Source organism: Pseudophryne corroboree, chromosome 9 (genome assembly GCF_028390025.1).
Source record: "Pseudophryne corroboree isolate aPseCor3 chromosome 9, aPseCor3.hap2, whole genome shotgun sequence".
Taxonomy (NCBI): Eukaryota; Metazoa; Chordata; class Amphibia; order Anura; family Myobatrachidae; genus Pseudophryne; species Pseudophryne corroboree.
The window spans coordinates 199,001,681-199,145,859 of NC_086452.1; the positions used below are offsets into that span (position 1 = coordinate 199,001,681).

The window sequence follows — 144,179 nt, forward strand, 5'->3', positions numbered from 1 at the left end:
GGTCGGAGACTCGGGTCAAGGTTTAAATAATAAATATAAAAAAAATTTTCTGTTTTTTTCTTTTTTTCTTTTTGTTCCCTGAAGTGATAGAGGGACTTGGCCCGTCAATGATTATGGTGATGTTAATTAATAATGAACGTTGTTGGGTAGGTCCGATAAGAGATGCTACGCTGAATTGTGTGGAGTTTACATGTGCTCTGTTGTACAATCTTTGGCACATGTTGTGTTATATATACACTAGATGCACTTTAAAGGTGTTATGTTGTATAATTAATAGAGGGCACGATCTGTTTTAATATCCACGCAGTGACTCATTGAGACTGCGTTTGATGTGGTGGCATTATGACACCATCTAGTTATTTACAATACATCTATATATGTTTTTATATTCAAGTTTTTTATAAATTTTATGCACATTTTAGCGTAAGCTTTGCAGCACAGTCTGTGCATCGGCTTGATGCACAATTATGGATATTTTGCACATTGGTTTTATCTATGATAGATGTGGTCATTTGAGCATTTATATATAAAAGAATTCAAATACACATGATTAGACACCTGCCGACGGTGGGATTAACTCCCATGTCGGGGGTATGTTTTACCAAGAGGCATCACATGCACTTTGCACTTTAGGGTTATGTGAGAAGGGTTATATAATGTAGCACAGTCTCTGTATGACTGACGTGGGTACTGACAGATCGCTGTTCTCACTTGTATGTTTTGTTTATGTTGATGTTAGGTTGCCGCGGCAACGTGACCGGGACCCGCGACGTCACTTCCGGCGGAAGTGCTCTGCTCGTGGAGACGGACGCCGGGCCTGGGACACGGCGGCGGCGGCAGCCAGTGGGGACGGTGAGGAGGGGTGAGTGCACCTATAAATGTTGTGTTATTTGCAGTGTGGGGTTATCCTGATGAAGGGGCTATACGCCCCGAAACGTTGATGATGTAATCCATGCAGTTTGTTCACTAAAGAATTTTGTGTGATTTAACAAGTCTCTGAGTGCCGCCTTCTTTTGGAATATGGATGGAGGTGCAACCTCATAGGATGGCACCTGAGCCAGATAGCCCATGGAGGTGTTCTGAGTGCCGGCCACTACATGGATATTTATATATATATATATATATATTCATGCAAATACATACATATACAGTATACTGGATTTCCATAATAATTTGTGGTACCCTCTAATCAATATACACATGGGGACACTCACAAAATAGAAGAGGAGACAGGTTGCTGTTCACAGATGTTTCAGTATTTACATACTTTTATCAAGGTGAATACACTGCATGAGGAGAACAATCAGGATATCACTCATTTTATATGACCATTGTTAACAACTGATCACCTGGTAAAATCATTGTTATACATTGTCCCAAATATACAGAAATCATTACAGAATACCCCTGGCAGACTAAACATCTTGGCACAGAGACAATTATATCATAATATCGTCCATAACTGCAATATTCATCTCCAGCCAGGAAATGTTCCTGAAGGGCACTGCCACACTTTGAAAAAACTTACAAGATCTAGCTTTTGTACCAGGCAGTTGTCTTCTCTGTAGTGTAGGTGTCAGTAATTTCTCCACATGGATACCCTATACAGCAGGACTAGGGGCCTAATTCAGACCTGATCACTCGCTAGGGGTTTTATTGCACTGCTGCGATCAGATAGTCGCCGCCAATATGGGATTGTATTTTCGCTTTGCAAGTGTGAAAACGCATGTGTGTACAAACAGATCTTGTGCAGTCTCTGAGTAGCCCAGGACTTACTCAGCCGCTGCAAACACTTCAGCCTGTCCGGGACCGGAATTGACATCAGGAACCCTCCCTGCAAACGCATGGACATGCCTGCGTTTTCCAACCACTCCCAGAAAACAGTCAGTTACCACCCACAAACGGCTTCTTCCTGTCAACCTCCTTGCGATTGCCCGTGCGAATGGATTCTTTGCACAAACCCATCGCTGAGCGGCAATCCGCTTTGTACCCCTGCAACGCGCCTGCGCATTGCGGTGCATACGCATGCGCAGTTCTGACCTGATCGCAGCACTGCAAAACACGCTACCAAGCAATCAGGTCTGAATTACCCCCTAGAAGCTGTAAAAAAAATTTGCTTAATTACAGACAACCCCACCTATACAGGACCCAAATTCCTCTTTTTTAAAAAACTCTTGGAACTCATAGTTTCAAGCACCTACTTTTTGTCACGATCCGGGTATCTGGACGCCATTTCTTACCCATCAGATGTCTCCTAAGGCTGGCTCAGCGCTCCAGGACCGGATCCCATCTGTTATCCTGATGTGTACATTCCTGTATCCTCTCCTGTCACTCTGGGACGCTGTCACAGTAAACGCCATATTACACCTGGCATGGCGTCTCCCGCGGCCTCCGCCGCCGTCCCTGAACTTCTGCATGCAGAGTGTCTGAGTGGCGATTACATCAGCCGCGGCCTCCGCTGTGTCCGCGTGGTTGGATGTGCATCTGTCAGCCTGGCGCCTCCTGTCTCCGGTGGCCGGCGCCGCCATTACTGTTTTCATTACCACATGGATTACAAACCAAACTTCCCTCCAAGTGACTGCATGGGCGCAGCCATCTTGGATTCTGTCAGCTGATCATTTCCACCAATCTGTTCTCAGTATTGATAATCTGCATAATTGCCTAGCCAATCCCTTCCTTGCTGCAGGTATAAATACACTGTGCCTGAGCAAGGAAGGCGTCAGTGCTTTGGTTGTCAAACCTAGTTCCTGTTTGTCTCTCTCCTGTGATTGTCTTCCAGGTTCCAGCTCCTGTCTCAAGACTTCCACCATAGAGACCCGCACCAGCATTCCACCTGCGGTGTAGCCTGACTCTCCAATCCATTGTGGATTCATCTGTTTCCAGCTACAACATTACCTGCTTCCAGCTCAGCTTCCAGCAGAGTACAGCTTCCCTTAAAGGGCCGGTGTCCTTTCTACACTTTACCACTCTCCACCGGTATTATTATTTCTCCGCTCTCAAGTTCTACATTTCAGTTCATATTTCATCGCTCCCAAGTTCATTTATTATTTAACTGGTTCCAGCCAGTATCCACTCCGTGCTAACAACAGTCTGGTTCCAGCCAGTATCCACAGCAGCTGTTTTATCTTCAGCAACCCAGCTTTTCCTGGAACACCAGCTGGCACAATCCTGGGTTATCTCCATTGCTACAGTCGGGCCTGGTAAGGACTTTCCATCTAGAAGATCATAAGAACTATCTCACACTACCAGTGCCCTGTGGCTCCTGCCATCCTGTAGTACCCAGGAACTGTATTTATTCTTTGCTGACTTTTACGTTTTCTTTTACTGCTGCTGTGTTGCGGAGTTGTCATAATAAACATCATTGACTTTTATCCAAGTTGTCGTGGTCACGCCTTCGGGCAGTTATTATTCATGTTACTTACATGTCCAGGGGTCTGATACAACCTCCCAGGTTCCGGTACATCTCAGCCCCTACAACTGAGGCTGCCTCCCGTCAGCTCAGGCCCTCAGTTGTGACACTTTTACTTTGTTGATAATCACTTTTTTAAATTAACGGGCTGTTCAATGGGATGAAATGTGGCCCATCATACGCCAACTCATTTATGTTCCGTCAAGATAAAAGATCTTTTTTTGATAAACCAGAATCAAAAAGAAAACTGCTGTTTTACACAAGATACATAGATGATGTTTTGATAATTAGGACTGGTTCTAAAGCTTTCATTTCTCATATTGAGGAACATAATGCAACCTTAAGGCCTGTCAGGTGCAGGGAATTTCTGTGAGTCTGCTCATTTTCTTTTAGAGCGGCAATCATTTACAAGGCAAAATCAACCTGGATTTGCCTTGTAAATGATTGCTGCTTTAAAAATACGAGCCAACGTAGAAATTCCCGAACAGCCTGCACCTCACACGCTATTACATATTGCCCTCTGTGAAGTTTATTGACGTGTGTATAACCAAGACCCCTGAAGGGATTAAAACACCTGTATACACTAAACCTATAGACAGAAGTACATTAACTACCTGAATTTTCATTCTAAACTACTTAAGCAGGCTGTGCTGTACTGACAGCTATTACATGTCAGGTGCAAATTTCTATCTGGCCCACATCTAAAAATACTGCATAATTCAACAATAATGCCATTTTACTCCCGTGGTAGAAATATTAAGGATGTAGTGATGAAAGCTGACATCACTAGGGGTACCATTATCCCAAACACTTTCTAGGAATGAAACCAAAGGACTGTGTATAGTATGTTGACCTAATTGCTTGACATGTTACCTCAATGTAGGACATACAGTACCATAAAGTATCCCACTACTGGTAAAAATTAACTATAAAATACCACCTGAGCTGTACTAGCTGGTACTTAAGTTATGTTATAATATGTCTATGTGCTAAATACTATACTGGCAAAACTAAGCACTAGATTAAAGAGCTTAGGGTGCTCCACAGGTTATACAAGTGGCAATACAATACGGCCAAGTCTCACAATTTGTGGCATGCCACTTTCATAATAGCGCCCCTCATCTTATCACTATGATACATGATCATCTTGTGGGGGAAACAGAGCACATAAATTACTTCACCTTAAGCAAGGTGGATACATCTGTCTGACATCATGTCCCCTATAGGTCTCAATGAGAACCATGGTCCCACTTGTTTGTTATAAATTACCAGCTAGTCTTAAAATTAATAGCTTTTAATATTTGTACAATCTCCAGTATGAGATATTGTTATTATATGTATTCTGATTTGCCTTATTCTACTTATTCACAAACTGGTCATAATATTACAAAGATATATAGTATTTTGCTATTCGCATCGGATACATTGTATGTGTGCTACTGATGTAGCTGATCCTCTAGCCAGTAATTGACAACCCTGTACAAGTAATATATAGCTGACACATCAAATTTTATATTAATATAACATGTTAAAATGTAATGACCAGATATGTTATATTGTTCTTACAATCATGTATTAACAGGATTACACTGTGTGAATGCTAAATTGTTTCCTCATAAATATTTAAAATGCCCGCTCTAATATATATTGCACACGCCAGGCGCATCTTATTACCATATACGATAAAAGTGTGCTGTACATCGCAAAACACTGCATCCCATAAGAGAAAACAATACACCCACACATTATCTGAGTTCCAAAGCTCATTGATGTATATATTTGTTATTAAAAGGATATGGATTCAATATATTACAAAGTACAGTATACCTATAGTTACACTCACACAGTAAGCAGTTAAAACATACAGTTACATACAGTTACAGTTATATGCCAGCATACAATACCATTCCCTCAATGTATCTTATATCTCTCTCTCTCTGTAAAGTAATGCTGGGACTTCATCTTCCTCTGAGACCAAAACAGGAACTGCCTTCCTGTGTGATCAGCAATGTGTTATCTAGTTTGGGGGAGGGGACTTTCATTCATGTTGAGTCACTGGTTTGTTCGTGTGCTGATCAGGTTCAGCCTTGGGGACGTCCAGAGGGGCTGGCGTGAGCTTCCTGTCCACTACATGTTTGGAATATCTATTGTTCTAATAAAAGTGATTTTAGCTTTTATACATGTAATCATAACTATTTGTTGCAATGTCCTACAACTTAATAACATGTATCAAATGAATCTACACATTAAGCTGGTTGCTTAAATACCAAATAATAAGATTTTACTTACCGATAAATCTATTTCTCGTAGTCCGTAGTGGATGCTGGGGACTCCGTCAGGACCATGGGGATATAGCGGCTCCGCAGGAGACAGGGCACAATAATAAAAGCTTTAGGATCAGGTGGTGTGCACTGGCTCCTCCCCCTATGACCCTCCTCCAAGCCTCAGTTAGGATACTGTGCCCGGACGAGCGTGCATAATAAGGAAGGATATTGAATCCCGGGTAAGACTCATACCAGCCACACCAATCACACCGTACAACCTGTGATCTGAACCCAGTTAACAGTATGATAACAACGAAGGAGCCTCTGAAAAGATGGCTCACAACAAGAATAACCCGATTTTTGTAACAATAACTATGTACAAGTATTGCAGACAATCCGCACTTGGGATGGGCGCCCAGCATCCACTACGGACTACGAGAAATAGATTTATCGGTAAGTAAAATCTTATTTTCTCTGACGTCCTAGTGGATGCTGGGGACTCCGTCAGGACCATGGGGATTATACCAAAGCTCCCAAACGGGCGGGAGAGTGCGGATGACCCTGCAGCACCGAATGAGAGAACTCCATGTCCTCCTCAGCCAGGGTATCAAATTTGTAGAATTTAGCAAACGTGTTTTCCCCTGACCAAGTAACTGCTCGGCAAAGTTGTAAAGCCGAGACCCCTCGGGCAGTCGCCCAAGATGAGCCCCCTTCCTTTTGGAATGGGCTTTTACCGATTTTGGCTGTGGCAGGCCTGCCACAGAATGTGTAAACTGAATTGTATTACAAATCCAGCGAGCAATCGTCTGCTTAGAAGCAGGAGCACCCATCTTGTTGGGTGCATACAGGCTAAACAGCGAGTCAGATTTTCTGACTCCAGCCTTCCTGGAAACATATTTTTTTTTTTTAGGGCCCTGACAACGTCAAGTAACTTGGAGTCCTCCAAGTCCCTAGTACCCGCAGGTACCACAATAGGTTGGTTCATGTGAAAAACAGAAAACACCTTAAGGAGAAATTGAGGACGAGTCCTCAATTCTGCCCTGTCAGAATGAAAAATTAAGTAAGGGCTTTACATATGATAAAGCCGCCAATTCTGACACACGCCTGGCTGAAGCCAGGGCTAATAGCATCGTCACCTTCCATGTGAGATATTTTAAGTCCACAGTGGTGAGTGGTTCAAACCAATGTGACTTTAGGAAACTCAAAACAACATTGAGATCCCAAGGTGCCACTGGGGCACAAAAGGAGGCTGTATATGCAGTACCCCTTTTACAAACATCTGAACGTCAGGCACTAAAGCCAGTTCTTTCTGGAAGAAATTCGACAGGGCCGAAATTTGAACCTTAATGGACCCTAATTTTAGGCCCATAGACAGTCCTGTTTTCAGGAAATGTAGGAAACGACCCAGTTGGAATTCCTCTGTAGGGGCCTTCTTGGCCCCACACCACGCAACATATCTTCGCCAAATGCGGTGAAAATGTTTTGCGGTTACATCCTTCCTGTCTTCGACCAGGGTAGGGATGACTTCATCTGGAATGCCCTTTCAGGATCCGGCGTTCAACCGCCATGCCGTCAAACGCGGCCGCGGTAAGTCTTGGAACAGACAAGGCCCCTGCTGGAGCAGGTCCTTTCTTAAAGGTAGAGGCCACGGGTCTTCCGTGAACATCTCTTGAAGTTTCGGGTACCAAGTCCTTCTTGGCCAATCCGGAACCACGAGTATCATTCTTACTCATCTCCCTCTTATGATTCTCAGTACTTTTTGTATGAGAGGCATAGGAGGGAACACATACTCTGACTGGTACATCCACAGTGTTACCAGAGCGTCCACCGCTATTGCCTGAGGGTCCCTTGACCTGGCGCAATATCTAGTTTTTTGTTCAGGCGGGACGCCATCATGTCCACCTTTGGTTTTTCACAACGGTTTACAATCATGTGGAAGACTTCCCGATGAAGTCCCCACTCTCCCGGGTGGAGGTCATGCCTGCTGAGGAAGTCTGCTTCCCAGTTTTCCACTCCCGGAATGAACACTGCTGAGAGTGTTATCACATGATTTTTCGCCCAGCGAAGAATCCTTGCAGTTTCTGCCATTTCCCTCCTGCTTCTTGTGCCGCCCTGTCTGTTTACGTGGGCGACTGCCGTGATGTTGTCCCACTGGATCAATACCGGCTGACCTTGAAGCAGAGGTCTTGCTAAGCTTAGAGCATTGTAAATTGCCCTTAGCTCCAGTATATTTATGTGGAGAGAAGTCTCCAGACTCGATCACACTCTCTGGAAATTTTTTCCTTGTGTGACTGCTCCCCAGCCACTCAGGCTGGCATCCGTGGTCACCAGGACCCAGTCCTGAATGCCGAATCTGCGGCCCTTTCATAGATGAGCACTCTGCAGCCACCGCAGAAGAAACACCCTTGTCCTTGGAGACAGGGTTATCCGCTGATGCATCTGAAGATGCGATCCGGACCATTTTTCCAGCAGATCCCACGTAAAGGTTCTTGCGTGAAATCTACCGAATGGGATCGCTTTGTAAGAAACCACCATTTTTCACAGGATCCTTGTGCAATGATGCACTGATACTTTTCCTGGTTTTAGGAGGTTCCTGACTAGCTCGGATAACTCCCTGGCTTTCTTCTCCGGGAGAAAACATCCTTTTCTGGACTGTGTCCAGAATCATCCCTAGGAACAGTAGACGTGTCGTCGGAAAAAACTGCGATTTTGGAATATTTAGAATCCACTCGTGCTGTCGTAGAACTACTTAAGATAGTGCTACTCCGACCTCCAACTGTTCTCTGGACCTTGCCCTTATCAGGAAAGCGTCCATATTTCTTTTAAGAAGAATCATCATTTCGGCCATTACTTTGGTAAAGACCCGGGGTGCCGTGGACAATCCAAACGGCAGCGTCTGAACTGATAGTGACAGTTCTGTACCACGAACCTGAGGTACCCTTGGTGAGAAGGGCAAATTTGGACATGTAGGTAAGCGTCCCTGATATCCAGTGACACCATATCGTCCCCTTCTTCCTGGTTCGCTATCACTGCTCTGAGTGACTCCATCTTGATTTGAACGCTTGTATGTAAGTGTTCAAATATTTCAGATCTCACCTAGCCGTCTGGCTTCAGTACCACAATATAGTGTGGAATAATACCCCTTCCCTTGTTGTAGAAGGGGTACTTTGATTATCACCTGCTGGGAATACAGCCTGTGAATTGTTCCCAATACTGCCTCCCTGTCGGAGGGAGACGTTGGTAAAGCAGACTTCAGGAACTTGTGAGGGGGAGACGTCTCGAATTTCCAATGTACACCTGGGATACTTCGTGTAGGATCCAGGAGTCCACTTGTGAGTGAGCCCACTGCGTGCTGAAACTCTTGAGATGACCCCCTACCGCACCTGAGTCAGCTTGTACGGCCCCAGCGTCATGCTGCGGACTTGGCAGAAGTTGTGGAGGGCTTCTGTTCCTGGGAATGGGCTGCCTGCTGCAGTCTTCTTCCCTTTCCTCTACCCCTGGGCAGATATGACTGGCCCTTTTGCCAGCCTGCCCTTATGGGGACGAAAGGACTGAGACTGAAAAGACTGTGTCCTTTTCTGCTGAGATGTGACTTGGGGTAACAAAAGGTGGATTTTTCAGCTGTTGCCATGGCCACCAGGTCCGATGGACCGCCCCTTTATACGGCAATACTTCCATGTGCCGTCTGGAATCTGCATCACCTGACCACTGTCGTCTGGCAGATATGGACATCACATTTACTCTTGATGCCAGAATGCAAATATCCCTCTGCGCATCTCGCATATATAGAAATGCATCCTTAAAATGCTCTATAGTCAATAAAATCTTGTCCCTGTCAAGGGTATCAATATTTTCAGTCAGGAAATCCGACCAAGCCCCCTCAGCGCTGCACATCCAGGCTGAGGCGATTGCTGGTCGTAGTATAACACCAGTATATGTGTATATACTTTTAGGATATTTTTCAGCTTCGTATCAGCTGGCTCCTTGAGGGCTGCCGTATCTGGAGACGGTAACGCCACTTGTTTTTATAAGCGTGTGAGCGCCTTATTCACCCTAAGGTGTGTTTCCCAACTCGCCCTAACTTCTGGCGGGAAAGGGTATATACCGCCAATAATTTTCTATCGGAGGAAACCCACGTATCATCACACACTTCATTTAATTTATCTGATTCAGGAAAAACTACAAGTAGTTTATTCACACCCTACATAATACCCTTATTTGTGGTACTTGTAGTATCAGAAATATGTAACACCTCCTTCATTGCCCTTAACATGAAACGTGTGGCCCTAAAGGAAAATACGTTTGTTTTTTCACCGTCGACACTGGAGTCAGTGTCCGTGTCTGTGTCGACCGACTGAGGTAAATGGGCGTTTTTACAAGCCCCTGACGGTGTCTGAGACGCCTGGACAGGTACTAATTTGTTTGCCGGCCGTCTCATGTCGTCAACCGACCTTGCAGCGTGTTGACATTATCACGTAATTCCTAAATAAGCCATCCATTCCAGTGTCGACTCCCTAGAGAGTGACATCACCAATACAGGCAATTTGCTCCGCCTCCTCACCAACATCGTCCTCCTACATGTCGACACACACGTACCGACACACAGCACACACACAGGGAATGCTCTGACAGAGGACAGGACCCCACTAGCCCTTTGGGGAGACAGAGGGAGAGTTTGCCAGCACACACCAAAAACGCTATAATTATACAGGGACAACCCCTTATACAAGTGTTTTCCCTTATAGCATTTTTATATATGTAATCATATCGCCAAATAAGTGCCCCCCCTCTCTGTTTTAACCCTGTTTCTGTAGTGCAGTGCAGGGGAGAGCCTGGGAGCCTTCCTCACAGCAGAGCTGAGCAGGAAAATGGCGCCGTGTGCTGAGGAGAATAGGCCCCGCCCCCTTTTCGGCGGGCTCTTCTCCCGGAGTTTGTGAGATCTGGCAGGGGTTAAATACATCCATATAGCCTCAAGGGCTATATGTGATGTATTTTAGCCATAAAAAGGTATTATACATTGCTGCCCAGGGCGCCCCCCCCAGCGCCCTGCACCCTCAGTGACAGTTGGTGACTGTTGGTGAAGTGTGCTGACAACAATGGCGCACAGCTGCAGTGCTGTGCGCTACCTTATGAAGACTGAAAGTCTTCTGCCGCCTGTTTCTGGACCTCTGGACCTCTTCAACTTCGGCATCTGCAAGGGGGGTCGGCGGCACGGCTCCGGGACGAACCCCAGGGTGAGACCTGTGTTCCGACTCCCTCTGGAGCTAATGGTGTCCAGTAGCCTAAGAAGCAAATCCATCCTGCACGCAGGTGAGTTTTCTTCTCTCCCCTAAGTCCCTCGTAGCAGTGAGCCTGTTGCCAGCAGGACTCACTGAAAATAAAAAACCTAACTTAAACTTTTATTCTAAGCAGCTCAGGAGAGCCACCTAGATTGCACCCTTCTCGTCGGGCACAAAAATCTAACTGAGGCTTGGAGGAGGGTCATAGGGGGAGGAGCCAGTGCACACCACCTGATCCTAAAGCTTTTATTATTGTGCCCTGTCTCCTGCGGAGCCGCTATATCCCCATGGTCCTGACGGAGTCCCCAGCATCCACTAGGACGTCAGAGAAATGACAGGTGTATCTGGCTTCGTTCAAATAATACACATACATGACATTACTTCATTGTATAATTTTAAATCATCATGATGTCTGGCACTTGATATTATTATAATTATGTACTGTATGAAATAAGTGTCGAATCCATCTCTGTGGCATGTCCGTGTAAATGCGTGTGTTACCATATATTGCTGTGCTTGCTGTGCGTATTTGCAAGTATAGCGATTCATAATGTGTGTAGTTTGTATGTTCTCTTTATGTAATATTTTTTGACTTCGACGACTGCTTCTACTAGAACGGGTGGAGCAGACCTGACGTGACTTCCAGTTTTGAACTTCGGGGTCAGGTGCAGATATGGCGTCTCAGCACTGTGATGGTGGCATTTAGCCAAGTTCCTCTTGTACTGTACATAAGCCACGACGAAAGATTATGAAACATTGTCAACCACTACTTCTACATGTACTGTGCCTCAATGCCACCCCAATTTGCCAGTTTGTGTCTCTACCGTAGTAATGCACCAACTAGGTTAACCATTTGCCAATTGATGGGAGTGCCAGTCCAGATTTATTTTATTATATATACTGTATGTATTTTATTAATATTGTAATAAGAATATACAGTATATATTTATTATTTTTTACAATATCAACAAAATAACACCTATGACCCACATTGGGTTACTTACAAGGTCTGGCGGTCACACATCTCTATGCTCCACGCATCAGTTCAATTTCAAAATGTAAATAAACTACCAGTAGCACTGGCGCGGCCAAGGTAGATTCTGTCAGATTATTCACCAGATTGTCCAAACCACGCTAACCTTATCTTCTGCACTAATGAGCCTGAACTGCTTCCTATTTAAACCTGCACCTGGAGCCAGCAAATTGTCAGAATGCATGCCTTCCAGGTACAGATCTTGGCTCCAGGCTTCAGTATCTTTGCTGTTTCTGTTTCTACTGTATACTCCTGCTGCATACCAGTACCTGTACCAGTGTTCTCCAGCTGCTGTACCAGAGTGCCATATATACCATCTGGCTCTGGTATCTCCTTCTGCCACTCTATGTGTAAGTACAAGCCATATTTCAGGTAACTTTAATGACGCATGAGATAGAACAGATGATAGATAGATAGATAGATAGATAGATAGATAGATAGATAGATAGATAGATAGATAGATGACAATGATATGAGGTAGGGAGATAGATATGAAGTAGGGAGATGTTGATATGGGGGTGATATTTTTAAGTATGTGATGGTTTCTTATAGGCTTACTTTAGGAAAGAGCAGACTGCCACATAGCAAGTGAATTGTTGTGTTTGGCATTAGACAGATACTAGCATGTGAACTGCTAACTATAGGGTACGTTTTTTTACTAATACAGGTTGAGTATCCCATATCCAAATATCCGAAATACGGAATATTCCGAAATACGGACTTTTTGGAGTGAGAGTGAGATAGTGAAACTTTTGTTTTTTGATGGCTCAATGTACACAAACCTTGTTTAATGCACAAAGTTATTAAAAATATTGTATTAAATGACCTTCAGGCTGTGTGCATAAAGTGTATAAGAAACATAAATGAATTGTCTGAATGTAGACACACTTTGTTTAATGCACAAAGTTATAAAAAAATAAGAATTTACTTACCGATAATTCTATTTCTCGTAGTCCGTAGTGGATGCTGGGGACTCCGTCAGGACCATGGGGTTTAGCGGCTCCGCAGGAGACAGGGCACAATAATAAAAGCTTTAGGATCAGGTGGTGTGCACTGGCTCCTCCCCCTATGACCCTCCTCCAAGCCTCAGTTAGGATACTGTGCCCGGACGAGCGTGCATAATAAGGAAGGATATTGAATCCCGGGTAAGACTCATACCAGCCACACCAATCACACCGTACAACCTGTGATCTGAACCCAGTTAACAGTATGATAACAACGAAGGAGCCTCTGAAAAGATGGCTCACAACAAGAATAACCCGATTTTTGTAACAATAACTATGTACAAGTATTGCAGACAATCCGCACTTGGGATGGGCGCCCAGCATCCACTACGGACTACGAGAAATAGAATTATCGGTAAGTAAATTCTTATTTTCTCTAACGTCCTAAGTGGATGCTGGGGACTCCGTCAGGACCATGGGGATTATACCAAAGCTCCCAAACGGGCGGGAGAGTGCGGATGACTCTGCAGCACCGAATGAGAGAACTCCAGGTCCTCCTCAGTCAGGGTGTGCCCCTGACCAAGTAGCAGCTCGGCAAAGTTGTAAAGCCGAGACCCCTCGGGCAGCCGCCCAAGATGAGCCCACTTCCTTGTGGAATGGGCTTTTACTGATTTTGGCTGTGGCAAGCCTGCCACAGAATGTGCAAGCTGAATTGTACTACAAATCCAGCGAGCAATCGTCTGCTTAGAAGCAGGAACACCCATCTTGTAGGGTGCATACAGGCTAAACAGCGAGTCAGATTTTCTGACTCCAGTCGTCCTGGAAACATATATTTTCAGGGCCCTGACAACGTCAAGTAACTTGGAGTCCTCCAAGTCCCTAGTAGCCGCAGGTACCACAATAGGTTGGTTCATGTGAAAAACAGAAAACACCTTAAGGAGAAATTGAGGACGAGTCCTCAATTCTGCCCTGTCAGAATGAAAAATTAAGTAAGGGCTTTTATATGATAAAGCCGCCCATTCTGACACACGCCTGGCTGAAGCCAGGGCTAATAGAATCTTCACCTTCCATGTGAAATATTTTAATTCCACAGTGGTGAGTGGATCCCAATGTGACTTTAGGAAACTCAAAACAACATTGAGATCCCAAGGTGCCACTGGGGGCACAAAAGGAGGCTGTATATGCAGTACCCCTTTTACAAACGCCTGAACTTCAGGCACTGAAGCCAGTTCTTTCTGGAAGAAATTTGACAGGGTCGAAATTTGAACCTTAATGGACCCTAATTTTAGGCCCATAGACAGTCCTGTTTTCAGGAAATGTAGGAAACGACCCAGTTGGAATTCCTCTGTAGGGACCTTCTTGGCCTCACACCACGCAACATATTTTCGCCAAATGCGGTGAAAATGTTTTGCGGTTACATCCTTCCTGGCTTCGACCAGGGTAGGGATGACTTCATCTGGAATGCCCTTTCAGGATCCGGCGTTCAACTGCCATGCCGTCAAACGCAGCCGCAGTAAGTCTTGGAACAGACAAGGCCCCTGCTGGAGCAGGTCCTTTCTTAAAGGTAGAGGCCACGGTTCTTCCGTGAGCATCTCTTGAAGTTCCGGGTACCAAGTCCTTCTTGACCCATCCGGAACCACGAGTATCGTTCTTACTCATCTCCTTCTTATGATTCTCAGTACTTTTGGTATGAGATGCATAGGAGGGAACACATACCCTGACTGGTACACCCACAGTGTTACCAGAGCGTCCACCGCTATTGCCTGAGGGTCCCTTGACCTGGCGCAATATTTGTCTAGTTTTTTGTTCAGGCGGGACGCCATCATGTCCACCTTTGGTTTTTCCCAACGGTTTACAATCATGTGGAAGACTTCCCGCTGAAGTCCCCACTCTCCCGGGTGGAGGTTATGCCTGCTGAGGAAGTTTGCTTCCCAGTTTTCCACTCCCGGAATTAACACTGCTGAGAGTGTTATCACATGATTTTTCGCCCAGCGAAGAATCCTTGCAGTTTCTGCCATTTCCCTCCTGCTTCATGTGCCGCCCTGTCTGTTTACGTGGGCGACTGCCGTGATGTTGTCCCACTGGATCAATACCGGCTGACCTTGAAGCAGAGGTCTTGCTAAGCTTAGAGCCTTGTAAATTGCCCTTAGCTCCAGTATATTTATGTGGAGAGAAGTCTCCAGACTTGATCACACTCCCTGGAAATTTTTTCCTTGTGTGACTGCTCCCCAGCCACTCAGGCTGGCATCCGTGGTCACCAGGACCCAGTCCTGAATGTCGAATCTGCGGCCCTTTCATAGATGAGCACTCTGCAGCCACCGCAGAAGAAAACACCCTTGTCCTTGGAGACAGGGTTGTCCGCTGATGCATCTGAAGATGCGATCCGGACCATTTTCCCAGCAGATTCCACTGAAAGGTTCTTGCGTGAAATCTACCGAATGGGATCGCTTTGTAAGAAACCACCATTTTTCACAGGACCCTTGTGCAATGATGCACTGATACTTTTCCTGGTTTTAGGAGGTTCCTGACTAGCTCGGATAACTCCCTGGTCTTCTTCTCCGGGAGAAAACATCCTTTTCTGGACTGTGTCCAGAATCATTCCTAGGAACATTAGACGTGTCGTCGGAAAAAGCTGCAATTTTGGAATATTTAGAATCCACTCGTGCTGTCGTAGAACTACTTGAGATAGTGCTACTCCGACCGCCAACTGTTCTCTGGACCTTGCCCTTATCAGGAAAGCGTCCATATTTCTTTTAGGAAGAATCATCATTTCGGCCATTACCATGGTAAAGACCCGGGGTGCCGTGGACAATCCAAACGGCAGCGTCTGAACTGATAGTGACAGTTCTGTACCACGAACCTGAGATACCCTTGGTGAGAAGGGCAAAATTTGGACATGTAGGTAAGCGTCCCTGATATCCAGTGACACCATATCGTCCTGGTTCGCTATCACTGCTCTGAGTGACTCCATCTTGATTTGAACCCTTGTATGTAATTGTTCAAATCTTTTAGATCTCACCGAGCCGTTTGGCTTCAGTACCACAATATAGTGTGGAATAATACCCCTTCCCTTGTTGTAGGAGGGGTACTTTGATTATCACCTGCTGGGAATACAGCCTGTGAATTTTTTTCCAATACTGCCTCCCTGTCGGAGGGAGACGTTGGTAAAGCAGACTTCAGGAACTTGTGAGGGGAAGACGTCTCGAATTTCCAATGTACACCTGGGATACTACGTGTAGGATCCAGGAGTCCACTTGCGAGTGAGCCCACTGCGTGCTGAAACTCTTGAGATGACCCCCCACCGCACCTGAGTCCGCTTGTATGGCCCCAGCGTCATGCTGCGGACTTGGCAGAAGCTGTGGAGGACTTCTGTTCCTGGGAATGGGCTGCCTGCTGCAGTCTTCTTCCCTTTCCTCTAACCCTGGGCAGATATGACTGGCCTTTTGCCCGCCTGCCTTTATGGGTACGAAAGGACTGAGACTGAAAAGACTGTGTCCTTTTCTGCTGAGATGTGACTTGGGGTAACAAAAGTGGATTTTCCAGCTGTTGCCATGGCCACCAGGTCCGATGGACCGCCCCTTTATACGGCAATACTTCCATGTGCCGTCTGGAATCTGCATCACCTGACCACTGTCGTGTCTATAAACATCGTCTGGCAGATATGGACATCACATCTACTCTTGATGCCAGAATGCAAATATCCCTCTGCGCATCTCGCATATATAGAAATGCATCCTTAAAATGCTCTATAGTCAATAAAATATTGTTCCTGTCAAGGGTATCAATATTTTCAGTCAGGAAATCCGACCAAGCCCCCCCAGCGCTGCACATCCAGGCTGAGGCGATTGCTGGTCGTAGTATAACACCAGTATGTGTGTATATACTTTTTAGGATATTTTTCAGCTTCCTATCAGCTGGCTCTTTGAGGGCGGCCGTATCTGGAGACGGTAACGCCACTTGTTTTTATAAGCGTGTGAGCGCCTTATCCACCCTAAGGTGTGTTTCCCAACTCGCCCTCACTTCTGGCGGGAAAGGGTATACCTCCAATAATTTTCTATCGGAGGAAACCCACGTATCATCACACACTTTAATTTATCTGATTCAGGAAAAACTACAAGTAGATTATTCCCACCCTACATAATACCCTTATTTGTGGTACTTGTAGTATCAGAAATATGTAACACCTCCTTCATTGCCCTTAACATGTAATGTGTGGCCCTAAAGGAAAATACGTTTGTTTCTATACCGTCGACACTGAAGTCAGTGTCCGTGTCTGTGTCTGTGTCGACCAACTGAGGTAAATGGGCGTTTTTACAAGCCCCTGACGGTGTCTGAGACGCCTGGACAGGTACTAATTTGTTTGCCGGCCGTCTCATGTCGTCAACCGACCTTGCATTGTGTTGACATTATCACGTAATTCCTAAATAAGCCATCCATTCCGGTGTCGACTCCCTAGAGAGTGACATCACCAATACAGGCAATTTGCTCCGCCTCCTCACCAACATCGTCCTCCTACATGTCGACACACACGTACCGACACACAGCACACACACAGGGAATGCTCTGATAGAGGACAGGACCCCACTAGCCCTTTGGGGAGACAGAGGGAGAGTTTACCAGCACACACCAAAAACGCTATAATTATACAGGGACAACCTCTTATACAAGTGTTTTCCCTTATAGCATTTTCACATATGTAATCATATCGCCAAATAAGTGCCCCCCCTCTCTGTTTTAACCCTGTTTCTGTAGTGCAGTGCAGGGGAGAGCCTGGGAGCCTTGCTCACAGCAGAGCTGAGCAGGAAAATGGCGCCGTGTGCTGAGGAGAATAGGCCCCGCCCCCTAAAACGGCGGGCTCTTCTCCCGGAGTTTGTGAGATCTGGCAGGGGTTAAATACATCCATATAGCCTCAAGGGCTATATGTGATGTATTTTAGCCATAAAAAAGGTATAATACATTGCTGCCCAGGGCGCCCCCCCCAGCGCCCTGCACCCTCAGTGACCGCTGGTATGAAGTGTGCTGACAACAATGGCGCACAGCTGCAGTGCTGTGCGCTACCTTATGAAGACTGAAAGTCTTCTGCCGCCTGTTTCTGGACCTCTGGACCTCTTCAACTTCGGCATCTGCAAGGGGGGTCGGCGGCACGGCTCCGGGACGAACCCCAGGGTGAGACCTGTGTTCCGACTCCCTCTGGAGCTAATGGTGTCCAGTAGCCTAAGAAGCAAATCCATCCTGCACGCAGGTGAGTTTACTTCTCTCCCCTAAGTCCCTCGTAGCAGTGAGCCTGTTGCCAACAGGACTCACTGAAAATAAAAAACCTAACTTAAACTTTTATTCTAAGCAGCTCAGGAGAGCCACCTAGATTGCACCCTTCTCGGCCGGGCACAAAGATCTAACTGAGGCTTGGAGGAGGGTCATAGGGGGAGGAGCCAGTGCACACCACCTGATCCTAAAGCTTTTATTATTGTGCCCTGTCTCCTGCGGAGCCGCTAAACCCCATGGTCCTGACGGAGTCCCCAGCATCCACTTAGGACGTTAGAGAAATATTGGCTAAAATGACATTCAGGCTGTGTGTATAAGGTGTATATGAAACATAAATACATTCTGTGCTTAGACTTGGGTCCCATCACCATGATATCTCATTATGGTATGCAATTATTCCAAAATACGGAAAAATCCCATATCCAAAATACCTCTGGTCCCAAGCATTTTGGATAAGGGATACTCAACCTGTACTAGATTATAGGAGAAAAGAAAAACTACATAGAAAGCATAGGCACAAAACTTATTAAGAAAATAAGTTATGCATGGTTTCCAAGCATACATCGCACGTATCCAACAAATATCCAATATTCAGTCAGCAGTAGAACTCCTTCAGTAAGAGGCGTATCTAGCATGGGTCGAGCAGGGCACGTGCCCTGGGCGCCGTGGCAGCAGTAGCGGATCTTGCCACGGGCAAGCAGGACTTTTGCCCGGGGCGCCGCCATCCGGAGGGCGCCGCACCGTGGCAAGATCCGCCACTGCTGCCCGCTGTGTCCCCCGTCCGCCTCAAATGCCCGGTGCCGCCCCCTGTGAAGGGAACTAGACGCTATGCGTCTAGTTTCCCTTCGTGGAGAGTAACTTTGCTGAGCGGTGCGCGATGACGTCATCGCGCACCGCACAGCAAAGGTCCTCTCCACGAAGGGAACTAGACGCATAGGACCTTTTGCTGTGCGGTGCGCGATGACGTCATCGCGCATCGCTCAGCATTCAAGCGGCGCTAGAATGTACAGGGGGCGTAACTGACCACGCCCCATGTATTAGACCACGCCCCTTTCCTGCCCGCGGCGCTCTCCCTGTCTCCCCGGCTGCTGTGCCTGTCACACTGTGCAGTCAGCGGCAGCCAGGAGCCTCCCCCTACTAACCCCCCCCCTCCTTCAGTGCGCGTGTGCGCGACCTCGGAGGTACGTGCGTGCGCGACTTTGTTTGGAGGTGCGCGTGTGGCCTCGGAGGGAGGTGCAGGAGGTGAGCAGGGCAGGCTACACTGTGTGTGTGTGTGTGTGTGTGTGTGTGTGATTTACTGTGTGTGTCTGGGGCTAGTCTGGTGTGTGTGTGTGTGTCTTGGGCTAGTGTGGTGTATGTGGGGCAATGTAACTGGCACTGTGGGGCAATGTAACTGGCACTGTGGGGCAATGTATCTGGCACTGTGGGGCAATGTATCTGGCACTGTGGGGCAATGTAACTGACACTGTGGGGCATTGTATCTGGCACTGTGGGGCATTGTATCTGGCACTGTGGGGCATGTAACTGGCACTGTGGGGCAATGTAGCTGGCACTGTGGGGCATGTAACTGGCACTGTGGGGCATGTAACTGGCACTGTGGGGCAATGTAACTGGCACTGTGGGGCATGTAACCGGCACTGTGGGGCATTGTATCTGGCACTGTGGGGCAATGTAACTGGCACTGTGGGGCAAGTAACTGGCACTGTGAGGCATGTAACTGGCACTGCGGGGCAATGTAACTGGCACTGTGGGGCATTGTATCTGGCACTGTGGGGCAATGTAACTGGCACTGTGGGGCAATGTAACTGGCACTGTGGGGCAATGTAACTGGCACTGTGGGGTATGTAACCGGCACTGTTGGGTATTGTATCTGGCACTGTGGGGCAATGTATCTGGCACTGTGGGGCATTGTATCTGGCACTGTGGGGCAATACAACTGGCACTGTGGGCCATTTTGGTGTGTGGCCACACCCATTTTTGCAGCGCACGCACATGCTACTTTTGATGGGGGGAGGGGGTTTGGGGGGGCGCCATTTTCCATCTTGCCATGGGCTCCAAAAACCCTAGCTACGCCTCTGCCTTCAGTTTCTCTTACAGTATTACTTCAATGCCAGTTGAAGTAGCCAGTGACTGGCTATTTTCTCAACTTTACATTCACAAACATGCCGTTATCCCATATTAAAAAGGAAAAATATTTTTTCTTAAAACACAGAGAGTAGGAGGAGCAGTATGGATCCATTGATGAAGGAAACTTTTTCTTTTTCATTTATTTTATTTTCAGCTAAACTCTTAGATTATCCAAATATCCTATCTACAGTACGTCTCTATCATTTATTTAAAACACATTCCATTCATTTTAGGGCTCTAATAAGATGATCATACCCTCTATATTTACACCAAGTTTTATCACTTTTTGAATTGCCTAGGTTGTATGAGTAGCTCATTAGCATAGATAACTCATCACACTCATCATGCCATGTCACATGCCCAGTGTAAGCAGGGAAAACCTCTGAGTGCTACTTACTTGACTCAGTTGCTATCTAATCTACAAACATGCAGCTACAGTCGCAACGTGCTGTAAACAGACTGACTATCGGATTGCTTTTGCAGCCAGAGCCACCACCACTCGGGTTCCTGTCTATAGACAGATAGTTAAAAGATAGACAGTCATTAGTTAGACACTATATGGTCGACAGTCAAAAGTCAGACAGGGTCAAAAGTCAGACAAGGTCAAAAGTCAGACAGTCAAAAGTCAGACAGTCAAAAGTCAGACAGGGTCAAAAGTCAGACACAAAAAAAATGTTTGATTTTTCTGTTTTTTTACAACTTTTGCCTCATTTACTATCCATGTCACACAAACTATTACCTTTTAGTAAAGTTGTGGTGAGCGAAGCGGAATGAGACACCGAGCCCGAAGCGTGGCGAGCGGACAAATTTCACCAATTTTGGGTTAAAAATGTTTAAAAACACACAAAAAATTTTTTTTTTGTGTGTCTGACTTATGACCCTGTCTGACTTTTGACCCTGTCTGACTTTTGACCCTGTCTGACTTTTGACCCTGTCTGACTTTTGACTGTCGACCATATAGTGTCTAACTAATGACTGTCTATCTTTTAACTGTCTATGAGCTATACCACATCCCACCAATCACAGATTCTGGATTTGCTTGCAGGTGCCCTAAAAAACAGAGTGGTCTCCACTACATGATCCTAAAGGACAGAACCTTGAATAGGAATGTGGAATTGTCTCTCATTCCTGTGCTTCTGCAAGGTGAGCCTGATGAAGATTCATCAAGTGATGCACTGTTGTCCAGAACAGTGAGGATAAAAGAACGGTCAAGAGACATTCACTTGTCTGGCACTTCATGGCTAAAAGGAGCCAGGGCAAAAAGGGTGAAACCAACATTACCCAGCTCATCAGTGAGAGCATGAAGGATTCGCTATCCTGTATTGCTCTAGAAACTTTCACCAAGGGCTCACATTATGTTCTTGCCAAGGGCCCTTCTAAAGAAAAGCAACTGTGCTCACCTCCAGAAAACATAATGGTGTAGGCATCTACCAGTGAGGTGCTGAGCTCTCTTGCGTAGTTACTCTGTCACAGGTGTAAGCAGTACCAGCATCTATCACTCACAGATAATGTTTTATAGCTGACTGCTGTAGACAGGTCTCTCAGTGAATACTGGCAGACAGTCGGCTTCATCACTCCAGCCAATGTAGTGTTTATCTACATGCTCTGCCAAGAGGTTTTTTTTCATACAAGCTGGTAAGCGTGCAGGAACTAATGGCATCTCTGTCAACATGTCTGAACATATCCTATGCATACGTGGGCAATGAGACCTCCTAGCCACTGAGGCCTTTCCTAGTCGAAAGCTCGAAGGAAGCCTTTTGGAGCCGATGCCTCTCCATTATTGACCAAATGAGCACAAAGATGCTGCACATCCATGCTGACTCCCAGTATTTCACCCAAGTCTTAGAGGATCTTAAAGCTGAGGGTGGACAGCAGGACATAAAATCAGTTTAGGATAGTATTGGACAGGCCCTGTTACCTGACCCTGGCTGTCCTATCTCAAAAGTGGATTAGTAGAATAGCCTCCCATCAGAGGTGGCAGACTAATAAAGTACCAGCAGCTGTGGTGAGCACTGATGAAATTTTTTTTGTTGCCATGAATTAAAGAAACAGCTCTGCTTGGGACCCAGAAAAAAACCCAATTTAAGAAATGGTAGTGGAATATCCACCATGGACCAATGCATTATGAATTTTTTGTTGTTAATTTACAAAAGTCTAAGGGGGAGATTCAATTGGGCGTTAGGTTTAGCAAGGTTAAAAAAAAAAAAGTGTGGACCTCGTGCCTAGTTTGGATTACTGCATATAAGTGTACTCACGATACCCAATTTTTCAAAATGGTTGTAGTGTTTTCAGCTCAGAAAATCCCGTGGTGACAGGTTTGGGACTCCAGGTCGACAACAAAAAGGTCGACACACCTTAGGTCGACGCCAATTGGTCGACACACCTTAGGTCGACATGGACAAAGGTCGACATGGACAAAAGGTCGACATGAGTTTATTGGGGTTTTTTGTGTCGTTTTCTTCGCTCGCCATGCTTTGGGCATGGTACCTTCGCTCCGCTACCGCTTCACTCGGTACAGATTACCGTTCCAATCGTAGTCCACAAGGATCGTTAAGTATGAAAAGGTTCCAAAAAAGAAAAAAATTGTGAAAAACTCATGTCGACCTTTTTCCATGCCGACCTTGTTCCTGTCGACCTTTTGCCCATGGCGACCTAAGGTGTGTCGACCAATTGGCGTCGACCTAAGGTGTGTCGACCTTTTTGTTGTCGGCCTGGAGTCCGGATACCATGGTGACAGTAGTAATAAAAAATAAATAAAAAGGACATACCGGGTCCAGGTTCCAGGTTCATTTATGGGTCAGAGTGAGGTGGGTATTATATTGTACTGGCAGGTGGGGCAGATGTAACACGTGCAGAGAGATTTACATTTGGGTAGGTTGTGTTCAAACTGAAATCTAAATTGCAGTGTCAAAATTAAGCACAGTATTTACCCTGCCCAAATCTAAATCTCTCTGCACATGTTACATCTGCCCCACCTGCAGTGCAACAAGGTTTTGCCCAATTGCTAATTTTTTTTCGGTTTGCTAATAACCTGAATAACCCCCTGAGTTCATTAGGTGGGTCTTCTGAATCCCAGTAATGGGTTCCAGCCCTGTTAGCCTGGGTTGAGTTCACTACAAATAGTGCCAGGTTACCATATCCTTGGGCTCCAGTGCTGTATCCTATCACAAATCCAGTCCAGCAATTTCCCTCTAATACCACTAGCGTCTCCTAGTCATTTGTACATATTTCATGAGCGAGAATTACAAAAATACTCCTTGTTTCTTCTTTGCTACAGTCAAGCCCTAGGGTCCTGAGATGGATCTGCAGAACACCTAAATCGTGACACCGTAAAAAGAATCCAACATTCTAAATCTAGATTTGAGTTACAAAAAAAAAAAAAAAAAATGTAATTTGTGCTTCTCAAACAAAATAAAACGTGAAGCAGTACAAAGATAATTTGCATAAATAAAAAAGGCAATAATTCATAAATATATTACCCTTATTTGGGTAATATATATTTACGCTAAAAACACAAAATAATTAGAGACATAATGTTCCATATAAAATCTTACAAACATGTCTTTTATAGGACAAATTTGGACAGAATCCATTACTTAATATCTATACCTTAGATTTGTGGTTGGCATAGTTTGGAAAACCAAACTGTGAGATCATTATATTGGAATATACCAAAGGCATCTTTCCATACATTTCAGTCAGCTTGTTCAGACAGTACGACCTCTGCAGCAGGTGCTCTGCCCGATGCCACATCCCTGTGTACCCACTTCCTGCATCCTTCTCCAAATTCCTCATGTCTACAGGTTTTACCAGAACACCAGATGCCCTTCCTGTATAATTTGCCACCAAGAAGTTCATTGTGAGATCATCACAATTCTGTGTCTTGTCTATCATGTCAAGGATCGGAGCAGGTAGTTCCTGGAAAAGCTGCAGATAATGTTGGTGGAAAAATGCAGCCCCAATGAGAATCATTGAGTACTGGTCACCATGCCCAGTGTCAGGAGCCTGTAATTCAAAGCTGCCATAGCTGAGTATTCCCGAGGGTGATACCACATGCTTCCTGGGTACAAAACCCACAATCTGACTTGGAAATTGCTATGAACAAAAAAAAGGAGAGAGAGAGAGAGAGAGAGAGAGAAACATTAACCAAATTTGTATCTTACAAATTCTTAAAATAATTTAATTAAGAAAAATATATCTTGAAAATAGCTATCCACTATGGTATGTAACATGCAAACAATCTATGTTGATTTCTACTACTACTTTCTAATCAAAGCACTAAGTGATAACAATCTAGCGGCTAGGACCCACTTGGCTGATGTGCAGTAGTTAGGACCAGGGGCTGTGTGGTTAATGAGGACAACTACAAACACCCTGGTGCTGAAACTGGTAGTGCAGCAAACATGTACAACCTCTGAGTGTATGGCATTAAGTGGATTGAGTTGCATGTCTCAAAATAGATAAAATAATGGCTATGGGCAACAGGGGCATAAATTCATACCAGGAGGCAGAACAGAAGGTGGTGCCCCCCTAGTAGCTCTGGCTTGCACATGTACTGATGTCTTAGCAACTTGCAAATGATACATTTGGGAGAATAAAGATTCCTTATTGCAGCTAATTGTGGCAATCAGGAATCTTTATTTTCGGGTGCAGGCTGCAAATGATAATAAACAGCCCCGAGGACTCAGGAGAGGTTTAATCAAAGGTCAGAGAGAGAAAATTGAGAGAGATAAGTACCAGCCAATCAGCTTCTGCCTTACATTTTACAGGCTATGTTTCAAAAATGACAGTTAGGAGCTGATTGGATGGTACTTTGGCCAGGATGTAATGGGAGCTGATAATGCCAGGCCGGAAAAGTATTGCACCGTATCGGACATTACAAATGTGCGTCTATATACCGGAATGAGGTGTCATGGTATTTAGACTAGAAAATGTCTGATATTTACCAACCAACCGAAATGTGTCTTTTTAGTATAGGAGGACCACGGTGTCAGAGAAAGTCACCCATTATCCCCCAAAAGTCCCATGATTAAAGCAGTATAAACCCTAAATAATCCCCAGTCCCCCAGGAAGCACAAGCATCTTATGCTGATTTAAACTATATTGTGGCATGGCTATAACTCAGTGTGTAATTGCGACTGTATCTAATTATGATACGGTGTATGGCTGGAATACACTGTAGCATAACATTTTGTATGCAAATACAGTTGCTATTACACACAGAATATAGGCATGCTGCATATCATTTTGAACAGCAGGAGCTGCTGCTTGTGTGACCTATTCATATAGTTTTGCTTCTGAAATGAAGCATTGAAGATAGGACGTACAAGCAGATCCTGCTGTTTAAAATGATATGCAGCATTATGTGTATTCAGTCGCAATTGCACACTGAATATAGGGCCTAATTCAGACCTGATCGCAGCAGCAAAATCTTTCTTTAATGGGCAAAACCATGGTGGTCATTCCGAGTTGTTCGCTCGTTGCCATTTTTCGCAACGCAGCGATTAGGTGGAAAATGCGCATGCGCATGGTATGCAGCGCGCATTCGCTAAGTTATTTACCACAAAACTTAGTAGATTTGTTGGTGTTCGTGCGGCGCTTTTCAGTCGCACTGCTGATCGGTGAATGATTGACAGGAAAGGGGCGTTTCTGGGAGGTAGCTGAGCGTTTTCAGGAAGTGTGCTAAAAAAACGCAGGCATGTCAGGGAAAAATGCAGGAGTGGCTGGAGAAACGGGGGAATGGCTGGCCGAACGCAGGGCGTGTTTGTGACGTCAAACCAGGAACTAAACGGACTGAGGTGATCGCAATCGAGGAGTAGGTCTGGAGCTACTCAGAAACTGCATTAATTTTTTTAGTAGCAGTTCTGCTAATCTTTCGTTCGTATTCTGCTAAGCTAAGATACACTCCCAGAGGGCGGCGGCCTAGCGTTTGCACTGCTGCTAAAAGCAGCTAGCGAGCGGGCAACTCGGAATGAGGGCCCATGTGCACTGCTGGTGGGGCAGATATAACATGTGCAGAGAGAGTTAGGGTGTGTACACACGGTGAGATTCGGACTTAACCGATTCTCACTGTGCGACGGGGGGCCGGGTCGGCACTTAGCCAGTATCGCAAGCACATAATGAGTGTGCTTGCGATCCTGGTACTGTGCGATTTTGGCTAAGTGTCAATCTTGACTATCTCTTCTATAGAGATAGTCAAGATTGACTTGCCTGCACAGTCTATTTTTTCTGCCGATGCCGACCGCGCGGGGCCGCGCATCGGCATCGAATCGGGATCGCAAGGTGACTGTCACCTTGCGATCTGCACTATCTTTTCTTCCGATTCTGACTATATAGTCAGAATCGGAAGAAAAGATCTCACCGTGTGTACACACCCTTAGATTTGGGTGGGTTATTTTGTTTCTGTACAGGGTAAATACTGGCTTTATTTCTACACTGCAATTTAGATTTCAGTTTGAACATACCCCACTCCTGCACTGCACATGGTTTTGGCCATTAGAGAAAAATTTTGCTGCTGTGGTCAGGTCTGAATTAGGAGGGTCATTCCGAGTTGTTCGTTTGCTAGCAGTTTTTAGCAGCCGTGCAAACGCATTGTCGCCGCCCACTGGGGAGTGTATTTTAGCTTTGCAGAAGTGCGAACGTTTGTGCAGTAGAGCGCCTACAAAATAGTTTTGTTCAAAACAAGAGTAGCCCTGTAGTTACTCTTTGTGTGCGTTGATTCTAACAACGGAGGGATGGCTTTTGACGTCACACACCCGCCCAGCGGACGCCCAGCCACGTCTGCGTTTTTCTAAGCACTCCCTGAAAATGGTCAGTTGCCACCCAGAAACGCCCTCTTTCTGTTAATCTCCTTGCAGCCGGCTGTGCGATAGGAATCGTCGCTAGAACCAGTGCAAAACCACAATGGACTTTGTACCCGTTTGACGCGCGTGCGCACTGCGGAGCATATGCATGCGAAGATTAGCCTTTTTTTTTCACTGATCGCTACGCAGCGAACAACGGCAGCTAGCAATCAACTCGGAATGACCCCCTAGGCCCATAGCCATGCCGCATATGACTTAAATCAGCATAACCTGCTTGTATGACTTAGCACATTCATTTGCGTCTATAAAAGTTTGGAGTATTATACACAGTATATAGGTCTGTCACATATCATTGGATTCAGCTGGAACTGCTTGTGCAACTTAGTACATTTATATGACTCTAATACACATTTCCCAGGGGGAAATAATGTAAAATGACATGTACAGTACATGGAGAATTTTTACAGATCAATGTTGTTTTTTTTAAAGTGTCAAAATGTATTGAAAAGTGTTTTTTTTTATTGCAAATGTGCTTGAAAACTGTACATTATAATTGGTTTCTAACATTTTCATAATAAACTCGGCCCAAAAAAAACCCACTACTGAATTCTTTGAGAGTTTTAGAGCTGTTTTGTGTCCAACTTGCAATATCGGACTTCATTACATCGGCTGAGTTGTATACATAACATGGGCAAAACATCTGGATCAGACTTTTTATCTGGCTCTCTAGAGCCAAAAGCGTCCGAAAAAAACACTTTACATTCGCTATTACATTAGCCAACTTTGCAAAATGCCTGATGTTTGTGGCAGTAGTCGCAAACAACGGGCATTTTGCCGTTATCGGCTCCCAATAAATCCCAGCCTTTATCTCTCACAATTTTATCTCTCCGAGATTTGATACCTACCCCCAATAAAGTTTTCTTATCATAATTAGTGCATTTTCTTTAAACCAACTTCTGCTCTCCTTTCTTTCCTCATATAAAACACAGCGGCAGTGCTGTAGCTTATTGTACACATTTGGATCTGCTATCAGACACATTCCAGACTCTTCAGCTGATGGGGGGATTCTGATCTTGGACAGCAGTCAGTAGTGACTGCCCCAAATCACTATGAAAATGAGTGGAGAGAGATCTTTTGTAGTTCGGTGCCCCCTCGTTCTCTCTTTCTTGGTGCCCCTCTGACAGCTGGAGCCCGGTGACATATGCCTCAATTGTCTCTGGGAGTTACGCCACTGTTGGGCAATTAGAGGAGATTACACTAACTAGATAAAATCTTCTTTGATTTTGTTAAGCGATTACCCCCATCTATGACTTTAGATGGATATGATGCGTTATCATTCAAATAATAAAATCGACTGGATCACATCTGATTTACACAGTAGATTGGGCAATAAGCATATACACAAATGGAATTATACACAAATGGAAATTGGATATCTTTCAACAGCATTTTCCAACATGCTCCATTATAATCCGACCCATTTCAGTTAGATCATTAATACAGAATTGTGCTAATTTTCTTGTGGCAGAGACTTAAGCATTGTACAGACTGATCAACGTTACAGGCAACATGGTCAGTATCAATGGCAGTATGCTCAGAATCAATGGTAGTATGCTCAGTATCAATGGCAGTATTCTCAGTATCAATGGTAGAATGCTCAGTATCAAGTATGCTCAGTATCAATGGTAGAATGCTCAGTATCAATGACAGTATGCTCAATGCATATTGTTTAAATCATTTTTCATCATCCCCTTTATTTTCTCCTGAAGAACATGAAGAGATTACTAGACTCCAGGGAAGTTACACGCGGAATTGCTGGCACACTTGCAAAATATTTCTTATAAAGCATTAATGATGCATGCTAAGGAATTATGGCTGAAGCAGTATTTGAATTACCTGCCAGACGGAGAAGGCAAAGGAGATGTCGTATGCGCTAACAAGAGTATCATCATCCATCATTAGAACAGCTGTAACGAACCAGATTTATGTCACGCCTTTAAATCAAGGAGCATTCAGTTGGGATTCGTTAGAAAAATTCTAAATACATACTCTATAATGTCAAAAACCAATATGTAAACAATCAAAATGTCGACAGGGACATAATTTAGATGCAGACAATTAATATATAGACAGGTTGAAATTTTGACAGTTAAAATGTGCACACTGTTAAAATGTTGACATCTAAAATATAGACAAATCACAAGGTCGACACAAAATGTTATCAGGGTCAAAATGTTAACAGTCATAACAAAATAACACAGCTGCTGCTAAAAGCCAGCCAGTGGCTCAGACACTGCTAAAACTGGCGGCTCAGACACCTGTGAGAGCCACCAGGCTAGAAGCAGCAAAATAATGACATTTACAAAATATATACACACATTATATATATATATATATATATATATATATATACACACACACATATACACACTTACACAGTATATATATATATATATATATATATATATATATATATATATATATATACACATATACACTTACACAGTATATATATATATATATATATATATATATATATATATATATATATGTCTGTATTTGGTGAATGGATCCGAGTTGGAGGGGGGAGACCGCCGAGGTTCCGGTATGAATGGTCGACCTGGTTATGGTTGACAGTCATTAGGTCGACCACTATTGGTCGACATTGACATGGACACATGGTCGACACATGAAAATGGTCGACACATAAAAGGTTGACACATGAAAAGGTCGACATGAGTTTTTTTACTTTTTTGGGTGTCGTTTTTTGCGTAAAGTGACTGGAAACCCCAATTAGTGCACCGCGTCCCCTCGCATGGCTCGCTTAGCTCGCCATGCTTCGGGCATGGTGCCTTCGCTCCGCTACCACTTCGCTCGCCACAGATTACCGTTCTAATCGTAGTCCACGTGGATCGTAAAGTATGGAAAAGTTCCCCAAAAGAAAAAAAAGTTAAAAAACTCATGTCGACCTTTTCACGTGTCGACCATGTGTCCATGTCGACCATGTCAATGTCGACCAATAGTGGTCGACCTAATGACTGTCGACCATGTGAACGGATACCGACCGCCGACCATGCCTAGGTGGGTGAGCTGCATACTTTATATTGACTTATACTGTAGTATCTGCATATTATTATTTCCAAATGGTTTATGTGGTTCCTTTTTGAATTGTTGCTTCCCTCAAAGTATTTATGTACTTATTATACTTTTGATTTTTGTATTACCATGTGATATGCCATGTATATGCCCTGATCAATAAAGAAATGTTTAAAAAAAATATATCTGGCATCAGCCCCCAAATCCATAGCCAGCCCTGGACCTCTTGGCCTGGGCTGAAATGGGGGGTGGTAATGCTATAGCAGGGAGGCATGGAGCATTTGGGTCCCCCTGCAATAATGTTAACCAGTCCCAAACTGGTCAGCCCAGGACTGGAATTCCTCAGAAAGTCAGGACCCCAAAAGTAAAATGGGGTTTCCCCTCCAGAGGAACAACCACTAATACAGTTGTGTGCAGAGAAGATATCTGTCTTTTAGTGTAAATAATGAAGAATAAAAAATGTACAACCATTACAGCAGTATTGCCATGGCAATTTACTAGGCACTGTGTAGGGCAGGTATTGTATATCTACACTGTGCAATTTACAGTGCATCCGGAAAGTATTCACAGCGCTTCACTTTTTCCACATTTTGTTATGTTACAGCCTTATTCCAAAATGGAATAAATTCATTTGTTCCCTCAAAATTCTACACACAATACCCCATAATGACAATGTGAAAAGAGTGTTTGAGAGTTTTTGCAAATTTATTAAAAATAAAAAAAGAAATAACATGTACATATTCACAGCCTTTGCTCAATATTTTGTTGATGCACCTTTGGCAGCAATTACAGCCTCAAGTCTTTTTGAATATGATGCCACAAGCTTGGCACATCTATCTTTGGGCACTTTCGCCCATTCCTCTTTGCAGCACCTCTCAAGATCCATCAGGTTGAATGGGAAGCATTGGTGCACAGCCATTTTCAGAACTCTCCAGAGATGTTCAATCGGATTCAAGTCTGGGACCTGGCTGGGCCACTCAAGGACATTCACAGATTTGTCCTGAAGCCACTCTTTTAAAATCTTGGCTGTGTGCTTAGGGTCGTTGTCCTGCTGAAAGATGAACCGTCGCCCCAGTCTAAGGTCAAGAGTGCTCTGGAGCAGGTTTTCATCCAGGATGTCTCTGTACATTGCTGCATTCATCTTTCCCTTTATCCTGACTAGTCTCCCAGTTCCTACCGCTGAAAAACATCCCGCCTGGTGATGAGCGGTGCCTGGTTTCCTCCAAACATGACGCCTGGCATTCACACCAATATTTGTCTCATCAGACCAGAGAATTTTGTTTCTCATGGTCTGCGAGTCCTTCAGGTGCATTTTGGCAAACTCCAGGCACGCTGCCATGTGCTTTTTACTAAGGATTGGCTTCCGTCTGGCCACTCTACCATATAGGCCTGATTGGTGGATTGCTGCAGAGATGGTTGTCCTTCTGGAAGGTTCTCCTCTCTCCACAGAGTAATGCTGTAGCTCTAACAGAGTTACCATTGGGCTCTTGGTCACCTCCCTGACTAGGGCCCTTCTCCCTCGATCGCTCAGTTTAGACAGCCGGCCAGCTCTAGGAAGAGTCCTGGTGGTTCTGAACTTCTTCCATTTACAGATGATGGAGGCCACTGTGCTCATTGGGATCTTCAAAGCAGAAGATATTTTTCTGTACCCACAGATTTGTGCCTCGAGACAATCCTGTCTCTGATGTCTACAGACAATTCCTTTCACTTCATGCTTGGTTTGTGCTCAGACATGCACTGTCAAGTGTGGGACCTTATATAGACAGGTGTGTGCCTTTCCAAATCATGTCCAGTCAACTGAATTTACCACAGGTGGACTCCAATTAAGTTGTAGGAACATGTCAAGGATGATCAGTGGAAACAGGATGCACCTGAGATCAATTTTGAGCTCCATGGCAAAGGCTGTGAATACTTATGTACATGTGATTTCTTAGTTTTTTTATTTTTAATAATAATGTGTAGAATTTTGAGGGGAAAAATGAATGTATTCCATTTTGGAATAAGGCTGTAACATAACAAAATGTGGGAAAAGTGAAGCGCTGTGAATACTTTCCGGATGCACTGTATGTGTCATGTTAATCAATATTGGAGTATTATAAAAGTTGAATGCGGTTTGACTTTGTATCATACTGACATTTGTTGTCAAATAACATTTTCATTTCTATAAATGTCTGTGGTTTTCTCCAGTAGTAATTACAAAGCTTCCTGAGAGGTATGACTGAGGAACACACAATATTACACATCATACTCACCCTGGGTTTCTATCTCTGGAAAGTTCTGCAGTCTGTTCCTCATTAGATTACTACCCTGTTTCTTGAAGTAGACGGGCACAGGATGGGGCCCCAGACTCTCCCATAGCTCCTGTGGAGTGTCCTGTCCTACATTATTCCACACTACAATCACGCAGTGAAGCTGTGTCATGGCCTGGTAATGGTTCAACATTTTGAGCAACAAGTCAGTCCTGTTATACGTTTGCATTATGAGAGTGAAAGAGCTTAGGGCAGAGGAAATAGGAAGAGACATTCCCCGTCGGACACCCAATATAGGGCCTTCATGAGCAGTCGGGAGCAGAGCAGCCATGGCACCAAGGAGGAAGAGGAGAAGGACAAGAAAAGCGCATGATGCACGGAGCATCTTCATCCGAAATACCTTCCCCAAAAATCTGCTTAAAATAAGACACTATGATTAGAATAAGAAAACAACAGCTCTAGTCAGGTGATCATTGTTTTGTTTGAAAATATATACAATTAAATAATGCAGGAAATGTCTTAAGGCATACTGTAGTTTTAGAGCTACTGTTGTTCTTAGGGGGAGAGTCAGTCCTTGGTTACAGTATGTGCACTGAACATCACGCAAAGTCACATTATCGTTTATTGCAGGAATCTTGGCTCATTTTCCTATGCACATCTATGGGATGCAGGGAAAAATGAGAGATACATCTTCATGGAGTGCTTTGGTTATAAGCTTTCATTTAACAAAATTAAAAGCCACTATGACATTTTATTTTAAATTACTAAGTAGGACAAATTACAGGGGCAGTATGTGCATATCCTACCCATTTACATTCCATTCAGGATGGCATATGGTACAGTACAGTGGAAATATTTTACAGTTACTGGTACATTTTGGGCTGAGCGTACCAACTCAAGCATCCAAGTGCCGCCCCTAAACAAGGTCCGCCCCTAAGCACTGTGCTCCACGGCACATCGGCGAGAATGAAATTCCCCATTGATGATAACCTTCCTTGGCCCTAATTGATGCAGAGATGCTAATGCAGGCAGCTGTGTATAACTTATAATCATACCTCATATCCTTGAAACAGTTCCTCTTCCAGCAGAAGATCACAATGAGATATTCCTAGAATAGAAGATGTATAGCTCTTACAATCTATGTTTAGGGCTCCCTTCATTTAAAAAAATATATTTATACATTGTCCACAGAAGTGAAGGGTTTAGGGTTTTATAAGAAGAGAAGAGATTTGAGATAAGTATGACTTTGCCAACCACACCTCCGAGTCCATACATTCTAAGCAAAGGAACCAAATATGATTGTGACTCAGTTCATCTGCGGGGATGCATACAGCCTCAAAAGGAGCTATGGTTCTATTCCTAATCTTGACATGAGTAATGGCCGCTACACATTTAACAATGTGCCGCCAAGGCACCAGAGGACCAATACAGCGGACGAACGACCTGGCGCGTGGGGGTGTGTGGGGGGGGGGGGGGGGGGGAGCGAAGTTTCTTAACTCCCTGACGTCACCCGGCCCCATAGCCCAGCATGCTAATGTGGACGATATTGTCCATATTGGCTTGCAGGCATAAACGAGCCGACACCAACGATAATCAACTGCGGGTGCCTACAAAGATATGAACAATTTCTTGTTCATTACTGAATGAGGTTGTTCATAGCGGCCGCACACATCGGCAAGTGTGTGTAGAGCCCAAGTGTGTGTAGAGCCCATTAGGGCCGTAACGGCAAACTATGACTTCAGTAGCTTCTTATAAGTGCATTGTTTCTTCTGAATACATTTTATATATGAGTGTGTTGAAACATGTTACAGCCTGTTTACTCAAGTATGCAATACTTATAACTAAGCATGAGCACTTTTTTATTTAATACCTCACAACCTTCCCTAGTCCAGTAAATTTAATTGTATCACACTGTTATTCATTTCCTTTGTATATGGGATATTACTTAATTGGGAGACAACATTCGAACATAAATCTAACTAAAGAAAAGGTAGAGAAGCTTATATTCGGGACCCATTATCCTAAAGGGAAATATCAACAAAATAGATAAGCTATTACAATTATTGTTTTGGTATGCACCTACTTTTATATTTACTTTATGCTTCTTTTAATATACACTATCAGGCACTTGTCCCTCTTCACTATTGCAACTTAATTATCACCAATCACCCAATAATGCATGGCAAAAAAAAAAAAAGATCACCTTTGAGATTCCAAATCACTTGTACAATAAATCAAATTAAAAAAAATTACAAAACAAGTAATCTCTATTATGAGATTAATTTCTTCAGATTGAGCCTATTCCTATGCAGACAACGTCAAAGTGTTTTTTTAAATACATGTATTTCGATCAACAGGAAGTGCCCTAAAACCAGGTGGCCCGTGAGTGTGTGTTGCCAGATAAACACAGCTGTGGTAAAAGTCGGTTACTACAATGTAATGCATGATTGACAGACCAAAGCAATATAAACCATGTGCAAAGTGAAAATCAAAACCACAGTATCCCATGTGTTTTATTTTAGACATTATAATTATTATCAAATATTTGTCAATTACATAAGCATCAAGACAGGGGGGCTCATTAAAAATATGGCACTGCTAAATAAGCAAAATAATGACAATATAGTGCAAGCTAGAGCACACCCTCGTATACCGACCATAAGGACCTGTTGTTACAAAGGCAAGCAATACTCTTGATTTCACCTTAACATAATATACATTCTACACCTACTAATATTACATTTTAGTTGGCACTTTTGTAGGTTAATCCAACAACAACAACAAAAATACCTACCGGTAAGTCCGTAGAGGATGCTGGGGACTCCAAAAGGACCATGGGGTACAGGCGGGATACGCAGGAGACATGGGCACTTTAAGACTTTAAATGGGTGTGAACTGGCTCCTCCCTCTATGCCCCTCCTCCAGACCTCAGTTATAGGAACTGTGCCCAGGGAGACGGACATTTCGAGGAAAGGATTTTTGTTAACCAAGGGTGAGACACATACCAGTCCACACCACAACACACCGTACAACATGGCATTCAACTAATCAGTTAACAGCATGAACCAAAACAATCAGCAACAGGCTGATGGAACCAAAACACAACCTTTGTGTAACCAAAGCAATAACTAATAACAAGTACTGCAGATAGAGTCCGCACTGGGACGGGCGCCCAGCATCCTCTACGGACTAAGCGAAAAGGATTTACCGGTAGGTATTAAAATCCTATTTTCTCATTCATCCTAGAGGATGCTGGGGATTCCAAAAGGACTATGGGGTCTATACCAAAGCTCCAGCCCAGGCGGGAGAGTGCGGATGACTCTGCAGCACCGATTGAGCAAACATGAGGTCCTCATCAGCCAGGGTATCAAACTTGTAGAATTTTGCAAAAGTGTTTGAACCCGACCAAGTAGCTGCTCGGCAAAGTTGTAACGCCAAGACACCCCTGGCAGCCACCCAAGACGAGCCCACCTACCTAGTGGAATGAGCCTTTACCGATTTCAATAACGGCAAACCAGTCGTAGAATGAGCATGCTGAATGGTATTACAAATCCAGCGTGCAATAGTCTGCTTAGAAGCAGGAGCCCCAATCTTGTTGGAAGCATACAGGACAAACAGCGCCTCAGTTTTCCTGATACGAGCCGTTCTGGCTACATAAATTTTCAAAGCTCTGACCACATCGAGAGACTTTGAATCACCCAAGGCTTCAGAAGCCACAGGAACTACAATAGGTTGGTTCATGTGAAATGAAGAAACCACTTCAGGGAGGAATTGTTGACGCGTCCTCAACTCCGCTCTATCCACATGGAAAACCAAATAGGGGCTTTTGTGAGACAAAGCCACCAATTCCGACACCCGCCTCGCGGATGCCAAGGCCAATAGCATGACCACTTTCCAAGTGAGGAATTTCAGCTCAACCTTTTGTAAAGGTTCAAACCAATGTGACATAAGGAACTGTAACACCACGTTAAGGTCCCATGGTGCCACTGGGGGCACAAATGGAGGTTCGATGTGCAGCACGCCCTTCACGAAAGTCTGTACTTCTGGAAGCGAGGCCAATTCCCTTTGAAAGAAAATTGATAAGGCCGAAATCTGCACTTTAATAGATCCTAACTTTAGGCCCGCCTCCACACCAGCTTGCAAAAAATGGAGAAACCGACCCAGCTGAAATTCTTCCGTAGGGGCCTTCTTGGATTCGCACCAAGACACATATTTTCTCCAAATACGGTGGTAATGCTTCGCCGTTACCTCCTTTCTAGCTTTCAGTAGAGTGTGGATGCTCTCTCCGGGAATACCCTTACGAGCTAAGATTTGGCGTTCAACCGCCATGCCGTCAAACGCAACCGCGGTAAGTCCTGGAACACGCACGGCCCCTGCTGTAACAGATCCTCTCTTAGAGGAAGAGGTCAGGGATCTCCTATGAGTAATTCCTGAAGATCCGGATACCAGGCCCTCCGTGGCCAATCTGGAACAACGAGTATCGCCTGAACCCCTGTTCTTCTTATGATCCTTATCACCTTTGGGATGAGTGGAAGTGGAGGGAACACATAGACTGACTGAAACACCCACGGTGTCACCAGTGCGTCCACTGCTATCGCTTGAGGGTCCCCTGACCTGGAACAATACGTCTGAAGCTTCTTGTTGAGGCGAGACGCCATCATGTCTATTTGAGGAAGTCCCCAACGACTCGTCACTTCTGCAAAGACCTCTTGATGAAGACCCCACTCTCCTGGATGGAGATCATGTCTGCTGAGGAAGTCTGCTTCCCAGCTGTCCACGCTTGAAATGAAGACCGCTGACAGAGCGCTTGCATGTTTTTCCGCCCAGCGAAGAATCCTTGTGGTGTCCGCCATCGCCGCTCTGCTCCTTGTTCCGCCTTGGCGGTTTATGTGCGCCACCGCTGTTATGTTGTCTGACTGAATCAGGACGGGTAGGCCGCGAAGCAGATGTTCCGCTTGAACCAGGCCGTTGTAAATGGCCCTTAATTCCAGAATGTTTATGTGTAGACAAGCTTCTTGGTTCGACCATTTTCCCTGGAAATTTTCCCCCTGTGTGACCGCTCCCCAACCTCGGAGACTCGCATCCGTGGTCACCAGGATCCAATCTTGGATCCCGAACCTGGGCTCTCTAGGAGGTGAGAACTTTGGAGCCACCACAGGAGAGAAATCCTGGCCCTGGGAGATAGGCATATCTTCCTGTGCATGTGTAAATGGGACCCAGACCACTTGTCCAACAGGTCCCACTGAAAAACTCTGGCATGAAACCTGCCAAACGGGATGGCCTCGTAAGCCACCACCATCTTCCCCAGCACTCGAATGCATTGATGAATCGACACTCTTTCCGGTTTCAGAATTCCCTTGACCATGTTCTGGATTTCCAGAGCTTTTTCGAATGGGAGAAAAATTCTCTGTAGTTCCGTGTCCAGAATCATGCCCAAGAACGACAGCCGTCTTGTCGGAATCAACTGTGACTTTGGCAAATTTAGGAGCCAGCCATGTTGTTGCAGAACTGTCAGGGAGAGCGCAACGTTTTTCATCCTTTGATCTCGCCTTTATCAGGAGATCGTCCAAGTACAGGATAATTGTGACCCCCTTGCTTGCGCAGGAGCACCATCATTTCTGCCATTACTTTGGTGAAAATCCTCGGGGCCGTGGAAAGACCAAACGGCAACGTCTGAAACTGGTAATGACAATCCTGAACAGCGAACCTCAGGTACGCCTGATGAGGAGGATATATGGGGACATGCAGGTAATCATCCTTTATGTCGACTGACACCATAAAATCCCCCCCTTCCAGACCGGAGATCACTGCTCGGAGAGATTCCATCTTGAATTTGAATCTTTTTAAAAACAGATTGAGGGATTTTAAGTTCAGAATCGGTCTGACCGAACCATCCGGCTTCGGGACCACGAACAGGCTTGAATAAAACCCTTCCCCCCGTTGTGACGGGGGTACCGCGACAATTACTTGCTGCTGACACAGCTTGTGTATTGCAGCACACACTACCTCCCTTTCCGGAAGAGAAGCTGGCAAGGCCGATTTGAAAAATCGGTGTGGGGGCACGTCTTGAAACTCCAGTTTGTATCCTTGGGTCACAATTTCCAGCACCCAAGGATCTTGTCCCGAGTGAACCCAGACCTGACTGAAGAGCTGAAGACACGCCCCCACCGGTGCGGACTCCCGCATGGGAGCCCCAGCGTCATGAGGTGGATTTAGCAGAAGTCGGGGAGGACTTCTGCTCCTGGGAGCTAGCCACAGCCGGCGACCTTTTTCCCCTTCCCTTACCTCTAGCAGCAAGGAAGGAGGACCCTCGTCCTTTCTTGAATTTATTAGATCGAAAGGACTGCATCTGATAGTGAGGTGTTTTATTCTGCTGTGTAGGGACAAAAGGCAAAAATGAAGACTTACCCGCGGTAGCTGTAGAAACCAGGTCCATGAGACCTTCTCCAAACAAAACTCCACCTTTATAGGGCAGAGCCTCCATAGCCTTTTTAGAATCAGCATCACCATTCCATTGATGAGTCCACAACGCCCTCCTAGCCGAGATTGCCATGGCATTGGCCCTTGATCCCAAGAGGCCAATATCTCTCACAGCCTCCCTTAGATAGACTGCAGCGTCCTTGATATGACCCAGCGTCAAAAGCACGCTATCCCTATCCAGGGTGTCTAAGTCAGATGACAAGTTATCTGCCCATTTTTCAATCGCGCTACTCACCCATGCCGAAGCTGCGGGCGGCCTAAGCAGCGTACCCGTAGTGACATAAATAGATTTCAAAGTAGTTTCCTGTTTACGATCTGCAGGATCTTTAAGGGCTGCCGTGTCAGGGGACGGTAGCGCCACCTTCTTGGACAATCGCGCCAGAGCTTTGTCCACCATGGGAGATGACTCCCACCCTAATCTATCCTCAGAAGGAAACGGGTATGCCATAGAAATTCTCCTGGGAATCAGACACTTTTTGTCAGGAGTTTCCCAAGCCTTTTCAAAAAGAGCATTAAGTTCATGAGAGGGAGGAAACGTTACCTCAGGTTTCTTTCCTTTAAACATACAGACCCTCGTCTCAGAGACAGCAGGGTCCTCAGTGATATGTAACACATCCTTTATAGCCACAATCATGTACTGAATGCTCTTAACCAGTTTGGGATTCAACTTGGCATCAGTATAGTCGACACTGGAGTCCGAATCCGTGTCGGTATCCGTATCTGCTATCTGGGTAAACGTACGCTTCTGTGACCCTGAAGTCTGAGTTTGTGACAAAACATCTCCCATGGATTGTCTCCATGCTTGGTTCTGAGGCTCAGATTTGTCTAATCTCTTATGCAACAAAGCCACACGTGCATTTAAAACATTCCACATATCCACCCAATCAGCAGTCGGTGGTGCCGACTGAGTCACTCCCACAGTCTGTTCTGCCCCCGCACCAACCTCCTCCTGGGAAGAGCATCCAGCCTCAGACATGTCGACACACGTGTACCGACACCCACAATCACACTGAGCTATAGGGGACAGACCCACAGACAGACAGAAAGGGAGTTTGCCAGTTCACACCCAGCGCCGCACCCGGTCTGAAAGAATTTAAAACCCCGGACCTAGCAGCGCTTTCATATGTAAATCAATACAACACCAAATATGCTGTGCCCCCCCTGCTTTTGCACCCTGTTACTTGATACAGAAGTGAGGTGCCAGGACCAGCATCTCTGCTTGCTGTGGAGAGAAAATGGCGCCGATTAGAACTGGAGGACGAAGCCCGCCCCCTACATGGAGCGCTTCTGTCCCACGTTTATTTATACTGGCGTGGGTCTGTATACATTGCCTATGCCAGTGCCCAAAAATGAGGCTTAATTGCTGCCCAGGGTGCCCTGCCCAGGGTGCCCCCCCCCCCGCGCCCATATAGTGTCGTTGGTGTGTGGGAGCAATGGCGCGCAGCGCGACCGCTGCGCGGTACCTCCGAAGATCCGAAGTCTTCTGCCGCCTCCGAAGTCTTCTACTCACCCGGCTTCTCTCTTCAGGCTCTGTGAGGAGGGCGGATCCGGGAACGAGCAGCTAGGCACACCGAGTGATCGGACCCTCTGGAGCTAATGGTGTCCAGTAGCCTAAGAAGCAGAGCCTTTAAAATCACTTCTCTCCCCTCAGTCCCACGATGCAGGGAGCCTGTTGCCAGCAGTGCTCCCTGAAAATAATAAACCTAACAAAAGTCTTTTCTAGAGCTCCCCTAGTGTGTGTCCAGTCTCTCTGGACACAGAATCTAACTGAGGTCTGGAGGAGGGAGGAGCCAGTTCACACCCATTTAAAGTTTTAAAGTGCCCATGTCTCCTGCGGATCCCGTTTATAACCCATGGTCCTTTTGGAGTCCCCAGCATCCTCTAGGACGAATGAGAAAAATGTATTGTTATACAGCAGTTGCCTAGATCACAGGTTCTCAAACTCGGCCCTCAGGACCCCACACAGTGGGTTGGGTTCAGGTGACCGGAGTTTGGGATCCCACCGGTCACCACACAGACCCCGGGATCTGGAGCTTTAGATTGCCTGCGGGTGGGCAAGCGCAACAAAGCCCCTCACTGCGCTCACCACAGGTTCTATTCCCACTCTATAGGTGTCATGGACACCCGCGAGTGGGAATAGTCCCTGTTAGTTGGCATGCCGATTGTGGGGCTGGCAATCGGTCGGGATCCCGGCATCAGTATAGTGACCGGCGGTCACATAACTAGATCCCCACACAGTGCATGTTTTCCAGGTCTCCTCATAGAATCACTAGTGAAATAATTAGCTTCACCTGTGGATTATTTAAAATGGGTCAATGAGTAATGAATACACTTGTGAACCTGCTAGGTGACCTGGAAAACATGAGCTGTTTGGGGTCTGTCCTGAGGAACGAGTTTGAGAACCACTGGCCTAGATAATTAATACTTAAATCTTATCTCATTCTATCAAGAGTTATTTAAAACATGCAATAACTAGTGTTAGCTGGCCCTTGCAGCTTAATGAACAGAATGAATAGGCTCCTAGTGAGGAGATCTTAGCATTTAGATGCTATTCATAAAGCTACAGGTATCTGCCAGAATAAAATTAAAAAAAGCGAATTAGCGCTATAGAGGGGATTGTAAGAAACATGCTTCCTGATGTAATAAGGTATCTCACATCTTGATATGCTTTGTCATGTATAAAATGCTAGGCGTACATTTAGTTACATCTGTTACGGTGATCAGAAACCACAGAGAGAAGGCTGACAGAGCATACCGGACAGAAGCTATAGCGATTTAGAACGGTCACCTTGCTGATGTTTCAGAAAGGACAGTGGTGAAGTTGATGTTGCCGTACAAGTCTGAAATCAGTCTCCTCAATTTCTACATTTCTCTCTCCTGATATTGCTGCACCACATCTTAACCAAGCCCTAGCAATAGCCATTCATGATATGGCTCCAGCTACCCACACTCTGCGTCAACTACAGTAACACCTATGTCACACTACAGCAACAAGACTTCTTCAAAAACTATTTCGCAAAATAGAATGCAATTTGTGTAGATCTCGTACTTCCAATAACATCCCCATATCTACTGCCATCTACCACACCCATCTCCACAGACTTCCCTTGACTCATTTCTGCAAGCTCTATACTTCATACCATTTTTTAATCCATCTCTTCTCAGCTCTTGAACCCTAAAGGCCAAATTCAGCATGCAGTCGGTTCGGACACGCCTCAGTTGTTCGGACCGCGGCCCCCTAATGCTGTGTTGACTCCCAAAAAACGCTGCAACGCCGTCCCGTCACCACCCCCTCACCGGCATTTACACTGCGATCGAACTCTAAGTCCTAGTGTATGCGCACAGCGGCATGTGCGCAAGCGCAGAAATCATCGATTAACGATTACCGCATTTCGGCGTGTCATTGTTAGGGTCTCCTGCCCTGTGCTGCCACGTCGTCATGGCAACCGGGAGACAAGTGCTAGCAGAGTAACCTGAGCGCAGCTGATACTCCGGTTCGGGTCTTTTGCTGTGCAGTGGTTACAGGCTATGTGCACGGCAGGGGATCCAGTGCTGGTTTTTGTGCTCACAGTCTGTGAGGTCTGAGTGGGGCGTGGACAGCACCTGCTATATAAACCCTCTTCTCAGGTTAAGCAGATGCTGCTGAATCTTTGTTGGTTAGTCAGTTCCTGAAAGTTAGCCAGTACTGTGTAGCTTTGTATTTGTTTGTTGCTTACTGCAAATAGGCCTTGGGATTTGGTACTACACTCTGCCAATCCAGACCTAGCAGTAAGACTGGAGTCAGTCGTTTAACTTGCTGGGGTTCTTTTGCTACTCTGTGAACTTAGCAAGTTTGCGGCTGTATTCTCAGACTTGCCTGCCAAAATCCTTTCTTACTGTGCAAGGTGTTCAGGTGTCAGTTTAGTGGCAGTAAGCTGAACCAGTGCACTGCAAGTGAGGACTAGGATTGTGGAGACTCTCCTTGTGTCTATTATTCCATCTCTGACCAAGGAGTTTACTGCCACACCCGTTGGTAACCCTTTAGGGTTTTGCTGTTGCCCTTAGCAACGGCATTTCGGGTTCTCTACGTATTAAAACACAACATCTCGCTTCTTTCCATCTGAGCATTCCTAATACTAGGGAGACACCCAGTTTCTTAGCCTCTGGGCTTCTCTGTTCACTTTGTGTTGATTTTGTTACCCTATCACCTTCTGTGTACGTAATGTCATATTCCCCAGTCTGTCTGTGAGTTCATTTGTTTTGCATCCCTCTCCGTTCAGACACCAGTACATTCCTGCAGGCACTGGTGTGCATAACATATTCAGCAGCCCAATACTCCTGTTGAAATTTTGTGGGAATATGGAGCATACCCCTCAAAATACTTTGCAACAGGTGGTCGATCTGGTGCAGGTCTTGACTCGACAATTTAATGATTTGTCCATTAAAATGCACACCTCCCAGGCCGCTGGCGGAGCTCCCGCAGCAGCAGCACCTTCAGGGGTTAAGGAGCTGAAAGTAAATCTCCCGGATCGTTTTTCTGGAGATCGCTCGCAGTTCTTTTGTTTCAAGGAGAGCTGCAAGCTATATTTCCAGCTTAGGCCTCAGTCTTCTGGGTCGGAGATTCAGCGGGTGGGCATAGTGATTTCCTTGCTACAAGGAGACCCAAAGGTCTGGGCATATGGGTTGCAGCCTGACTGTCCGTCGCTTAAAAGTGTTGATGCTTTTTTTTACGGCACTGGGCATGTTGTATAATGACCCTGACAAGACGGCCTCAGCCGAGGCTCAGATTTCGATCTTTAAGCAAGGGCGAAGGCCAGTTGAGGTTTACTGTACGGAGTTTCGGAGGTTGGCCCATGATACCCAGTGGAATGACCCAGCCCTGAGACACCAGTACCGAAGAGGTCTTTCTAACCAGATAAAAGACCAACTGGTACAATATCCCTTGCCTGGTAGCTTGGATCAGCTCATGCAGTTATCCATCCGGGTGGATAGACGGCTGAGAGAGCGTAGGCTTGAAAGGGAGACCGAGGTTTCCTTCTTTCCCAAGGGAACCTCAGACTCTGAGGAATTTTCCGAGGAGCCTATGCAGATTGGGGCTACCCGCCTCTCCTCGCGTGAGAAGACGCGGAGGAGACAGCAGGGGTTGTGATTGTACTGTGGGAATAAAGGTCATGTGGTAGTATCATGCCCAGAAAAGCCGGAAAACTTCAGGGCCTGAGGGTGATGGGAAATATCCTGTCAGGCCAGAAGTCAGAATTTCCCAAGAAGACTTTTATCATTCCGGTGACCTTGAAGATCCTCGGTCAAACTGTCAAGACTGAGGCCTTTGTGGACAGTGGGGCCGACGGGGTTTTTATGGACCGCCAATTCGCCCTGAAACACTCTGTTCCCTTAGTACCCTTGGCATCGGAAATTGAGATCTGTGGGTTAAACGGGGAACCATTATCCCAGGGTAAAATTACCTCTTGCACTAGCCAGATTTCTTTGTTTATTGGAGCCACACACTCTGAAAAATTGTCCTTTTATGTGACTGTCTGTACTTTTGCCCCATTGGTGTTGGGGTTACCCTGGTTAAGGGCCCACAATCCTCAATTTGACTGGGTCTCTGGGGAGATTCTTAGTTGGGGTACTGATTGTTTCAGGAGTTGCTTGAGCCTTCCAGTCATGCTTTCGCAGCTAAGTTTGCAAGGATTGCCAGGATGTTATGCAGATTTTGCGGACGTGTTCTCCAAAAAAGTTGCAGAGGTACTACCTCCCCATCGCCCCTATGACTGTGCCATTGATTTGTTGCCGAATGCTAAGCTTCCCAAGAGCAGGTTGTACTCCCTGTCACGTCCTGAGACTCAGGCTATGGCAGAGTACATTCAGGAGAACTTGGCTAAGGGATTTATCAGACCTTCAGTGTCTCCAGTTGGGTCGGGGTTCTTCTTCTTGGGTAAAAAGGACGGTTCGTTGCGACCCTGCATCGACTTCAGGGAATTGAACCGTATCACGATTAAAAACTCATACCCACTGCCTCTCATTTCGGTCTTGTTTGACCAGCTTCGTACTGCCACCAATTTTTCTAAGATTGACCTACGCGGTGCGTATAATCTAATCCGAATAAGAGAGGGGGATGAATGGAAGACTGCCTTTAATACCCACTCAGGGCATTATGAATATTTGGTGATGCCTTTTGGGCTCTGTAATGCCCCGGCAGTCTTCCAGGATTTCATGAACGATGTGCTCAGGGAATATTTGGATAGATTCTTAGTTGTATACTTAGATGACATCCTAATCTTCTCCCATTCCCTGAAGGAACATCGGAAGCATGTACGCTTAGTCCTCCAGAAACTCAGAGACCACCGGCTTGGGGCGAAGCTGGAGAAGTGCGAATTTGAAGTTCAGCAAATCGCATTTCTAGGATATATTATCTCCCCAGAAGGTTTCCAAATGGAGGGTTCCAAGGTACAGGCAGTCCTGGATTGGGTGCAGCCCACTAGTTTGAAGGCGCTTCAGCGTTTCCTGGGCTTTGCGAATTTTTATAGACGATTTATCGCTGGATTTTCATCTATAGTGGCGCCCTTGGTGGCACTCACTAAGAAAGGGGCGGATGTTGCTCACTGGTCTTGTGAGGCCAAAGCGGCTTTTGCCCGTCTCAAAAGGGCATTGGTCTCGGCCAAGGTGCTGCGACACCCAGATCCAGAGCGTCCTTTTGTGGTGGAGGTGGATGCCTCTGAGATGGGTATTGGGGCAGTGCTCTCTCAGATGGGAGTGTCTGATAATCGCCTTCATCCCTGTGCTTACTTTTCCTGTAAATTTTCGCCTGCCGAGATGAATTATGACGTGGGTAACCGGGAATTGTTGGCTATTAAGGATGCACTCGAGGAGTGGAGACACTGGCTTGAGGGGGCTAAGTTTGTGGTCTCAATTCTCACCGACCATAAGAATTTGGCATATTTAGAGTCAGCGAAGCATCTCAATGCCAGGCAGGCACGATGGGCTTTGTTTTTTGCTCGCTTTAATTTTTTGATAACATATCGCCCTGGGTCAAAAAACATCAAGGCTGATGCGCTCTCGCGGAGTTTTGCTCCAATCCAGGAGACCACCGAGGAGCCATTGCCCATTGTGTCCCCATCATGTATTAAAGTGGGCATTACCCAGGACCTCTTGTCATTAGTCCTTAGAGCACAGGAGCAGGCTCCTCCAGACCTTCCGGTAGGTCTTTTGTTTGTGCCTCTTAGGTTAAGACAGCGAGTGTTCCTGGAATTCCATGCCAAGAAGTCGGCAGGTCACCCGGGTATTGCCAGAACTCGGGAGTTGCTATCTAGGGCGGTGTGGTGGCCCTCGGTGGCTAAGGATGTGGATCAGTGGGTTCGGGCATGTGACATCTGTGCCCGAAATAAGACTCCTAGAGGGGTTCCTGTTGGCCCATTACATCCACTCTCTATTCCATCTAAGCCATGGACCCACATTTCAATGGATTTTGTGGTGGACTTGCCCAAATCCTCGGGGATGACAGCCATCTGGGTTGTCGTTGACAGGTTTTCGAAGATGGCGCACTTCGTTCCACTGGTTGGGCTGCCATCGGCCAGACGCCTGTCTGAATTATTTATGCTGCATGTTGTGCGCCTCCACGGGTTGCCACTTGATGTGGTCTCTGACCGCGGATCCCAGTTTGTGGCCAAATTCTGGAGGGCATTTTGTTCCGATCTCCAGATTTCTGTCAGCTTGTCGTCAGGCTACCATCCGCAGTCTAATGGGCAGACTGAAAGGGTGAACCAGTCCTTGGAGCAGTTCCTCAGGTGTTATGTCTCCAAGTGTCAGACTGACTGGGATGCTCATCTGTCCATGGCGGAGTTTGCCTATAACAACGCGGCTCACTCTGCTACAGGGATCTCTCCCTTCCTTTGTGTGTATGGGCATCATCCTAAGGCCAATTCTTTTGACCCCCTGGACTCCACGCCTGGTGGTTCCTCTGTGGTTTCGATCCTTAGGGGTATTTGGAGGAAAGTGAAGAAAGCCCTTGTGTCTGTGTCATTAGTGACCAAAAGGGTTTTTGATAAGCGGAAAAGACCCTGCAGCTTCAAATTAGGAGACTTCGTCTGGTTGTCTACCAAGAATTTGAAGTTGAGACAGCCATCTCATAAGTTAGGCCCCCGGTTCATCGGCCCTTATAAGATCACTAGGGTTATCAATCCGGTGGCATTTCAGTTAGATCTGCCCCGTTCTTTGGGTATCAATAAAACATTTCATTGTTCCCTTTTAAAACGGGCGATTAGTAATCCTTCTTCCAGTGGAAGACCTTCTCCTCTTCTGATACGTGGCCAGAGGGAGTTTGTTGTTGAAAGGATTCTTGACTCCAAGATGGTTCGGGGTCGGCTGTCATTTTTGGTGCACTGGAAGGGGTATGGCCCGGAGGAGCGGTCGTGGGTGCGCAGTTGTGATCTTCATGCCCCCAGACTGATACGCTCTTTCTTCTCGCAGTTCCCCGATAAACCCGGTGGTAGGGGTTCTTTGACCCCTCGTCAGAGGGGGGGTACTGTTAGGGTCTCCTGCCCTGTGCTGCCACGTCGTCATGGCAACCGGGAGACAAGTGCTAGCGGAGTAACCTGAGCGCAGCTGATACTCCGGTTCGGGTCTTTTGCTGTGCAGTGGTTACAGGCTTTGTGCACGGCAGGAGATCCAGTGCTGGTTTTTGTGCTCACAGTCTGTGAGGTCTGAGTGGGGCGTGGACAGCACCTGCTATATAAACGCTCTTCTCAGGTTAAGCAGATGCTGCTGAATCTTTGTTGGTTACTCAGTTCCTGAAAGTTAGCCAGTACTGTGTAGCTTTGTATTTGTTTGTTGCTTACTGCAAATAGGCCTTGGGATTTGGTACTACACTCTGCCAATCCAGACCTAGCAGTAAGACTGGAGTCAGTCGTTTAACTTGCTGGGGTTCTTTTGCTACTCTGTGAACTTAGCAAGTTTGCGGCTGTATTCTCAGACTTGCCTGCCAAAATCCTTTCTCACTGTGCAAGGTGTTCAGGTGTCAGTTTAGTGGCAGTAAGCTGAACCAGTGCACTGCAAGTGAGGACTAGGATTGTGGAGACTCTCCTTGTGTCTATTATTCCATCTCTGACCAAGGAGTTTACTGCCACACCCGTTGGTAACCCTTTAGGGTTTTGCTGTTGCCCTTAGCAACGGCATTTCGGGTTCTCTACGTATTAAAACACAACATCTCGCTTCTTTCCAGCTGAGCATTCCTAATACTAGGGAGACACCCAGTTTCTTAGCCTCTGGGCTTCTCTGTTCACTTTGTGTTGATTTTGTTACCCTATCACCTTCTGTGTACGTAATGTCATATTCCCCAGTCTGTCTGTGAGTTCATTTGTTTTGCATCCCTCTCCGTTCAGACACCAGTACATTCCTGCAGGCACTGGTGTGCATAACAGTCATGCTGAATCGGCCACTAAACCCACTGACAACCATTAGTGCAAATGATTTTATTAAATGGTATCCTCTTCCTACTCAATTTATTCCCTGCGCCCTTTGGCAAATGTTCTTTATATTATCTCACAAATGAACATGATCTGCTCTCATCTGTTATACCCTCACAAATCAGTTGATTTCCTGTGATCATCTGAATCTTCTTCTGGTAGCTTTCGGTCATCATTGGTATCCAGATGATAGGTCGACACCATACTGTTGCCATACATTTGGTCGACAAGTACAAAATGTCGACAGATGAAAGGTCGACATGCATTAAGGTTCAAAAGGTCAAAATGACAACGGTTGACACAACAGTGGTCGGCAAACTTTATTAATTTGTTTTTTACATGTTTTCCCAACTGTTGCTTGATTTACTTTCCAAGTAAACTACGATTGGGAATAGTAACCTGTGGCAATCACCTGTACGGCTTTCTTGAATTTGTTTTACGTTGGTATATCGAACATATTACACCATTGGGGTCTCGACCCCTGTCTGTTCCTCTTTATTGCATGAGGGGGTTACTAAAAAGAAAGACGATCGATAGGACCCACTGCAGTTGAGGAGAAAGAAACCTTTATGAATATCCTGCGCACATTGTACATGTGAGTACGGTGCATACCGATAAGAAGCTCCCTTGTTATTTCTTCACGATACACATCTGTTAACCACCGCCATTTGAGAATTCCAACACCTCTAACCTGGGATTATCCAGACTGTCGGTGGCTTTCTCTTCGGGGTTCTGAAGTTTGGGACTTCAACTTTCTGAAAGATCATTATCTTTTTTAAGGACTTGTGGATAGCGCAGCAGAAGGCGGACTCTTGTATTTATTTGTGATAACTTGATTACTGTTAGCCATGTTGAATCTTAACCTCACTTAAATAAATCTTTTCCAGCAATGTGAGGTTAGTGGAAAGATATAAAAAAGCAACACTGTATGCCACAATCAAAAGAAATTCCAGGACAGATGATAAATAAAGTTATTGAAATATATCAGTCTGGAAAGGGTTACAAAAACATTTCTAAGGCTCTGTGAGTCCAGCGAACAACAGTGAGAGCTATTATCTATAATTGTAGAAAACGTGGAACAATGGTAAATCTTCACAGGAGTGGCCGGCGTACCAAAATTCTACTGAGCGCATGGACAATTTAGTCAGCAAGACACAAAAGAACTCAGACTAATATCTAGGGCTCACTTGTTTCAGTTAATGTCAGCGTTCATGATGCCACCATAAAAAAGAGACTGGGAAAAATTGTGTCGATGGGAGAGTTGCAAAGTGAAAAGCACTGGTAACCAAGAGCCTTTTGGCTAGTGTTCTGTGGACTGATGGGTCAAAAATTGAACTTTATGAAATACTGTACATGGGTTCCATTACATATGGCGTAAAGCTAACAGAACTCAACAATAAGAACATTGTGCCAATAGTCAAACATGGTGGTGGTAGTATGATGTTGTAGGGATGCTTTGCTGCTCCAGGACCTGGGCGACTTTCCATAATTGACAGAATCCTCAATTCTGCTCTACCAGAAACTTCTGAATGAGTATGTCTAGCCATCAGTCCGTGATCTGAAGCTCAAGGACAACTGGGTTATGCAGCTAGATGAGGATCTGAATAACAAGAAGTAAGTGCACCTCTGAATGGCTCCGAAAAAAAAAAAAAGAAATGAAAGTTTTGGAGTTGCCTAGTCAAAGTCCTGACTTGAATTCATTAAATTACTGTTGCAGGACCTTTAACGGACAGTTCATGCAAAAAAAAAAAAAAAAATTTCAATGTGGCTGATATTAAGCAATTCTTCAAAGTGTGGGCTGAAATTTCATAACAGCTATGTGATAACTGATCTCCAGTTATCGGAAGCACTTTGTTGCAGATGCTGCTGCTAATGTTGGCACAATCAGTTACTGTATGAAGGGGATCATTCCGAGTTGTTCGCTCGCTAGCAGTTTTTAGCAGCCGTGCAAATGCTATGCCGCCTCCCACTGGGAGTGTATTTTAGCTTAGCAGAAGTGCAAACGAATGGATTGCAGAGCGGCTACAAAAAAAAATTGTGCAGTTTCAGAGTAGCTCCAGACCTACTCAGCGCTTGCGATCACTTCAGACTGTTCAGTTCCTGTTTTGACGTCACAAACACACCCTGCGTTCGCCCAGCCACGCCTGCGTTTTTCCGATCACTTCCTGAAAACGGTCAGTTGACACCCAGAAACGCCCACTTCCTGTCAATCAATCTGCGGACAGCAGTGCGACTGAAATGCTTCGCTAGACCTGAAACTACATCGGCCGATGTGAAAGTACGCCGCGCGTGCGTATTGCGCCGCATACACATGCACAGAAGTGCCGTTTTTTTGCATCATCGCTGCACAGCGAACATTTTCAGCTAGCGATCAACATGGAATGACCCCCTAAATTTACTGGGGCAATTTGTTTGTTTTTTTTGCAATATGTATTTTATTGAAGCTTTGAAGAATATCAACATACATGGAGAAAAAGGCAATATGATGCAAAGAGGGATTATCAATGGTAGAGAGATGCCACGTTTGCAGTAATGTACAGGCAAAAATGAAAAGGAAAAAAAAATTACAGCTTCAAATATTTTAGAAGTATTGAAATAAACATACATTTGATTTAGTAGCTCCCTGTAGTGGGTGAAGTATGATGGAAAAAAGCGGTAGGATATGAGAAGTACAGGAAACCATCTATGGTTAAATATATATCAATTAGTTCATCTACTTATGTAAACGTATGTAAACTACGGTAATAGTCCACTTGTATCAATAATACAACTAAGAAAAAAGGAAGGGAGAAACATAAAAAGTGGTGGTGGTGGTGGGGGACAAAGTAAAGATAATCAAGAACAAACTAGTAGTGCCTACCTAGAACCCAAGGCCGCCGATCCATCCACGGGAAGATCGATCGATACAGTGGACATAACCAGGAAAGGGAGAGGAAAGGTAGTCCCGGAAAAGAGGTCAGGAAGAGGGTTAAGGGTTAATGAGGTGAGGGTAAAGTCCCCTAGATTGGAACAGGATTCCTGTCATCAAGAAGTTGGTGAGAGTACCATGTCGTACATTGGAAGCATTGTTTAAGGGCTAATTTGATCAAAGGCGGTACGGTTTGAATAAATTTGTACCAGTAGTTAAATAAGTCAGGAGTCAGGGTCTCCTCGTGAAGGGAGGTCTCAGCCAGTCCGTAGTGAATAAAAAGAGAAGTCGAGAGGTAGCCATGGGCACCGTGGTGGCAATTATTTTTTAACATGTGATATAGGTGTTGGATATCTTTTTTCAGTCAATAAATAAAATTCTCATTTAAAAACTGTATTTTGTGTTTACTCAGATTCCGTTTATCTTATACTCAATTTTCTTTGACGATCTGAAACAATTAAGTGTGACAGATATGCTAAAATAGAAGAAATCGGGAAGGGGCAAAAACCTTTTTATTCCACTGTACTTGCCTTCTGTCCGGGATTTTCCAGGAAATTTATGGTTATTGGGGAGCAGTCCAGGAAAAATACATGACCTTATCGTATTCCATCCACATCTGTAGTGAAGTGTGAAAGTAGAAGCCATGATGACACAATTTGGTGGGAATTATGTAATTGTGGACCAATCTCATTTTATAACTGCAGCATTTTGCACAGGGCAATGCAGTGATCAAGTGGTTCATGGAGTTGATCCAGGAACCTTCCTCTCCAAAATCTGCAGGAGAGGAGTCGCACAAATTCTCAACAATGCTTCTACTATCTTCATATTTCACAGTAAGGAATATATTTTAATTACAATATATAAGTTGCAGTTTTTTTGACAGAGGAATTAAATCATTTTATGATTTAATTACCATTGTATTAAATTAAATTATATTTATGTAAATTCCGGTTCTCTATCGTCCTAGTGGATGCTGGGGTTCCTGAAAGGACCATGGGGAATAGCGGCTCCGCAGGAGACAGGGCACAAAAAGTAAAGCTTTTCCAGATCAGGTGGTGTGCACTGGCTCCTCCCCCCATGACCCTCCTCCAGACTCCAGTTAGATTTTTGTGCCCGGCCGAGAAGGGTGCAATCTAGGTGGCTCTCCTAAAGAGCTGCTTAGAGAAAGTTTAGCTTAGGTTTTTTATTTTACAGTGAGTCCTGCTGGCAACAGGATCACTGCAACGAGGGACTGAGGGGAGAAGAAGTGAACTCACCTGCGTGCAGGATGGATTGGCTTCTTGGCTACTGGACATTAGCTCCAGAGGGACGATCACAGGTACAGCCTGGATGGTCACCGGAGCCGCGCCGCCGGCCCCCTTGCAGATGCTGAAGTTAGAAGAGGTCCAGAATCGGCGGCTGAAGACTCTGACAGTCTTCTAAAGGTAGCGCACAGCACTGCAGCTGTGCGCCATTTTCCTCTCAGCACACTTCACACGCTGTCACTGAGGGTGCAGGGCGCTGGGGGGGGGGCGCCCTGGGAGGCAAATGTAAACCTATATACTGGCTAAAAATACCTCACATATAGCCCCCAGAGGCTATATGGAGATATTTAACCCCTGCCAAACTTCACTAAAGAGCGGGAGACGAGCCCGCCGTAAAAGGGGCGGGGCCTATCTCCTCAGCACACAGCGCCATTTTTTCTCTCACAGAAAGGCTGGAGAGAAGGCTCCCAGGCTCTCCCCTGCACTGCACTAAAGAAACAGGGTTTAAACAGAGAGGGGGGGCACAAATTGGCGATATAAATATATATATAAAGATGCTATTAGGGAGAAACACTTATATAAGGTTGTCCCTATGTAATTATAGCGTTTTTTGGTGTGTGCTGGCAAACTCTCCCTCTGTCTCTCCAAAGGGCTAGTGGGGTCCTGTCCTCTGTCAGAGCATTCCAGGTGTGTGTGCTGTGTGTCGGTACGTGTGTGTCGACATGTATGAGGACGATGCTGGAGGAGGCGGAGAAATTGCCTGTAATGGTGATGTCACTCTCTAGGGAGTCGACACCGGAATGGATGGCTTATTTAGGGAATTACGTGAGAATGTCAACACGCTGCAAGGTCGGTTGACGACATGAGACGACCGACAAACAATTAGTAACGGTCCAGGCGTCTCAGGAACACAGTCAGGGTTTTTTTTTATAAAAAACGCCCATTTACCTCAGTCGGTCGACACAGACACGGACACTGAATCCAGTGTCGACGGTGAATAAACAAACGTATTCCTCATTAGGGCCACACGTTAAGGGCAATGAAGGAGCTGTTACATATTTCTGATACTACAAGTACCACAGAAAAGGGTATTATGTGGAAGTGAAAAAACTACCTGTAGTTTTTCCTGAATCAGATAAAATAAAATGAAGTGTGTGATGATGCGTGGGTTTACCCCGATAGCAAATATTGGCGTTATACCTTTTCCCGCCAGAAGTTAGGGCGCGTTGGGAAGCACCCATTAGGGTGGATAAGGCGCTCACACACTTATCAAGTGGCGTTACCGTCTCCAAATACGGCCGCCCTCAAGGAGCCAGCTGATAGGCAGCTGGAAAAATATCCTAAAAAGTATATACACACAGACGGTGGTTATACTGCGACCAGCGATCGCCATCAGCCTGGAGATGCAGTGCTGGGTTGGCTTGGTCGAATTCCCTGACTAAAAATATTTTATTGATATAGAGCATTTAATAGGATGCATTCTATATATATGTATGCGAGATGCACAGAGGGATATTTGCACTCTGGCATCAAGATAAGTGCGTTGTCCATATCTCCCAGAAGATGTCATGGACACGACAGTGGTCAGGTGATACAGATCCCATACGGCACATGGAAGTATTGCCGTATAAAGGGAAGGAGTTATTTGGGGTCGGTCCGTCGGACCTGGGGGCCACGGCCACAGCTGGGAAATCCAACCTTTTTACCCCAAGTTACATCTCAGCAGAAAAAGACACTGTCTTTTCAGCCTCAATCCTTCCGTTCCCATGTGGGCAAGCGGGCAAAAGGCCAGTCATATCTGCCCAGACATAGAGGAAAGGGAAGTAGACTGCAGCAGGCAGCCCCTTCCCAGGAAAAGAAGCCCTCCACCAGTGGGGGGTAGTCTCAAGAGTCTCAGCGCGCAGTGGGATCACTCGCAAGTTGACCCCTAGATCATACAAGTATTATCCCAGGGGTACAGATTGGAGAGTCGAGACATTTTTTCCTCGCAGGTTCCTGAAGCCTGCTTTACCAACGGCTCCCTCCGACAAGGAGGCAGTATTGGGAAAAAATTCACAAGCTGTATTTCCAGCAGGTGATAATCAAAGTACCCCTCCTACAACAAGGAAAAGGGTATTAGTCCTCCACACTATATTGTGGTACTGAAGCCAGACGGCTTGGTGAGACATAGTCTAAATCTGAAATCTTTGAACACTTACATAAAAAGGTTCAAATCAAGATGGAGTCACTCAGAGCAGTGATAGAGAACCGGAAAAAAGGGGACTATATGGTGTCCCTGGACATCAAGGATTACCTCCATGTCCAAATTTGCCCTTCTCAACAAGGGTACCTCTGGTTCGTGATACAGAACTGTCAATATCAGTTTCAGACGCTGCCGTTGAATTATCCACGGCACCCCGGGCCTTTACCAAGGTAATGGCCGAAAAGATGATTCTTAAAAGAAGAAAGGCATCTAAATTATCCCTTACTTGGACGATATCCTGAAAGGGACAAGTTTCCAGAGAACAGTTGGAGGTCGGAAAAGAACTATCTGAAGTAGTTCTACGACAGCACGAGTGGATTCTAAATATTCCAAAAATCGCAGCTGTTTTCCGATGATACGTCTGCTGTTCCTAGGAATGATTCTGGGCATAGTCCAGAAAGAGGTATTTCTCCTGGAGGGGAAAGCCAGGGAGTTATCCGACCTAGTCAGAAACCTCCTAAATCCAGGCCAAGTATCAGTGCATCAATGCACAGGAGTCCTGGGAAAAATGGTGGCTTGTTACGAAGCGATTCCATTCGGCAAATCTCACGCAAAAACTTTTCAGGGGGATTTGCTGGACGAATGGTCCGGATCGCATCTTCAGATGCATCAGCGGATAACCCTGTCTCCAAGGACAAGGGTGTCTCTTCTGCGGTGGCTGCAGAGTGCTCATCTATGAAAGGGCCGCAGATTCGACATTCAGGACTGGGTCCTGGTGACCACGGATGCCAGCCTGAGTGGCTGGGGGACAGTCACACAAGGAAGAAATTTCCAAGGAAGTGTGGTCAAGTCTGGAGATTTCTCTCCACATGAATATACTGGAGCTAAGGGCAATTTACGATGCTCTGAGCCTAGGAAGACCTCTGCTTCAAAGTCAACCGGTGCTGATCCAGTAGGACATCATCATGGCAGTCGCCCACGTAAACAGACGGGGCGGCACAAGAAGCAGGAGGGCAATGACAGCAAGGATTCTTCGCTGGGCGAAAGATCATGTGATAACACTGTCAGCAGTGTTCATTCCGGGAGTGGACAACTAGGAAGATTTCCTCAGCATAAATGAATTCCACCCGGAAAAGTGGGAACTTCATCTGGAAGTTTCCACATGTTTGTAAACCGTTGGGAAAGACCAAAGGTGGTTATGATGGCGTCCCACATGAAGCGCCAGGTCTAGAGACCCTCAGGCAATAGCTGGGACGCTCTGGTAACACCGTGGGTGTACCAGTCGGTGTATGTGTTCCCTCCTCTGCCTTTCATACCCAGTGTATGGAGAATGATAGGAAGGAGAGGAGTAAGAACTATACTCGGGGTTCCGGTTTGGGCCAAGAAGAACTTGGTACCCGGAACTTCAAGAGATACTAGAAAGGATCTTGATTCAGCAAGAATCATGTCTATTCCATGACTTACCGCAGCTGCGTTGACGCCAGGGCGGGTGAACGCCGGATCCTAAAGGAAAAAGGCATTCCGGAAGAGGTCATCCCTACCCTGGTCAGAGCCAGGAAGGAGGTGACCGCACAACATTATCACCGCTTAGGTGAAAATATGTTCCATGGTGTGAGGCCAGGAAGGATCCACGGAAGAATTTCAACTAGGTTAATTCCTACATTTCCTGCAAGCAGGAGTGTATATGGGTCTCAAATTGGGGTCCATTAAGGTTCAAATTTCGACCGGTCGATTTTCTTCCAGAAAGAAATTGGCTTCAGTTCCTGAAGTCCAGAAGTTGTTAAGGGAGTACTGCATATACAACCCCTTTTTGATGTCTCCAGTGGCACTGGGCGATCTCAACGTAGTTTGGGATTCCTAAAATCACATTGTTTTAAACAACTCAAATCTGTGGATTTGATATATCTCACATGGAAAGTGACCATGCTGTTGGTCCTGGCCTCGGCCAGGCGAGTGTCAGAATTGGCGGCTTTATCTCACAAAGCCATATCTGATTGTCCATTCAGACAGAGCAAAGCTGTGGACTCGTCCCCAGTTTCTCCCTAAGGTGGTGTCAGCGTTTCACCTGAACCAGCTTATTGTGGTGCCTGCGGCTACTAGGGACTTGGAGGACTCCAAGTTGCTGGATGTTGTCAGGACCCTGAAAATATAGTTTCCAGGTCGGCTGGAGTCAGGAAATCTGACTTGCTGTTTATCCTGTATGCACCCAACAAGCTGGGTGCTCCTGCTTCTAAGCAGACTATTGCTCGTTGGATTTGTAGTACAATTCAGCTTGCACATTCTGTGGCAGGCTTGCCACAGCAAAAAATATGTAAATGCCCATTCCACAAGGAAGGGGGGCTCATCTTGGGCGGCTGCCCGAGGGGTCTCGGCATTACAACTCTGCCGAGCAGCTACGTGGTCGGGGGAGAACACGTTTGTAAAATTTTACAAATTTGATACCCTGGCAAAAGAGGACCTGGAGTTCTCTCATTCGGTGCTGCAGAGTCATCCGCACTCTCCCGCCCGTTTGGGAGCTTTGGTATAATCCCCATGGTCCTTTCAGGAACCCCAGCATCCACTAGGACGATAGAGAAAATAAGAATTTACTTACCGATAATTCTATTTCTCGGAGTCCGTAGTGGATGCTGGGCGCCCATCCCAAGTGCGGATTATTCTGCAATACTTGTACATAGTTATTGTTACAAAAATCGGGTTATTGTTGTAGGAAGCCGTCTTTCAGAGGCTCCTTTTGTTATCATACTGTTAACTGGGTTTAGATCACAAGTTGTACGGTGTGATTGGTGTGGCTGGTATGAGTCTTACCCGGGATTCAAAATCCTCCCTTATTGTGTACGCTCGTCCGGGCACAGTACCTAACTGGAGTCTGGAGGAGGGTCATGGGGGGAGGAGCCAGTGCACACCACCTGATCTGGAAAAGCTTTACTTTTTGTGCCCTGTCTCCTGCGGAGCCGCTATTCCCCATGGTCCTTTCAGGAACCCCAGCATCCACTACGGACTCCGAGAAATAGAATTATCGGTAAGTAAATTCTTATTTTTTAGTCTTGTTATGCAGTTGATTTTATAGTTGTAGCTGCTCACAGATGCAGGTAACATTGGATCTAATAATTTACTGGCATGAGTGATCTGAACTTGTCTAATCTTATACTGCCATTGGGGCGCCTACCCCACATGACATCATTAGGTTACCTGGCAATTTATTGCCACTGAATGGAGGCATACCAACCAATTATCCAAATTTAGGCATGACAAAATTGATCAGAGGAGCCTGCCCCTCCATCAAGACTTTTATCCTGACTCCAGAACAGTTGAGAGAGGTGTCCAGTGGCAGATTTTACCTAAAATCCGCCACCCATCTCAGTGTCGGTGAAGCCAGATGCAGTCTGTGACAGCATTGGCTTCACTATGACTGGCAGTGACTTTCTATCTGTCTCAGATTCCACAGGCAGTCCCATTGGAGTTTCCTCTCTCTGGGACTGCCAAACCAAGCTGCAATTAGCAAAGAGCTGGCTTCCTGTAGGAAGCTACTCCCCGCCTCGTCAGCCCTAGCTGGCTATGGACTGCAACCGATACAGTCCATAGAAGCCCGGGGATTGTGAATGTGCTGGGACCCAGCTGACGGACTGACTGTCTCTCCTCCTCCTCTCCAGGCAGGCACGGGTAGCGGCAGACATCCCCCTAGCACCAGATATACAACAGATGGACTATCACTATTGCGCAAGAGGCTGCTGATGTGGATGATACTCCTTCCGTTTACACACTTCCAAAAACAGAAATATTCAACACAAAATACCATCACACAATAGCGCACACAATACTTATAAACAGATCACGGAAGGAGGGTTTAAGTCCTCCACAGAATATCTCAGGAACTTCGGTTGTAACTCCTCGATGTCTCTCAGTACCTCAAAAATAGAACATACACAGAAAAGTGTGATACTGTAACAGTCTAATATTTTGTCATATATGATGTCAGTAATTCGTACCCCTTGGAATGGTTTACACTTGTGTAGACAGATAGAGCCTTATTGAGCGGATAACACAGTTTTAACCAGGTCCGATTTCAGACGGAATCTTTATAATAAGATTTTACTCACCGGTAAATCTATTTCTCGTAGTCCGTAGTGGATGCTGGGGACTCCGTAAGGACCATGGGGAATAGACGGGCTCCGCAGGAGACTAGGCACTCTATAAGAAAGATTTGGTACTATCTGGTGTGCACTGGCTCCTCCCTCTATGCCCCTCCTCCAGACCTCAGTTAGGATACTGTGCCCGGAAGAGCTGACACAATAAGGAAGGATTTTGAATCCAGGGTAAGACTCATACCAGCCACACCAATCACACCGTATAACTTGTGATACTATACCCAGTTAACAGTATGAAATATAACAGAGCCTCTCAACAGATGGCTCAACAATAACCTTTTAGTTAGGCAATAACTATATACAAGTATTGCAGACAATCCGCACTTGGGATGGGCGCCCAGCATCCACTACGGACTACGAGAAATAGATTTACCGGTGAGTAAAATCTTATTTTCTCTGACGTCCTAGTGGATGCTGGGGACTCCGTAAGGACCATGGGGATTATACCAAAGCTCCCAAACGGGCGGGAGAGTGCGGATGACTCTGCAGCACCGAATGAGAGAACTCAAGGTCCTCCTCAGCCAGGGTATCAAATTTGTAGAATTTAGCAAACGTGTTTGCCCCTGACCAAGTTGCAGCTCGGCAAAGTTGTAAAGCCGAGACCCCTCGGGCAGCCGCCCAAGATGAGCCCACTTTCCTCGTGGAATGGGCTTTCACTGATTTAGGATGCGGCAATCCAGCCGCAGAATGCGCCAGCTGAATTGTGCTACAAATCCAGCGAGCAATAGTCTGCTTAGAAGCAGGAGCACCTATCTTGTTGGGTGCCTACAGGACAAAAAGCGAGTCAGTCTTCCTGACTCCAGCCATCCTGGAAACATAAAGTTTCAAGGCCCTGACTACATCCAGTAACTTGGAATCCTCCAAGTCCCTAGTAGCCGCAGGCACCACAATAGGTTGGTTCAAGTGAAAAGCAGATACCACCTTAGGGAGAAACTGGGGACGAGTCCTCAATTCTGCCCTATCCATATGGAAAATCAGATAAGGGCTTTTACAAGACAAAGCCGCCAATTCTGACACACGCCTGGCCGAAGCCAAGGCCAATAACATGACCACTTTCCACGTGAGATATTTCAGATCCACAGTTTTAAGTGGTTCAAACCAATGTGATTTTAGGAAACTCAACACCACATTGAGATCCCAAGGTGCCACGGGAGGCACAAAAGGGGGCTGAATATGAAGCACTCCCTTTACAAAAGTCTGAACTTCAGGCAGTGAAGCCAGTTCTTTCTGGAAGAAAATCGACAAGGCCGAAATCTGGACCTTAATGGAACCCAATTTTAGGCCCATAGTCACTCCCGACTGTAGGAAGTGCAGAAACCGACCCAGCTGAAATTCCTCTGTTGGGGCCTTCCTGGCCTCACACCACGCAACATATTTTCGCCAAATACGGTGATAATGATTTGCGGTTACTTCTTTCCTGGCTTTTATCAGCGTAGGAATGACTTCCTCCGGAATGCCCTTTTCCTTTAGGATCCGGAATTCAACCGCCATGCCGTCAAACGCAGCCGCGGTAAGTCTTGGAACAGACAGGGCCCCTGCTGTAGCAGATCATGTCTGAGCGGTAGAGGCCATGGGTCCTCTGATATTTCTTGAAGTTCTGGGTACCAAGCCCTTCTTGGCCAATCCGGAACCACGAGTATCGTTCTTACTCCTCGCCTTCTTATTATTCTCAGTACCTTTGGTATGAGAGGCAGAGGAGGGAACACATAAACCGACTGGTACACCCACGGTGTCACTAGAGCGTCCACAGCTATCGCCTGAGGGTCCCTTGACCTGGCGCAATATCTCTTTAGCTTTTTGTTGAGGCGGGACGCCATCATGTCCACCTGTGGCCTTTCCCAACGGTTTACCAACAGTAGGAAGACTTCTGGATGAAGTCCCCACTCTCCCGGGTGTAGGTCGTGTCTGCTGAGGAAGTCTGCTTCCCAGTTGTCCACTCCCGGAATGAACACTGCTGACAGTGCTAAGACGTGATTTTCCGCCCATCGGAGAATCCTTGTGGCTTCTGCCATCGCCATCCTGCTTCTTGTGCCGCCCTGTCGGTTCACATGGGCGACTGCCGTGATGTTGTCTGACTGGATCAGTACCGGCTGGTTTCGAAGCAGGGGTTTTGCCTGACTTAGGGCATTGTAAATGGCCCTCAGTTCCAGAATATTTATGTGCAGGGAAGTCTCCTGACTTGACCATAGTCCTTGGAAGTTTCTTCCCTGTGTGACTGCTCCCCAGCCTCGAAGGCTGGCATCCGTGGTCACCAGGACCCAGTCCTGTATGCCGAAACTGCGGCCCTCTAGAAGATGAGCACTCTGCAGCCACCACAATAGAGACACCCTGGTCCTTGGAGACAGGGTTATCAGTTGATGCATCTGAAGATGCGATCCCGACCACTTGTCCAAGAGGTCCCACTGGAAGGTCCTTGCATGGAACCTGCCGAATGGAATTGCTTCATATGAAGCCACCATTTTTCCCAGGACTCGTGTGCAGTGATGCACCGATACCCTTTTTGGTTTTAGGAGGTCTCTGACTAGAGATGACAGCTCCTTGGCTTTCTCCTGCGGGAGAAACACTTTTTTCAGTTCTGTGTCCAAAATCATCCCCAGGAACAGTAAGCGAGTGGAAGGAACCAGTTGTGACTTTGGAATATTTAGAATCCAGCCATGCTGTTGTAGCACTTCCCGAGATAGTGCTACTCCGACCAGTAACTGCTCCCTGGACCTCGCCTTTATAAGGAGATCGTCCAAGTACGGGATAATTAAAACTCCCTTTTTTCGAAGGAGTATCATCATTTCTGCCATTACTTTGGTAAACACCCTCGGTGCCGTGGACAGTCCAAACGGTAGTGTCTGGAATTGGTAATGGCAATCCTGTACCACAAATCTGAGGTACTCCTGGTGAGGAAGGTAAATGGGGACATGCAGGTAAGCATCCTTGATGTCCAGGGATACCATGTAATCCCCCTCATCCAGGCTTGCAATAACCGCCCTGAGCGATTCCATCTTGAACTTGAATTTTGTTATGTAAGTGTTCAAGGATTTCAAATTTAAAATAGGTCTCACCGAACCGTCCGGTTTCGGTACCACAAACAGTGTGGAATAGTAGCCCCGGCCTTGTTGACGTAGGGGTACCTTGACTATCACCTGCTGGGAATACAGCTTGTGAATGGCCTCTAGCACAGCCTCCCTGCCCGAGGGAGTCGTCGGTAAGGCCGATTTGAGGAAACGGCGGGGGGGAGGCGCCTCGAATTCCAGCTTGTATCCCTGAGATACTACTTGAAGGATCCAGGGATCCACCCGTGAGCGAGCCCACTGATCGCTGAAATTCTTGAGGCGGCCCCCCACCGTACCTGGCTCCGCCTGTGGAGCCCCACCGTCATGCGGCGGATTTGGAAGAAGCGGGGGAGGACTTTTGATCCTGGGAACCTGCTGTGTGTTGCAGCTTTTTCCCCCTTCCTCTGCCTCTAGACAGAAAGGACCCGCCTTTTCCCCGCCTGTTTTTCTGGGGTCGAAAGGACTGTACTTGGTAATACGGTGCTTTCTTAGGCTGTGAGGGGACATGGGGCAAAAATGCAGACTTCCCAGCTGTTGCTGTGGAAACAAGGTCTGAGAGACCGTCCCCGAATAACTCCTCACCCTTATAAGGCAAAACTTCCATGTGCCTTTTAGAATCTGCATCTCCTGTCCACTGCCGAGTCCATAAGCCTCTCCTAGCAGAAATGGACAATGCACTTATTCTAGATGCCAGCCGGCAGATCTCCCTCTGTGCATCTCTCATGTATAAGACTGAGTCTTTTATATGCTCTATGGTTAGCAATATAGTGTCTCTGTCTAGGGTGTCAATATTTTCCGACAGGGAATCTGACCAAGCAGCAGCAGCAGCACTGCACATCCAGGCTGAAGCAATAGCTGGTCTCAGTATAACACCAGTGTGTGTGTATATAGACTTTAGGATAGCCTCCTGCTTTCTATCAGCAGGTTCCTTTAGGGCGGCCGTATCCGGAGACGGTAGTGCCACCTTTTTAGACAAACGTGTGAGCGCTTTATCCACCCTAGGGGGAGTTTCCCAACGTGACCTATCCTCTGGCGAGAAAGGGAACGCCATTAGTAATTTTTTTGAAATCACCAATTTTTTATCGGGGAAAGCCCACGCTTCTTCACACACATCATTCAATTCCTCAGATGGGGGAAAAACTATTGGTAGTTTTTTCTCCCCAAACATAATACCCTTTTTTGAGGTACCTGGGTTTATATCAGAAAGGTGTAATACCTCTTTCATTGCCTCAATCATGCCACAAATGGCCCTAGTGGACATTAAATTTGACTCATCGTCGTCGACACTTGCATCAGTATCCGTGTCGACATCTGTGTCTGCCATCTGAGGTAGCGGGCGTTTCAGGGCCCCTGACGGCCTTTGAATCGTCTGGGCAGGCACGAGCTGAGAAGCCGGCTGTCCCGCATTTGGCATGTCGTCAAATTTTTTATGTAAGGAGTCGACACTTGCACGTAATTCCTTCCATAAGTCCATCCACTCAGGTGTCTGCCCCGCAGGGGGTGACATCACATTTATAGGCATCTGCTCCGCCTCCACATAAGTCTCCTCATCAAACATGTCGACACAGCCGTACCGACACACCGCACACACACAGGGAATGCTCTTAAAGGAGACAGGACCCCACAAAAGCCCTTTGGGGAGACAGAGAGAGAGTATGCCAGCACACACCAGAGCGCTATAATAATGCAGGGACTAACTGAATTATGACCCTTTATAGCTGCTTATTGTATTAAACTGCGCCCAAATTTAGTGCCCCCCTCTCTTTTTTACCCTTTCTGTAGTGTAGACTGCAGGGGAGAGTCAGGGAGCTTCCTTCCAGCGGAACTGTGAGGGAATAATGGCGCCAGTGTGCTGAGGGAGATGGCTCCGCCCCTTTTTCGGCTGACTTTTCTCCCGCTTTTTTCTGTATTCTGGCAGGGGTAATTACCACATATATAGCCTCTGGGGCTATATATTGTGGTTATTTTGCCAGCCAAGGTGATATTATTGCTTCTCAGGGCGCCCCCCCCCAGCGCCCTGCACCCTCAGTGACCGGAGTGTGAAGTGTGTATGAGGAGCAATGGCGCACAGCTGCAGTGCTGTGCGCTACCTTGGTGAAGACTGAAGTCTTCTGCCGACGATTTTCCGGAACATCTTCATGCTTCTGGCTCTGTAAGGGGGACGGCGGCGCGGCTCCGGGAACGAACACCAAGGACGGGTCCTGCGGTCGATCCCTCTGGAGCTAATGGTGTCCAGTAGCCTAAGAAGCCCAAGCTAGCTGCAAGCAGGTAGGTTCGCTTCTTCTCCCCTTAGTCCCTCGATGCAGTGAGCCTGTTGCCAGCAGGTCTCACTGTAAAATAAAAAACCTAATTTAAACTTTCTTTCTAGAAGCTCAGGAGAGCTCCTAGTGTGCAACCAGCTCGGGCCGGGCACAGAAATCTAACCGAGGTCTGGAGGAGGGGCATAGAGGGAGGAGCCAGTGCACACCAGATAGTACCAAATCTTTCTTATAGAGTGCCCAGTCTCCTGCGGAGCCCGTCTATTCCCCATGGTCCTTACGGAGTCCCCAGCATCCACTAGGACGTCAGAGAAAAGATGTTACTCCGGTGACATAAAAATCAAAAAGAGTGCTTCCATAGTGTAAACGTATAACAACATTTATTGGAACGTACACTGACAGAAAAAATACTCCTACCAAATAAAATGGTCTACTATTTACAGGTAGACAGAATTGCATAAAACACAGATGAATATGACTCCTACCAGATGTTATTGTTTACTGGCAAATGGTCCCACTGTCTGTTCACCTTCCAACGCGTTTCGATACCTGGGTATCTTTCTCAAGGCATCTGGCATGCCTTGCGAAAGATACCCAGGTATCGAAACGCGTTGGAAGGGAAGGTGAACAGACAGTGGGACCCTTACCAAGGATCTGAAGGTTGAGACCCAGGGACGCCTGATACTCCCGAGGATTCATGCGCTTATGTCTGCCATTTGCCAGTAAACAATAACATCTGGTAGGAGACCCATCATCTGTGTTTTATGCAATTGTGTTACTGACATCATATATGACAAAATATTAGACTGTTATGCAGTATCACACTATTATGTGTATGTTCTATTTTTGAGGTACTGAGGGACATCGAGGAGTTACAACCGATGTTCCTGAGATATTCTGTGGAGGACTTAAATCCTCCTCCCCCTACCACCGTCAGGTTGGAGCCGCCGCTGGATGTGCCTCACTGGCGGGTCCCTAACAGCGATAAAAGAGTGTTTTGTGAGGTAACAAGACAAGCCACTGAGGCACATGTCACACCTCCATGTGACACAACCATGCCTCCAGTATGGTGTGACAAAGCTCTTACCATTCCATTAGATCTTGGGATGTATGCAAAAGCGAACAAATTGTAGGGGCTATGCAATTCCATCTTGTACTGTTTCGTTTTGGTTTCAGACCCTGCATGAGACCATTCCCTTTTCAGTGGCATTTGAACATATAGACAGCATTAAAAAGAGACATTGAAAACACAACAGTAAATCTACTATTCACTTTTGACAGGTGGTTAATGGAAGAAAAGCGTAAAGCCTGTAACTTGTGAAAGTTATGTAAGGACCACTGTTTCTAGTGTCACCGTATCCACTACCGCTGGTGCTAGAGTTGCACAACTGTTTTTGAAACACATCTCATTGGATCTAAAAGCATATCAGCTCAAAGTGCTACTAACACACTTGTAACAAAAACATGTCAAATACCTTTAAATATTAATATGGCGCCAGTGCAGTACAGTACTAACCTAACAGTCAGTAGGCAAAAGTGCTTAACGACAAGATAACAAAACAAGAAAACAAAGCTTTGCTATGAGGCCCTGATATTTCTATTCATTTAATACCTCCCAAATGTACCTTGCCACGAAATAGCATGTCTAAGGGGTACATTTACTAAGATGGGCGTTTTTGATGATGATGTTGTCATAGCAACCAATCAGATTCTACTTAAAATTTATCTAGCTGCTTCTAGTAGATAATAGAATCTGATTGGTTGCTATGGGCAACATCACCAGTTGTAAAAAAACTACCACCTTAGTAAATTTACCCCTAAATGTTGGAAGATATAGGGCCTAATTCAGATCTGATCGCTGGGCTGCGTTTTTTGTTGTTTTTTGCGATCAGATAGTCGCCGCCTACAGGGGGAGGGTATTTTCGCTGCTAAAAATCAGTTTATGCAGTCTCTGCGCAGCCCAGGACTTACTCTTCCAGTGCAATTGAATCCTGCTGATCGGGGCCAGAGCTGACGCCAGACACCCTCCCTCAAAACGCTTGGACACGCCTGCGTTTTTCTGGATACTCCCTGTAAACTGTCAGTTGCCACCCACAAACGGCCTCTTCTTGTCAATCACCTTGCGAACGCCCGTGTGAATAGATCCTCCGCACCATCCCGTCGTTGACTGGCGATGCCCGTTGTAGCTGTCCGATGTGCCTGCGCATTGCGGTACATACACATGCGCAGTTTGGATCTGATCGAAAACGAACAGCAGCGATCAGATCTGAATTACCGTAGTTATGTCACTGCATAGTTTAGCTGTGATTTATCAGAGCTACAGTATTTCCTTGCTGGGACAGCACTTCCGAAAAAAAGAGACTGAGCAAAACTCTTTCCCCATTGTTGCCGACAGTGAAGTCTTTTAGTGAAAACATGCTTGGGATAGGCATATGACTATCCTTACAAAGAATTAAGGTTCAAAAAGGGTTGAGATTGTCTAAAGCACAGGTTCTCAAACTCGGTCCTCAGGACCCCACACGGTGCATGTTTTGCAGGTCTCTTCACAAAATCACAAGTGAAATAATTAGCTCCACCTGTGGATCTTTTAAAATGTGTCAGTGAGTAATTAATACACCTGTGCACTTGCTGGGTTACCTGCAAAACATGCACCGTGTGGGGTCCTGAGGACCGAGTTTGAGAACCACTGGTCTAAAGGATAAAAAAGAAAAGGGGCAGACTAGATGGGCCAAGTGGTTCTTATCTGCCGTCAAATTCTATGTTTCTATGTTTACACCTTCCTAGATGCTTACAGCTATTGGAGAGAGATTGGAAGATCACTCTTCAGCTATGCTCTAGCCCAGTGGTTCTCAAACTCGGTCCTCAGGACCCCACACAGTGTATGTTTTGCTGGTAACCCAGCAAGTGCACAGGTGTATTAATTACTCACTGACAAATTTTAAACGGTCCACAGGTGGAGCTAATTATTTCATTTGTGATTCTGTGAGGGGGAGGTCTTCAGTATGCCGACTGACGGGATCCCGGCGCACGTATACCGGCGCCGGTATCCCGACAGCCGGCATACCGACAATTAATCTCCCTCGTGGGGGTCCACAACCCCCCTAGAGGGAGAATAAAATAGTGCGTCGCGCCTAGCGCGCCACCGTGCCCGTAGCGTGGCAAGCGCAGCGAGCCCGCAAGGGCTCATTTGCGCTCGCCACACTATCGGTAAGCCGGCGGTCGGGCTCCCGGCGCCAGTATGCTGGTCGCCGGGAGACCGACCGCCGGCATATCGTAGTGAACCCCTGTGAGGAGACCTGCAAAACATGCACTGTGTGGGGTCCTGAGGACCGCGTGTGAGAACCTGTGCTCTAGCCCATAGGCTGAAATCGCTTACATCATCTGAAGATGGTGTATGTCAGACGTGTCAAATCCGCGGGCTGCATACTTTTGTGACCTCGCATTACTATGTGAAAACAAGTTGAATGCGGCAGACAGATTCTTCCCTGTCAGTCTCACTCTACTCTCACCTCCTACATATGCACGCCCAGGCTCCTCCTCCGTCTTACACATCTCTGCCCTGTCCCTGCCTCGGGTGCTCCATCTCATTGACCCGGTGAGTGCTCGAACACAGAACAGAAGTGGCGAGAACACACGTCAACGTGGCGGTGAGAATTCAGCAGCATCAGGGAGAGAGGCGAGTTATGTGTGCTGAGCAGGGCACTGTAAAATGTGTGTGGAGGGGGGAGAGGCAGTGACGTGCGGTGAGGTCAGTGGCTGGGGAGGCACTGACAGCTAACCAACGATTCCCCGACCCGACCCGACCCCCCCCCCCCCCCCCCCCCGTCCCGTCCCACACACAAATAGATAAGTATAGTCCTCCATAAATCATAAAACTCCATGTGGGGTCCCCCTGCCATAACATTAAACAGCCCCCTAGCCAGTCAGCCCAGGGCTGGAATTCCTCGGAAAGTGGGGCCGCCAAAAAATGGGGTCCCCCCTCCCGAGCAACAACCAGCACTGGGCAGATAGCCCAGTGCTATGCCCCGCACCCCTGGTGGCGGTGGGTGCGGGGTTCATTGTATGCTAATATTGTTCTTTACAGACGACCTACAGGTCCTAGCAGGCATGTCCCAGCATGCCGGCACTTGGTGAACCACAAGTGCCAGCATTTCCGGACATAAAGGGCCCGCTGGCACCTGTAGTCCGCCTGTAAAGAAAATCTTAAAAACACCACACGTTTTTAAAAAAAGTTTTATTATTCAGGATCTTCAACTGGGGGCAGCGACCTTTAAGCTCTTTTTCATGGCCGCCGCCTCCCCAGGGCTTCCGGTGTCTTCACCTGGTGGGCGGCGGCCTTTAAGCTCTTTTTCATGGCTGCCGTCCATCCAGGACTTCCACAGCGTCTTCTGTCTTCAGGAGCTCTTCACCGCTCCTCCTCCGCCGTCGGACTGACGCCGCTGCCTTGCGCTGACTTATATAAGTCAGCCAGAGGGGGCGGGGCGATGACGCGGCGAGCCGTGATTGGCTCACGGCGGCCATCTTGAATTAAAAAATGACGCTGAGGTGCCATTTTTTAAATGGGTACCGCTCCCCTGCCAATCTCTGCACAATGGCAGGCAGTGATCTCGGATCCCTGTCTGCCACTATGGCTATTACCTCCGCCGCTTCCCGCCGCCGCGTCCCGCTGCGCCCACACAGTGATGACAGCGGATCCAGTGACGGATCCGCTGGCCAATCACTTTGGGCTCACTGACAGGGGCGTGCTTTCATGAGAGCACGTCCTTGTATCACAGCGGCACTTCTAATGGTGCCACTTTTCAGTTTATTTTCAATGGGCCCCCATCCGCCCCCCTGCTCCTGCTCCTGTCCCATTGACAATGGGAGAAACCACGATCGGTGCCTCCCAAACACCTTTAAACTGTGATAATGATTACATTAATTACAAAGGAGATACTTATAACACAGAATATGTGTCATAAATATCTTCTTTGTATTATTTTAATCATTAATGACAGGGGAGGCACTGCCTTCCCTGCCTCCCCTGACTGCATGTCCCTGAAGAGAGGTTAATGGGGGGAGGTAATAGTGGGTACTAGTCTGTTCCCTGCCCCAGTACAGTCTCTTTACTGTGATGTGGAATGATATATTGCAGGTTTCCTGCTATCAGTGATTGCCACCCGGTAATATACAGACTCAGCCAACACTGTGGCAGATACAAGGAGATGCACAGTATAAGCAGCACTCCTCTTATTGCCATACAAAACTGCATTTTAGACTTTTTCTTTTTCTTGCGTCCCAACCAATCTAAGACTTTGATTATTTGGCCCATGTGGGGTTTAAGTTTGACATGCCAGGTGGTAATGGACTAAACTTTCTGGAGCTTGTTAAACAGGGTAAGACCACAGTCCTCATGAAAAAAGTGGAGACTGCAGGCTACTGCATTAGTTTGCTTAAGACAGAATATACAGTATCTCAGATATCTCCTGTTTTCAGGTTTTGTTAAATAGACGGGATGTGGTCAACAATGATAATGTCGTCACCAGTTGATTGACATACACTTGGGGGAATTCAAATGTTATCGCACCCTCGATCTCCAGTCTAAAGTGACGGGAGATCATAAGGCGATATTCAAATGCCCCCACTTATCGCACTGATCACGCCCATTACACTCGGGTTTAGGCACACAAAGCACCTAAACCTGACTAAAGTTAGGGGTAGCCAGACATGAAAAAGACACACGGTCAATGTTGACATTATGGCATACTTGCCTACTTTTGAAAAAGTATTTCAGGGAGATTGTAAAAGTAACACATATCAGCGCGGACATGTACTTTTACATCTGAGAGGCGCGTCATAACCATGACTTACATCCAAATTTAAATGAGCCCCAAAGTTAGTAAGATCTACTTATTGAAGAAAAAGCAATGATATTTTTCAGGATTTGTTTGTGTATTGTGTTTTATAAGAGGTTCCATATACTGAAAGTGGCCACGACAAACCTTCTTTAAAATGCATGTAGCCATAGGAATAATTGTGCCTTATAACCAATACAGGGAAATGGCACTGATGATCCCATTTGCATGTATGTATATCTAATTTCTTTTTTCCCCCCCAAGACTGTAACAGCTACATAATGGTGATTAGGTGAAATCAGGGAGATTGCTGGTTTATTCAGGGAGTCAGGGAGATTGCTACTATTTCAGGGAGTCTCCTGCAGAATGCAGGAAGGTAAGCAACTAAGCAATATGGACATGTCGATATGTTCAATCTTGACATAAGAACCATGGGGGTCATTCTGACCCGTTCGCTCGCTGTTTGTCGCAGCCGCACGAACGTGTCTCTACTGCGCATGCGCCGGCACATGCCAGACGGCCGAAGGCCGAAGCAGGGCTGCGATCGCCTCTGCCTGACTGACAGGCAGAGGCGATCGCTGGGCGGGAGGGGGCGGAACGGCGGCATTTGGTCGCCGTTTCGTGGGAGCGGTCCGGCCAACGCAGGCGTGGCCGGACCCAATGGGGGGGGGGGCGGGCCGCAGCGGCTGTGTGACATCACACGCAGCCGCTGCGGGTCGGGGAACGATGAGTAGCACCCGACCAGCACGCTAAAGCTGCGCTGGCCGGGAGCTATTCTTGAAGTGCAAAGGCATCGCCGCTGTGCGATGCCTTTGCACTTCTGCGGGGGGGCCGGCACTGACATGCGGGGCGTACTAGCCCTGTGCTGGGCGTCCCCGCGCATGTCAGTGTGGATGATCATAGCTGTGCTAAATTTAGCACAGCTACGATCAACTCGGAATGACCCCCCATGTCCACATTCTCAAGTCAACATTATGAATGGAGACATAATATACTGAACCCAAAATAGGCTAGTTGCATGTACAGTATCACTTTCAGGGGGAAATAGGATTTTGGTTACCTACCGGTAAATCCTTTTCTCGTAGTCCGTAGAGGATGCTGGGGTCCACATTAGTACCATGGGGTATAGACGGGTCCACCAGGAGCTATTGGCACAGTTTGAGAGTGTGGGCTGGCTCCTCCCTCTATGCCCCTCCTACCAGACTCAGTTTATAAAATGTGCCCAAGGAGACGGACATCTTCGAGAGAAGGATTTAACACAGATAGTGGCGAGATTCATACCAGCTCACACATACAAGGCACATCAAGCTAACTAGCTTGAAAAACTCAGCAACTGCTGAAACATTACTTACCAAGTAACAATGCAGTACATAACTAAACAAAGTTGTACTGAACCAGATAACGGTTGCAGGAAAACGAAGCGCTGGGCAGGCGCCCAGCATCCTCTACGGACTACGAGAAAAGGATTTATCGGTAGGTAACCAAAATCCTATTTTCTCTTACATCCTAGAGGATGCTGGGTTCCACATTAGTACCATGGGGATGTACCAAAGCTCCCAGAACGGGAGGGAGAGCGCGGAGGCTCCTGCAGAACTGATTGGCCTCTGATGATCTGAAGTTCAGTCAAAGTATCGAACTTGTAGAACTTAGCAAACGTGTTCGACCCAGACCAGGTTGCTGCTCGGCATAACGCCGATACACCCCGGGCAGCCGCCCAGGAAGACCTCACCTTACGAGTAGAGTAGGCCTTAACAGATTTTGGACACGGCAATCCTGCCGTAGAATAAGCAAGCTGGATAGTGAACCTGATCCAACGAGATATAGTCTGCTTTGAAGCAGGACACACAATTTTCTTGGGATCATACAGGACAAACAAAGAGTCTGATTTCCTGTGACAAGCAGTCCTCTTCACATAGATTTTCAAAGTCCTCACAACATCCAAGGACTTTGACGAAATTGAGAAGTCAGTAGCCACTGGCACCACAATAGGTTGGTTGATATGAAATGCCGACACAACCTTTGGAAGAGACAGCTGACGTGTCCGGAGCTCAGCTCTATCTTCGTGGAATATCAAGTAAGGGCTTTTACAGGACAAAGCCCCCAATTCTGACACACGTCTAGCAGAAGCTAAGGCCAACAACATGACAGCCTTCCATGTAAGAAATTTGACCTCAACCTCCTGTAGAGGCTCAAACCAGTCCGACTGGAGAAACTGCAACACCACGTTAAGGTCCCAAGGTGCCGTAGGTGGTACAAAGGGAAGTTGGATGTGCAGAACTCCCTTCAAAAAGGTCTGAACCTCAGGGTGGGCAGCCAATTGTTTCTGGAAGAAAATGGACAGGCCAAAATCTGGACCTTCACAGATCCTAACCTCAGGCCCATATCCACATCTGCTTGCAGGAAGAGGAGAACACGTCCCAGTTGAAACTCCACCGCAGGAAACTTCTTGGATTCACACCAAGAGACATATTTCTTCCAAATACAATGGTAATGTTTAGACGCTACCCCTTTCCTAGCCTGTATTAGGGTAGGAATGGCCTTCTTCGGAAAGCCGTTCTGAGCTAGTATCAGGCGTTCAACCTCCATGCCGTCAAACGTAGCCGCGGTAAGTCTTGATAGGCGAACGGCCCCTGCTGCAGCAGGTCCTCCCGAAGAGGAAGAGGCCTCGGCTCTTCCTGCAAGAGATTCAGAAGGTCCGCATACCAAGCCCGCCTTGGCCAGTCTGGGGCAATGAGGATCGCCTGAACTCTTGTTCTCCTTATGAGCTTTAGAAGGACCCAGAAGGACCCAGTCCTGAATCCCGAACCGTCTATGGCCCTCATTCCGGGTTGATCACTCGCTAGCTGCTTTTAGCAGCAGTGCACACACTAGGCCGCTGCCCTCTGGGAGAGAATCTTAGCTTAGCAGAAGTGCAAATGAAAGGTTAGCAGAACTGCTCGTAAAAATTTTCATGCAGTTTCTGAGCAGCTCCAAACCTACTCCTACCTTGCGATCATTTCAGTCAGTTTAGTTCCTGCTTTGACGTCACAAACCCGTCCTGCGTTCGACCAGCCACTCCCCCGTTTCCCCAGGCACGCCTGCTTTTTTACCTCTCACGCCTGCGTTTTTTAGCACAATCCCTGAAAACGTCCAGTTACCACCTAGAAACACCCACTTCCTGTCAATCACTCACCGATCAACAGAGCGACAGAAAAGCGTCGCTCGACCTTGTGTAAAACTGCAGTTTTGTGTGAAAGTACTTCGCGCATGCGTACTGCGACCTGTACGCATGCACAGAAATGCCGCTTTTTCACCTAATCGCCGCGCTGCGACCGAAAGCAGCTAGCGATCGACTCGGAATGAGGGCCTATACCCCATGGTACTAATGTGAACCCCAGCATCCTCTAGGACGTAAGAGAAATTAGGGTAATAAATATGCCCCTCTGAATGTTTAGTAGATGTCTTGAATGTAACATCTGGTTGAGTGAAATTTTCAGTCACATTTACATATGGTACATACTGCTTTTTTATTCCACAGAATACTTTTACATTCTGTCTGGAAATAAAGGTGTCTGGTGAATCTTTTTGAATCTGTAATACATATGTAAAGCTGGGCATACATGTGCAGAAAAATGCCTGTCACACCGACATTCATGTTATCTGGAAGTCAGTAACCCAGCAGATATTGTGGCCAAACACTGGGGGTAATTCCAAGTTGATCGCAGCAGGATTTTTTTTTAGCAGTTGGGCAAAACCATGTGCACTGCAGGGGAGGCAGGTATAACATGTGCAGATAGAGTTAGATTTGGGTGGGTTATTTTATTTCTGTGCAGGGTAAATACTGGCTGCTTTATTTTTACACTGCAAATTAGATTGCAGATTGAACACACCCCACCCAAATCTAACTCTCTCTGCACATGTTATATCTGCCTCCCCTGCAGTGCACATGGTTTTGCCCAACTGCTAAAAAAAATCCTGCTGCGATTAACTTGGAATTACCCCCTGAGAGATCTCTCACAATGGGAGATGTACTAAAGCTGAGCATACAAAGGAGTATTATCGGCCCGTTATGTGGTTTCTTGCTGAATCGTTCAGTGTACAGCCAAACTGCATGCTCCCGCGGTCACATGCGATATCATCCGGTCAGCCGTGCTGCATGGCCAACCTGATGATGGGGGTCATTCCGAGTTGATCGCTAGCTGCCGTTGTTTGCTGCGTAGCGATCATTTTTTTAAAACGGCAAAACTACGCATGTGTATGGGCCACAATGCGCACGCGCGGCGTACGGGTACAAAAAGCATTGTTGTTTTGCACTGCTTCTAGCAACGATTCCATTCGCACAGCCGATCGCAAGGAGATTGACAGGCAGTGCCAGATTAAAGTCCTCATGGGCCTGGAGCTGTAATTTATGAAGGGCCTACTGGGCGCCGCTGCAGGGGGTGGGACCAGCATGGTGAGGGTGTGACTACTGATATGGGGGTGTGGTCTGTGCAGTGTGGTCTGGCTAGTACCATGGAGGGCATAGCTATCCACCTACCTAACTATGGTTTATTTTTGTGTTACGAGCCAATTAACCTACCAGTATATATTTGGATTGTGGCAGTAGGAAACCCATGCAAGTATCGGGAGAATATACAAACTCCACACAGTTAGGGCCATGGTGGGAATCAAACCCATGACCTAACTGCTGTAACGCAGTAAAGCTAACCATTACACCATCCGTAGACCTGTTATGGGCCCTACAGACATGCCGATCCGCCACCGAGGTGCCCGACGGCCGACGGGCGACCCGGCGGCCGTGACGGGGGGAGTGAAGTTTCTTCACTCCCCCCGTCACGCGGCTCCATTAAAGTGCAGGCAAATATGGACGAGATCGTTTATATTGGCCTGCATGCACAGCCGACGGGGGACCAGCGATGAACGAGCGCGGGGCCGCGCATCGTTCATCGCTGGAGCCTCCACACTGAAAGATATGAACGAGTTCTCGTTCATTTATGAACGAGATCGTTCATATCTTTCAAACAAATCGGCATGTGTGTAGGGCCTATTAGTGGTGGCAGTCCAAACCACATGGGAATTTTTCCCCCAGAACATTTAAAAAATAAGATTTTACTCACCGGTAAATCTATTTCTCGTAGTCCGTAGTGGATGCTGGGGACTCCGTAAGGACCATGGGGAATAGACGGGCTCCGCAGGAGACTGGGCACTCTAAGAAAGAATTAGGACTACTGGTGTGCACTGGCTCCTCCCTCTATGCCCCTCCTCCAGACCTCAGTTAAGGAAACTGTGCCCGGAAGAGCTGACATTACAAGGAAAGGATTTTGGAATCCAGGGTAAGACTCATACCAGCCACACCAATCACACCGTATAACTTGTGATAAACTTAGCCAGTTAACAGTATGAACAAACAACAGAGCATCAGATCAACCCTGATGCAACTATAACATAACCCTTATTGTAAGCAATAACTATATATAAGCATTGCAGAAGAAGTCCGCACTTGGGACGGGCGCCCAGCATCCACTACGGACTACGAGAAATAGATTTACCGGTGAGTAAAATCTTATTTTCTCTAACGTCCTAGTGGATGCTGGGGACTCCGTAAGGACCATGGGGATTATACCAAAACTCCCAAACGGGCGGGAGAGTGCGGATGACTCTGCAGCACCGAATGAGCAAACACAAGGTCCTCCTCAGCCAGGGTATCAAACTTGTATAATTTTGCAAAAGTGTTTGAACCCGACCAAGTAGCTGCTCGGCAAAGCTGTAATGCCGAGACCCCTCGGGCAGCCGCCCAAGAAGAGCCCACTTTCCTTGTGGAATGAGCTTTCACTGATTTTGGATGCGGCAATCCAGCCGCAGAATGAGCCTGCTGAATCGTGTTACAGATCCAGCGAGCAATAGTTTGCTTTGAAGCAGGAGCACCCAGCTTGTTGGATGCATACAGGATAAACAGCAAGTCAGTTTTCCTGACTCCATCCGTTCTGGCTACATAAATCTTCAAAGCCCTGACTACATCTAGTAACTTGGAATCCTCCAAGTCACGAGTAGCCGTCGGCACCACCATAGGTTGGTTCAAATGAAAGGATGACACCACCTTTGGCAGAAATTGCGGACGAGTCCGTAATTCTGCCCTGTCCATATGGAAAACCAGATAGGGGCTTTTACATGACAAAGCCGCCAAATCTGACATACGCCTAGCCGGAGCTAAGGCCAATAGCATGACCACCTTCCACGTGAGATATTTTAACTCCACGGTTTTAAGTGGCTCAAACCAGTGTGATTTCAGGAAACTCAACACCACGTTAAGATCCCAAGGTGCCACTGGTGGCACAAAAGGGGCTGAATATGCAGCACTCCCTTTACAAACGTCTGAACTTCAGGTAGAGAAGCCAGTTCCGTTTGAAAGAAAATGGATAGGGCTGAAATCTGGACCTTAATGGACCCCAATTTTAAGCCCAAAGTCACTCCCGACTGTAGGAAGTGAAGGAAACGGCCCAGCTGGAATTCCTCTGTAGGGGCATTCCTGGCCTCACACCAAGCAACATATTTGCGCCATATACGGTGATAATGCTTAGCCGTCACGTCCTTCCTAGCCTTTATTAGCGTAGGAATAACCTCATCCGGAATGCCTTTTTCGGTTAGGATCCGGCGTTTAACCGCCATGCCGTCAAACGCAGCCGCGGTAAGTCTTGGAAAAGACAGGGCCCCTGTTGCAACAGATCCTGTCTGAGAGGCAGAGACCATGGGTCCTCTATGAACATTTCTTGCAGTTCCAGATACCAAGTCCTTCTTGGCCAATCCAGAACAATGAGCATTGTTCTCACTCCTCTTTTTCTTACGATTCTCAGCACCTTGAGTATGAGGAAGGGGAGGAAACACATAAACCGACTGGAACACCCACGGTGTCACTAGTGCGTCCACAGCTATCGCCTGAGGGTCTCTTGACCTGGCGCAATACATTTGTAGCTTTTTGTTGAGGCGGAACGCCATTATGTCCACCTGTGGCAGTTCCCATCGATTTGTAATCTGTGTGAAGACTTCTTGATGAAGTCCCCACTCTCCCGGGTGGAGGTCGTGCCTGCTGAGGAAGTCTGCTTCCCAATTGTCCACTCCCGGAATGAACACTGGTGACAGTGCTTGCACGTGATTCTCCGCCCAGCGAAGAATTCTGGTGGCTTCTGCCATCGCCACCCTGCTTCTTGTGCCGCCCTGGCGGTTTACACTGCGGTGATGTTGTCTGACTGAACCAGCACCGGTTGGTTGCGAAGCAGATGCTCCGCTTGACTCAGGGCGTTGTATATGGCCCTTAGTTCCAGGATATTGATGTGCAGACAAGTTTCCTGACTTGACCACAGCCCTTGGAAGTTTCTTCCCTGAGTGACTGCCCCCCATCCTCGGAGGCTTGCATCCGTGGTCACCAGGACCCAGTCCTGTATGCCGAACCTGCGGCCCTCGAGAAGGTGAGCACTCTGCAGCCACCACAGAAGAGACACCCTGGCCCTGGGGGATAGGGTGATCAGCCGATGCATCTGAAGATGCGATCCGGACCACTTGTCCAACAGGTCCCACTGAAAGTTCCTCGCATGGAACCTGCCGAAGGGAATGGCTTCGTAAGACGCCACCATCTTTCCCAGGACTCGCGTGCATTGATGCACCGACACCTGTTTTGGTTTTAAGAGGCCTCTGACCAGAGTCACGAGCTCCTGAGCCTTCTCCGCCGGGAGAAAACCTTCTTCTGGTCTGTGTCCAGAATCATGCCCAGGAAGGGCAGACGCGTCGTAGGAATCAGCTGCGACCTTGGAATATTCAGAATCCAGCCGTGCTGTTGCAACACTTCCCGAGAGTGTGCTACGCTGATCAGCAACTGCTCTCTGGACCTCGCCTTTATGAGGAGATCGTCCCAGTATGGGATAATTGTGACTCCTTGCTTTCGCAGAAGCCCATCATTTCTGCCATTACCTTGGTAAATATTCTCGGTGCCGTGAACAGATCAAACGGCAACGTCTGGAATGGGTAATGACAATCCTGTACCACAAATCTGAGGTACGCCTGATGAGGTGGATAAATGGGGACATGAAGGTATGCATCCTTTATGTCTAGAGACACCATAAAATCCCCCCCTTCCAGGCTTGCGATGACCGCTCTGAGCGATTCCATCTTGAACTTGAACCTTTTCAGGTATATGTTCAGGGATTTTAAATTCAATATGGGTCTGACCGAACCGTCCGGTTTCGGTACTACAAGCATGGTCGAACAGTAACCCTTTCCTCGTTGAAGGAGGGGAATCTTGACCACCACCTGCTGAAGATACAATTTGTGAATTGCCGTTAACACTGTTTCCCTCTCGTGGGGGGGGAAGCCGGCAGGGCCGTCGGTGAGGTGGCATCTTCTCAAAGTCCAGCTTGCATCCCTGAGACACAATATCTATTGCCCAGGGATCTAACAGGGAGTGAACCCACTTGTGGCTGAACTTACGCAGGCGTGCCCCCACCGGGCCTAGCTCCGCCTTGTGGAGTCCCAGCGACATGCGGTGGATTATTGTAGAGGCTGGGGAGGACTTCTGTTCCTGGGACCTAGCTGTGTTGTGCAGCTTCTTTCCTCTGCCCCCGCCTCTGGCAAGAAAGGACGCACCTCGGACTTTCTTGTTTCTTTGTTCTAAAGGCTGCATTTGATAATGTCGTGCTTTCCTAGGCTGTGCAGGAATATAAGGCAAAACAACAGAATTACCAGCTATAGCTGTGGAGACCAGGTCCGAGAACCCTTCTCCACACAATCCTCAGCCTTCCATATGCCTCTTAAGTCGGCATCATCTGTCCATTGCATATTCTACAGGACACGTCAAGCAGAAACCGACATAGATTTGTCTCTAGGACCCAGTATACTCATGTCTCTTTGGGCATGTATATATATATATATATATATATATATATATATATATATATATAAAATCTCTTAAGACAGCATATATATATCTATATATACATATATCTATATATATCTACATACTAGGTTCTCAATTTCTGCTGATAAGGTACCTGTCCACGCTGCCCCAGCGCTATAAACCCATGCCGACACAATCGCCGGTCTGAGTAGTGTACCAGAATGTGCACGCTATCTGCAGGATCCCTGAGAACAGCTGTTACGACAGGTTACCTTTTGGGCAAACGTGACACCCTAGGGGAAGATTCCCATCGTATCCTGGCCCTAGTGGGGAAAGGATACTGCCTGAGAAATCTTTGTGGGAAACTGCAGTCTCTTGTCTGGAGATTCCCGCTCTTTTTCCTCATGAGAGGAGGGAAATTTACCTCAGCTTTCTTCCCCTTAAACATGTGTACCCTTGTGTCAGGGACAGATGAGTCATCAGTGATATGCAAATCATCTTTTATTACAATAATCATATATTGAATACTTTTCTGCCATTTTGCCTGTAACTTTGCATTATCGTAGTCGACACTGGAGTCAATCTCCGTGTCGACATCAGTGTTTATTAATTTGGATAGTGAGCATTGAGAGACACTGAAGGTCTCTGCGACAGAGTGACAGACATGGGTAGATTTCCTGTCTGTTCTCTAATCTTTTGTGCAATAAATTCACCTTAGCACTGAATTACACATATCCAACAGGTGTCGGCGTTGTCGATGGAGACACCCTCATATTTGCTCTATCTCCTCCTTAGGGGAGCCTTTTACCTCAGACATGTCGACACACACGTACCGACACACCACACACACAGGGGATGCTCTATTTGAAGACAGTTCCCCCACAAGGCCCTTTGGAGAGACAGAGAGAGAGTATGCCAGCACACACCCCAGCGCTATATGACCCAGGAATCACACAGTAACGTAGTGTTAACCCAGTAGCTGCTGTATATATTGTTTTTACGCCAATTTATGTGCCCCCCCCTCTCTTTTCACCCTCTTCTTCTGCAGGGGAGAGCCTGGGGAGCTTCCTCTCAGCGGAGCTGTGGAGAGAAAATGGCGCTGGTGAGTGCTGAGGAAGAAGCCCCGCCCCCTCAGCGGCGGGCTTCTGTCCCGCAATTTTGTGTAAAAATAATGGCGGGGGCTCATGCATATTACAGTGCCCAGCTGTATATATGCTGCTTTTTGCCAGGAGGTACTCAATTGCTGCCCAGGGCGCCCCCCTCCTGCGCCCTGCATCCTACAGTGACCGGAGTGTGTGGGTTAGTGTGGGAGCAATGGCGCACAGCTGCAGTGCTGTGCGCTACCTCATATGAAGACAGGAGTCTTCTGCCGCCGATTTTGACGTCTTCTTGCTTCAACCCGCCGGCTTCTGTCTTCTGGCTCTGCGAGGGGGACGGCGGTGCGGCTCCGGGAACGGACGACCAAGGTCCTGTGTTCGATCCCTCTGGAGCTAATGGTGTCCAGTAGCCTAAGAAGCGCAACCTAGCCGCAGTTAGTAGGTTTGCTTCTCTCCCCTCAGTCCCACGTAGCAGAGAGTCTGTTGCCAGCAGAAGCTCTCTGAAAATAAAAAAAACCTAACTAAAATACTTTCTTAATAGCAAGCTCAGGAGAGCTCACTAAAATGCACCCAGCTCCTTCCGGGCACAGATTCTAACTGAGGTCTGGAGGAGGGGCATAGAGGGAGGAGCCAGTGCACACCAGTAGTCCTAATTCTTTCTTAGAGTGCCCAGTCTCCTGCGGAGCCCGTCTATTCCCCATGGTCCTTACGGAGTCCCCAGCATCCACTAGGACGTTAGAGAAAATACATTTATATAATGCTATCCTATGACTAAACTCATCAATGAGCATCTACTGCTATGGTTTTTTCGAATATACATTTTCAGGTTTTTTTAACATGCCACAACCATGTAAAAAATATTCTACCGCTAACCCTACACCCGCACACACTACACTACCCCTGCACAAACTCCTCACACACACACACTACACTACCGCTAACCCTACACCCGCTCCCCGCACATACTACACTACCCCTGCACCCACTCCTCACATACACATTACCGCTAACCCTGCACCCGCTCCCCGCACACACTACACTTCCCCTGTACCAGCTCCCTGCACACACTACACTTCCCCTGCACCCGCTCCCCGCACACACACTTCCCCTGCACCAGCTCCCTGTACACACTACACTTCCCCTGCACCAGCTCCCTGCACACACTACACTTCCCCTGCACCAGCTCCCTGCACACACTACACTTCCCCTGCACCAGCTCCCCGCACACACTACACTATTGCTAAACCTGCACCCGCTCCCCGCACACACTACACTTCCCCTGCACCCGCTCCCGGCACACACTACATTTCCCCTGCACCCACTCCCTGCACACACTACACTTCCCCTGCACCCGCCCCCCGCACACACTACACTTCCCCTGCACCCGGCCCCCGCACACACTACCGTTAACCCTGCACCCGCTCCCCGCACACACTACACTTCCCCTGCACCCGGCCCCCGCACACACTACACTTCCCCTGCACCAGCTCCCCGCACACACTACACTATTGCTAAACCTGCACCCGCTCCCCGCACACACTACACTTCCCCTGCACCCGCTCCCTGCACACACTACATTTCCCCTGCACCCACTCCCTGCACACACACTTCCCCTGCACCAGCTCCCTGTACACACTACACTTCCCCTGCACCAGCTCCCTGCACACACTACACTTCCCCTGCACCAGCTCCCTGCACACACTACACTTCCCCTGCACCAGCTCCCCGCACACACTACACTATTGCTAAACCTGCACCCGCTCCCCGCACACACTACACTTCCCCTGCACCCGCTCCCGGCACACACTACATTTCCCCTGCACCCACTCCCTGCACACACTACACTTCCCCTGCACCCGCCCCCCGCACACACTACACTTCCCCTGCACCCGGCCCCCGCACACACTACCGTTAACCCTGCACCCGCTCCCCGCACACACTACACTTCCCCTGCACCCGGCCCCCGCACACACTACACTTCCCCTGCACCCGCTCTCTGCACACACTACACTTCCCCTGCACCCACTCCCTGCACACACTACACTTCCCCTGCACCCACCCCCCGCACACACTACCGCTAACCCTGCACCCGCTCCCCGCACACACTACACTTCCCCTGCACCCGCTCTCTGCACACACTACACTACCGCTAACCCTGCACTCACTCCCTGCACACACTACACTTCCCCTGCACCCGCTCCCTGCACACACTACACTTCCCCTGCACCTGCTCCCCGCACACACTACACTTCCCCTGCACCCATCCCCCACACACACTACCGCTAACCCGGCACCCTCTCCCTGCACACACTACACTTCCCCTGCACCCGCTCCCTGCACACACTACACTACCCCCACTCCTCACATACACTGCACTACCGCTAACCCTGCACCCGCTCCCCGCACACTCTACACTTCCCCTGCACCTGCTCCCTGCACACACTACACTTCCCCTGCAACCGCTCCCTGCACACACTACACTACCCCTGCGCCCGCTCTCTGCACACATTACACTACCGCTAACCCTGCACCCGCTCCCTGCACACACTACATTTCCCCTGCACACACTACACTTCCCCTGCACCCGCTCCCTGCACACACTACACTTCCCCTGCACCTGCTCCCTGCACACACTACACTTCCCCTGCACCCGACCCCGCACACACTACACTTCCCCTGCACCCGACCCCGCACACACTACCGTTAACCCTGCACCCGCTCCCCGCACACACTACACTACTGCCAACCCTGCACCCGCTCTCTGCACACACTACACTTCCCCTGCACCCGCTCCCTGCACACACTACACTTCCCCTGCACCCGTCCCCCGCACACAATACACTACCGCTAACCCTGCACCCACTCCCCGCACACACTACACTTCCCCTGCACCCGCTCCCTGCACACACTACACTACCACTGCACCCACTCCTCACATACACTGCACTACCGCTAACCCTGCACCCGCTCCCCGCACACACTACACTTCCCCTGCATCTGCTCCCTACACACACACACACACTACACTTCCCCTGCACCCGCTCCCTGCACACACTACACTTCCCCTGCACCCGTCCCCCGCACACAATACACTACCGCTAACCCTGCACCCACTCCCCGCACACACTACACTTCCCCTGCACCCGCTCCCTGCACACACTACACTACCACTGCACCCACTCCTCACATACACTGCACTACCGCTAACCCTGCACCCGCTCCCCGCACACACTACACCTTCCCCTGCATCTGCTCCCTACACACACACACTACACTTCCCCTGCACCCGCTCCCTGCACACACTACACTACCCCTGCACCCGCTCTCTGCACACATTACACTACCGCTAACCCTGCACCCGCTCCCTGCACACACTGCATTTCCCCTGCACACACTACACTTCCCCTGCACCCGCTCCCTGCACACACTACACTTCCCCTGCACCCGCTCCCCGCACACACTACACTACCGCTAACCCTGCACCCGCTCCCAGCAAACACTACACTTCCCCTGCACCCGCTCCCTGCACACACTACACTACCGCTAACCCTGCACCGGCTCCCAGCAAACACTATACTACCACTAACCCTACACCCGCTCACACTACTCTACCGCTAACCCTGCACCCGCTCCCCGCGCACACTACACTTCCCCTGCACCCGCTCCCCGCACACACTACACTTCCCCTGCACCCGCTCCCTGCACACACTACCGCTAACCCTGCACCCGCTCCCTTCACACACTACCCCCTAACCCTACACCCGCTCCCTGCACACACTACCCCTAACCCTACACCCGCTCCCTGCACACACTACCCTAACCCTACACCCGCTCCCTGCACACACTACCCCTAACCCTACACCCGCTCCCTGCACACACTACCCTAACCCTACACCCGCTCCCTGCACACACCACCCTAACCCTGCACCCTCTCTTTGCAAACACTACCCATGGGTTGACAGCAGGGAATTTTTGCTTTGAGAGGGAGCAACAACTCCCCCTCTTGTATTTAAACAGGGGCTTCTTTGCAGTGTGATGCGGTGGGTGGGGGGGAAACCCCTCTTGTATATACTGTACATAGGGGCAATTTTTAGGGGAGCCCTGGACATACAGGGCTTTTCCCTTTTAATCACGCACCCCCTCTCCACACACACACACACACATTTCCAGATCCAGGGTACCTACTACCTACCTCCTCCCGTCCCGCGGTCCCAGCTACAAAAAATAGCCACCTCCTCAGCCTTGGATGCCGGGTACCTGAGTAGGTTCATCATGGGCTGCCGCTGCAGCGGCAGCCACGAATATCATGTTCCGTTAGGCCACGCCCCCTTGTCATAGTCCGCTTACCCTTGCCCTCCCGGTGACTGACAGATGACATCACCGGGATGCGGAGCTTAAACGCTCATCACTGAGCGTCATGGCTTGAGTACAGGGGGCGGGGCTGCATCCCGGAATTTACATTGGTGCACTATACGTGCCTTGGTGCCCCCCCTCCGAATCTGCACAAGAAGGGTGTGATGCTGGAGGGGACGGGTCTGGTGCTGTAGGCTGCAGTGGAAGGAAATTTGTTTTTCCCGTCTACAGCAGCATGGACATCTATGGGCGGATGCAGTGGGCCTATTTTGGAGAGTGGGCCTGGAGCTGCAGCTCCATCCGCCCCATTGTTAATCCGGCCCTGTTGACAGGAAGTGGGAGTTTATGGGTGTCAACTGACCGTTTTCTGTGAGTGTTTGGGAAAACGCAGGCGTGTTCGGGCGTTTACAGGGCGGGTGTCTGACGTCAATTCCGGGACCAAAAAGACTGAAGTGATTGCAGGGGCTGAGTAGGTCCAGACCTACTCTGAAACTGCACAAAATGTTTTTGTAGAGCTCCGCTGCACATGCGATCGCACACTTGCAAAGCAAAAATACACTCACCCGTGGGCGGCGACTATGCGTTTGCACAGTTGCTAAAAGTAGCTAGCGATCAACTCAGACTGACCCCCCGATATTGCATGCGGCGCTGTGCAGTGTAACAAATGTCAGAACAAGGGTTTATTCTGTCCTTCATGACATTGTTCTGATGTGTACCGCGGATATGATATGTCGGCCCGTCGGCTGCTTTATTGCCCGAGTACATATTGCTCCAGTGTGTAACCAGCTTAAGCCTTGGAGAGTGATAAAGTGGAGCGAGAGAGAAAGTGCCAAGCAATCAGCTCCTAACTGACATGTTACAGGTTGTGTTTCAAAAATGACAGTTAGGACCTGATTGCTTGATACTTTATCTATCTCCACTTTATCACTCCTCAAGGCTTAGTACATCTGCCCCTTAGTGTATTGGCTATGATATCTGCACTGTACCCCTGGGGAGGAGATAATAAGAATTTACTTACCGATAATTCTATTTCTCATAGTCCGTAGTGGATGCTGGGGACTCCGTAAGGACCATGGGGAATAGCGGCTCCGCAGGAGACTGGGCACATCTAAAGAAAGCTTTAGGACTAAGTGGTGTGCACTGGCTCCTCCCCCTATGACCCTCCTCCAAGCCTCAGTTAGGATACTGTGCCCGGACGAGCGTACACAATAAGGAAGGATTTTGAATCCCGGGTAAGACTCATACCAGCCACACCAATCACACCGTATAACCTGTGATCTGAACCCAGTTAACAGCATGATAACAGAGGAGCCTCTGAAAGATGGCTCACAACAATAATAACCCGATTTTTGTAACAATAACTATGTACAAGTATTGCAGACAATCCGCCCAGCATCCACTACGGACTATGAGAAATAGAATTATCGGTAAGTAAATTCTTATTTTCTCTAACGTCCTAAGTGGATGCTGGGGACTCCGTAAGGACCATGGGGATTATACCAAAGCTCCCAAACGGGCGGGAGAGTGCGGATGACTCTGCAGCACCAAATGAGAGAACTCCAGGTCCTCCTCAGCCAGGATATCAATTTTGTAGAATTTTACAAACGTATTTGCTCCTGACCAAGTAGCTGCTCGGCAAAGTTGTAAAGCCGAGACCCCTCGGGCAGCCGCCCAAGATGAGCCCACCTTCCTTGTGGAGTGGGCATTTACAGATTTTTGGCTGTGGCAGGCCTGCCACAGAATGTGCAAGCTGAATTGTACTACAATCCAACGAGCAATAGTCTGCTTAGAAGCAGGAGCACCCTACTTGTTGGGTGCACACAGGATAAACAGCGAGTCAGATTTCCTGACTCCAGCCGTCCTGGAAACATATTTTCAGGGCACTGACAACGTCTAGCAACTTGGAGGCCTCCAAGTCCCTAGTAGCCGCAGGCACCACCAATAGGTTGGTTCAGGTGAGACGCTGAAACCACCTTAGGGAGAAACTGAGGACGAGTCCTCAATTCCGCCCTGTCCGAATGGAAAATCAGATAAGGGCTTTTTCAGGATAAAGCCGCCAATTCTGACACGCGCCTGGCCCAGGCCAGGGCCAACAGCATGACCACTTTCCATGTGAGATATTTTAACTCCACAGATTTAAGTGGTTCAAACCAATGTGACTTTTGGAACCAAAAACTACATTGAGATCCCAAAGTGCCACTGGAGGCACAAAAGGAGGCTGTATATGCAGTACCCCTTTTACAAACGTCTGAACTTCAGGGACTGAAGCTAGTTCTTTTTGGAAGAAAATTGACAGGGCCGAAATTTGAACCTTACTGGACCCCAATTTCAGGCCCATAGACACTCCTGTTTGCAGGAAATGTAGGAATCGACCCAGTTGAATTTCTTCCGTCGGGCCTTACTGGCCTCGCACCACGCAACATATTTTCGCCAATTGCGGTGATAATGTTTTTGCGGTTACATCCTTCCTGGCTTTGATCAGGATAGGGATGACTTCATCCGGAATGCCTTTTTTCCTTCAGGATCCGGCGTTCAACCGCCATGCCGTCAAACGCAGCCGCGGTAAGTCTTGGAACAGACAGGGTCCTTGCTGGAGCAGGTCCCTTCTTAGAGGTAGAGGCCACGGATCCTCCGTGAGCATCTCTTGAAGTTCCGGTTACCAAGTCCTTCTTGGCCAATCCGGAGCCACGAATATAGTGCTTTCTCCTCTCCATCTTATCAATCTCAGTACCTTGGGTATGAGAGGCAGAGGAGGGAACACCTACACTGACTGGTACACCCACGGTGTTACCAGAGCGTCTACAACTATTGCCTGAGGGTCTCTTGACCTGGCGCAATACCTGTCGAGTTTTTTAAACATGTGGACGACTTCTGGGTGAAGTCCCCACTCTCCCGGGTGGAGGTCGTGCTGAGGAAGTCTGCTTCCCAGTTGTCCACTCCTGGAATGAATACTGTTGACAGTGCTATCACATGATTTTCCGCCCAGCGAAGAATCCCTGCAGCTTCTGCCATTGCCCTCCTGCTTCTTGTGCCACCCTGTCTGTTTACGTGGGTGACTGCCATGATGTTGTCCGACTGGATCAATACCGGCTGACCTTGAAGCAGAGGTCTTGCTAAGCTTAGAGCATTGTAAATGGCCCTTAGCTTCAGGATATTTATGTGAAGTGATGTATCCCGGCTTGACCCTAAGCCCTGGATATTCCTTCCCTGTGTGACTGCTCCCCAGCCTCGCAGGCTGGCATCCGTGGTCACCAGGACCCAGTCCTGAATGCCGAATCTGCGGCCCTCTAGAAGATGAGCACTCTGCAACCACCACAGGATGGATACCCTTGTCCTTGGTGACAGGGTTATCCGCTGATGCATCTGAAAATGCGACCCGGACCATTTGTCCAGTAGGTTCCACTGGAAAGTTCTTGCGTGGAATCTAACGAATGGGATTGCTTCGTAGGAAGCCACCATTTTTACCCAGAACCCTTGTGCATTGATGCACTGAGACTTGGTTCGATTTTAGGAGGTTCCTGACTAGCTCGGATAACTCCCTGGCTTTCTCTTCCGGGAGAAACACCTTTTTTCTGGACTGTGTCCAGGAACATCCCTAGGAAACAGAAGACAAGTCGTCGGAACCAGCTGCGATTTTGGAATATTGAGAATCCAATCGTGCTGCCTCAGCACTACCTGAGATAGTGCTACACCGACTTCCAACTGTTCCCTGGATCTTACCCTTATCAGGGAATCGTCCAAGTAAGGGATAACTAAAATTCCCTTCCTTCGAAGGGATATCATTTCGGCCATTACCTTGGTAAAGACCCGGGGTGTCGTGGACCATCCCTACGGCAGCGTCTGAACTGATAGTGACAGTTCTGTACCATAACCTGAGGTACCCTTGGTGAGAAGGGTAAATTTTGACATGAAGGTAAGCATCCTTGATGTCCCGAGACATCATGTAGTCCCCTTCTTCCAGGTTCGCAATCACTGCTCTGAGTGACTCAATCTTGAATTTGAACCTCTGTATGTAAGTGTTCAAAGATTTTTGATTTTAGATTTAGAATCGGTCTCACCGAGCCGTCTGGCTTCGGTACCACAATAGTGTGGAATAATACCCCGTTCCCTGTTGCAGGAGGGGTACCTTGATTATCACCTGCTGGGAATACAGCTTGTGAATGGCTTCCAAAACTGCCTCCCTGTCAGAGGGAGACGTCGGTAAAGCCGACCTTTGGAAACGGCGAGGGGGAGACGTCTCGAATTTCAATATGTACCCTTGAGATATTACCTGAAGGATCCAGGGGTCTACTTGCGAGTGAGCCCACTGCGCACTGAAATTCATTGAGAACGGGCCCCCACCGTGCCTGAGCTTGTAAGGCCCTAGCGTCATACTGAGGGCTTTGCAGAGGCGGGAAGGATTTCTGTTCCTGGGAACTGGGTAATCTCTTCAGCCTTTTTACCTCCCCCTCTGTCACGAGCAGAAAAGAGGAACCTTTTGTCCGCTTGCCAACAAAGGACTGCGCCTGATAATACGGCGTCTTATTTTGAGAGGCGACCTGGGGTACAAACGTGGATTTCCCAGTTGTTGCCATGGCCACCAGGTCTAAAAGACTGACCCCAAATGTCCCCTTTCAAAGGCAATACTTCCAAATGCCGTTTGGAATCCGCATCACCTGACCATTTTACTGGTAGAATTGGACAACGCACTTATACTTGATGCCAGTCGGCAAATATTCCGCTGTGCATCCTGCATATATAGAAATGCATCTTTTAAATGCTCTATAGGCAATAATATACTATCCTTATCTAGGATATCAATATTTCCAGTCAGGGAATCCGACCATGCCAACCCAGCACTGCACCTCCAGGCTGAGGCGATTGCTGGGTGCAGTATAACACGAGTATGTGTGTGAATACATTTTTGGATACCCTCCTGCTTTCTATCAGCAGGATCCTTAAGGGCGGCCATCTCATGAGAGGGTAGAGCCCTTGTTCTTACAAGCGTGTGAGCGCCTTATCCCCCCTAGGGGGTGTTTCCCAACGCACCCTAACCTCTGGCGGGAAAGGGTATACAGCCAATACTTTTTAAGAAATTATCAATTGTTATCGGGGGGAAACCCACGCATCATCACACATTTTATTTCTCAGATTCAGGAAAACTACAGGTAGTTTTTCCCTCACCGAACATAATACCCCTTTTTGGTGGTACTCGTATTATCAGAAATGTATAAAACATTTTCCATTGTCTCAATCATGTAACGTGTAGCCCTACTGGAAATCACGGTTGTCTCTTCACCGTCGACACAGGAGTCAGTATCCGTGTCGGCGTCTGTATCTGCCATCTGAGGTAACGGGCGCTTTAAAGCCCCTGACGGCCTATGAGACGTCTGGACAGGCACAAGCTGAGTAGCCGGCTGTCTCATGTCAACCACTGTTTTTTTATACAGAGCTGACACTGTCACGTAATTTTCAACAGTACATCCACTCAGGTGTCGACCCCCTAGGTGGTGACATCACTGTTACAGACACTCTGCTCCGTCTCCACATCATTTTTCTCCTCATACATGTCGACATAAACGTACCGACACACAGCACACACACAGGGAATGCTCTGATAGAGGACAGGACCCCACTAGCCCTTTGGGGAGACAGAGGGAGAGTTTGCCAGCACACACCAGAGCGCTATATATATACAGGGATAACCTTATATAAGTGTTTTTCCCCTTATAGCTGCTGTATAGTTAATACTGCGCCTAATTAGTGCCCCCCTCTCTTTTTTAACCCTTTCTGTAGTGTAGTGACTGCAGGGGAGAGCCAGGGAGCTTCCCTCCAACGGAGCTGTGAGGGAAAATGGCGCTTGTGTGCTGAGGAGAAAGGCTCCGCCCCCTTCACAGCGGCCTTTTCTCCCGCTTTTTTCAGGAAACTGGCAGGGGATAAATGCATCCATATAGCCCAGGAGCTATATGTGATGCATTTTTTTTAGCCATATAAGGTTTTTATATCGTTTTTATTGCGTCTCAGGGCGCTCCCCCCCAGCGCCCTGCACCCTCAGTGACCGGAGTGTGAAGTGTGCTGAGAGCAATGGCGCACAGCTGCAGTGCTGTGCGCTACCTTATTTGAAGACAGGAACGTCTTCTGCCGCCGCTTTCTCCGGACCTCTTCGCTCTTCTGGCTCTGTAAGGGGGCCGGCGGCGCGGCTCCGGGACCCATCCAGGCTGAACCTGTGATCGTCCCTCTGGAGCTAATGTCCAGTAGCCAAGAAGCCCAATCCACTCTGCAGCAGGTGAGTTCGCTTCTTCTCCCCTTAGTCCCACGATGCAGTGAGCCTGTTGCCAGCAGGTCTCACTGAAAATAACAAACCTAAACTAAAACTTTCACTAAGAAGCTCAGGAGAGCCCCTAGTGTGCACCCTTCTCGTCGGGCACAGAAATCTAACTGAGGCTTGGAGGAGGGTCATAGGGGGAGGAGCCAGTGCACACCAGTTAGTCCTAAAGTTTTCTTTAGATGTGCCCAGTCTCCTGCGGAGCCGCTATTCCCCATGGTCCTTACGGAGTCCCCAGCATCCACTTAGGACGTTAGAGAAATTTACGTGTGCATTCCCATGTGATGGAACAGGGAAATGATGATCGGTCGGCTACGGCAGGGAATCCTATACACTGCCTTACGCGGCCGACTTCAACTGTGAAAATATTGATTCAGACAGACATACTGAATGATCCAGGATACCCAACCGATCAATATTTTCAGATTGATCATGCGCATACACTGTACAAGTATTTGGGGATTCTGCCATTACTGAGCAGATTGGCCAGATAATAGTAGTGTGTATGCCCAGCTCAGCCTTAAGTGATGCACATGAAAGAGGAAAGGAAAATATCCCATCACCGTCTAAATTGTAAAAGGTCAGTAAACATTAGTACAGCAGTGACGGGGTTAAATTCTGGAACACTCATTGCCGATTCGTTGTTATACATTGCAGCACATTTGTCCTAAAACAAGTCTTATGGTACAAAGCGGGAATGTCACGTTTTCACATAAGATTTTTTCCTAATACAAAATAAATATTTTTATAGATCTTTAGATACTCAGTTCACAGTCTTGCACAGTCTTATGTTAATTTATGTTAGTTGTGGTGTGTGGACGTGAGTCATATATACAGAAGCACAAGGTTTCACAGAATAAGTTGCTTCTATCTACTGTAGCACTGTGTATCTCCCATCTAACTCACTCTCACAATCACATGCATATGGAGAATATATCTAAGCACCTTTTTGCTCAAAGTTTTTCCTTCTTACCCTGTGTCCAAGTTTTTCAGGAGCTTGTAGTCAATATGCATATCAGATATATTCCTTTGTGGCAGTAGACAACCTAAATCCACAGAGCAGCTTTTAAACTGAAATCAGTGTGAGCTGCACTGATTTCCTGTATCAGCAGCATTCCCAGAATGCTCTGCTTTGCTGTGTGCCCATGTATGCTAGGGCTGTGCTCGGATTACAGTCTCAGTAGGTCTCCTGCTACTCTGGAGCATACCTCCCAACTGTCCCGATTTTCGCGGGACAGTCCCGTTTTTTGGGGACTGTCCCGCTGTCCCACCCGCGGGCCGCAGTGTCCCGCGGTGGGGGGGGGGGGGGCAGTTGGGAGTCTCTGTCACCCGCTGCCCTGCTTAGCAGAGCAGCGGTGAATAGACGCTGTGCGCATGCGCACAGCGTCTATTCAGTGCAGACAGAGGGAGAGGAGGCATGCCAGCGGCTCACAGAGCGCTGGGCATGCCCCCTCAGTGACGAAAACGGGGGCGTGACTCGCGATCGATCGCGGGTCCTCCCGCGAAACCACGCCCCCTTTATGTAGGCCACTTTCCCCGAAGAAGAAAGTTGGGAGGTATGCTGGAGTAAAACAGGAATACAGTGTAGTCGCAATTTTGACTGACTTTCTGAACCCATCTACAAGGGGAAGGCAATCTGCAGCACTCCATCTGCTGTGTAACTAAAGATCACAGCATGCTCTGCCACAATTTTGCTGTTAAGGCAAGCTGGGATGTATAGTTCAGCAGCAGCTGGTGTGCAGCAGGTTTCCAATCACTGATTTATACAGAGCTCTAATAAAAGATTAAATAATTGAAGAGGCGAGTGGCAGAATGTGTTATGTTACATTTAGAAGAAACTAAAGGTGTGTACACACGGTAAGATTTTTTCATTCGATTCTGACTATATAGTCAGAATCGGATGAAAAGATAGTGCAGATCGCAAGGTGACAGTCACCTTGCGATCCCGATCCGATGCGCGGCCCCGCGCGGTCGGCATCGGCAGAAAAAATAGGCTGTGCAGGCAAGTCAATCCTGACTATCTCTATAGAAGAGATAGTCAGGATTGACACTTAGCCAAAATCGCACATAGCCAGCATCGCAAGCACACTCATTATGTGCTTGCGATACTGGCTAAGTGCCGACCCGGCCCCCCGTCGCACAGTGAGAATCGGATAAGTTCGAATCTCACCGTGTGTATGCACCCTAAGATATTTAAAATAAATGAAAGAGTTAAAATAAATTTTCTCTAACGCCCTAGAGGATGCTGGGGACTCCGTAAGGACCATGGGGATAGACGTGCTCCGCAGGAGACATGGGCACCGCAAGAAAGACTTTGACTCTGGGTGAGCCAGTGCGGCTCCTCCCTCTATGCCCCTCCCCCAGACCCCAGTTTGATACTGTGCCCAGAGGAGATGGGTGCACTGCAGGGAGCTCTCCTGAGTTTCCTGTAAAGAAAGTATTTTGTTAGGTTTTTTATTTTCAGGGAGCACTGCTGGCAACAGACTCCCTGCATCGAGGGACTGAGGGGAGAGAAGCAGCCCTACTCTCTGAGTTGCAAGGTCCTGCTTCTTAGGCTACTGGACACCATTAGCTCCAGAGGCATTGGTACGCAGGATCTCACCTCGCAGAGCCGGAAGATAGAAGCCGGGTGAGTATGAGAAGAAAAGAAGACTTCAGAGGCGGCAGAAGACTTCATGATCTTCACTGAGGTAACGCACAGCACTGCAGCTGTGCGCCATTGCTCCCATACACCTCACATACTCCGGTCACTGCAAGGGTGCAGGGCGCAGGGGGGGCGCCCTGGGCAGCAATATAAACCTTGTTTTGGCAAAAATATAACATATATACAGCTGGGCACTGTATATATGTATGAGCCCCCGCCAATTTTACAGTTTAAGCGGGACAGAAGCCCGCCACCGAGGGGGCGGGGCTTCTCCCTCAGCACTCACCAGCGCCATTTCTTCTCCACAGCACCGCTGAGAGGAAGCTCCCCGGACTCTCCCCTGCTTATACCACGGTAGACAAGAGGGTTGAAAAGAGAGGGGGGAACATAATTCGGCGCAAATTACATACAGCAGCGCTACTGGGCAAACATTAAGTTACTGTGTTATTCCTGGGTTATATAGCGCTGGGGTGTGTGCTGGCATACTCTCTCGCTGTCTCGCCAAAGGGCCTTGTGGGTGAACTGTCTTCAGAAAGAGCATTCCCTGTGTGTGTGCGGTGTGTCGGTACGCGTGTGTCGACATGTCTGAGGAAGAAGGCTATGTTGGAGAGGAGCGGGAGCAAATGAATGTGGTGTCTCCACCGACAGCGCCGACACCTGACTGGATGGATATGTGGAAGGCTTTAAATGCTAGTGTAAACTCATTGCACAAAAGATTAGACAAGGCTGAAGCTTTAGGACAGTCAGGGTCTCAACCCATGCCTGATCCTATGTCGCAAGGACCGTCAGGGTCTCATAAGCGCCCACTATCCCAGAGTGTTGACACAGATACCGACATGGATTCTGACTCCAGTGTCGATTACGATGATGCAAAGTTACAGCCAAAATTGGCAAAATCCATTCGATATATGATTATGGCAATAAAAGATGTTTTGCACATCACAGAGGAACCCCCTGTCCCTGACAAGAGGGTACATATGTACAAGGGAAAGAAGCCTAAGGTAACCTTTCCCCCCTCACACGAGCTGAACGAGTTATGTGAAAAAGCTTGGGAATCTCCAGATAAAAGACTGCAGATTTCCAAAAGGATTCTTATGGCGTATCCTTTCCCATCAACGGATAGGTTACGATGGGAATCCTCCCCTAGGGTGGACAAAGCATTAACACGCTTATCCAAGAAGGTAGCCCTCCCGTCCCAGGATACGGCTACCCTCAAAGATTCTGCTGACCGCAAACAGGAGATTACCCTGAAGTCCATTTATACACATTCAGGTACCTTACTCAGACCGGCAATTGCGTCGGCCTGGGTGTGTAGTGCTGTAGCGGCATGGACAGATACCTTATCTGAGGGGATGGATACCCTAGATAGGGATACTATTTTATTGACCCTGGGGCATATAAGAGATGCTGTCCTATATATGAGAGATGCTCAAAGAGACATTAGTCTACTGGGTTCTAGAATAAACGCTATGTCGATTTCTGCCAGAAGAGTCCTATGGACACGGCAATGGACAGGTGATGCCGACTCAAAAAGGCATATGGAGGTTTTACCTTACAGGGGTGAGGAATTGTTTGGGGAAGGTCTCTCGGACCTAGTCTCCACAGCTACAGCTGGAAAATCGAATTTTTTACCTTATGTTCCCTCACAGCATAAGAAAGCTCCGCATTATCAAATGCAGTCCTTTCGGTCACAAAGAAACAAGAAAGTGCGATGTGCGTCCTTTCTTGCCAGAGGTAGGGGCAGAGGAAAAAAGCTGCACAACACAGCTAGTTCCCAGGAACAGAAGTCCTCCCCGGCCTCTACAAAATCTACCGCATGACGCTGGGGCTCCACTGGCGGAGTCCGGCCCAGTGGGGGCACGTCTTCGGAGTTTCAGCCACATCTGGGTTCACTCCCAGGTGGATCCCTGGACAATAGAAATTGTTTCTCAGGGTTACAAGCTGGAATTCGAAGAAGTGCCTCCTCGACGATTTTTCAAATCGGCTCTACCAACTCCTCCCCAGGAAAGGGAGAAAGTGTTATATGCAATACAAAAATTGTATCTTCAACAGGTGGTGGTCAAGGTTCCCCTCCTCCAACAAGGAAAGGGATATTACTCGACCATGTTTGTAGTCCCGAAACCGGACAGTTCGGTCAGACCCATATTAAATTTGAAATCCCTGAACCTATACTTGAAAAGGTTCAAATTCAAGATGGAATCGCTAAGAGCGGTCATTGCAAGCCTGGAAGGGGGGGATTTTATGGTGTCCCTGGACATAAAGGATGCATACCTTCATGTCCCCATTTATCCACCTCATCAGGCGTACCTCAGATTTGCGGTACAAGACTGTCATTACCAATTTCAGACGTTGCCGTTTGGTCTCTCCACGGCCCCGAGAATTTTCACCAAGGTAATGGCGGAAATGATGGTGCTCCTGCGCAAGCAAGGTGTCACAATTATCCCGTACTTGGACGATCTCCTCATAAAAGCGAGATCAAGAGAGCAGTTGCTGAACAGCGTGTCACTTTCACTGAAGGTGTTACAGCAACACGGCTGGATTCTCAATATCCCGAAGTCGCAGTTGGTTCCTACGACTCGTCTGTCTTTCTTGGGCATGATTCTGGACACGGACCAGAAGAGGGTTTATCTCCCGATAGAAAAGGCCCAGGAACTCATGACTCTTATCAGGAACCTATTGAAACCAAAACAGGTGTCAGTGCATAACTGCACTCGAGTCCTGGGAAAGATGGTGGCATCATACGAGGCCATTCCCTTCGGCAGGTTCCATGCGAGGACTTTCCAATGGGACCTACTGGACAAGTGGTCCGGGTCACATTTACAGATTCATCGGTTGATTACCCTATCCCCCAGGGCCAGGGTATCACTCCTGTGATGGCTGCAGAGTGCTCACCTTCTCGAGGGCCGCAGGTTCGGCATTCAGGGCTGGATCCTGGTGACCACAGATGCAAGCCTCCGAGGTTGGGGAGCAGTCACACAGGGAAGAAGTTTCCAAGGTCTTTGGTCAAGTCAAGAGACTTGTCTTCACATCAACATCCTGGAACTAAGGGCCATATACAACGCCCTACGTCAAGCGGAGACCTTACTTCGCGACCAACCGGTTCTGATCCAGTCAGACAACGTCACAGCAGTGGCTCATGTAAACCGCCAAGGCGGCACAAGGAGCAGAGTGGCGATGGCCACCAGAATTCTTCGCTGGGCGGAGAATCACGTAAGCGCACTGTCAGCAGTGTTCATTCCGGGAGTGGACAACTGGGAAGCAGACTTCCTCAGCAGACACGACCTACATCCGGGAGAGTGTGGACTTCATCAGGAAGTCTTCGCACAGATTACAAGTCGGTGGGGCCTGCCACAGATAGACATGATGGGGTCCCGCCTCAACAAAAAGCTACAGAGGTATTGCGCAAGGTCAAGAGACCCTCAGGCAGTAGCGGTAGATGCCCTAGTGACACTGTGGGTGTTCCGGTCGGTCTATGTATTTCCTCCTCTTCCTCTCATACCCAAGGTGTTAAGGATAATAAGACAAGGAGGAGTGAGAACAATCCTCATTGTTCCAGATTGGCCGCGGAGGACCTGGTATCCGGATCTGCAGGAAATGCTCACAGAAGATCCGTGGCCTCTTCCTCTAAGACAGGACCTGTTGCAGCAAGGGCCCTGTCTGTTCCAAGACTTACCGCGGCTGCGTTTGACAGCATGGCGGTTGAACGCCGGATCCTAGCAGAGAAAGGCATTCCGGTTGAGGTCATCCCTACGCTGATAAAGGCTAGGAAGGATGTAACGTCAAAACATTATCACCGTATATGGTGAAAATATGTTTCTTGGTGTGAGGCCAGTAATGCTCCTACGGAAGAATTCCATCTGGGCCGTTTCCTTCACTTCCTACAAACTGGAGTGAATTTGGGCCTAAGATTAGGCTCTATTAAGGTCCAGATTTCGGCCTTATCCATTTTCTTTCAAAAAGAATTGGCTTCTCTTCCAGAAGTTCAGACTTTTGTAAAAGGAGTGCTGCATATTCAGCCTCCTTTCGTGCCTCCGGTGGCACCTTGGGACCTTAACGTGGTGTTAAGTTTTCTAAAATCACACTGGTTTGAACCACTTAAAACGGTGAAGTTGAAATATCTCACGTGGAAGGTGGTCATGTTATTAGCCTTGGCTTCGGCTAGGCGAGTGTCGGAATTGGCGGCTTTGTCACATAAAAGCCCATATTTGGTATTCCTACCAAAAGTGGTCTCATCTTTTCATATGAACCAACCTATTGTGGTGCCTGTGGCTACGCGTGACTTGGAGGATTCCGAGTTACTTGATGTGGTCAGTGCTTTTTAAAATTTACGTGGCCAGGACGGCTAAAGTCAGGAAAACTGAAGCACTGTTTGTCCTGTATGCAACCAACAAGATTGGTGCCCCTGCTTCAAAGCAGACTATTGCTCGTTGGATTTGTAACACGATTCAGCAAGCGCATTCTACGGCTGGATTGCCGTTACCGAAATCGGTCAAGGCCCATTCCACGAGGAAAGTGGGCTCTTCTTGGGCGGCTGCCCGAGGGGTCTCGGCACTACAGCTGTGTCGAGCTGCTACTTGGTCGGGTTTAAACACCTTTGCAAAATTCTATAAGTTTGATACCCTGGCTGAGGTGGACCTCATGTTTGCTCAATCGGTGCTGCAGAGTCATCCGCACTCTCCCGCCCGTTTGGGAGCTTTGGTATAATCCCCATGGTCCTTACGGAGTCCCCAGCATCCTCTAGGACGTTAGAGAAAATAAGATTTTAAACCTACCGGTAAATCTTTTTCTCGTAGTCCGTAGAGGATGCTGGGCGCCCGTCCCAAGTGCGGACTACTTCTGCAATACTTGTATATAGTTATTGCTTCAATAAGGGTTCTGTTATGGTTGCATCGGTCATGTACTGATGCTATGTTGTTTTTTCATACTGTTAACTGGGTAGTTTATCACAAGTTATACGGTGTGATTGGTGTGGCTGGTATGAATCTTGCCCTTGGATTAACAAAAATCCTTTCCTCGTACTGTCCGTCTCCACTGGGCACAGTTTCTCTAACTGGGGTCTGGGGGAGGGGCATAGAGGGAGGAGCCAGTGCACACCCAGAGTCAAAGTCTTTCTTGAGGTGCCCATGTCTCCTGCGGAGCCCGTCTATCCCCATGGTACTTATGGAGTCCCCAGCATCCTCTACGGACTACGAGAAAAAGATTTACCGGTAGGTTTAAAATCTTATTATTAGAACTTTTTGAAATGGACATAGCACTTTTACCTCCCAAAAATAGCCTACTTTCCGGGAACGGCTGGGAGGCTCCTGAAAATTGTGTGGTGCTCCCAGCTACCTGGAAGAGTGGGCGAGTCTCCTGGCCTGCGCATCTGTCAGCAACCCCCATGCTGCTGTCATCATGGTCCACACTCTGCCTCACAGTGCTGCCAATCCCGGCATTGCGGAGCTGGGCAATGATGACATGGTCGCATGGTCACGCACCCTTGTACGTATGCTTATCTGCAGAATTTTCCCCCCACCACGCCCCCTTATGCCATCTCCAGAGTGATGTAAATGAAGAAGGGGGAGGGGGGGTGCTTCCCATGAGATCACAGCCTACCCATGAGGCCCCACCCTGTTTTGGACACCCCACCTGAGGTATGTGCAGGGTCCAAAATTTCAAATTACAAATTTGGGAGGTACAGTATGCAGTAGGTCAGAAAAAATGCAAAAAGGAAATGCTAATTTTGACAGCATCCAGGCCAGTGCGTACCTATAATGGGTGCAAGGTGTCCATTAAAAACATGACCAAAAGATAAATATGCATAAATGATCATATGATTAAATGCTTGAGGTACCACTAAGAAATTTGATATAGTTATGCAAATCCAGTGAAATAAAAGAGAATTTATTAGTCATTAAATATGTACAATCTCCCAATAAGAATATAGGGTCTAATTCAGCATTGATCGCTAATCTGTGAAATTGCAGTTGTCAGCAAGCAGAAAGGCGCCACCCTGACAAAAAAAAAACCTGAAAATTTGCGAATGCATTGCAGATCGCCATACATTGCAGATGAATGCGCAATTTCCGGAACATCGTAGAGTTTTTGCAGTCTGAGCAAATGTAAGTAGGTCTGAGGCTGCCACTAATCTGCGACTGACACGGCCTGGAAGTGATCTGCGCTGACATCATAGACCCTCCCCAAAAATGTCTGGGCACGCCTGCGTTTTTCTCTGGCACACCCAGAAAACGCCAGCTTCCTGTCAAACAGCAGATGCATTGCGTTTACGATCTGTACGCATTTTCTGTCGCTATTACCTCACACGCATGCGCAATGCGAGCGCTATGCATGTGCATTTGCAATTTCTCTAATAAGCGATCCATGTTGAATTAGGCCCATGGGGGGTAATTCCGACTTGATCGCAGCAGGAACTTTGTTAGCAGTTGGGCAAAACCATGTGCACTGCAGGGGAGGCAGATATAACATGTGCAGAGTGAGTTAGATTTGGGTGGGTTATTTTGTTTCTGTGCAGGGTAAATACTGGCTGCTTTATTTTTACACTGCAATTTAGATTACAGATTGAACACACCACACCCAAATCTAACTCTCTCTGCACATGTTATATCTGCCTCCCCTGCAGTGCACATGGTTTTGCCCAACTGCTAACAAAGTTCCTGCTGCGATCAACTCAGAATTACCCCCACAGTACAGAATAATGGTGGTCATTCCGAGTTGTTCGCTCGTTGATGATTTTCGCTATGCTGCGATTTGTTGCTAAATGCGCATACGCATGGTATTTTACACAAAACTTTGTAGATTTGCTGGTGTTCGTGCAGCGCTTTTCAGTCGCACTGCTGATCGGTGAATGATTGACAGGAAAGGGGCGTTTCTGGGTGGTAACTGAGCGTTTTCCGGGAGTGTGCTAAAAAACGCAGGCATGTCAGGGAAAAATGCGGGAGTGTCTGGAGAAACGGGGGAGTGGCTGGCTGAACGCAGGGCGTGTTTGTGACGTCAAATCAGGAACTAAACGGACCGAGCTGATCGCAATCTAGGAGTAGGTCTGGAGCTACTCAGAAACTGCAAGGAATTATTTAGTAATATAATATATTAGCAGTTCTGCTAATCTTTCGTTCGCTATTCTGCTAAGCTAAGATACACTCCCAGAGGGCGGCGGCCTGGCGTTTGCAATGCTGCTAAAAGCAGCTAGCGAGCGAACAACTCGGAATGAGGGCCAATGATTGGAAATATACATAGATACACACTCTCCACTAGGGAATACAACCTTAATGATAGGACTCAAAAGATAAATGGCAATTGTAAGCTCTATGGGGTGCTGCAAGTATGGCGGTACGGGGCGGTACGGCTGGCTGCTGCGTGAGGGGAGGAGAGCGCAGCACCTCTCCTGCCCCTCAATTCTCTGTGATGTCCAGCGGTCTCCAGCGGCTGCGGCGCAGAGGGTAAATCTCAATAAGGCATCGGTTTGCTAGCCAATCAGATCTCGCAGACCGGCAGCCGCAGCTCCTGATTGGCTGCCGGTCCGCTAGCTCTGATTGGCTAACGAACCGGCGCCTCATTTGAGATACCCGCCGCCGGAGCTGTGGAGATCGGACTTCACGAGCATTGAGGGGCAGGAGAGGCTCTGTACTCTCCACCCCTCACACAGCACAAGCAGAGGCAGCGGTGAACGGGGGTACTCTGGGGCAATGTATATCTGGCACTGTGGGGCAATGTATATCTGGCACTGTGGAGGCATTTGTGTATCTGGCACTGTGGGGCAATGTATATCTGGCACTGTGGGGGCATTTGTGTATCTGGCACTGTGGGGGCATTTGTGTATCTGGCACTGAGGGGGCATTTGTATATCTGGCACTGTGGGGAAATATATTTCTCTAGCATCCATAAGGGATATTGGGAAATCTAGTACGTTGGGTATAGACAGGGTCCAAAGGAGCCAGTGCACTTTAAATTTCTTCACTGCGTGTGCTGGCTCCTCCCCTATATGCCCCCTCCCACAGGCAGTTTAGAGAAAAGTGCCCTCAGGGTAGGATGCACATCTCTGAGCTCCAGAGTGTTTTCTTCAATTTCTTTTCTCTGACGTCCTAGTGGATGCTGGGAACTCCGTAAGGACCATGGGGAATAGCGGCTCCGCAGGAGACTGGGCACAAAAAGTAAAAGCTTTAGACTAGCTGGTGTGCACTGGCTCCTCCCCCTATGACCCTCCTCCAAGCCTCAGTTAGATTTTTGTGCCCGAACGAGAAGGGTGCAAGCTAGGTGGCTCTCCTGAGCTGCTTAGAAGTAAAAGTTTAAATAGGTTTTTTATTTTCAGTGAGTCCTGCTGGCAACAGGCTCACTGCATCGTGGGACTAAGGGGAGAAGAAGCGAACACACCTGCGTGCAGAGTGGATTGGGCTTCTTGGCTACTGGACATTAGCTCCAGAGGGACGATCACAGGTTCAGCCTGGATGGGTCCCGGAGCCGCGCCGCCGGCCCCCTTACAGAGCCAGAAGAGCGAAGAGGTCCGGAGAAAGCGGCGGCAGAAGACGTTCCTGTCTTCAAATAAGGTAGCGCACAGCACTGCAGCTGTGCGCCATTGCTCTCAGCACACTTCACACTCCGGTCACTGAGGGTGCAGGGCGCTGGGGGGGAGCGCCCTGAGACGCAATAAAAACGATATAAAAACCTTATATGGCTAAAAAAAATGCATCACATATAGCTCCTGGGCTATATGGATGCATTTATCCCCTGCCAGTTTCCTGAAAAAAGCGGGAGAAAAGGCCGCCGTGAAGGGGGCGGAGCCTTTCTCCTCAGCACACAAGCGCCATTTTCTTTCACAGCTCCGCTGGAAGGACAGCTCCCTGACTCTCCCCTGCAGTCCTGCACTACAGAAACAGGGTAAAACAGAGAGGGGGGCACTATTGGCAGCTAATATATAAATACAGCAGCTATAACAGGGAGTAACACTTATATAAGGTTATCCCTGTATATATATAGCGCTCTGGTGTGTGCTGGCAAACTCTCCCTCTGTCTCCCCAAAGGGCTAGTGGGGTCCTGTCCTCAAGCAGAGCAATTGCCTGTGTTAGTGATGTCACCCCCTAGGGAGTCGACACCTGACTGGATGGTAGTAATTAAAGAATTACGTGACAATGTCAGCACTTTGCAAAAAACTGTTGACGACATGAGACAGCCGACAAATCAATTAGTGCCTGTTCAGGCGTCTCAGACACCGTCAGGGGCGCTAAAACGCCCGTTACCTCAGATGGTCGACACAGACCCTGACACGGATACTGAATCCAGTGTCGACGGTGACGAGACAAACGTAATGTCCAGTAGGGCCACACGTTACATGATCACGGCAATGAAGGAGGCATTGAACATTTCTGACACTACAAGTACCACAAAAAAGGGTATTATGTGGGGTGTGAAAAAACTACCAGTGGTTTTTCCTGAGTCAGATGAATTAAATGAGGTGTGTGATAAAGCGTGGGTTTCCCCCGATAAAAAACTGCTGATTTCTAATAAATTATTGGCACTATACCCTTTCCCGCCAGAGGTTAGGGCACGTTGGGAAACACCCCCTAGGGTAGATAAGGCGCTCACACGCTTATCAAAACAAGTGGCGTTACCGTCTCATGATACGGCCGCTCTCAAGGAACCAGCTGATAGAAGGCTGGAAAATATCTTAAAAGGTATATACACACATACCGGTGTTATACTGCGACCAGCGATCGCCTCAGCCTGGATGTGCAGCGCTGGAGTGGCTTGGTCGGATTCCCTGACTGAAAATATTGATACCCTGGATAGGGACAGTATATTATTAACTATAGAGCATTTAAAGGATGCATTACTATATATGCGAGATGCACAGAGGGATATTTGCACCCTGGCATCTAGAGTAAGTGCGATGTCCATTTCTGCCAGAAGAACGTTATGGACGCGACAGTGGTCAGGTGATGCGGATTCCAAACGACATATGGAAGTATTGCCGTATAAAGGGGAGGAGTTATTTGGGGTCGGTCTATCGGACCTGGTGGCCACAGCAACGGCTGGAAAATCCACCTTTTTACCCCAGGTCACCTCTCAGCAGAAAAAGACACCGTCTTTTCAAACCCAGTCCTTTCGTCCCTATAAGGGCAAGAGGGAAAAAGGCCGCTCGTTCCTGCCCCGGGGCAGAGGAAGGGGAAAAAGACTGCACCATGCAGCCTCTTCCCAGGAGCAGAAGCCCTCCCCCGCTTCGGCCAAGTCCTCAGCATGACGCTGGGGCTCTGCAAGCAGACTCGGGCACGGTGGGGGGCCGTCTCAAGAATTTCAGCGCGCAGTGGGCTCACTCGCAAGTGGACCCCTGGATCCTGCAGGTAGTATCACAGGGGTACAAATTAGAATTCGAGACGTCTCCCCCTCGCCGGTTCCTGAAGTCTGCTCTACCAACGTCTCCCTCCGACAGGGAGGCAGTATTGGAAGCTATTCACAAGCTGTATTCCCAGCAGGTGATAATCAAGGTACCCCTCCTACAACAGGGAAAGGGGTATTATTCCACGCTGTTTGTGGTACCGAAGCCGGACGGCTCGGTGAGACCTATTTAAATCTAAAATCTTTGAACACTTACATAAAAAGGTTCAAATTCAAGATGGAGTCACTCAGAGCAGTGATAGCGAACCTGGAAGAAGGGGACTATATGGTATCTCTAGACATCAAGGGTGCTTATCTCCATGTCCCAATCTACCCTTCTCACTAAGGGTACCTCAGGTTTGTGATACAAAACTGTCATTATCAGTTTCAGACGCTGCCGTTTGGATTGTCCACGGCACCACGGGTCTTTACCAAGGTAATGGCCGAAATGATGATTCTTCTTCGAAGAAAAGGCGTATTAATTATCCCTTACTTGGACGATCTCCTGATAAGGGCAAGGTCCAGGGAACAGTTAGAGGTCGGAGTAGCACTATCTCAGGTAGTGCTACGTCAGCACAGGTGGATTCTAAATATCCCAAAATCACAGCTGATTCCGACAACATGTCTACTGTTCCTAGGGATGATTCTGGACACAGTCCAGAAAAAGGTGTTTCTCCCGGAGGAGAAGGCCAGGGAGTTATCCGAGCTAGTCAGGAACCTCCTAAAACCAGGACAAATGTCAGTGCATCAGTGCACGAGAGTCCTGGGAAAAATGGTGGCTTCTTACGAAGCGATTCCATTCGGAAGATTCCATGCAAGAACTTTTCAGTGGGATCTGCTGGACAAATGGTCCGGATCGCATCTTCAGATGCATCAGCGGATAACCCTATCTCCAAGGACAAGGGTATCTCTCCTGTGGTGGTTACAGAAGGCTCATCTTCAAGAGGGCCGCAGATTCGGCATTCAGGATTGGATGCTGGTAACCACGGATGCCAGCCTGAGAGGCTGGGGAGCAGTCACACAGGGATGAAATTTCCAGGGCTTGTGGTCAAGCATGGAAACGTCTCTTCACATAAATATCCTAGAGCTAAGGGCCATTTACAATGCCCTAAGTCAAGCAAGGCCTCTGCTTCAGGGTCAACCGGTATTGATCCAGTCGGACAACATCACGGCTGTCGCCCACGTAAACAGACAGGGCGGCACAAGAAGCAGGAGGGCAATGGCAGAAGCTGCAAGGATTCTCCGCTGGGCGGAAAATCATGTGATAGCACTGTCAGCAGTGTTCATTCCGGGAGTGGACAACTGGGAAGCAGACTTCCTCAGCAGACACGACCTCCACCCGGGGGAGTGGGGACTTCATCCAGAAGTCTTCCAAGTGATTGTAAACCGTTGGGAAAAACCAAAGGTGGACATGATGGCGTCCCGTCTCAACAAGAAACTGGACAGATATTGCGCCAGGTCAAGGGACCCTCAGGCAATAGCGGTGGACGCTCTGGTAACTCCGTGGGTGTTCCAGTCGGTATATGTGTTCCCTCCTCTTCCTCTCATACCAAAAGTACTGAGAATCATAAGAAGGAGAGGAGTAAGAACGATACTCGTGGCTCCGGATTGGCCAAGAAGAACTTAGTACCCGGAGCTGCAAGAGATGCTCACGGAGGACCCGTGGCCTCTACCTCTAAGGAAGGACCTGCTCCAGCAGGGACCTTGTCTGTTCCAAGACTTACCGCGGCTGCGTTTGACGGCATGGCGGTTGAACGCCGGATCCTGAAGGAAAAAGGCATTCCAGATGAAGTCATCCCTACCCTGATCAAGGCCAGGAAGGATGTAACTGCAAAACATTATCATCGCATTTGGCGAAAATATGTTGCGTGGTGTGAGGCCAAGAAGGCCCCTACGGAGGAATTTCAACTGGGTCGTTTCCTACATTTCCTACAAGCAGGATTGTCTATGGGCCTAAAATTAGGATCCATTAAGGTTCAAATTTCGGCCCTGTCGATCTTCTTCCAGAAAGAACTGGCTTCAGTGCCTGAAGTTCAGACGTTTGTCAAAGGGGTACTGCATATACAGCCTCCTTTTGTGCCTCCAGTGGCACCTTGGGATCTCAATGTAGTTTTAGGGTTCCTAAAATCACATTGGTTTGAACCACTTGCCACAGTGGATTTGAAATATCTCACATGGAAAGTGGTAATGCTGTTGGCCCTGGCTTCAGCCAGGCGCGTATCAGAATTGGCGGCTTTATCCTATAAAAGCCCTTACCTGATATTTCATTCGGATAGGGCGGAATTGAGGACTCGTCCTCAATTTCTCCCTAAGGTGGTTTCAGCGTTTCACATGAATCAACCTATTGTGGTACCTGTGGCTACTAGGGACTTGGAGGACTCCAAGTTGCTGGACGTAGTCAGGGCCCTGAAAATATATGTTTCCAGGACGGCTGGAGTCAGAAAATCTGACTCGCTGTTTATACTGTATGCACCCAACAAGCTGGGTGCTCCTGCTTCTAAGCAGACGATTGCTCGTTGGATTTGTAGTACAATTCAACTTGCACATTCTGTGGCAGGCCTGCCACAGCCAATATCTGTAAAAGCCCATTCCACAAGGAAGGTGGGCTCATCTTGGGCGGCTGCCCGAGGGGTCTCGGCTTTACAACTTTGCCGAGCAGCTACTTGGTCAGGGGCAAACACGTTTGCTAAATTCTACAAATTTGATACCCTGGCTGAGGAGGACCTGGAGTTCTCTCATTCGGTGCTGCAGAGTCATCCGCACTCTCCCGCCCGTTTGGGAGCTTTGGTATAATCCCCATGGTCCTTACGGAGTTCCCAGCATCCACTAGGACGTCAGAGAAAATAAGAATTTACTTACCGATAATTCTATTTCTCATAGTCCGTAGTGGATGCTGGGCGCCCATCCCAAGTGCGGATTGTCTGCAATACTTGTATATAGTTATTGTTACAAACAAATCGGGTTGTTTATTGTTGGAAGCCATCTTTTCAGAGGCTCCTACGGTTATCATACTGTTAACTGGGTTCAGATCACGAGTTGTACGGTGTGATTGGTGTGGCTGGTATGAGTCTTACCCGGGATTCAAGATCCTTCCTTATTATGTACGCTCGTCCGGGCACAGTATCTTAACTGAGGCTTGGAGGAGGGTCATAGGGGGAGGAGCCAGTGCACACCAGCTAGTCTAAAGCTTTTACTTTTTGTGCCCAGTCTCCTGCGGAGCCGCTATTCCCCATGGTCCTTACGGAGTTCCCAGCATCCACTACGGACTATGAGAAATAGAATTATCGGTAAGTAAATTCTTATTTTTACTGTTTGTTATTTTCGGTATGCTGTGCACCGAGGAAGTAAGGAGTAGGGGGAGGGGGGGGGGGGGAGCGGTCACCGGCCTTGCGAAGTGCAGAGCTGCTTCCCCGCTGCAGGTCCACCGTCCTGAGGGGTTGTTGTTCAGTGGGGCACTGCGCCGTGGCTGTCACAACCGCAGCACGCCGCACACCCCTAACACTGCCTGAAGGTGACGTCTATGGTGAATACAAACTGGGTTCAAAGTGCGGCTGAACGTGGGTGTGGCATATGGAACCCTACTGGGGGGATCCCGCGAGGATACCCAGTGTAGACCGGCTAACAATCGCATGAACTAACACTTGTGTTACGTTTTTGAGCAAACGGGAGACATTGCCAGTATAAATAATCACTATAGCTCCAGCGCTATTAGAGGGGGCGGAGCTACCTCAGAGCGGGACCAGAGGCATTTTGGTGCCTTCCTCTGCTTAATGCAGCCTCAGACAGCATACACAGTGCTTCCTGCCTTACAAGCCACGCTGGAACACTGGTACAGGGTGTAGCAAAGGGGGAGAGACGCTATTGTACACTATCTGGGTCCTCTACAGGACAGACATACTGTATTAGTTTTTACTGTGATATAGTTAGCTGTCAGCCTCACTGGGGCTGTACAGCTAGGGATGTGCTGGTGTCCTTCTCTCTGTGTGTCTACTCTCACATACAGTAAGGGCAGGCTTAAGATATATTACGGTCTGTCTGTATGTATGTGTATGTTATTGTGCTTACTGTGAAACATGGGTAAACACAAGCTGTGCAGTGTATGTCACACTAGATTCTCTTCAGTATCATCTGATTCTGTTTCTTGTGAACAATGCAGCCAATCTTCACAAATCAGTGATGGGGCTGGAGGAGAGGGTCCAGGGCCCGCATGGCTAGGGTCTCTGAAAAATGTCTGATATGTCATCCCAGCTCACTGCTAATGTTCAAAAAATAAGAATTTACTTACCGATAATTCTATTTCTCATAGTCCGTAGTGGATGCTGGGGACTCCGAAAGGACCATGGGGAATAGCGGCTCCGCAGGAGACTGGGCACAAAAGTAAAAAGCTTTAGGACTACCTGGTGTGCACTGGCTCCTCCCCCTATGACCCTCCTCCAAGCCTCAGTTAGGATACTGTGCCCGGACGAGCGTACACAATAAGGAAGGATTTTGAATCCCGGGTAAGACTCATACCAGCCACACCAATCACACCGTACAACTTGTGATCTGAACCCAGTTAACAGCATGATAACAGAAGGAGCCTCTGAAAAGATGGCTCACAACAACAATAACCCGATTTTTGTAACAATAACTATGTACAAGTAATGCAGACAATCCGCACTTGGGATGGGCGCCCAGCATCCACTACGGACTATGAGAAATAGAATTATCGGTAAGTAAATTCTTATTTTCTCTAACGTCCTAGTGGATGCTGGGGACTCCGAAAGGACCATGGGGATTATACCAAAGCTCCCAAACGGGCGGGAGAGTGCGGATGACTCTGCAGCACCGAATGAGAGAACTCCAGGTCCTCCTCAGCCAGGGTATCAAATTTGTAGAATTTAGCAAACGTGTTTGCCCCTGACCAAGTAGCTGCTCGGCAAAGTTGTAACGCCGAGACCCCTCGGGCAGCCGCCCAAGATGAGCCCACTTTCCGTGTGGAATGGGCTTTTACAGATTTTGGCTGTGGCAGGCCTGCCACAGAATGTGCAAGTTGAATTGTACTACAAATCCAACGAGCAATCGTCTGCTTAGAAGCAGGAGCACCCAGCTTGTTGGGTGCATACAGGATAAACAGCGAGTCAGATTTTCTGACTCCAGCCGTCCTGGAAACATATATTTTCAGGGCCCTGACTACGTCCAGCAACTTGGAATCCTCCAAGTCCCTAGTAGCCGCAGGCACCACAATAGGCTGGTTTAAGTGAAATGCTGAAACCACCTTAGGGAGAAATTGAGGACGAGTCCTCAATTCTGCCCTGTCCATATGAAAAATTAGGTAAGGGCTTTTATAGGATAAAGCCGCCAACTCTGATACACGCCTGGCTGAAGCCAGGGCTAACAGCATTACCACTTTCCATGTGAGATATTTTAAGTCCACAGTGGTGAGTGGTTCAAACCAATGTGATTTTAGGAATCCCAAAACTACATTGAGATCCCAAGGTGCCACTGGAGGCACAAAAGGAGGCTGTATATGCAGTACTCCCTTGACAAACGTCTGAACTTCAGGAACAGAAGCTAGTTCTTTTTGGAAGAATATTGACAGGGCCGAAATTTGAACCTTAATGGACCCTAATTTGAGGCCCATAGACAGTCCTGTTTGCAGGAAATGCAGGAATCGGCCCAGTTGAAATTCCTCTGTAGGGGCCTTCCTGGCCTCGCACCACGCAACATATTTACGCCAAATACGGTGATAATGTTGTACGGTTACATCCTTCCTGGCTTTGATCAGGGTAGGGATGACTTCATCCGGAATGCCTTTTTCCTTCAGGATCCGGCGTTCAACCGCCATGCCGTCAAACGCAGCCGCGGTAAGTCTTGGAACAGACATGGTCCCTGCTGGAGCAGGTCCTTTCTTAGAGGTAGAGGCCACGGGTCTTCCGTGAGCATCTCTTGAATTTCCGGGTACCAAGTCCTTCTTGGCCAATCCGGAGCCACGAGTATAGTCTTTACTCCTCTCCTTCTTATGATTCTCAGTACTTTTGGTATGAGAGGAAGAGGAGGGAACACATACACTGACTGGTACACCCACGGTGTTACCAGAGCGTCCACAGCTATTGCCTGAGGGTCCCGTGACCTGGCGCAATATCTGTCCAGTTTTTTGTTGAGGCGGGACGCCATCATGTCCACCTTTGGTTTTTCCCAACGGTTCACAATCATGTGGAAGACTTCTGGGTGAAGTCCCCACTCCCCCGGGTGAAGATCGTGTCTGCTGAGGAAGTCTGCTTCCCAGTTGTCCACTCCCGGAATGAACACTGCTGACAGTGCTATCACATGATTTTCCGCCCAGCGAAGAATCCTTGCCACTTCCGTCATTGCCCTCCTGCTTCTTGTGCCGCCCTGTCTGTTTACGTGGGCGACTGCCGTGATGTTGTCCGACTGGATCAACACCGGCTGACCCTGAAGCAGAGGCCTTGCCTGACTTAGGGCATTGTAAACGGCCCTTAGTTCCAGGATATTTATGTGAAGTGATGTTTCCATGCTTGACCACAAGCCCTGGAAATTTCTTCCCTGTGTGACTGCTCCCCAGCCTCTCAGGCTGGCATCCGTGGTCACCAGGACCCAATCCTGAATGCCGAATCTGCGGCCCTCTAGGAGATGAGCACTCTGTAACCACCACAGGAGAGACACCCTTGTCCTTGGAGACAGGGTTATCCGCTGATGCATTTGAAGATGCGATCCGGACCATTTGTCCAGCAGATCCCACTGAAAAGTTCTTGCGTGGAATCTGCCGAATGGAATCGCTTCGTAAGAAGCCACCATCTTTCCCAGGACCCTTGTGCATTGATGCACTGACACTTTTCCTGGTCTTAGGAGGTTCCTGACTAGGTCGGATAACTCCCTGGCTTTCTCTTCCGGGAGAAACACCTTTTTCTGTACTGTGTCCAGAATCATCCCTAGGAACAGCAGACGTGTCGTCGGAATCAGCTGCGATTTTGGAATATTTAGAATCCATCCGTGCTGTCGTAGTACTACTTGAGATAGTGCTACTCCGACCTCTAACTGTTCTCTGGACCTTGCCCTTATCAGGAGATCGTCCAAGTAAGGGATAATTAAGACGCCTTTTCTTCGAAGAAGAATCATCATTTCGGCCATTACCTTGGTAAAGACCCGGGGGGGCCGTGGACAATCCAAACGGCAGCGTCTGAAACTGATAGTGACAGTTCTGTACCACAAACCTGAGGTACCCTTGGTGAGAAGGGCAAATTGGGACATGGAGGTAAGCATCCTTGATGTCCAGAGACACCATATAGTCCCCTTCTTCCAGGTTCGCTATCACTGCTCTGAGTGACTCCATCTTGAACTTGAACCTTTTTATGTAAGTGTTCAAGGATTTCAGATTTAAAATGGGTCTCACCGAGCCGTCCGGCTTCGGTACCACAAACAGCGTGGAATAATACCCCTTTCCCTGTTGTAGGAGGGGTACCTTGATTATCACCTGCTGGGAATACAGCTTGTGAATGGCTTCCAATACCGCCTCCCTGTCGGGGGGAGACGTTGGTAAAGCAGACTTCAGGAACCGGCGAGGGGGAGACGTCTCGAATTCCAATTTGTACCCCTGAGATACTACCTGCAGGATCCAGGGGTCCACTTGCGAGTGAGCCCACTGCGCGCTGAAATTTTTGAGACGGGCCCCCACCGTGTCTGAGTCCGCTTGTAAGGCCCCAGCGTCATGCTGAGGACTTGGCAGAAGCGGGGGAGGGCTTCTGTTCGTGGGAAGAGGCTGTCTGCTGCAGTCTTTTTCCCCTTCCTCTGCCCCGGGGCAGATATGAGTGGCCTTTTGCCCGCTTGCCCTTATGGGGACAAAAGGACTGAGCCTGAAAAGACGGTATCTTTTTCTGCTGCGAGGTGACTTGGGGTAAAAAGGTGGATTTCCCAGCCGTTGCCGTGGCCACCAGGTCCGATAGACCGACCCCAAATAAGTCCTCCCCTTTATACGGCAATACTTCCATATGCCGTTTGGAATCCGCATCCCTTGACCACTGTCGCGTCCATAATCCTCTTCTGGCAGAAATGGACATCGCACTTACTCTTGATGCCAGAGTGCAAATATCCCTCTGTGCATCTCGCATATATAGAAATGCATCCTTTAAATGCTCTATAGTCAATAATATATTGTCCCTGTCCAGGGTATCAATATTTTCAGTCAGGGAATCCGACCAAGCCACCCCAGCACTGCACATCCAGGCTGAGGCGATTGCTGGTCGCAGTATAATACCAGTATGTGTGTATATACTTTTTAGGATATTTTCCAGCTTCCTATCAGCTGGTTCCTTGAGGGCGGCCGTATCAGGAGACGGTAACGCCACTTGTTTTGATAAGCGTGTGAGCGCCTTATCTACCCTAGAGGGTGTTTCCCAACGTGCCCTAACCTCTGGCGGGAAAGGGTATAATGCCAATCATTTTTTAGAAATTAGCAGTTTTTTATCGGGGGAAACCCACGCTTCATCACACACCTCATTTAATTCATCTGATTCAGGAAAAACTACGGGTAGTTTTTTCACACCCCACATAATACCCTTTTTTGTGGTACTTGTAGTATCAGAAATGTTCAAAACCTCCTTCATTGCCGTGATCATGTAACGTGTGGCCCTACTGGAAAATACGTTTGTTTCCTCACCGTCGACACTGGAGTCAGTGTCCGTGTCTGTGTCTGTATCGACCTGAGGTAACGGGCGCTTTAGAGCCCCTGACGGTGTTTGAGACGCCTGTACAGGTATTAACTGATTTGCCGGCTGTCTCATGTCGTCAACAGTCTTTTGTAAAGTGCTGACACTATCACGTAATTCTTTCCATAAGACCATCCAGTCAGGTGTCGATTCCCTAGGGGGTGACATCACTAACACAGGCAATTGCTCCGCCTCCACACCATTTTCCTCCTCATACATGTCGACACAACGTACCGACACACAGCACACACACACAGGGAATGCTCTGATAGAGGACAGGACCCCACTAGCCCTTTGGGGAGACAGAGGGAGAGTTTGCCAGCACACACCAGAGCGCTATATATATATATATATAGGAATAACCTTATATAAGTGTTTATCCCTAATATAGCTGCTGTATATATTTATATGCCAATTTAGTGCCCCCCCTCTCTTGTTTTACCCTGTTTCTGTAGTGCAGGACTGCAGGGGAGAGTCAGGGAGCCTTCCTCCAACGGAGCTGTGAGGAAAAAATGGCGCCAGTGTGCTGAGGAGATAGGCTCCGCCCCCTTTTCGGCGGCCTTTCTCCCGCTTTTTTATGGAAAAATTGGCAGGGGTAAATGCATCCATATAGCCCAGGAGCTATATGTGATGTATTTTTTTGCCAAAAAAGGTGTTTTTATTGCGTCTCAGGGTGCCCCCCCCCAGCGCCCCGCACCCTCAGTGACCGGAGTGTGAAGTGTGCTGAGAGCAATGGCGCACAGCTGCGGTGCTGTGCGCTACCTTATTGAAGACAGGACGTCTTCTGCCGCCGATTTTCCGGACCTCTTCAGTCTTCTGGCTCTGTAAGGGGGCCGGCGGCGCGGCTCTGGGACCCATCCATGGCTGGGCCTGTGATCGTCCCTCTGGAGCTAATGTCCAGTAGCCTAAGAAGCCCAATCCACTCTGCACGCAGGTGAGTTCGCTTCTTCTCCCCTTAGTCCCTCGGTGCAGTGAGCCTGTTGCCAGCAGGTCTCACTGAAAATAAAAAACCTACTTTAAACTTTTACACTAAGCAGCTCAGGAGAGCCCCTTAGCCTGCACCCGTCTCGTTCGGGCACAAAAATCTAACTGAGGCTTGGAGGAGGGTCATAGGGGGAGGAGCCAGTGCACACCAGGTAGTCCTAAAGCTTTCTACTTTTGTGCCCAGTCTCCTGCGGAGCCGCTATTCCCCATGGTCCTTTCGGAGTCCCCAGCATCCACTAGGACGTTAGAGAAAACTCAGCTACTACAACAGGCTGTTGCAAATTTAGCTGCTAGGGCAGATGTTACACAGACCCCCTCCTCCCATGCAGGACTACAAAACCGTGGTTTGCCTGCTCTACTATCTGACACAGATGAGGATATACAGGAGGATAGGGAGGACTTGGACCCCATTAGTGGGGATACCGATTCTGCTCAGGGTATTGAACCCTAATTCTGGCTATACAGGACGTGTTAAAGCTCCCGCTAGAGGACGCTGCATCACAGCAGTCGTTTTTCTTTACACAAAACAAGCCTAATGTCACTTTCCCTGATTCTGCAGAGTTAGATGACCTATTCAAGTTAGCCTGGAAAAATCCAGACAAAAAAATTCCAAGTGTCCAAAAAGTTTTTGCGTACTTTCTTATTTGCTCCAGAAGTTAGGAAATTTTGGGAGGAAACCCCGGGGGTTGATGTATCAGTCTCTCGACTGTCCAAAAAGGCGGTGATGCCTCCCCCGGCCTCCTTTACTATAAAGGATCCTGGGGATAGGAAAATAGAAGCTACACTCAAATCTATTTACATGGCAGCAGGTGTCTCGCAACGTCCAGTCATTGCGGGTTGCTGGATGACCCATGACATTCATTCATGGGCCACTCAAATTCAGGAGGGCCTCTCCGGGGCTATGCACCTGGTCACTATGCTGACCCTCCTAAAGCACATTCAAGACACTACAAGCGTCCTCTGCGATTACCTCAAGGAAATGGGGAACATTAATGCTAGGATGTCTGCCATGGCAGTGTCGGTTCGCCGGGCCTTGTGGTTGTGTCAGTGGATAGCGTACGCGGAATCCAAATGCAACGTGGAATCCCTCCCCTTTCGGGGGAATGGCTCTTTGGGGTTGAATTGTATACGTGGATTTCCAAAGTTACGGCTGGGAAATCCATGTTTGTCCACTCTGGGGCACCGCCGGTGAGACGCCCCTACCCGGGGCCGTCTGTACAGTCCTTTCGGTCTCGCAGATTTCAATCTAAGGACAGAGGTGCCTCCAATGCGACTAGGGGCACAAGAGGTAAGTCAAGAAAGCCTGAAAGCACCAGCTCTCAGGAACAGACCACCAGTTCTACTTCCACTAAGGCCTCAGCATGACGTGCCCACCCACACCAAGGGGAACTCGAGGTGGGAGCTCAACTGCGTCACTTTAGCTGCATATGGGAGGCTTCCTGCCAGGATACCTGGGTCAGCGATCTCGTTTCTCATGGCTACAAGCTGGAGTTCAACTGTGCTCCTCCCCAACGATTTTTCAAATCAAGCTTACCAGTTTTGGAAGATATGCAGGTTACGTTGCAACAGGCCATCCTAAAGTTGGTCAAGTCCCACGTCATTATTCCAGTACCAATACCACAACAAGGTAAGGGTTATTATCCAACCTGTTTGTGGTTCCGAAGCCAGGCAGTTTGGTAAGACCCATTTTGAATCTAAAGTCCTTGAATCCTTACCTGAAGGTGTTCAAGTTCAAAATGGAATCCTTGCGAGCAGTGATTGCGGGCCTGGAAGAACAGGAATTCATGATTTCCTTGGATATCAAGGACGCCCACCTCCATATTCCGATTTGGCCACCTCATCAGGTGTACCTGAGGTTTGCCCTGCTGGATGATCACTACCAATCCCAGGCACTGCCCTTTGACCTGTCCACAGCTCCAAGGGTGTTCACAAAGTTGATGGCAGAGATGATGTTGCAGCACCGGGTCCAGGGAGTCAATATTGTCCCTTACCTGGATGATCTTCTGATATAAGCAAGATCCAGGGAGCTTTTATTGCTTCATATCGACCGCACTATCCAACTTCTGTCACGCCATGGGTGGATCCTCAACTTACAGAAGTCCCACCTGGAGCCGACTCTGCGGCTACGGTTCCTGAGGATGTTGCTGGATACTGTGGCCCAGAAGGTGTTCCTACCATAGGACAAGAAGAGAACACTTCAGGAGATGGTCCACATGGTGCTCCGACCTACTTGAGTGTCCATCCATCTTTGCATAAGATTGTTGGGAAAGATGGTCGCTTCAATATGGGAGGTTCCATGCCAGGACTTTTCAGTTGGGTCTCCTGAGCAAATGGTCCGGATCACATCTTCAGATGCACCGGATGATACGGCTGTCACCTCAAGCCAGGATTTCCCTCCTGTGGTGGCTGCAATAATCCAATCTCCTGGAAGGCCGGAGTTTTGGGATTCAGGATTGGATCTTCCTTACAACGGATGCGAGTCTGAGAGGATGGGGAGCTGTCACCCAAGGGGCGTAGTTCCAGGGCAGGTGGTCAGCCCATGAAGCCCTCCTTCCGATCAACATTCTGGAACTTCGGGCGATCTACAATGCTCTGCTTCAGACCTCTCCTCTGCTCAAGGATCACGTGATCCAAGTACAGTAAGACAACGCCACAGCAGTGGCATAAATCAATCGGCAAGGAGGACCAAACAGCAGAGCCTGCATGCGATGAGGTGTCAAAAATACTCCTCTGGGCGGAAAGAAATGCAAGAGCAATGTTGGCAATCTTCATTCCGGTTGTGGAAAACTGGGAAGCAGACTTCCTGAATCGTCACGATCTCCATCTGGGGGAGTGCGATCTCCAGCATCAGGTGTTCCAACAGATCATCCACTGGTGGGGCTGCCCGCAGCTAGACATGATGGCTTCTCGTCTCAACAAGAAGCTTCACTGTATTGCTCACGAACCAGGGACCCTCAGACGAGGGCAGTAGATGCACTGACATCTACTTGGCCTTACCAGCTGGTCTACCTGTTTCCTCCGATTCCGTTGCTCCCAAGGGTGCTCAAACGCATACGAAATCAGGGAGTCCAGGAAATTCTGACTGCCCTGGATTGGCCTCGGAGGGCGTGGTACGTGGATCTTCAGGACATTTCCGTCAAAGATCCTTGGCCTCTACCTCTCAGAAGAGATCTTCTTCAACAAGGACCGTTCGTCTACCTGGATTTACGGCGACTTCATTTAACGGCATGGAGGTTGAGCGGAACATCTTAGCTCACAAGGGCTTTTCCAAAAAGGTTATTGTTACCATGGTTCAGGGGTTCAGGCCAGGAAGCCTGTGACGTCAAAACACTATCATCATATCTGGAGAAGATATGTCTCTTGGTGTGAGGAATGCACGTATCCACCTGCGGAGTTCCACTTGGGATGTTTCTTATGTTTCCTGCAGGTTGGTGTGGATAAAGGCTTATGTCTGGGTTCCATTAAGGTCCAGATTTCAGCTCTCTCAATTTTCTTCTAGAAGAAATTGGCAGTGTTGCCAGAAGTTCAGACCTTCTTGCAGGGGATACTCCACATACAACCACCTTTTGTGCCGCCTACGGCACCCTGGGCTTTGGATGTAGTGTTGGAATTTCTACAGTCCTCCTGGTTTGAACAAATACAGAAAACTCCTGGCGCCGTTATTGAACAGAAAAAAGCTGCTTTCCCAGGGGTAATTGGTTTTAAACCCCTTATATAGGAACAGAAAAAAGAAAACAATGGGAGAGCGCTATTTAATCTGTTGTAGATTTTATTTAATATATTTTATCACATATCTCTATATTTGATACAGGCCAACATCAATACACATTTAAAAAATATTCATAATTAATTGATACTACTATAAAAACAATATAGATATTGAATTTACAATATAATATATCTTGAATTCACTGTAAAAACAATAACCAAAACAGCTGCACTGAAAAACTAATAAGCAACAAAGTCTTTTTCATGCAATCTTCAGTGATACTTTGTACCACCTGGGCATTTAGCAAGCTTGCTAGTAACTCCACATGCGTAGTGGTAATGAATAAATCATGCACTTAAAAGCCGTTATCCCTTTGGTTAGTAATTGCACTAAGCATCTATTGACTTTGTAATATGGTTAGCTTTTTCTCACAACTCCCAATTTAAGGATTGAAAACGTTCATGCATAGCCATGCAACATAAATGTGAGAAGTCCATAAGTCTCATATACAGGTAAGTTACCAGAGTGTAATTGTAGACCATTCAGCATGCCTGTCATGCACACGGAGTGGATGATGTCCCTTCCGGCTGGAGCTCTCCCCGTCAGCCTTATCTGGAGTCCGTGTAAGGTCACTTCTCACCAATTGAACCGCTATCTTTGGCAGTGGGGTATGTGGTAAGCCGACCGGCTGATAAGTGATCTGTAGCTGTGTCCCGTAAGCTGGGAGATCGTACAGACGCGTTTCCCTGCCTTCTGTGTCTCGGTGGCTTCCTCAGTGTAAAACCCTCTCCCCTGCCGCTCCTCCTTTTAAACATAATTTTTCACGGCTTGCGCCGGCGCCATGGAGATGCTTCTCAAGCCTCTTTCTCATAACAGTCACCTGCGCATGTGCATGATGGCTTGTTTGATTAGTGCCATCCAAGCCTCGTTTTTGGCCCATATATATTTAGATAAACATTACAGCATCACTTAAACCTATCCAGATATAATAATTAATAATTAATGGAGCTTAATAGTATATAATAACAATAACATACACACTTATATAGAAGTATGCATATATATTATGTATAAAATACACACAATGGTTTTCAGCAATGGCATTACTTAGTCATACACCATCTAGTGGTTACATATGGTTATACATATTTCTAATTCTAGTTCTATCAGTTCATTTACCCTCCATGATTTATATATTTCTCATTCTATTCTATGACAAATATATTCTACCCTATCTTTACCATTATTTCATCTTGTAATCTCGATAAAGATCTTCATCATACACTAATATATAATGATAAATAAATATATTTTACATAGTATTAATAAAAATGAATATAAATAACAAATAATAATGAAAAATAATTTAAAAAAAGACCTAAATCCAGAGATTGTGTCTTAAATTTGCTTTAACATTTTCATACCCACAACAACACTCTTCTTCAGTATATAATAACCCTAAGCCATTGTAATGCTTCAATATATAATACACTTCTCCATATCTGTAACTAGAGCCAATTTCCAGTTTATAACCCATTTAACTCTATCATGTCATTTAGACCAGAATTGACCATTGTATCCATTCTAAATGTCCAATACGCTTCAAATCGCTTGAGTCTATCAAATCGATCGCCACCCCTATTTGTCACTCTAATATTGTTACGCACACCAGTGCTAACAGGAGTATACCGGTGTATGAACAGAGAGGGAAGCGAAGCAAACAAACTCACAGACAGTATAACATAACAAACACAGGAGGTGATGGAATAACTAATAAACACAAAGTGAACGGAGAAGCCCAAAGGCTCAGGAATTGGGCGTCTCCCTAGTGTCAGGAATGCTCAGATGGAATAGAGCGGACAATGAAGCGATGTGTAGTGATTTAACATGTGGAGCACCTGAAATTATGTTGCTAAGAGCAACAGAAAAAACCCCAAAGGGTTACCAACGGGTGTGGGAACAAACTCCTTGGTCAGAGATAGAAATATAGACACAAGGAGAGTATCCACAATCCTAACCCCCACTTGCAGGGCACAGGTTCAGCTTACTGCCACTAAACTGACACCTGGACGCCCTGCACAGTGAGGGAGGATTAAGCAAGCAGGTCTGAGAGTACAGCCGCAAACCTGCTGGGTTCACAGAATAGCAAAAGAACCCCAGCCGGTCAAACAACTGACTCCAGTCTCACTGCTAGGTCCGGATTGGCAGAATGAAGCACCGAATCCCAAGGCCTATTCGCAGCAAGCAACAAGCAAATACAAAGTCACACAGTACTAGCTAACTCTCTGGAACTGACTAACAAACAAAGATTCAGCAGCATTTGCCTAGCCTGAGAGGATGGTTTATATAGCAGGTGCTGTCCACGCCCCACTCAGACCTCACAGACTGTGAGCACAAAACCAGCGCCGGATTCCCTGCCGTGCACAGAGCCTGTAACCACTACACAGTAAAAACCCGGACCGGAGTATCAGCTGCGCTCAGGTTACTTCGCTAACACTTGCCTCCCGGTTGCCATGGCGACGTGGCAGCACAGAGCAGGAGATCCTAACAGTACCCCCCCTCTGACGAGGGGTCAAAGAACCCCTACCACCGGGTTTATCGGGGAACTGCGAGAAGAAAGAGCGTATCAGTCTGGGGGCATGAAGATCACAACTGCGCACCCACGACCGCTCCTCCGGGCCATACCCCTTCCAGTGCACCAAAAATGACAGCCGACCCCGAACCATCTTGGAGTCAAGAACCCTTTCAACTACAAACTCCCTCTGACCCCGTATCAGAAGAGGAGAAGGTCTTCCACTGGAAGAAGGATTACTAACCGCCAGTTTTAAAAGGGAACAATGAAATGTTTTATTGATACCCAATGAACGGGGCAGATCTAACTGAAATGCCACCGGATTGATAACCCTGGTGATCTTATAAGGGCCGATGAACCGGGGGCCAAACTTATGAGATGGCTGTCTCAACTTCAAATTCTTGGTGGAAAACCAGACGAAGTCTCCTAATTTGAAGCTGCAGTGTCTTCTCCGCTTATCAAAAACCCTTTTGGTCACTAATGACACAGACACAAGGGCTTTCTTCACTTTCCTCCAAATACCCCTAAGGACCGAAACAACAGAGGAACCATCAGACGTGGAATCCAGGGGGTCAAAAGAATTGGCCTTAGGATGATGCCCATACACACAAAGGAAGGGAGAGATCCCTGTAGCAGAGTGAGCAGCGTTGTTATAGGCAAACTCCGCCATGGACAGATGAGCAACCCAGTCAGTATGACACTTGGAGACATAACACCTGAGGAACTGCTCCAAGGACTGGTTCACCCTCTCAGTCTGCCCATTAGACTGTGGATGGTAGCCTGACGACAAGCTCACAGAAATCTGGAGATCAGAACAAAATGCCCTCCAGAATTTGGCCACAAACTGGGATCCACGGTCAGAGACCACATCAAGTGGCAACCCGTGGAGGCGCACAACATGCTGCATAAATAACTCAGACAGGCGTCTGGCCGATGGCAACCCAACCAGTGGAACGAAATGCGCCATCTTCGAAAACCTGTCAACGACAACCCAAATGGCTGTCATCCCCGAGGATTTGGGCAAGTCCACCACAAAATCCATGGAAATGTGGGTCCATGGCTTAGACGGAATAGAGAGTGGATGTAATGGGCCGACAGGAACCCCTCTAGGAGTTTTATTTCGGGCACAAACGTCACATGCCCGAACCCACTGATCCACATCCCTAGCCACCGAGGGCCACCACACCGCCCTAGACAGCAACTCCCGAGTTCTGGCAATACCCGGATGCCCTGCCGACCTCTTGGCATGGAATTCCAGGAACACTCGCTGTCTTAACCTAGGAGGCACAAACAAGACACCTACCGGAAGGTCTGGAGGAGCCTGCTCCTGTGCTCTAAGGACTAATGACAAGAGGTCCTGGGTAATGCCCACTCTAATACATGATGGGGACACAATGGGCAATGGCTCCTCGGTGGTCTTTTGAACTGGAGCAAAACTCCGCGAGAGCGCATCAGCCTTGATGTTTTTTGACCCAGGGCGATATGTTATCAAAAAATTAAAGCGAGCAAAAAACAAAGCCCATCGTGCCTGCCTGGCATTGAGCCGCTTCGCTGACTCTAAATATGCCAGATTCTTATGGTCGTGAGAATTGAGACCACAAACTTAGCCCCCTCAAGCCAGTGTCTCCACTCCCCGAGTGCATCCTTTATAGCCAACAATTCCCAGTTACCCACATCATAATTCATCTCGGCAGACGAAAATTTACGGGAAAAGTAAGCACAGGGATGAAGGCGATTATCAGACACCCCCATCTGAGAGAGCACTGCCCCAATACCTATCTCAGAGGCATCCACTTCTACCACAAAAGGACGCTCTGGATCTGAGTGTCGCAGCACCTTGGCCGAGACAAATGCCCTTTTGAGACAGGCAAAGGCCGCTTTGGCCTCACAAGACCAGTGAGCAACATCCGCCCCTTTCTTAGTGAGTGCCACCAAGGGGGCCACTATAGACGAAAATCCAGCGATAAACCGTCTATAAAAATTCGCAAAGCCCAGAAAACGCTGAAGCGCCTTCAAACTAGTGGGCTGCACCCAATCCAGGACTGCCTGTACCTTAGAACCCTCCATTTGGAAACCTTCTGAGGAGATAATATACCCTAGAAATGCGATTTGCTGGACTTCAAACTCGCACTTCTCCAGCTTCGCCGCAAGCTGGTGGTCTCTGAGTTTCTGGAGGACTAAGCGTACATGCTTCCGATGTTCCTTCGGGGAATGAGAGAAGATTAGGATGTCATCTAGATAAACAACTAAGAATCTATCCAAATATTCCCTGAGCACATCGTTCATGAATTCCTGGAAGACTGCCGGGGCATTAGAGAGCCCAAAAGGCATCACCAAATATTCATAATGCCCTGAGTGGGTATTAAAGGCAGTCTTCCATTCATCCCCCTCTCTTATTCGGATTAGATTGTAAGCACCGCGTAGGTCAATCTTAGAAAAAATGGTGGCAGTACGAAGCTGGTCAAACAAAACCGAAACGAGAGGCAGTGGGTACGAGTTTTTAATCGTGATACGGTTCAATTCCCTGAAGTCCATGCAGGGTCGCAACGAACCGTCCTTTTTACCCACGAAAAAGAACCCCGACCCAACTGGGGACTGTGAGGGTCTGATAAATCCCTTAGCCAAGTTCTCCTGAATGTACTCTGCCATAGCCTGAGTCTCAGGACTTGACAGAGAGTACAACCTGCTCTTGGGAAGCTTAGCATCCGGCAACAAATCAATGGCACAGTCATAGGGGCGATGGGGAGGTAGTACCTCCGCAACTTTTTTGGAGAACACATCCGCAAAATCTGCATAACATCCTGGCAATCTTAGCTGCGAGAGCCTGACTGGAAGGCTCAAGCAACTCCTGAAACAATCACTACCCCAACTAAGAATCTCCCCAGAGACCCAGTCAATTTGGGGTTAACCAGGGTAACCCCAAAACCAATGGGGCAAAAGAACAGACAGTCACATAAAAAGACAATTTTTCAGAGTGTGTGGCTCCAATAAACAAAGGAATTTGGCTGGTGCAGGAGGTAATTTTACCCTGGGACAATGGTTCCCCGTTTAACCCACAGATCTCAATCTCTGATGCCAAAGATACTGAGGGAACAGAGTGTTCCAGGGCGAATTGACGGTCCATGAAAACCCCATCGGCCCCACTGTCAACAAAGGCCTCAGTCTTGACAGTTTGACCGAGGATCTCCAAAGTCACCAGAATGAGAAAAGTCTTTTTAGGAAATTCTGACTTCTGGCCTGACAGGATATTTCCCATCACCCTCAGGCCCTGAAGTTTTCTGGTTTTTCTGGGCATGATACTACAACATGACCTTTATTCCCACAGTACAAACACAAAACCTGCTGTCTCCTCCGCGTCTTCTCACGCGAGGAGAGGCGGGTAGCCCCAATCTGCATAGGCTCCTCGGAATATTCCTCAAAGTCTGAGGTTTCCTTGGGAAAAAAGGAAACTGCGGTCTCCCTTTCAAGCCTACGCTCTCTCAGCCGTCTATCCACCCGGATGGATAACTGCATGAGCTGATCTAAGCTATCAGGCGAGGGATATTGTACCAGTTGGTCCTTTATCTGGTCAGAAAGGCCCCTTCGGTACTGGTTTCTCAGGGCTGGGTCATTCCACTGGGTATCATGAGCCAACCTCCGAAACTCCGTACTATAAACCTCAGCTGGCCGTCGCCCTTGCTTAAGAACCGTAATCTGAGCCTCGGCTGAAGCCATCTTGTCAGGGTCATCATACAAAATGCCCAGTGCCGTAAAAAAAACATCAACACTTTTAAGCGACGGACAGTCAGGCTGTAACCCATATGCCCAGACCTGTGGGTCTCCTTGTAGCAAGGAAATCACCATGCCCACCCGCTGAATCTCCGACCCAGAAGACTGGGGCCTAAGCCTGAAATATAGCTTACAGCTCTCCTTGAAACAAAAGAACTGCGAGCGAGCTCCAGAAAAACGATCCGGGAGATTTACTTTCGGCTCCTTAACCCCTGAACTTGCCGCTGCTGCTGCGGGAGCTCCGCTAGCGGCCTGCGGGGTGTTCATTTTAATGGACATCTCATTAAATTGTCGAGTCAGGACCTGCACCTGATCGACCACCTGTTGCAAAGTATTTTGAGGGGTATGCTCCATATTCCCACAAAATTTCAACAGGAGTAGGGATGCTGAATATGTTACGCACACCAGTGCTAACAGGAGTATACCGGTGTATGAACAGAGAGGGAAGCGAAGCAAACGAACTCACAGACAGTATAACATAACAAACACAGGAGGTGATGGAATAACTAATAAACACAAAGTGAACGGAGAAGCCCAAAGGCTCAGGAATTGGGCGTCTCCCTAGTGTCAGGAATGCTCAGATGGAATAGAGCGGACAATGAAGCGATGTGTAGTGATTTAACATGTGGAGCACCTGAAATGATGTTGCTAAGAGCAACAGAAAAAACCCCAAAGGGTTACCAACGGGTGTGGGAACAAACTCCTTGGTCAGAGATAGAAATATAGACACAAGGGGAGTATCCACAATCCTAACCCCCACTTGAAGGGCACAGGTTCAGCTTACTGCCACTAAACTGACACCTGGACGCCCTGCACAGTGAGGGAGGATTAAGCAAGCAGGTCTGAGAGTACAGCCGCAAACCTGCTGGGTTCACAGAATAGCAAAAGAACCCCAGCCGGTCAAACAACTGACTCCAGTCTCACTGCTAGGTCCGGATTGGCAGAATGAAGCACCGAATCCCAAGGCCTATTCGCAGCAAGCAACAAGCAAATACAAAGTCACACAGTACTAGCTAACTCTCTGGAACTGACTAACAAACAAAGATTCAGCAGCATTTGCCTAGCCTGAGAGGATGGTTTATATAGCAGGTGCTGTCCACGCCCCACTGAGACCTCACAGACTGTGAGCACAAAACCAGCGCCGGATTCCCTGCCGTGCACAGAGCCTGTAACCACTACACAGTAAAAACCCGGACCGGAGTATCAGCTGCGCTCAGGTTACTTCGCTAACACTTGCCTCCCGGTTGCCATGGCGACGTGGCAGCACAGAGCAGGAGATCCTAACAGTACCCCCCCTCTGACGAGGGGTCAAAGAACCCCTACCACCGGGTTTATCGGGGAACTGCGAGAAGAAAGAGCGTATCAGTCTGGGGGCATGAAGATCACAACTGCGCACCCACGACCGCTGTGGCAGCACAGAGCAGGAGATCCTAACAAATATGTTCTATATCAATCATTATCATATTTTCCCACTTTGAATTCTGACAATGTATTACATGGTCTGATAATGGGTGCTTAGCACCTCTAATGATATTTCTCTGATGCTCCATGTATCTAACATGCAGAGTTCTAGTGGTACGGCCTATGTACTGTTTGCCACATTGGCATGAAATTAAATAAATAATATATGTAGGCATACAGTTCATGAAATCCTTAATAGGAAATATTTCTCCTGTTATAAATGACTGAAAATTCACACTCTTCCTGGGGATATTATTACAGGACTGACAATTGCTCTTCCCACATTTATGGTATCCCATTGGTTTTACCGGGAGCCATGTGTTTTGTACACCTATTTCCAGTTTCTTCTCCCCCACATAATGACTCTGTACTATTTTTTTTCTTAGATTATCCGCCTTTCTGAAAATGGTATATCCCTTTGGATTAACCTGTGGCTTTAAATATTCATCAAGAAGTAGTAATGAGGTATTTTTCTTTATAACTTGACTGATCTTATAAGCACAGCTATTGTACTGTGTAGTAAAGGCTGCAATTCTGTCATTATTCATTCCTATTGACCTACTATGATTCCTAGGTTTAAGTAGTTCCTCTCTATCAATTCCTTCCACTTCTAAGAATGCTTTATCTATTAATTCTTGTGGGTACCCCTGTTCATGAAATGACTTCATAAGCTTGTTAGCTTTTATCTGATATGTGGATATTGAGGTACAATTCAGCCTCAATCTAACAAACTGACCCCTGGGGATATTATCCTTCCAACATCGCTTATGAGAGCTTCTATAATTGAGGTATCTATTTTGGTCAACCTCCTTAATATATGTCTTAGTGACCAGCTGATCACCCTCTACTAACAGCTCTATATCCAAGAAACTAATCCTTGTATTACTATAATTAGATGTATATTTTAGACCATATTCATTATTATTTAAACTATTAGTAAAATCGTGCAGTGCCTCTAAACTACTACCCCAAATAATAAATAGATCATCTATAAACCGGCCATAGTAGACCAGATCCGCCCCGAGACCGCCTCCCCACACATGTTCATCTTCAAAGACTCCCATGTATAGGTTAGCGAAACTCGGAGCAAATCTGGCCCCCATGGCAACACCCTGTGTCTGCAAATAATATTGAGTGTCAAAAATAAAATAATTATGTGATAATATGAATTGAATAGCTGCTAATAGATAAACACGTAGAGAGTCCGAGACATCACCATGCCTTAAATATTTATCTATCGCCTCAATTCCTTTCTCATGTGGAATATTCAAGTATAACGTCTCGACGTCACAAGTTAATAAATAATTATTATTTTTCCATACAATTTTATTTAGAATGTTCAGAAAATGTTGGGTGTCCTTTATATAAGATCTAAGACTCTCCACGGTATCCGGACTCCAGGTCGACAACAAAAAGGTCGACACACCTTAGGTCGACACCAATTGGTCGACACACCTTAGGCCGACATGGACAAAAGGTCGACATGGACAAGGTCAACATGGAAAAAGGTCGACATGAGTTTTTCACAATTTTTTTCTTTTTTTAAACCTTTTCATACTTAACGATCCACGTGGACTACGATTGGAACGGTAATCTGTGCCGAGCGAAGCGAAGGCACCATGCCCGAAGCATGGCGAGCGAAGCGAGCCATGCGAGGGGACGCGGTGCACTAATTGGGGTTCCCGGTCACTCTACGAAGAAAACGACACCAAAAAAAACATAAAAAACTCATGTCGACCTTTTTCCATGTCGACCTTGTTCCTGTTGACCTTTTGCCCATGTCGACCTAAGGTGTGTCGACCAATTGACGTCGACCTAAGGTGTGTCGACCTTTTTGTTGTCGACCTGGAGTCCCAGACCCCTCTCCACGTGCACCTGTAAAAAATTATCTACAAAAAAATATAAATTACTAGTAAGTGACCCTACCCCAGATATTATAGGTCGCCCAGGTGGATTAATAAGTGTCTTATGAATTTTAGGTAAATAATAAAATGTGGCAGTGATGGGGTGTGCACAAACTAAAAAATTTAATATTTCTTTGGATATAGCTCCATCTTCGAAGGCCACATCTAATAATTCCATATATTGTTTCTGATATAGGGCGGTGGGGTTAGAGTCCAGCCTGCGGTAGAACCCAACATTGCGCAACTGCCTACGTAGCTCTCCACATACAAGACTACAACCCCACCGCCCTTATCAGCAGGTTTTATTACAATGGATTTATCACCTTGCAATGGTTTTAAGGCCTTTCTCTCCCCAGGGGTCAGGTTGTCCCGATACCTAATGTCCTCAGATTTCTCACAAATCTCCCTGAAGCTGGCTAAAGTTGATCTATAAAAACTGTCCACATATGGACCCTTATATGCCAAGGGATAAAGATCTGTTTTCTTCTAAAAGAGATTTGCTCTAATATCAAAAACAGGGATCTCTAATTCTACATTTCCATCATCCATGGCGCCTTCCTGTTCCAAACATTCTAGGATTTCCCCTATATATTCATCCTTACCATCCAAAATTATGGGGATCTCATCACTTTGCCTCTTTTTAATGGATTTCAGTGCAAAGTATCTTTAATGTACGGACATAACGATTAAGGTCCATGAATAGTTGGAACAGATTAGGTCTGGCCACCGGTGCGTAATTTAGACCCTTTTCCAGTATTTTAATTTCCTCCTCCGTTAACACTTTTTTTGATAAATTGAATATGCCTTTACCTAATTTTTCTTCTTTTACCTTCTGCACGGTGTTTTCAACCTGTTTTCTTCTACCGCCTCCTCTGCATCCTCTACCTGTTTCTTCCCCTTTTTCCATGATAATTGACTGTCCGCCACATGTTTTGTCCTGTGCGCCTGTCTAAAAAACGCTGATCAGGTGTGTGATCTTGCTCGTCCTCAGTTTCTGACGGTCTCATTTTCCTGTTAGTCTGACTCTCCTCTCTATATTCGTTTAACACCTGGTACCTATTCTTAGGGCCGTAACTACGTGTGTGCCAGGTGTGCCTGGCACACAGCACAGTTGCCCTGAGGGCGCAACGGCCAGCGGCATGTAATCAGTCAAATTGATTCATTACATGCCGCCTCTGCTGTGTGCGCCGCGCTGGGGAGGAGAGCTGCAGCGCCGAAGGCAGCGGAGAAGGAGAGGGAGGGGGACTGGAGCCGCAGCAGCGCTATGTCATTGGTAGTAGCGCCGCTGCAGCAGTCCCCTCTCCTTCTGTATTGGCTGCCCGGCGCTGCTGTGAATGCTGGGATACGGTTCCTTCCAGCATTCACAGCGGCGTCGGGCAGCCAATACGGAAGGAGAGGGGACTGCTGCAGCTGCGCCTCTACCAATTACATAGCGCTGCTGCGGCTCCAGTCCCGCTCCCTCCTCCTCCTTCTCCCCTGCCTACACCGAGGGATCTGCCAGCACGAGGAGCGATGGTAAGTATCTCTATCTCTCTCCCCCCTTCTCTCTCACTCTATATATATTTCTCTATCTATTCTGAAAAAGGGGGACGCTGTCTGCCGTAATGTGTAAAAAGGGGACGCTGTCTGCCATAATGTGTAAAAAAGGGACGCTGTCTGCCATAATGTGTAAAAAGGGGATGCTGTCTGTCTGCCGTAATGTGTAAAAAGGGGATGCAGTCTACCGTAATGTGTAAAAAGGGGGACGCTGTCTGCCGTAATGTGTAAAAAGGGGACGCTGTCTGCCATAATGTGTAAAAAGGGGACGCTGTCTGCCGTAATGTGTACAAAGGGGGACGCTGTCTGCAGTAATGTGTAAAAAGGGGGTTGCTGTCTGCCGTAATGTGTAAAAAGGGGGTTGCTGTCTGCCGTAATGTGTAAAAAGGGGACGCTGTCTGCCATAATGTGTAAAAAGGGGGATGCTGTCTGTCTGCCGTAATGTGTAAAAAGGGGATGCAGTCTGCCGTAATGTGTAAAAAGGGGGACGCTGTCTGCCGTAATGTGTAAAAAGGGGACGCTGTCTGCCATAATGTGTAAAAAGGAGACACTGTCTGCCATAATGTGTACAAAGGGGGACGCTGTCTGCAGTAATGTGTAAAAAGGGGGTTGCTGTCTGCCGTAATGTGTAAAAAGGGGGTTGCTGTCTGCCGTAATGTGTAAAATAAGAATTTACTTACCGATAATTCTATTTCTCGGAGTCCGTAGTGGATGCTGGGGTTCCTGAAAGGACCATGGGGAATAGCGGCTCCGCAGGAGACAGGGCACAAAAAGTAAAGCTTTTCCAGATCAGGTGGTGTGCACTGGCTCCTCCCCCTATGACCCTCCTCCAGACTCCAGTTAGGTACTGTGCCCGGACGAGCGTACACAATAAGGGAGGATTTTGAATCCCGGGTAAGACTCATACCAGCCACACCAATCACACCGTACAACTTGTGATCTAAACCCAGTTAACAGTATGATAACAAAAGGAGCCTCTGAAAGACGGCTTCCTACAACAATAACCCGATTTTTGTAACAATAACTATGTACAAGTATTGCAGAATAATCCGCACTTGGGATGGGCGCCCAGCATCCACTACGGACTCCGAGAAATAGAATTATCGGTAAGTAAATTCTTATTTTCTCTATCGTCCTAGTGGATGCTGGGGTTCCTGAAAGGACCATGGGGATTATACCAAAGCTCCCAAACGGGCGGGAGAGTGCGGATGACTCTGCAGCACCGAATGAGAGAACTCCAGGTCCTCTTTTGCCAGGGTATCAAATTTGTAAAATTTTACAAACGTGTTCTCCCCCGACCACGTAGCTGCTCGGCAGAGTTGTAATGCCGAGACCACTCGGGCAGCCGCCCAAGATGAGCCCACCTTCCTTGTGGAATGGGCATTTACATATTTTTTGCTGTGGCAAGCCTGCCACAGAATGTGCAAGCTGAATTGTACCACAAATCCAACGAGCAATAGTCTGCTTAGAAGCAGGAGCACCCAGCTTGTTGGGTGCATACAGGATAAACAGCAAGTCAGATTTCCTGACTCCAGCCGACCTGGAAACTATATTTTCAGGGTCCTGACAACATCCAGCAACTTGGAGTCCTCCAAGTCCCTAGTAGCCGCAGGCACCACAATAAGCTGGTTCAGGTGAAACGCTGACACCACCTTAGGGAGAAACTGGGGACGAGTCCACAGCTTTGCTCTGTCCGAATGGACAATCAGATATGGCTTTGTGAGATAAAGCCGCCAATTCTGACACTCGCCTGGCCGAGGCCAGGACCAACAGCATGGTCACTTTCCATGTGAGATATATCAAATCCACAGATTTGAGTTGTTTAAAACAATGTGATTTTAGGAATCCCAAACTACGTTGAGATCGCCCCGTGCCACTGGAGACATCAAAAAGGGGTTGTATATGCAGTACTCCCTTAACAACTTCTGGACTTCAGGAACTGAAGCCAATTTCTTTCTGGAAGAAAATCGACCGGTCGAAATTTGAACCTTAATGGACCCCAATTTGAGACCCATATACACTCCTGCTTGCAGGAAATGTAGGAATTAACCTAGTTGAAATTCTTCCGTGGAGCCTTCCTGGCCTCACACCATGGAACATATTTTCACCTAAGCGGTGATAATGTTGTGCGGTCACCTCCTTCCTGGCTCTGACCAGGGTAGGGATGACCTCTTCCGGAATGCCTTTTTCCCTTAGGATCCGGCGTTCACCCGCCCTGGCGTCAACGCAGCTGCGGTAAGTCATGGAACAGACATGATTCTTGCTGAATCAAGATCCTTTCTAGTATCTCTTGAAGTTCCGGGTACCAAGTTCTTCTTGGCCCAAACCGGAACCCCGAGTATAGTTCTTACTCCTCTCCTTCCTATCATTCTCCATACACTGGGTATGAAAGGCAGAGGAGGGAACACATACACCGACTGGTACACCCACGGTGTTACCAGAGCGTCCCAGCTATTGCCTGAGGGTCTCTAGACCTGGCGCTTCATGTGGGACGCCATCATAACCACCTTTGGTCTTTCCCAACGGTTTACAAACATGTGGAAACTTCCAGATGAAGTTCCCACTTTTCCGGGTGGAATTCATTTATGCTGAGGAAATCTTCCTAGTTGTCCACTCCCGGAATGAACACTGCTGACAGTGTTATCACATGATCTTTCGCCCAGCGAAGAATCCTTGCTGTCATTGCCCTCCTGCTTCTTGTGCCGCCCCGTCTGTTTACGTGGGCGACTGCCATGATGATGTCCTACTGGATCAGCACCGGTTGACTTTGAAGCAGAGGTCTTCCTCGGCTCAGAGCATCGTAAATTGCCCTTAGCTCCAGTATATTCATGTGGAGAGAAATCTCCAGACTTGACCACACTTCCTTGGAAATTTCTTCCTTGTGTGACTGTTCCCCAGCCTCTCAGGCTGGCATCCGTGGTCACCAGAACACAGTCCTGAATGCTGAATGTGCTGCCCTCTAGAAGATGAGCACTCTGCAGCCCCCACAGAAGAGACACCCTTGTCCTTGGAGACAGGGTTATCCGCTGATGCATCTGAAGATGCGATCCGGACCATTCGTCCAGCAAATCCCCCTGAAAAGTTTTTGCGTGAGATCTGCCGAATGGAATCGCTTCGTAAGAAGCCACCATTTTTCCCAGGACTCCTGTGCATTTATGCACTGATACTTGGCCTGGATTTAGGAGGTTTCTGACTAGGTCGGATAACTCCCTGGCTTTCCCCTCCAGGAGAAATACCTCTTTCTGGACTATGCCCAGAATCATTCCTAGGAACAGCAGACGTATCATCGGAAAACAGCTGCGATTTTTGGAATATTTGGAATCCACTCGTGCTGTCGTAGAACTACTTTAGATAGTTCTTTTCCGACCTCCAACTGTTCTCTGGAAACTTGTCCCTTTCAGGATATCGTCCAAGTAAGGGATAATTTAGATGCCTTTCTTCTTTTAAGAATCATCTTTTCGGCCATTACCTTGGTAAAGGCCCGGGGTGCCGTGGATAATTCAACGGCAGCGTCTGAAACTGATATTGACAGTTCTGTATCACGAACCAGAGGTACCCTTGTTGAGAAGGGCAAATTTGGACATGGAGGTAATCCTTGATGTCCAGGGACACCATATAGTCCCCTTTTTTCCGGTTCTCTATCACTGCTCTGAGTGACTCCATCTTGATTTGAACCTTTTTATGTAAGTGTTCAAAGATTTCAGATTTAGACTATGTCTCACCAAGCCGTCTGGCTTCAGTACCACAATATAGTGTGGAGGACTAATACCCTTTTCCTCGTTGTAGGAGGGGTACTTTGATTATCACCTGCTGGAAATACAGCTTGTGAATTTTTTCCCAATACTGCCTCCTTGTCGGAGGGAGCCGTTGGTAAAGCAGGCTTCAGGAACCTGCGAGGAAAAAATGTCTCGACTCTCCAATCTGTACCCCTGGGATAATACCTGTATGATCTAGGGGTCAACTTGCGAGTGATCCCACTGCGCGCTGAGACTCTTGAGACTACCCCCCCACTGGTGGAGGGCTTCTTTTCCTGGGAAGGGGCTGCCTGCTGCAGTCTACTTCCCTTTCCTCTATGTCTGGGCAGATATGACTGGCCTTTTGCCCGCATGGGAACGGAAGGATTGAGGCTGAAAAGACAGTGTCTTTTTCTGCTGAGATGTAACTTGGGGCCCAAATAACTCCTTCCCTTTATACGGCAATACTTCCATGTGCCGTATGGGATCTGTATCACCTGACCACTGTCGTGTCCATGACATCTTCTGGGAGATATGGACAACGCACTTATCTTGATGCCAGAGTGCAAATATCCCTCTGTGCATCTCGCATACATATATATAGAATGCATCCTATTAAATGCTCTATATCAATAAAATATTTTTAGTCAGGGAATTCGACCAAGCCAACCCAGCACTGCATCTCCAGGCTGATGGCGATCGCTGGTCGCAGTATAACCACCGTCTGTGTGTATATACTTTTTAGGATATTTTTCCAGCTGCCTATCAGCTGGCTCCTTGAGGGCGGCCGTATTTGGAGACGGTAACGCCACTTGATAAGTGTGTGAGCGCCTTATCCACCCTAATGGGTGCTTCCCAACGCGCCCTAACTTCTGGCGGGAAAAGGTATAACGCCAATATTTGCTATCGGGGTAAACCCACGCATCATCACACACTTCATTTTATTTTATCTGATTCAGGAAAAACTACAGGTAGTTTTTTCACTTCCACATAATACCCTTTTCTGTGGTACTTGTAGTATCAGAAATATGTAACAGCTCCTTCATTGCCCTTAACGTGTGGCCCTAATGAGGAATACGTTTGTTTATTCACCGTCGACACTGGATTCAGTGTCCGTGTCTGTGTCTGTGTCGACCGACTGAGGTAAATGGGCGTTTTTTATAAAAAAAAACCCCTGACGGTGTTTCTGAGACGCCTGGACCGTTACTAATTGTTTGTCGGTCGTCTCATGTCGTCAACCGACCTTGCAGCGTGTTGACATTCTCACGTAATTCCCTAAATAAGCCATCCATTCCGGTGTCGACTCCCTAGAGAGTGACATCACCATTACAGGCAATTTCTCCGCCTCCTCCAGCATCGTCCTCATACATGTCGACACACACGTACCGACACACAGCACACACACCTGGAATGCTCTGACAGAGGACAGGACCCCACTAGCCCTTTGGAGAGACAGAGGGAGAGTTTGCCAGCACACACCAAAAAACGCTATAATTACATAGGGACAACCTTATATAAGTGTTTCTCCCTAATAGCATCTTTATATATATATTTATATCGCCAATTTGTGCCCCCCCTCTCTGTTTAAACCCTGTTTCTGTAGTGCAGTGCAGGGGAGAGCCTGGGAGCCTTCTCTCCAGCCTTTCTGTGAGAGAAAAAATGGCGCTGTGTGCTGAGGAGATAGGCCCCGCCCCTTTTACGGCGGGCTCGTCTCCCGCTCTTTAGTGAAGTTTGGCAGGGGTTAAATATCTCCATATAGCCTCTGGGGGCTATATGTGAGGTATTTTTAGCCAGTATATAGGTTTACATTTGCCTCCCAGGGCGCCCCCCCCCAGCGCCCTGCACCCTCAGTGACAGCGTGTGAAGTGTGCTGAGAGGAAAATGGCGCACAGCTGCAGTGCTGTGCGCTACCTTTAGAAGACTGTCAGAGTCTTCAGCCGCCGATTCTGGACCTCTTCTAACTTCAGCATCTGCAAGGGGGCCGGCGGCGCGGCTCCGGTGACCATCCAGGCTGTACCTGTGATCGTCCCTCTGGAGCTAATGTCCAGTAGCCAAGAAGCCAATCCATCCTGCACGCAGGTGAGTTCACTTCTTCTCCCCTCAGTCCCTCGTTGCAGTGATCCTGTTGCCAGCAGGACTCACTGTAAAATAAAAAACCTAAGCTAAACTTTCTCTAAGCAGCTCTTTAGGAGAGCCACCTAGATTGCACCCTTCTCGGCCGGGCACAAAAATCTAACTGGAGTCTGGAGGAGGGTCATAGGGGGAGGAGCCAGTGCACACCACCTGATCTGGAAAAGCTTTACTTTTTGTGCCCTGTCTCCTGCGGAGCCGCTATTCCCCATGGTCCTTTCAGGAACCCCAGCATCCACTAGGACGATAGAGAAAAAGGGGACGCTGTCTGCCGTAATGTGTAAAAAAGGGGATGCTGTCTGCCATAATGTGTAAAAAGGGGGACGCTGTCTGCTGTAATGTGTAAAAAGAGGACGCTGTCTGCCATAATGTGTAAAAAGGGGGACTGTCTGCTGTAATGTGTAAAAGGGGCTCTACCTGGTGTAGTGGCGCTACTGTGCAGCGTAATTTGAATAATGGAGACTACTGTGCACGTAGTATGGATTGGTATTATTTTGTGGCCACACCCCTTCCCCGTGAAGCCACACCCCTATATATTTTTCGCGCGCCTGCGGCGCGCACTGCCCCTGTCTTGCATGGGGGGGCGCCAACGCCATTTCTTGCACACAGCACTAAAATGCCTAGTTACGGCACTGCCTATTCCTATGTGCAAAACTGGTTTTCTTGTTATCATTTTGGGTCTGCACACCCATCCTCCTGTATCCATATTGTTTTTCCCGATATTGGGTTTGATTGTGTTGTCAATAGGGTTGTCTCTTCCTACTTCTTTCTCTCGGTGTAAACTGTTTATATTGATAATTATTATGATTATCACCTCTTTTATAATTTGTGATGATCCATTTTTATAATCTAAAACATCTCTTTCCATTTTATGTTCTTTTCTATCCACCAATGATTCTTCAGATTCTAGTAATTTTTTATTCACTTTGGAATCCCTTTCTTTGAATTCCCCCAATTTCTCATATTCCTTCAAAACCATATGTACTTCCTCTATTTCTACCTGTAGTTCTTTTACTCGCTGTTCCCTGTATTTAATGAGTAATTGCATGAGTTTTTTGGAACAATCATCCAATGTGGTGTTCCACTCATCCGTAAAAGCCCTGTCCTCCTTGAAGGTGGATTCCTTCAGGATTCTAAGGCCTCTAGGGATGAGTCCACCATCCAAATATTTCTGTAGGGATATCTGATCCCACCAGTGTTTGATCTCAGACATGCATAGGTTCTCCAACTTGCGAACCACCCATGCATCTCTGACACTGCACTGGAACCTTCCTCCGCAATGGTGGTTTTTTTTTTAACCTCTCAGATATAGGTCTCTCCTTTCCATCCTATTTACAATACAAGTTAATTGTGTCATCTCTTAATAGTGACTAGCAATGCCAATGTGAACTCCAAATTAATTCAATCCACACAATATAAAAGAAAACTCCTTATCTACACTCAATCACGGCAGCCTGGATAACCAATTAGCCAGCAGAAAAAATACAGAAAACTCCTGGCGCCGTTATTGAACAGAAAAAAAGCTGCTTTCCCAGGGGTAATTGGTTTTAAACCCCTTATATAGGAACAGAAAAAAGAAAACAATGGGAGAGCGCTATTTAATCTGTTGTAGATTTTATTTAATATATTTTATCACATATCTCTATATTTGATACCGGCCAGCATCAATACACATTTAAAAAATATTCATAATTAACTGATACTTCAATAAAAACAATATAGATATTGAATTTACAATATAATATATCTTGAATTCACTGAAAAAACAATAACCAAAGCAGCTGCACTGAAAATAAGATTTTACTTACCGGTAAATCTATTTCTCGTAGTCCGTAGTGGATGCTGGGGACTCCGTAAGGACCATGGGCAATAGACGGGCTCCGCAGGAGACATGGACACTTTAAGAAAGAATTTGGATTCTGGTGTGCTCTGGCTCCTCCCTCTATGTCCCTCCTCCAGACCTCAGTTAGAGAAACTGTGCCCGGAAGAGCTGACAGTACAAGGAAAGGATTTTGGGAATCCAGTGTAAGACTCATACCAGCCACACCAATCACACCGTATAACTTGTGATAACTTTACCCAGTTAACAGTATGAACAACAACAGAGCATCAGATCAACCCCGATGCAACTACAACATAACCCTTATTTAAGCAATAACTATATACAAGCATTACAGGAGAAGTCCGCACTTGGGACGGGTGCCCAGCATCCACTACGGACTACGAGAAATAGATTTACCGGTAAGTAAAATCTTATTTTCTCTAACGTCCTAGTGGATGCTGGGGACTTCGTAAGGACCATGGGGATTATACCAAAGCTCCCAAACGGGCGGGAGAGTGCGGATGACTCTGCAGCACCGATTGAGCAAACACAAGGTCCTCCTCAGCGAGGGTATCAAACTTGTAGAACTTTGCAAAAGTGTTTGAACCTGACCAAGTAGCTGCTCGGCACAGCTGTAATGCCGAGACCCCTCGGGCAGCCGCCCAAGAAGAGCCCACCTTCCTAGTGGAATGGGCCTTAACTGATTTTGGCAGCGGCAATCCAGCCGCAGAATGAGCCTGCTGAATCGTGTTACAGATCCAGCGAGCAATAGTTTGCTTTGAAGCAGGAGCACCAAGCTTGTTGGAAGCATACAGAATAAACAAAGATTCTGTTTTCCTGACCTTAGCCGTTCTGGCTACATAAACCTTCAAAGCCCTGACCACATCCAGTGACTCGGAATCCTCCAAGTCAGTAGTAGCCACAGGCACCACAATAGGTTGGTTTATATGAAAGGATGAAACCACTTTCGGCAGAAATTGTGGGCGGGTCCGCAATTCTGCTCTATCCGCATGGAAAACCAGATAAGGGCTTTTATGTGACAAAGCCGCCAATTCTGACACACGCCTAGCCGAAGCCAAGGCTAATAGCATGACCACCTTCCACGTGAGATATTTCAATTCCACTGTTTTGAGTGGTTCAAACCAGTGTGATTTCAGGAAACTCAACACCACGTTAAGATCCCAAGGTGCCACTGGAGGCACAAAAGGGGGCTGAATATGCAGCACTCCCTTTACAAATGTCTGAACTTCAGGCAGAGAAGCCAGTTCTTTTTGAAAGAAAATGGATAAGGCCGAAATCTGAACCTTAATGGAACCCAATTTAAGGCCCAAAGTCACTCCCGACTGTAGGAAGTGAAGGAAACGGCCCAGCTGGAATTCCTCCGTAGGGGCATTCCTGGCCTCACACCAAGCCACATATTTTCGCCATATACGGTGATAATGTTGAGCCGTCACGTCCTTCCTAGCCTTTATCAGCGTAGGAATAACTTCATCCGGAATGCCTTTTTCTGCTAGGATCCGGCGTTCAACCGCCATGCCGTCAAACGCAGCCGCGGTAAGTCTTGGAATAGACAGGGCCCCTGTTGCAACAAGTCCTGTCTTAGAGGCAGAGGCCACGGGTCCTCTGTGAGCATCTCTTGCAGATCTGGATACCAAGTCCTTCTTGGCCAATGCGGAACAATGAGTATTGTTCTCACTCCTCTTTTTCTTATGATTCTCAGCACCTTGTGTATGAGAGGAAGAGGAGGAAATACATAGACCGACTGGAACACCCACGGTGTCACCAGTGCGTCCACAGCTATCGCCTGAGGGTCTCTTGACCTGGCGCAATATCTCTGTAGCTTTTTGTTGAGGCGGGATGCCATCATGTCCACCTGTGGCAGTTCCCACCGACTTGCAATCTGCGTGAAAACTTCTTGATGAAGTCCCCACTCTCCCGGGTGGAGGTCGTGCCTGCTGAGGAAGTCTGCTTCCCAGTTGTCCACTCCCGGAATGAACACTGCTGACAGTGCGCTTACGTGATTCTCCGCCCAGCGAAGAATTCTGGTGGCTTCTACCATCGCCACCCTGCTCCTTGTGCCGCCTTGGCGGTTTACATGAGCCACTGCGGTGATGGTGTCTGACTGAATCAGAACCGGTTGGTCGCGAAGCAGGGACTCCGCTTGACGTAGGGCGTTGTATATGGCCCTTAGTTCCAGGATGTTGATGTGAAGGCAAGTCTCCTGACTTGACCACAGCCCTTGGAAATTTCTTCCCTGTGTGACTGCCCCCCACCCTCGGAGGCTTGCATCCGTGGTCACCAGGACCCAGTCCTGAATGCCGAATCTGCGACCTTCGAGAAGGTGAGCACTCTGCAGCCACCACAGGAGAGACACCCTGGCCCTAGGGGATAGGGTGATCAACCGATGCATCTGAAGATGTGATCCGGACCACTTGTCCAACAGATCCCATTGAAAGGTCCTCGCATGGAACCTGCCGAAGGGAATGGCCTCGTATGATGCCACCATCTTTCCCAGGACTCGCGTGCAGTGATGCACCGACACCTGTTTTGGTTTTAATAGGTCTCTGACCAGTGTCATGAGCTCCTGAGCCTTCTCCATCGGGAGATAAACCCTCTTCTGGTCTGTGTCCAGAATCATGCACAGGAAAGGCAGACGAGTCGTAGGAATCAACTGCGACTTTGGAACATTTAGAATCCAGCCGTGCTGTTGTAACACTTCCCGAGAGCGTGCTACGCTGATCAGCAACTGCTCTCTGGACCTCGCCTTTATGAGGAGATCGTCCAAGTATGGGATAATTGTGACCCCTTGCTTCCGCAGGAGTACCATCATTTCCGCCATTACCTTGGTTAATATTCTCGGTGCCGTGGAGAGACCAAACGGCAACGTCTGAAATTGGTAATGACAATCCTGTACCACAAATCTGAGGTACGCCTGATGAGGTGGATAAATGGGGACATGAAGGTATGCATCCTTTATGTCCAGAGACACCATAAAATCCCCCCCGTCCAGGCTTGCGATGACCGCTCTGAGCGATTTCATCTTGAACTTGAACCTTTTCAGGTATACGTTCAGGGATTTTAAATTCAATATGGGTCTGACCGAACCGTCCGGTTTCGGTACCACAAACATGGTCGAATAATAACCCTTTCCTTGTTGAAGGAGGGGAACCTTGACCACCACCTGCTGAAGATACAATTTGTGAATTGCAGCTAACACTATTTCCCTCTCTAAGGGGGAAGCTGGCAGGGCCGATTTGAGGTATCGGTGAGGGGGCATCTCTTCGAATTCCAGCTTGTATCCCTGAGACACAATCTCTATCGCCCAGGGATCCACCTGGGAGTGAACCCACTTGTGGCTGAAAATTTCGAAGACGCGCCCCCACCGGGCCTAGCTCCGCCTGTGGAGCCCCAGCGTCATGCGGTGGATTTAGTGGAAGCCGGGGAGGACTTCTGTTCCTGGGAACTAGCTGTGTTGTGCAGCTTCCTTCCTCTGCCCCTGCCTCTGGCAAGAAAGGACGCACCTCGGACTTTCTTGCCTTTTTGTGATCGAAAGGACTGCATTTGGTAATACGGTGCTTTCTTAGGTTGTGAGGAAACATATGGTAAAAAATTTGACTTTCCAGCAGTAGCTGTGGAGACCAGGTCCGAGAGACCCTCCCCAAATAATTCCTCACCCTTGTAAGGTAAAACCTCCATATGCCTTTTTGAGTCGGCATCACCTGTCCATTGCCGAGTCCACAGGACCCTTCTGGCAGAAATCGACATTGCATTTATTCTAGAGCCCAGTAGGCTAATGTCTCTTTGAGCATCTCTCATATATAGGACAGCATCTCTTATATGCCCCAGGGTCATTAATATAGTATCCTTGTCTAAGGTATCAAGTTCCTCAGATAAGGTATCCGTCCATGCTGCTACAGCAATACACACCCAAGCCGACGCAATTGCCGGCCTTAGTAAGGTACCTGCATGTGTATAAATGGACTTCAGGGTACCCTCTTGCTTTCTATCTGCAGCATCTTTTAGGGTGGCCGTATCCTGTGACGGCAGGGCTACCCTCTTGGATAAGCGTGTTAGAGCTTTGTCCACCCTAGGGGAGGATTCCCAGCGTAACCTGTCCGATGGCGGGAAGGGATACGCCATAAGCATCCGTTTGGAAATCTGCAGTTTTTTATCTGGAGATTCCCAAGCCTTTTCACATAACTCATTTAGCTCATGTGAAGGGGGAAAGGTCACCACCTGCCTTTTTTCCCCATACATATGAACCCTCTTGTCAGGGACTGAGGTTTCCTCTGTGATGTGCAACACATCCTTCATTGCTATAATCATATAACGGATGGATTTAGCCAATTTTGGCTGTAACTTTGCATCATCGTAATCGACACTGGAGTCAGAGTCCATGTCGGTATCTGTGTCAACAATTTGGGATAGTGGGCGCTTCTGAGACCCTGACGGCCTCTGCGACATAGGATCAGGCATGGGCTGAGACCCTGACTGTCCTAAGGTTTCAGCTTTACCCAACCTTTTATGCAAGGAATTAACATTATCATTTAAAACCTTCCACATATCCATCCAATCAGGTGTCGGCGCCGTCAGCGGAGACACCACATTCATTTGCTCCCGCTCTGTTTCCACATAGCCTTCCTCGTCAAACATGTCGACACAAGCGTACCGACACACCACACACACAGGGAATGCTCTTTTTGAAGACAGATCCCCCACAAGGCCCTTTGGAGAGACAGAGAGAGAGTATGCCAGCACACACCCCAGCGCTATATAACCCAGGAATCACACAGTAACTTAGTGTTAACCCAGTAGTCGCTGTAATAATGATTTTTGCGCTTAATTATGTGCCCCCCCTCTCTTTTTTACCCTCTTCTACCGTGTATCTGCAGGGGAGAGCCTGGGGAGCTTCCTCTCAGCGGAGCTGTGGAGAAAAATTGGCGCTGGTGAGTGCTGAGGAAGAAGCCCCGCCCCCTCAGCGGCGGGCTTCTGTCCCGCGTTTATGTACAATATTATGGCGGGGGCTCCTACATATATACAGTGCCCAACTGTATATATGTCCAACTTTTGCCAAGAGGTCCTAATTGCTGCCCAGGGCGCCCCCCCCCCCCCCTGCGCCCTGCACCCTTACAGTGACCGGAGTATGTGGGTGTAGTGTGGGAGCAATGGCGCACAGCTGCAGTGCTGTGCGCTACCTCAGTGAAGACTGGAGTCTTCTGCCGCCGATTTCGAAGTCTTCTTGCTTTTTTCACCCGGCTTCTGTCTTCCGGCTCTGCGAGGGGGACGGCGGCGCGGCTTCGGGATCGGACGACAAAGGTTGAGATCCTGTGTACGATCCCTCTGGAGCTAATGGTGTCCAGTAGCCTAAGAAGCAGGACCTATCTGCAGAGAGTAGGACTGCTTCTCTCCCCTCAGTCCCACGATGCAGGGAGTCTGTTGCCAGCAGAGCTCCCTGAAAATAAAAAACCTAACAAAATACTTTCTTATAGCAAGCTCAGGAGAGCTCACTAAACAGCACCCAGCTCGTCCGGGCACAGATTCAAACTGAGGTCTGGAGGAGGGACACAGAGGGAGCAGCCAGAGCACACCAGAATCCAAATTCTTTCTTAAAGTGCCCATGTCTCCTGCGGAGCCCGTCTGTTCCCCATGGTCCTTACGGAGTCCCCAGTTATCCCTTTGGTTAGTAATTGCACTCAGCATTTATTGACTTTGTGATATGGTTAGTAGCTTTTTCTCACAACTCCCAATTTAAGGATTGAAAACGTTCATGTATAGCCATGCAACATTAATGTGAGAAGTCCATAAGTCTCATATACAGGTTAGTTACCAGAGTGTAATTGTAGACCATTCAGCATGCCTGTCATACACGTGGATTGGATGATGTCCCTCCCGGCTGGGGCTCTCCCCGTCAGTATACCTCCCAACATGACCCTCTCCAGGAGGGACAAATTGCTCGCTCCTGGACTTCCCTCTTAAAGTATGATTGCAGACACCTTTGTTGAACAGGTTACTGAATAAGAAAGGCGTTTCACCACAGGTGATGGCAAGAATAAATTAAGAGGGAAGTCCAGGAGCAGAGCATTCTGTCCCTCCTGGAGAGGGTCATGTTGGGAGGTATGCGTCAGCCTTATCTGGAGTCCGTGTAAGGTCACTTCTCACTAATTGAAACCCTATCTTTGGCAATGGGGTATGTGGTAAGCCGGCCGGCTGATAAGTGATCTGTAGCTGTGTCCCGTAAGCTGGGAGATCGTACAGACACGTTTCCCCGCCTTCTGTGTCTCGGCGGCTTCCTCAGTGTAAAACCCTCTCCCCAGCCGCTCCTTCTTTTAAACATAATTTTTTGTGGCTCGCGCCGGTGCCATGGAGATGCTTCTCAAGCCTCTTTCTCAAAACAGTCACCTGCGCATGTGCATAATGGCTTGTTTTATTAGTGCCATTCAAGCCTCGTTTTCACCCCATATATATTTAGATTATAACATTACAGCATCACTTAAACCTATCCAGATATCCATCACTATCCATCACTTATAACATTACAGCATCACTTAAACCTATCCAGATATAATAATTAATAATTAATGGAGCTTACTAGTATATAATAACAATAACATACACACGTATATAGAAGTATGCATATATATTATGTATAAAATACACACATCGGTTTTCAGCAATAGCATTACTTCATACACCATCTAGTGGTTACATATGGTTATACATATTTCTAATTCTAGTTCTATCAGTTCATTTACCCTCCAAGATTTATATATTTCTCGTTCTATCTTTACCATTATTTCATCTTGTAATCTCGATAAAGATCTACAACATACACTAATATATAATGATAAACAAATATATTTTACATAGTATTAATAAAACGAGTTTCATGGTAAGAACTTACCTTTGTTAAAACTCTTTCTGCGAGGTACACTGGGCTTCACAAGGATAGACATTGGGGTGTAGAGTAGGATCTTGATCCGAAGCACCAACAGGCTCAAAAGCTTTGACCTTCTTCCCAAGATGCATAGCGCCCCCTCCTATATCATCCCGACTCCGTGCACAGGAGCTCCGTTTTGTTAACCAGCCCAATGCAGTAGCAAGTAAAAGAGACGACAACTGCAAGTTGCCACAAACACCACACTCTCCCGACAGGAGAAGTGTCAGCGGCTAATGCCATACCAACCCAAAGAAGCTAAGTGCGTCAGGGTGGGCACCTTGTGGAGTCCAGTGTACCTCGCAGAAAGAGTTTTAACAAAGGTAAGTTCTTACCATAAAACTCGTTTTCTGCTGCGGGGTACACTAGGCTCCACAAGGATAGACATTGGGGATGTCCTAAAGCAGTTCCTTATGGGAGGGGATGCACTGTAACGGGCACAAGAACCCGGCGTCCAAAGGAAGCATCCTGGGAAGCGGCAGTATCGAAGGCATAGAACCTTATGAACGTGTTCACTGAGGACCACGTAGCCGCCTTGCATAATTGTTCAAGGGCCGCACCACGGCGGGCCGCCCAAGAAGGTCCCACGGACCGAGTAGAATGGGCCGTAATGTGAGCAGGAGCTGATAGACCAGCCTTCACATAAGCATGTGCAATCACCATTCTAATCCATCTGGCCAAAGTCTGCTTGAGCAGGCCAGCCCCGTTTGTGAAACCCAAACAGAATAAAGAGAGAATCAGATTTCCTAACAGAAGCAGTTCTCTTCACATAGATACGGAGAGCCCGTACCACATCCAAAGACCGCTCTTTGGGAGACAGATCAGGAGAGACAAAGGCCAGTACCACAATCTCCTGATTAAGGTGGAACGAATAAACCACCTTAGGCAAATAACCGGGACGAGTCCTAAGAACCGCCCGGTCACGGTGAAATATCAGATATGGGGAACTACAAGACAAGGCACCCAAATCCGACACTCTTCTCGCTGAAGCAATAGCCAGCAGAAATACCACCTTAAGGGAAAGCCACTTAAGATTGACTGAACCAAGAGGTTCAAACGGAGACTCTTGTAACGCCTCCAAAACCACCGACAAGTCCCAAAGAGCCACAGGAGGGACATAGGGAGGTTGGATACGCAACACACCCTGAGTGAAGGTATGCACATCAGGTAAGGTCGCAATCTTTCTCTGAAACCACACCAACAAGGCAGATATTTGAACCTTGAGGGAGGCCAGACGCAGGCCTAAGTCCAGGCCCTGCTGAAGAAAGGCCAACAACTTGGCTGTACTAAAGT

General features: G+C 47.6%; 1 protein-coding gene and 1 pseudogene across 4 annotated transcripts; one reads left to right on the forward strand and one right to left on the reverse strand.

Moving 5' to 3' along the window:
* The first annotated feature begins 21,618 nt into the window (after positions 1-21,618).
* LOC134958777 (cyclin-dependent kinase 5 activator 1-like) lies at positions 21,619-22,253 on the forward strand (annotated as a pseudogene).
* A 1,608-nt stretch (positions 22,254-23,861) lies between these two features.
* On the reverse strand, positions 23,862-91,919 carry EXTL2 (exostosin like glycosyltransferase 2). Of its 4 annotated transcripts, none has more exons than XM_063940086.1 (5): positions 91,592-91,919; positions 33,522-33,574; positions 32,470-32,879; positions 29,018-29,088; positions 23,862-24,413 (listed from the first exon to the last, which is right to left on the reverse strand). In XM_063940086.1, exons 2-5 carry the CDS (start codon positions 33,524-33,526, stop codon positions 23,922-23,924), a joined length of 978 nt encoding a protein of 325 aa, XP_063796156.1. In that variant the 5' UTR covers positions 33,527-33,574; positions 91,592-91,919; the 3' UTR covers positions 23,862-23,921. The 4 variants fall into 4 exon arrangements, with proteins under 4 accessions (XP_063796156.1, XP_063796154.1, XP_063796157.1 ...); XM_063940084.1 differs by having other exon boundaries at positions 32,470-32,882; XM_063940087.1 differs by having other exon boundaries at positions 91,564-91,919.
* Positions 91,920-144,179: the final 52,260 nt, after the last annotated feature.

What these genes read in the sequence shown, in the direction of transcription:
- EXTL2 (XM_063940084.1), bottom strand. An exon ending in TCCAGAGATAGAAACCCAGG is followed by an intron (nt 29,089 to 32,469) that starts GTGAGTATGATG and finishes GGTTCGTTACAG; the next exon opens with CTGTTCTAATGATGGATGAT. An exon ending in TTGCCTTCTCCGTCTGGCAG is followed by an intron (nt 24,414 to 29,017) that starts GTAATTCAAATA and finishes TTTTGTTCATAG; the next exon opens with CAATTTCCAAGTCAGATTGT.